The following is a 121,896-nucleotide window of genomic DNA, read 5'->3' on the forward strand; positions in this document are numbered from 1 at the left end:
CAGCTCATTGCAACCTCCGCCTCTCGGGTCCAAGGAATTTTGTCCCAGCTTCCCAAGTAGCTGAGACTAGAGGCACACACCACCACACCCAGCTAATTTTTGTATTTTTTAGTAGAGACAGGGTTTCACCATATTGGTCAGGCTGGTCTCGAACTCCTGATCTCAGGTGATCCACCTGCCTCAGCCTCCCAAAGTTCTGGGATTACAGGTGTGAGCCACCACACCGAGCCTCCAGCCTCTGGGTACATGGGCAGAGGAGGGGAAGGGAGAGGCTGAGGTGGGAAGGGGCCTTTGGAGGAGAGGCAGAGTGAGGGCAGGACAGGTGGGGAACCAGCCCCAGCAGCTCCAAGCTCCCAGGACAGCAGGAGCAGAGATCTGCTGCTGGTCCCCTTTTCCTCCAAAAGTCCTTTCAGACATTTGAAAATCTTGACTTCTTCAGGTTCTGTCTCCTGGAGGCCAGTTGCTGCTGTGAGAGCAGGTCGAAGTTTGATCTAATATCTAGATTTTTCTGAAGCCCTTCTCTGCCTTTAGAATTCTGCTAGGTTGACCTCCTCCTCCTTCTCTATCCTTAATTATGTAATTAATGTCTGGGGAGTGGGGCTGAGGCCACCTTTCAGGGGAGGAGCAGCAGGATCGCCTTCATTTGGGGCCAGCATTTATTCCTGACCTCAAGAAAACAGCCACCTTTGCCTGAACAGGAGACTGGTAAGGTGTGTGAGTGGGGAAGTGGGGTGGAATATTCAGGAGACCCTGCTCCATTTTCCCCCAACTCAGCCCTGGGGCCAGTGACTCCATCTCAGTTATCCCACCTCTAAAATGGGATAATAATTTTAGCAACCACACAGTGGGTGTTCTGAAGGTGCGTCTGTTAATTAGAGATGGGTGCTGGGTGGCCGGCACCCTGGGAGAGCAGGCCAGCCTGGCTGCTGGATCATACCCGGAGCCGTGCAATCTCAGATTGAATGAGATGTACCATCAAGCCACCTACCCCCAGCTCCACTGCCCTGAACCCCAAATTGGGACATTCTTCCAACATTCTAGGCATTATCTTGAAAAGAAGGCTGAGAATCTATGAATAATAATAACGCATCAGGCTAAAATCAGGTAATGACTAAATAAGATCAAATAGGAAATCAGGCAACAGACCTCAAAAGAGCTGGCTTGTCCTGTATCCCTTTGCCTGGCCCCTAGGGCTTGTACTTTGGTAGGGTGACCAGCTGTCCCAGTTTGCCTAGGACTGTCCTGGCTTTAGCATTAAGAGTCTCACATCCCCAGGAACCCTTCAGTCTGGGGCAAACTGGGACAGCTGATGAGTCTTTCTCAGGACAGGTTTGGAGACTGGAGAGATCACAGATATCTGATTTCCTTCACCCCGCCTGGTTTTCTGTATGCATCCATGTGGCAATGGAAAAATCCTGGAGACCGGAGAAGGTTTCTCTCTCCATCCCCACAACTATGTGACCTCACAACAAAAAGCAGCCTGCCTGCCCTCCACTGCAGTCCAGGACCCCTTCCCCCAGTTATCCCTTCTCCAAGAAGAATTTTCATCTAAGGACTAAGGTCCTGGACCCCTGCCTCCATTCACACAAGCCAGGCGATGGCAGGGCCCAGGAGCTCCTAGCCAACCAGGGATAACCTTCTAGGAGACAAGCCCCAGGTTGCCATCTGGTGGTAATTCTCCAGGGAGGAGATTTGCCCAGGTGACCCCTAGGTCAGGCTCCTTTAAATAGCCCTTAAATTGTCTTTGACACGGCAACCTGGGGTCGCTGCTCGGGGAGGAAGACTCAAGGCTTAGAAGACCACACCCCCAAAGGCACTACCTTGAAGCCACTTCTGGGGGCTAGCCTTCCAGCTGTGCGATGGCCATCTACAGGCATTCCTGAGGGGTAGCTGCAGCATCAGGTCTCTGAGAGGGGTGGGGGAGGGGTGAAGGAAGTGGGGTGCAGGCCCTGCCTATTACATGCCCAGCTGTTTTCTTTTAGGAAACACCAGAGCCCTGTTTCCTCTACCACCATGCACACACATACAAGTCTCTGTTAATCTTAAAACACAACAATCATTGCGCAAGATGACCAAGGCCCGAGGCCCAAGGGAGGCCTGAGTCAGGGAGCCTAGTGAACCATGCTCCCCAGGCCCCCACTCAGCTATGGAGCTGTGCACACAGTAGAGGGATGGAACCTACAGGGCCCATACAAGTGCCTGGGCCCTGATTGGAGCATGGCATCCCCCGTGGCATCAGGTCAAGGGTGTGGGCACGCAGCCTGGCCTTGGGCCTCTCACTCAGAGCCAGGCCTCCCAGGCTGGCCAGGGAGCTGTCAAATCCCCCACTACAGAGACAAATGGAGCCGTCAGAGAAAATAGCTTCTAATGGGGAGCAGGAGCCAGGCTGGGCTGGGGTTGGGGGGAGGACTCTGCTGGCCAGATGTGAATTCTTCACTAATCACACCAAATTGGCCCAATTTGTTCACTGACACGCGGGGGGAATGGCTTCATCTTTTCCCACTGAGCAGGCTTCCCTCCCTCTTGCATGGAAGCAGTTTGGCTCCAGGGATGGGGCTGGCCAGCTGACAACAGGGCTGGGAGGGAAGAGGGTGAGGCGAGATTTACATGCCCTCCCTCCCTGGAGGACCCCAGAAGCTGGCATGGGTTTGCTTCCTTTCCATCTCTGCCAGCCCCCTGAACCCTGGGTGCTGAGGGTCACACAGTTTGGGGGAGGGAGGTGAGGAAGAGAAGGGGGCTGGGCCATCTCCTCTCTTGAAAATGAGTGGCACAAGTGGGAAAGGAATTGGGACGTTCTTGGGAAGAGTAAGGAGGGGACTTTGGGAGAGGCTAGGGGACTATTTAAGGCAAAACAATGTCACCTTGTAGAGGCAGCTGAGTTCACCAGGTCCCTGTAGGGCCACAACTCCGAGCATGCTGGTGAAAGAAGGCAAAAGAGACCCTGTGCCTCACCTCTCCAACTCCACGCCAAACTCACCCCTGCAATGCTTGCTCCAGAGTCTTGAAAGCTGGGACTGTCACAGGAGGCCTGCTGGTGGGACTTGGAGAAGAATTGCCTCTCACCTTCCCCTTCCCTAGGGCCTCTCTCTCCACAGCTGATCAAGAGGCAATATGGAGATGTACGTCTCCTGGGGTTTGGAAGTTCCAGGAGGTGGAACAGGAGTGCTGATGGCGAGTCAGCCAGGGCAAGAGCGTGTGTGGAGGTCCCCAGCCTCTGTAACCCTGTCTTCTATGTCCTACACCAGGTAGATGTACTCACGCACGTGGAGTTGGGCGTCCTAGCCCACCATCCATGGTCCATCCTTCCCACACAACCTCCACTCCCCTATCTCACCCCTCACCCCAACAGCCACCCTGCGGCCTAAGAGTTTCAGTGGAAGGCAGAGTGAAGGGAAGAGCTGGCGCAGACTCTGACAGCGGGCTCAGGGCTGCTGGGTAGGGAGTTCTGAGGTTCTGTGGTTTAGAAAGGGGTAGTGTGAAATTCCCCTTGGTTTCCCTCTTGGGGAGGGAGGGATTTCACTGAAAGAGAAGTAGAAGAGGGCTATCAAGCCTTAGGGCCCGAGGCAGGAGCCTCAGTGCCCAGCCAAAGAGTAGGTTGATGAGGGCCCCAGTTCCTGCCTGAGGGCTGGGGAGAAGGTGAAGGGCATCCGGGTGCCCCAACCTGGCTAGCTCTGCCGGGGGGGGAAAACACCTCCCAATCCCATGTCCCCTTCCCCATTCTTTCTCTGTCTTACCTCAGGGCTAAGCCATTCCTACCCCCGGGGATGGCCCTTAAGAACTTTCCCAGGTCACCTTTCACCCCAAATCCCAAACCTACCCAAGGCCCAATCCTGTTGCAATCAGCAACTCCTCCCTTAGGGAAAATTCCACTCCAGGAACCCCGTGGAGGGTGGGGCCAGCCCTGAGGGGGAGATGAGCCACTGGGTGGGTTCTGAGAAGGAAGGGAAGGCACCTGGTATGGTGTGATAACCTGTGGGACCAGGTGGGGCCTGCTCCTGGAGGGAGAAGCAGGACAGAGCTGGAGGCAAGGGGCTCGAGAGATGGAGGGCAGAGGCAACCAAGCCCTGCGGGGAAGTCCAGGGCATCCTGGGGAAGAAGGGGTGAGGGGAAGAAGGAGCAAAGTGCTGAATGGACTTCATCCTGCTCTACCAACAAGTTGATTTTTTATATATATATAATAATCCCACCAGGCACAGTGACTCATAACTGTAATCTCAGCACTTTGGGAGGCTGAGGCACGAGGATCGCTTGAGCCCAGGAGTTTGAGACCAACCTGGGCAACATAGGGAGATCCCATCTCTACAAAATAAAAAAATTAGCCAAGTGTGGTGGTGCACACCTGTGGTCCGAGCTACCTGGGGGGCTAAGGTGGGAGGATCACTTGAGCCTGACAGGTTGAGGCTGCAGTGAGCCATGATCCCGCCACTGCACTCCAGCCTGGGCAACAGGGCAAAACCCTGTCTCAAATGAGTAACAATAATAATCCCTACTCCTCCCAATGGCACCTGCCTCCCTGGGTCAAGGTACTTGCCTTTGCTCCTTTCTGGTTTGCCCTGGCTAAGCAGAGTGCCCCCTCCTGGCAGGGTTGTAGACCTGGCTTCCAGAGAGCTGAGCACATAAAGCAAGGGAGGAATGCAGGAAAGTCCCTGGATTTTTCTTAGAAACACTCTCTACCTTCCATTTTCTGGCACAATTCCTAGTTGATGTGTGGGCTTCTCTTCACTGTCATGAAGGGCTCTTCCTAGGCCCAAAGAGTCACAACGACCTGGGTATGAATTCTAGTTCTGCCACTTACTTGCTCTGTGACCACAACATACTATTACATAACCCTGAGCTATTATGTAACGTCTGTGAGCCTCAGTTTCTTCATCTATGAAGACGGAACTCTACCTTTGAAGATCACTGTGAGGACTGCAGTCCATCCTGTAAGCTGCTTGCATAGTGGTGCCTAGCATACAGAGCTACTTGAGTCAATAGCTGTTGAATGAATGAATGAGTGGACTTTCTGTTTATGTCTTTGCCTGACTCCATTACAGATTCTTGGGCACCATCTGGAACAGGTGTCTGAATTCCCAATAGAACAGGGACTTAACTCCTCCATGTCTGTGTCCTCATCTATAAAATGGGACATAATGAAAGTACCTACCTCATGGTTTTATTCTGAGGATTAAACGAGTTAATCCAGGTAAATCTCTTAGAGCACTGGCTGGTACCAAGTAAGAGTCCAGGGTCAGGTATGATAGCTTGCACCTATAATTTCAGTACTTTGGAAGGTCAAGGTGGGAGGATCACTTGAGGCCAGGAGTTGGAGACCAGCCTGGGCAACACAGTGAGATCCCATCTCTACAAAAAATATTTTTAAAAATTAGCTGGGCATGGTGACACACGCCTGTAATCCCAGCTACTTGGGAAGCTGAAGCAGGAGGATTTCTTGAGCCCAAGGAGGTTAAGATTACAGTGAGCTATGATCACACGGTTGTACCACTGCACTCCAGCCTGGGCAGCAGAGGAAGACCCTGTTACCAAAAAAAAAAAAAAAAGTCTGGGGAATGTTGGTGTTGTTAGACAAAGTCTGTTGTCCTTCTCTCCAGCCCACACCATCCTACATTCAAATGGCAGAGGAATGAGATGCTCACAGCCCCAGTCCCTCCACCGTAGGGATCAGAAAGTCCTTTCCTCAGTAAGCTCCTTCTCCCAGGAGAGGATACCCTCTCCAAGACCAGAGAAACCTCAGGCAGGTTCCACATCCCTCAGAGCCTGCCTAGCCCCACCCAAGCCCCGGTTGGCGACACTACCCTCCCCTCCCACCTCTGTCTCCAGGACTGATCCTTCCAGTGTCCCTGCCCTGCACTCAACCAGTGACTTCCCTCCTCCCTCTACCTCAGCCCTCCTTCCTTGCCACCCCTCTGACTGGCGCCTGGGCCTCTCTCCCTGGTGGCATGCTGATGGCATGCAGACTGAGTCCACAGCAGGCCTTGGGTGCGGAGCATCGGGTGCCAGGGCCAGCCCGTGCCAGCAGCTCAGGCCTCCTCCTGCTGAAACCTGCCACCGCCCAATGCCCGTGGACACACACTCATCCCCTTCCGCCGCCGCCAGGAAGCGCCAAGCTCCAAACACCTTTACCTAGAAACCAACACTCCCTACCTTGTTCCCATCCTGGGAGGGCCCTTCCAGCTTGTCACCGAGGGTGGGGCCCATGATCTTTGCCTAGGCTCTGGCCCTTCCTGAGAGTCCTTCCCCCTCCCCACTGACCCATGTCTGACCTACAGTCATTCTGGCATGGACCCTGTCTCCAAATGACAGGAGAAAAAAATCCCTGTGGGCTATGGGCAAACAGGGTTTCTCAAAGTTTCACCTGGGATTCCTGTAAGAGCAGGGGCTAGGGAGAAGTTGGGCAGGGAGATGCCACCCAAAGCAACTCACTCACAAATTCTTTCATTTCAGGCTCTGTTTTATCTGTTTTATATTACATACATGCACATTTTACTTCATATTATCTCCAAATCCGCTTACTATAAAGCAGACATTCTAAAACATATTCTAGTTGAATCTCTTATTTTTTCTTCAAAAATACATCCCAGCACTTTGGGAGCCCAAGGCAGGAGGATCACTTGAAGTCCGGAGTTTGAGACCAGCCTGGGCAACATAGGGAAATCCTATCTCTACAAAAAATACAAAAATTAGCTAGGCGTGGTGGCACATGCTCGTGGTCCTAGCTACTAGGGAGGCTGAGGTGGGAGGATTGCTTGAGCCCAGGGGATAGAGGCTGCAGTGAGCTGTGTTCCTGCCACTGCACCCCAGCCTGGGTGACAGAGTGAGATCCTGTCTCAAAAACAAAATCTTTAGGTCAAATAGACATACCAGAAAGATACACAATGGCTTTGGTCATCCCCTGGCACATCCTGTATGCTCAGGGCTCATTAGTGCCTCCATTTGAGAAGCTCAGGCTGAGAAAACAAGAAGGGAGAGGAGGAGGTCTAGGGTGGAGAGAGTACAAGAGGTGGGAAAGAGTGCTGATGAAGATTCTGGTAACTGTTCCTTGGGGCTGACCTGACCATCATTTCTTCCCTTCCCTTGCTAATACAAGCTTCATCTGAGACCAAGTTCTCCATCCCTGACTCCCATATGCCCCATTTGTTTCTGATTTTTTCACGGTGGGGATAATCAAGGTTTCCTTCAAGCCCCACTGTTCCCAATTCCAGTGGGTCTGAGCCTTTGCTCCTACCCAGAGAAGAGCTCTTGGCAGTTCTAACTCCAGGGAGTATCAAAAAAGAGGCTGGCACACCCCAGCATTCTCCCACACAGCAGCATTCACCATCTGCCATCACTCCGAGCCCCAGTTTCCTTATCCACCAATCAATGGGGTTCAATTTAGGTTTCTAAGGATCCCTCCCACAGCAAAAATCTTAATATCCTTCATAGAAACTGGTGGCCTCACTAGAACATCATTCTGTTTGCTTCTTAACTAATAGTCTTCCATTCATTCCACAAACATTTCTTGAGCAATTACTATATGCCCTCCTCTATGCAAGGTACTAAGGCATATAGTAAGGAAGGGTGGTTCCCACCAATGTGAGTCTCAAATGTGGGGATTTGTACTGTGTTCAGAAGTCTTTCTTTTTCTTCTTTCTTTTATCTCTCTCTGTCTTTCCTCTTTCTTTTTCCTTTTGCTCTTTCTTTCCTCTTTCTTTTTCAGATGGTCTCACTCTGTTGCTTGGGCTGGAGTGCAGTGGTGCAGTCATGGCTCACTGCAGCCTCAACCTCCCAGGCTCAAGCAATTCTCCCACCTCACCCTCCCAAGTAGCTGGGACTACAGGCACACACTACAATGCCCCACTAATATTTGTATTTTTCTGTAGAGGTGTGGTAGGGGGGATCTTCCTGTGTTGCCCAGGCTGGTCTCAGACTCCTGGGCTCAAGTGATCCTCCCACCTCAGCCTCCCAAAGTGCTTGGATTATAGGTGGGAGCCACCATGCCCAGTCCTTTCTATTTTTATTGCATTACACTTACCAAATCTGAAAGTACCAGAGCCTCTGGAGAGCTGGCCTGGAGACCCAGCCCTGCTCCCATCTCTGTGCTGTGTAAATACTACACACACACACACACGCACACACACAAAATGATCAGGTGCCCAGGCTTAATGTAGGCAACCTGGTTTGTATCCAGTCTCTGCACTTAACTGCTCCATACCTCAGTTTCCCCATCTGCAAAAATGGATTTAACAATAGTACCTTCCTCATGGACTCCTCTACTGCTCCCCGCATCCCACCAAGCCTTCTGCCACTGGCAGTCTCCTGAGCCCTCTCTGCTCTCACACACTGGCTTTCTTGCTGTGCAACGTGCCTAGTGAAGCAAACCCATCTCAGGGCCATTCCTCTTGGCTGAATTGCTGGGTCCCAATATTCAAATGACTGATCCCTCATTTCATTCAGGCCTCTGCTCAAATGCCACCTCCAGGAGGCCCTCCCAATCACTCTCTGCCCCTTCATGATGCTTCAGGTTCCTTCAGGGCACTTATCACTACCTGACATTAAATATCTGTTTTCTTGTTTCTTTTCTTTCTCCTTCATTAGAATGTAAGCTCCAAAAAGGCAGAGATTTCGTCTGATTTTGTGTATGCGTGTGTGTGTGTGTGTGCGCGTGTGTGTGTGTGTGTGCGCGTGTGTGTGTGTCCCTGTATCTCTAGTCCCAATATCTAGAATAATGCCTGGCATATAGTAGATGCTCAATAAATATTTCCTTGCATTAATCTTTAATAAATGAGATGTGGAGATGTGGAAACTAAACAAACTAAAGGAGTAAAGTGCTTTGCACAGTCCCTGGTGCGTGGTAAGCAACAACAAATGGAAACTTATTATTAAACATACACCAACAGGCTTGCCTGGAAAAGACTGGGATTTCATGAGAAGAAAAACAAAATTCAGCATAAATTACTTATATTGCTTCATGCAATAAATATTCCAATTGTCATTTCTGTCTTCCATCTTGATTAGAAGATGGTTCACTCCACTGTGTGTTCTAAAATTTCAGCCTGCCCAGCAATTGTCACGTCATAATTTTCTTTGCCCACTCTCAGAGTGAATGATTTGGACCATCAGAGAGTTGTCACCTCCATGGTCACCTGGACCTAATTGCGGGGGAGGACCCTCCAAAGCTGCTAATCGATGACAGGGAGGCTGAGACACCCACCACCACCAGTGGGAGAAGTTCTCCTCTCCCCAGGAACCCTGAATAAGGAGAGGAGGGTCAAAGAGGCCCTCCGGAAGGGTCTTTTTGGCCAGTTTCCTGCCTCTCATTGGAATTCTTCCACTCTAGTCTCATGCTCTGTCAACCTAGAGCTCTGGGGAGAACCAGCACACAGGGACCCCCTTCCCAGTCTAACCCCCAATCCCCATGTTGCCCTTCCTCTTCTTGGCCTGTGAGGACAGAAGGGGACACACCCACTTCCTGGGCCTGGCATGGCCTGTGAGACAGAGAGGTCACTCCAGGTCCTCTCTCTTCTCCCTGGCAGGACCCTGCGGGCACAGGGAGGAAGGTGACAGGAGTCCCTACAAGTATGAAGGAAGAGACAAGTCCCTGCCCTTCATGGCTACATCGTAAGATCACCAAACACTCCCTGGGCCAATCTCCTCTAATACCCTAACTCGGAAGGTGGGGTTAATAGCCCCAGTTACAGCTGGGCAAGCCCCCTCGGACAGGTCAAGTGGCTTGCCCAAGGCCAGAACACAGACCCTCTCTCTGGGACTCTGTTGGTTGGGGGACGCCACAGTGGGCAGAAACAGGAGCTACCCCAGGAGGGAAGGAGGTGTGGCCCTCAGGGCAGGCTTCCTGGAGGAAGAGGAGGAGGCCAGCCTGGATGGAGAAGGGAGGCGGCCAGAGAGGCGGAGGAAGGGTCAGGTGCGGGCCTGGGCAGCGCGATGGCACTGCGCCCGCCTTGGATTCAAGGACAGGGCAGGGCGGGGACGCCACGACCCCCTCGAGGCCCCGACCCCACTCCCAGCGGGAACAGGAGACCAGCGGGTCCCCCGGCTACCCCAAAACTGGCGGGACTAGAGTAGGCAGTGACGGGGCCCAAGCCTAGGTGTAAGGGTTCTTCCACCTCTCTCAGGCATTTGGGGCCCCGGGGTAGCGGCGCGGGACCAGCCTAGGGCCCCGGAGTCTCCGAAGACATCTGCCTGCGGTAGAAATCAGGCGGCATAGCCAAATCAGGGGGTCGGCTTGGGCCCGGCGCCCGGCACTGCTGGGCGGGGGCGGCGGCGTCCTCGGAGCTGGCTGGGGGAGGGCCCGGCTGCCTAATGGTTTTCCGAGGAGGCTCCCTGCGGATTAGAGGTCGGCTCAGAGGGCGGGGCGGATAGGAAAAGGATCAAGGAGCCTGTAGCTCTGGCCTGAGCTGTGCTGAGGAGAGGGACCCGGCTTTGGAGCCGCGTATGGCCAGGGCTCTGCGAGTGCTAAGTCAGGCCAGGAGTCGGGTGGCTTTTTTTGCTAACCCAGCCGGTGCTGCGTAGATGCTGCTGGCTGTAGACCAGCCAAGGAGAGGTGAAGATCCAGCGAAGGTGCTGGGGCTGTCTTAGAGCTGGGATTGCCCAACACTTTACACAAGACAGAAACGCCAGCCACAGAGCATTGCGTGGGGTGGGGGTGCGGGATGTGTGTGTGAAGATGGTGGGGACTAAAACACCCCAAGCCACCTCCTGCCGATGGGCCATTCAGAAAGGGACAGGGAGCTTCCTCAACAAGTCCCCACCACCCTGGTGGAACCCCTTGCCTGTCACTGAGCTTCTTTAAGCCCTCTCCCTCCATCAGCCCTCCAGCCCCGTGCCAATCCCCACCCCTCACTCAGCCCCCTTCACCTGGGCCTCTGCCAGTCCCCGCGGAGGCCACGTCAAAGCTCCAAAGTGACTGGTGATGAGGGAGGGGGCTGGGACCTCCTGGAGCCAGGCCTGCCCCACCCCCACTGGAACCAGCCCTGGGCAGGAGGAGCTATCTTCTGAGAGGACCCCAATTCTTTTTAGGGATGTGACCTAGAAGAGGGGCTGGGCCTTAAGTGCAGGCTGGATGACTTCAAAGGGCGGTGGGTGGGGTTGGCGCCTGGTCACAGGTGCCACTCAGGGTGGGCCAACCTGCCCAACCAGGTCAGGGCCTGTGCTGTACCCGGCCTCCCGCCCAGAACATCACAACACAGGCCTGACAGCAGCCCCACCCACCAGGGACTCCCCCAGGGCTCAGGAGAGAGACCTGACACAGGGATCTGAGGCGAGGCATCCAGGGCTGGGCAGGTCACCCATCCATCCCCCACCCGTGCCGACAGCCTGTGCACACCTGTTCACCCACACACACACACACACACACACACACACACAGCCTGGCCACGCAGGCACAGAGTTAGGTGCCAAGGCCACAAAAGGTTTCACTGAGCTTTGTCCAAAAGTTCTTCCTGCTATGTTTTTCTCCCTCCTGAATTCTTTTTTTTTTTTTTTTTTTTTTTTGAGATGGAGTCTGTCGCCCAGACTGGAGTGCAATGGCGCAATCTCAGCTCACTGCAACTTCCATCTCCTGGGTTCAAGCGATTCTTCTGCCTCAGCCTCCAGAGTAGCTGGGATTACAGGCGCGCGCCACTCTGCCCAGCTAATTTTTGTGTTTTTAGTAAAGATGGGGTTTTGCCTTGTTGGCCAGGCTGGTCTCAAACTCCTGACCTCAGGTGATCTGCCTGCCTTGGCCTCCCAAAGTGCTGGGATTACAGGCGTGAGCCACCGCGCCCGGCCTACCATCCTGAATCCTTAGGAAATGAGCAGAGGGTAGGGCAGTCTCCAGTCTGGCGCCAGCTCTTTTGGATTACAGATTCCTTGGAACTGAGAGGAGGCCTAGGCCTACCTCTGTACATGGAGTCCTCCACTCCCCTAAGCAGACTACATGTCAGGTGAACATCTGCAGGTTCCCACACACAGCACTGGGTGCGCAGGACCATGCCAGACACTTGGACAAAAAAAAAAAAAAAACCAGACTGAGGGCTGGATGTGGCGGCTCACACCTGTAATCCCAGCACCTTGAGGGACCAAGGCAGGAGGATCACTTGAGCCCAGGAATTTGAGACCAGCCTGCGCAACATAGTAAGACCCCATCTCTAAAAAACATAGAAGAAAATAAGACTGTTTTCTCCTTCAAATCATGAGCTAATAGCCTCAGTTCATTCATCTGTAAAACGGGAACAATAACAGCACCTACCACATAAGATTGTTGTGAAGATTAAATGAAATGCCACGTAAAGTTCTTAGCACAAGGCCTGGCATAAAGTAAGTGCTCAATAAGTGGCAGGTGTAAGTGTTATTAATATTACTTTAGTGGGGAGACTTTGTCTGGAGAAACACATATGCTGTGAACTGGACTAGACTCTTGCAAACTGAGTGGGTCTTGGCCTTGTATGAATCCAGCCTTTGCCTCTGCCCTCCTCCTCCCCCTGCACTGGCTGCTGCAACTCCCACTTACCCCAAAGGGACCCCAAGATTCAGACTGATCCATTCATCCACCAGAAGGGACTGCAAGCCCCCAGGCAGAGCAGGAATGGTTGGTGGGGGCACTTGACTCGCAGCCACCTATGGTGACATCTCAGAGAAAAGAGCTCAGGAGAAACAGTCTTCACCAATCGGGTTTCGGCAAAGCCTCGCGGAGGAGAGAGCTCCCAGGAACAACGGGAAGGAGCAGAGGGTAGTGGTTCTGTGTATCTTGGGTGAGAGGTAGGATGGGGAACAGGGAGTGAGGAGGGTGTCCCCCATGTCTCTTTCCACATCCTGGGCTGGCAGGGACGAGCAGGGTACCAATGAGCCATATCCATGCGGGATGCAGGGAGCCTGGCTCTTCAGCCAGCCCATGCCTCTGCAAGATGTATGCATCTCCATGCATCCAGTTCAGTGCTCTGGCAGGCATGTGGGTGGAACTTACTGGACATGACAAAGCCAGGATGTGTGCCAGGCCCTAGGCATATGGCAGTGACTGAAATAGGCAGGGGCACTGATCCTGGGATGCCTACAATCTGGAGGGCACAGTGATCCCTCAATCCGAGAAGGCCTCCTGGAGGCAGACGTCAGGCGGGACAGGAAGGGGGAAGGAGGAGGAGAAGGTGCTGGTTGGAGAAGGAAGTGTGGAAGAGCAGAGCATGCCAACCTGAAGACCCCCCCCCATCACTACCACCAAGGAAAGAAGGGGTGTGGCCTGGCCAAGTCAAATGGATCAGAAAGGTCCCGGAGCCTCTGAACAAGTAGGGGAGGGGACCAGAAAGGGGTAGATGCTGCTGGCACTGGTTCCTGGCCTGAGTGGGAGGAAACGTCCTTGGACCTGCTGGCCTGGGACTCTGGCCACCTCCGACCTCCCTCTGTTGGTGGTGCAGCTGCAAGAGCTGGATCTGCCGCATTCCTCGGAGGCCCAGGTTGCCTTCTGACTGGGCTTGGAAGAGCCCCTGGGGGCAGGCAGGTCTCTCCTTGGTCTCAGGGCTGGAAAAACTGGTCTTCCTGCACACCCCCCACCAGCAGCCTAGAGTTCGAGGAGAGGGTGTCAGCAGGAACAGGAGGTTCCCTGCATTCCACCATTCCACAGGGGATGGGAATGGGAGGGGAGCGGGAGGAGAGAAGGCGAGAAGCACATGAGGGAGGAAGCAGGACGGGAACTGGGAGCTTCTCTGACCAGGGAAGAATGTGACTAGACTGAATGCGGGGGAGGTGAAGGGGGAAGACAATTTTTTTTTTTTTTTTTTTTTTTTTGAGTTGGAGTCTTGCTCTGTCACCCAGGCTGGAGTGCAATGGCACAATCCTGGCTCGCTGCAACCTCCGCCTCCCGGTTTCAAGCAATTCTCCTGCCTCAGCCTCCCAAGTAACTGGGATTACAGGCACACACCACCACGCCCAGTTAATTTTTTTTTTTTTTTTTTTTGTATTTTAGTAGAGATGGAGTTTCACTGTGTTGCCCAGGCTAGTCTCAAACTCCTGAGCTCAGGCAATCCACCCGCCTCGGCCTCCCAAAGTGCTAGGATTAGAGGTGTGAGCCACTGCACCCGGCCGGGGACAACATTGTTTTCCTTTATATATGTCATCTCAATTGGAGGCATTTTTAATAGACTTCAGAAGCAGGATGAGATCTGGGTCAGACCTCTTTCCTTCCCCTGTCTGAGAGGGAAGATAGATAGATGTCTTCCTCGTCAGCAGGAAAGCTTGAAGTAAAAGATCAAGAAGCCCTTCCCCAATGGTTAAAATGAAATAGATGACCGTGAGGCAGGATTGAAGTATCCTCTCAAGAAAAAAGGAGAGAATGGATCTCAGTCTGGGATGCGCCCCCTCATCTCCCCGTGGGTGGAGGGGGGCAGGGGTGGGGGGGCTCAAGACGAGGGCACTGTCTTGCTATCTTCATGGATTCCCCCTGCTTCCTGGGTCCCTAGACTGTGTCAGACCCAAGGAAAGCCGCAGACACTAGCATTACCTCTATACGAAAATCCTTTACAGGAAGAGAGACTTAATAGTGTAGAAACGAAAGAATCTTGGTGGCCAAAGCTAAGCTTGATGAGTCCCAAGATGGGCCCAGGGACACAGCAAGGCCAGGTCTCTTAGAACATTCTCACTCTGTCACCTGGACCCTTTTCCTCTCTCTGGACAGAGAGCTGCCCCCTTCCCCTCCCTGCCTCTCCCCATTCCTCCCCCAGGGCTTGCTGTGATGCTGGTCCAGAGTGGGTGCTCAGCACGGGTGCAGTGGGTTATAATGGACCAAACCCAAGCCCCTGAGGTTTCTCCAGCTCCATGAATCTTCTTCCCTAAAAACAAAACCCAACTCTTCTTGGGGAGAAAAAGACCAGATATCTTCTCAATGTCCTTTCTAGCATTCAGGGACATAGTCACTGAGGTTTTGTGTCTCAAAATATATGCCATGTATCACCTGCCTGCCTCAGTATTAGAGGAACCCTTGTTCAAAATGCAGATTCCCACAGCGTCCCCACTCTAATTCACTGAGCCCAGGAACCTGCATTTTATACATGCTCTCCACATCAAAGTTTGTCAAGATTCTAAGAAGTTTAAGAATCTTGACTGGGTGCAGCAGCTCATGCCTGTAATCTCATGTACTTTATGAGGCCACTGCAGGAGGATCACTTGAGCCCAGGTGTTCAAGACCAGCCTGGGCAACACAGGGAGACCCCATCTCTATAAGAAACAAAATAAAATAAAATAAAATAAAATAAAATAAAATAAAATAAAATAAGCCAGGTGTGGTGGCCACATGCCTATAGTCCCAGCCACTGAGGAGGCTGAGGTGAGAGGATTGCTTGAGCCTGGGAGTTTGAGGCTGCAGTGAGTCATGATGGTACCACTGCACTCCAGCCTGGGTGACAGAGCAAGACCCTGTCTTTAAGAAAAAAGGCAGACGTGGTGGCTCATGCTTGTAATCCCATCACTTTGGGAGGCCAAGGCCAGCAGATTGTTTGAGCTCAGTGGTGGTGCATGCCTGTGGTTCCAGTTACTTGAGAGGCTGAAGTGGGAGGATCACCTGAGCCCAGGAGGTCGAGGCTGCAGTGAGCTGTGATCACACCACTGCACCCCAGCCTGGGTAACAGAGTGAGACTCCATCTCAAAAAAAAACTAAAAAGAAAAAAAAGAGACCAGGCGTGGTGGCCCATGCCTGTAATCTCAGCACTTTGGGAGGCCGAGGTGGGCGGATCACGAGGTCAGGAGATCGAGACCATCCTGGCCAACATGGTGAAACCCTGTCTCTGCTACTAAAAATACAAAAATTAACTGGGCGTGGTGGCGCATGCCTGTAGTCCCAGCTACTAGGGACTGGAGTCCCAGCTACTAGCTGAGGCAGGAAAATCGCTTGAACCCGGGAGGCACAGGTTGCAGTGAGCCAAGATCGTATTGCTGCACTCCAGTCTGGCAACAGAGTGAGACTCTGTCTCAAAAAAAAAAAAAGGAGCCGGGCAGATTATGAGGTCAAGAGATCAAGACCATCCTGGCCAACATGGTGAAACCCCGCCTCTACTAAAAAATACAAAAAGCTAGCCAGGCGAGGTGGCGAGCGCCTGTAGTCCCAGCTACACGGGAGGCTGAGGCAGGAGAATGGTGTAAACCCGGGAGGCGGAGCTTGCAGTGAGCTGAGATCCGGCCACTGCACTCCAGCCTGGGTGACAGAGCAAGACTCTGTCTCAAAAAAAAAAAAAAAAAAAAAGAAAAAGAAAAAAAGAAAAAAATATCTGCAAGGGACCCACTCAATGAGCAGTTACTCAGGGTAGAGGGGGTGCTGTTTGGGGGTCTCTCAGACACTGTGTTCCCCAAAGCCAGTCATTCAGACCTGATGGGCAGAAGCCTTCTGTAGCCTCTGCAGTATGACTGGAGGGAAAACTTCCCCTTGCGAGTAGCCTGATTATGGCACATCCTTCCCTGATATCTCTATTCCTTTCATTTGACTTTCCCTTAACATTTCTTGCGAGCCCACTGACTGCCAGGCACTGTGCTAGAGGCTGATCATTCCCCACGAGGTCCTGCACACCTGCCCAGGGAGGGGGCAAAGGATGAGTGAGAGCTGGCATGGAGCAGGGGAATAGAAACAATGGCCTCTTAAGGTCCCCTGAGGGCCCAGAGGCATCCCTGCCCAGGCCTCCCCCTCCCAGCTCTCAAGACACAGGACACGGGTGGGTGCAAGCCATCCTAGCCTGGGCCAGGCTTTGCCCTGCCTCCACTCCGCTGCACTGCCCAGTCCAGGTGAGACTGGAAGATCCTGACAGTGCCAAGCCTCATGGAGGGGATGGCTTCTAATGCTACAGTCTGATTTCCTTCCAAAATGTATCAGTGGAACGTCAGGAAGCTTTACCAAAGCGGAACTAACTGATGGCTTCGTCATTCATTTACACATTCATTTATTTACCAGGCCCCTCCTCTGTTCCAGACTGGGACTTCAAACACGGAGAAGGTATACCCTGTGCCATCAAGAGATGCTCACAGCCTCAAGGAAAAGCCACACATGAAATAGACCCTTGCAATTCAGGCATTCAATCATTCACTCATTCATTCACCAAAAGTGTATCAAGGATCTGACTCTCTCCAATCTACTAGTGCTGTTATCTGAGGCAGATGGGGCAGAGGCCAAGGGCTTTGCAGTCAGACAGTCCTGGGTTCAAATCCTGCCTTCTGGCTCCTGGTGAAAACCAGGAGGGCTTTGCCTCATGGACCTGGGACTTCCCCTGGCTTGTCAGAGAGCCAGGAGCGGTGTCAATTAGGGGTAATTGAGGTAATAGGCATCAGACCGTAGTGAGTGAGTTTCTAATCAGCAATTTCTCCTCCTGCTGCTTCCTCAATCAAAGCACTTATCTCATTGTGTGGGCTCAGCTCTTGTCCAACCCTAGACGCATACACAACACATTCATGTAGGTCTTGGGCCTGGGTGTTCAGCAAGGGTTTGCTGTGTAAATGGGCGCTCAGAGTGCAGAGATAAGCAACGGCCTTGGGAAGGAACTGGGTGCTGCCCTGAAGGCTCTAGCTTTGATTAGATCTATTGGCTGGCTTTTGGTTCAGAATGCAGAGCTCTGCGGATCAGGTGAACCCACAGAGGGTTAAAGTTGACTCCTCTGACCCTTTTAGTCTCAATAAAAGAATTCCATAGAGGAGATGAGTGTGGAGCCATACACACACACACATACACACACACACACACACACACACAGAGTGACCACCACACAGTCTTCAAGCCCGACCACAGGGGCAGTGAGTGGAACTGACAACCAACACCAGAGTCAACTAAGGAGGCACACCTGGGTCCTCTCTGGCCCGCAAGCTCTGCCTTCCACTCCCACCCACCGTCCCCCAGGCATTGTGGAAGCCACAGTACCCTCCTCCCTTCCCAAAGGAAGCCTTTGTATGTATGTGAGAAGTGCTCTGAAATGTCTAGAAAGTTCTAGCTGAGAAGGCTTCATGTACTTTCCAGACATGAAGACCTGGGAGGCAGGAAGTGTCCTAGGACCACCATCCCCAACTCTCAGGAAACACCGGCGCTAATTTTCCAGAGCTTCCTTGATCCTTTCCAGAATTTTCTCTTTTCTGCAGGAAACTTCCCACAAGGAGAGGAGAAGAATGCTCCCTTCCCTCCAACACACACACACACACACACACACACACACACACACACCCACCCCTCTAAGAGAGCAGCTTTTCCCCGACCACCCAGCCAGCTGAGTGCCACCCCAAAGAAGAGGACCCTGCCCAGGGGATTTGGGAAAGGAACAGCTCAGATTCCATCTGAGAGGACTTGGATCAGACTTAAGAAAGGGCTTCCTGAACAGGTGGACGCTGCCCCCAGGATCATATCAGTGGGACAGAAGGGAGGACGCCCTCCTCTAAAGGTGGTGGCAAAAGTACAACCCACTGAGCAGCAGCTCTCGGGAGGTTTAATGCAAACACCCGCTGGCGCAGCTGTTCTGTAGGAGCAGTCCTACAGAAGCTCACTCACAGGAGCACAAAGGTGCTCATACCAGCATCCTTGTCGCAGAGTTATCTATGACGATGAAAAATCAGAGACTGCCCAGATGCCCCTTGATAAGAAAAGTTAAGCAAGTTAGAGTTCAGCCACACAGAGGACAGATGCTCTGCAGCCCCTGAAAATGAGATCACTCTGTGTATACAGATGGGCATGATGGAAAAACAAGTTGAAAAACTATTTGTAAGCTCCCATTTGTATTTTATTAACAAAAAGGTTTTTTTAATGTTTAAAGACGCCAAAGGAAGCACACCAATCAGTTACTTCTGATGGGAGGATGGACTTATGGAACATTTTATATTCTATAGGCTTCTATATTTGAATTTATTTATTTATTTTTGAGACAGAGTTTCACTTTTGTCGCCCAGGCTGGAGGGCAATGGCACGATCTCGGCTCACTCTGCCTTCTCCTGGGTTCAAGTGATTCTCCTGCTTCATCCTCCCGAGTAGCTGGAATTACAGGCGCCCGCCACCATGCTAATTTTCATTGTATTTTTAGTAGAGACGGGGTTTCACCATGTTGCCCAGGCTGGTCTGGAACTCCTGACCTCAGGTGATCCCTTCCCTCCCACCTCAGTCTCCCAGAGTGCTGGGATTACAGGCGTGAGCCACTGCACCTGGTCTATATTTGAATTTTACAGCAAGTATGTAGCACTTTTGTAACTTCTTAAATGAAACTTTTTTTAAATGAATAAAACTTAAGGAGTAGAAGGGAAGGGACAGGGCAGGTAAGGAGGGTTTTGCCCTATCCTCTAGGCAATGAATGGAAGTGACGGCTCTGGGGACACCCTTCTCGCCCCAAGGAGAGGTCAGCCCCCATCCCAACCATACTCCCATCAGTCTCAGCTCAACTGAATGTTTACAGAGCACCTGCTCCAGCCCAGGCACAGGATTTAGAGAAGGAGCTTGGTCTCTACCTCAGGGGCTCCCAGTCCGTGGGGGAGACCATGTCTCTGTGGTTCCTGTCCAACCTCAAGCGCATCCCCCCACACATACGTGCACACGTTCACAAACACAGTGCGCACATACAGGGGCTGAGGAGGGTGACTGGAGACCAGCTGCCTCTGGGGAGTGCGTGTTGTGGGTAGAGGGCTTCATAGAGTTTTGGGAATCTACAGTAAAGAAGCCTGGAAAGGACTCCAGCAAGGACAGGATACACACACACACACACACACACACACACACACACACACACACACGGCCTCTCTCACATGCTGATGCTCTGACACCACATTGTATACTCTTAGGCTCACCCTCAAAATTGCTGCCATCCCCCCAGACCCTGCTGGGAGAATGCTGGGCATGGGGCAAGGCGGGGCAGATGATGAGGGAGGGAAGAAGCGAGGGGGAGGAAGAAGCCCTCCTTCATGATGTGGCCCCCTGCAGAGGAGTCCCTCAGTCGGGCTCCCCTCCTCCATGCCCTCCCAAGGGCTGCCAAGGCAGAGACTCCTCCTCCCCCTCCTTCCTCGCACAGGCCCAGGACAGGGAGGGCCAGAGTCCATGACACTGGGCATGGAAGGGGAATGAGGGGCCCTATCACCACCTTGCCCTGAACGGCCCCAAATGTCCCTGAATTGCTTTTTCTTTTCTCACTTGCTGCAGGTTTTCCCGGCACACCTATGAATGGGAAGTCCTTCTGGAAACCTAACTGATATAGAAGGGAGAGGCTTAGAGGGGTCTTTCCAAGGTTTTGCCAGGATCCCCCCTGCCACACCCCACTCTTCTGTGGGACCTAGACAATCCGCTTGGCCTCGGAGCTCCAGTGTCCCCCTGTGTAAATGGGACTCAGCAATACTAACGCCAAGTAGGATCACTTCAGCCCTTTGAGTGGCAGTTTCCCTTATAGTAAATGAAGGCGGCCCCTTTGCGGGGAGCGGGAGGGAGCCATAAGGCCCAGGTGAGGACCTGCCAGGTACGGGGCCGCCTGGGGCGGGGAACGACCGCAGCTGCCGAGCAGCACCCAGAGGCCTGCGCGGGAACTGCAACTGTCCCGTCCCGGTCCCTCCGCGGAGAGGAAGCCCTAGAATCGGAGGTGAGTCCAGCTGCCCTGCCTTACTGGGCTGGGTCCTCGGCAGCTTTCCGGGGGGCGGGGTGGGCAAAGGAGAGGCCAAGAGAGGCGGAGACTGGGTCCTCCACCTGCAGGGAGCTCCCGTCTCAAAGTGGTGTCTGGGCCCGGGCTGCCATAGCCGGGACCCAGGAGAGGGGCAGGATAGTGGGGAGGTGCCAGGAGAGGGCTAGGTCCAGGCTGAGGGGTGGCAGGGAGGTAGAGGAGACAGGCTGAGGGCTGGAGACAGGACGGCGATTCAAACGGAAAAAAGAGGCCAGGCACGGTGGCTTACGCCTGTAATCCCAACACTTTGGGAGGCCGAGGCTAGCGGATCGCTTGAGGTCAGGAGTTCGAGACCAGCCTGGGCAACATGGTGAAACCCCGTCTCTACTAAAAATACAAAAATTAGCTGGGCATGGTGGCGCACGTCTGTAATCCCAGCTGCTCAGGAGGCTGAGGCAGGAGAATCGCTTGAACCCGGGAGGTGGAGGTTGCAGTGAGCCGACATGGTGCCACTGTGCACTCCAGCCTGGGCAGCAGAGCTACACTCCATCTCAAACAGCAACAACAACAACAAAAAGGAAAACAAAGGGAGAAAAGAACCGAGATGCTGGGGAGGCCATTTTGGCCAGCTCCCTGCCTCCAAGCCCCTCCCAAATGGGATGCGTTGTTTTGTTTCTTTGTTCTGTGAAAATCCACCTGGAACAAAGAGTTTCTAGTCTCATCCACTCCCCTCACCCCCGCCCCAAGTTAGGATTCCCCAGGTCCAGAACTTCTTGGGAAGTCACTCGTGGAGGGCCAGCGACCTCAGATATACCCCTCCCCCTGCCCAGCCTTGGGGGAGGGAAACCACTGCTTTAGTCACGCCAGATAATCACCTCTGGTCACTCACTGTCTGGCCTCTTCCTCCAAGTAACTCCAACTATCTCTTAGACATTATCTCACCATGCAGGCTTGGTGGGTGGGTGGGAGAGAGGAAGGGAGGGGGAGCCAGAAGTGGGGAGGTGGTATTTAAGAAAGGAGAAACTGAGGCCAGAAAGGACCAACATGCCCAATGCCCTGATTCCCCACATAAGCTAGAAAGGTGACATTGTCATGCTCATAGGAGGACTGGAGGGCAAACTGCAGAGAGAATTTCCCAGAGAACTGTGAAAATGACCATTTGAAAGGAGCTTCAGGGGAATCACCAGTGTCCCCTGAACACCAGTTATGTGCCAAGTACTGTGTTAAGGGCTTTATAGGAATTACCTCATTTGTTCCCCCAATGAGATAGACACTGTAATTATTATTCTTGCTTTACAGATGAGCAAACTGAGGCAGCCACTTGTTCAAGACCACTGGATAAGCCAGTGGAGATGCCAGGATTCAAGCCTAGGGAGCCTGACTCCAGAGACAGTCTCCTGGTGAAGCAATGGAGCAATCTGGAGATGGGGGCCTGCCTGGGATGACCTCCTCTGGGCCCTCTTGCAGGGCTAATGGAGTGACCTGTAGGTTTCCATTAAGACGACGGGCACAGCTCACCCAGGGCTGGACTGTGCCCCTCTCCCAATCATCGATGAAGGATCCAGGCCTTAGCAGACCCCATTGTCAGCCTTTCTCTCCCCCCAAATTTATATGTGACCTAAGAATTATGCTGGAAGAGGAAAATAAGCAAGAAGAGTTTCAATCATTTGCCTTTCTCTCGTGTATATGTTACCCTCAGATTTTTTCTAGTGCTTTTTTTTTTTTTCTTTTTGAGACAGGGTCTCGCGCTGTCACCCAGGCTAGAGTGCGGTGGCACTATGTTGGCTCACTGCAACCTCCGTCTCCCGGGTTCACACAATTCTACTACCTCAGCCTCCCCAGTAGCTGGGATTACAGGCATGCGCCACTACGCCTGGCTAATTTTTTTTTTTTTTTTTTTTTAGTAGAGACGGGATTTCACCATGTTGGCCAGGATGGTCTCAAACTCCTCAGGTGATCCACCCGCCTCGGCCTCCCAAAGTGCTGGGATTACAGGTGTGAGCCACTGTGCCCAACCAACTCCTTTTTTACTTTTCTTTTTATTTTTATTTATTTATTTATTTATTTTGAGACAGGGCCTTTTTCTGTTGCTCATGCTAGAGTGAGTGCAGGGGTGCTATCACGGCTCACTGCAACCTCTCCCTCCTGGGTTCAAGTGATCCTCCAATCTCAGCCTCGGTAGCTAGGATTTCAGGCACATGTCGCCACGCCCAGCTAATGTTTTGTAGAATCAGGGTTTCGTTATGTTGCCCAGGCTGGTCTCAAACTTCTGGGCTCAAGCAATCCACCCACTTTGACCTCCCAAAGTGCTGGGATTATAAGCATGACCCACTGTGCCTAGCCTCTAGTGCTAACTCTTGAGCCTTCTTCTTCCCTCTCCTGTCAACTGCACATGCACCCATACCTTGTCCAGTGCCACAGCAGCAGGGTGGCCTTCCAAAGCCTGGTGCAGAGGAATTCCCTAATTCCATCCCACTCTAGGCCAGGATCTAGCACATTTAATGTCATGCACCCCTAAGACCTGGAAAGTTCCTCCTGAGGTCTGACCCAAATCCTTCCTTCTTTTTTTTTTAGACAGAGTCTTGCTCTGTCGCCCAGGCTGGAGTGTAGTGGCACGATCTTGGCTCACTGCAACCTCTGCCTCCTGGGTTCAAGTGATTCTCCTCCCTCAGCCTCTCAAGTAGCTGGGACTACAGGCACCCGCCACCATGCTCAGCTAATTTTTTTTGTATTTTTAGTAGAGACAGGGTTTCACTATGTTGGCCAGGCTGGTCTTGAACTCCTCACCTCGTGATCTACCCACTTTGGCCTCCCAAAGTGCTGGGATTACAGGTGTGAGCCACCGTGCCCAGCCCAAATCCTTCCTTCTATAGCACAGCAGAGGATATTCACAGAGTGGGAGATGTGGTAACAGTCCCTGCCTTCAGTTGGAGCTGGGAGGAAGGGCCTGCTGGCTTTCATGGAAACAGGACTTTGTGCTCTCTTTTTTTCTTTTTCTTTTTTTTTTTTTTGATACAAGATCTTACTTTGTCACCCAAGCTGGAGTGCAGTGGCGGGATCTCAGCTCACTGCAACCTCTGCCTCCCAGGTTCAAGCCATTCTCCTGCCTTAGCCTCCCTAGTAGCTGGGATTACAGGCACCCACCACTGCGCCTGGCTAAGTTTTGTATTTTTAGTAGAGACGCGGTTTTACCACGTTGGCCAGGCTGGTCTTGAACTCCTGACCTCAGGTGATCCAGCCACCTCAGCCTCCCAAAGTGCTGAGATTACAGGCTTGAGCCACTGCACCTGGCCGCCACTGGGCTCTTCTAAGCTAGGATGAGAGGGCAAGTGTCCAGTCGGGCCTGGATTTTTCTACCTCCCAATTGCCTTCCTCATTAGAAGAGCAAAAGGGGAGGCAGCAAACGGGTGCCTAATCTGTGGGAGTCCTACTCAGGTCCCCTCCCCCAAAAAAGCCTCATTACCATGGCCCCAGCCACTCTGCCCCCAGCTCTGTTTACTCTGTCATAGGAACAGCACGACTCAGTGAGACTTCAAAGGGAGTGTTCCAGTGGCATGCGTGCAGGGCAGGCAGACAGAGACAAGGGGACAAGGGAGGTGCGGCGGGCGGGGGCTGGAGGCCCAGGACCTTTCCCTAAGTGGAGCAGGCACCCTCTGTAGACACAGAGCACCGAGGCAGCACTGCCCCTGCATTCAGCAAGCTCCCAGCTCTGCTATGGGAGCCCCTAGTCTGATGGCGTGACCTCTTTCTTGCTCTCTTTCTGACACACACACACTAGGACACGAATGTGGAAATTGACTCTGCTGCACACCTGGGCTGTAGACATCAGGCTGGGGTTAAGGAAGGCAGCTCAGCAGTCCCCTCTTTCAGACTCTGTGATTCGAGCTTGAAGCCACAATAGACCCTGAAGATTAATTGTATTACTGGTCACCTTGGCCAGCTGCAGTGGCTCACACCTGTAATCCCAGCACTTTGGGAGTCCGAGGCTGGCAGATCACTTGAAGTCAGGAGTTCAAGACTAGCCTGGGTCAACATGGTGAAACCTTGTCTCTACTAAAAATACAAAAGTTAGCTGGGCGTGGTGGCGCATGTCTGTAATCCCAGCTACTTGGGAGGCTGAGGCAGGAGAATCACTTGAACCTGGGAGGTAGAGGTTGCAGTGAGCCGAGATCACACCACTGCACTCCAGCCTGTGTAACAGAGTGAGACTGTCTCAAAAGAAACAAACAAACAAAAAAACAAAACAAAACAAAAAACAAAAAGAAACATTGTATTACTGGTCACCTAGATTCCTACCCAAGTCCCTCCCCAACACAGTTATTCCCCTACCCTCATACTCCTCCACCAACTCCTCCACCCACACTGGGTGGGGGGGAGTCTTCCATGGTGCCTGTCCTTGACGCTTCTTGTAATGCCAGCATCCTATCATGAAACCCTGCCTCTGGGCAGAGCTTCAGGGGTAGAAAGAATGGGTTAGGAGGCCTACCCCTACCCCAGCACCACAGGAATGCATGCCTCCCTCCCATGGGTCCTACCTGGGAGGATGAGATGGTGCGGGGGCAGCCACCTCCTCCTCCTTTGCCACCCCACGTCCCACCCCTGGGGGCCTCCAAGAAGCCATCACATGCCTCATACCTTCAGGGGTTTCTCTTCCCAAGTGCTTTCTCCATCCCCAGCCTCCTTAACAAAGCCAGTGAACCTCAAACAACAGGCAAGTTAAAGTCCTGAAGCCTATCACATAGGAGGCACCCAGAGGGTAAATGGAAGGCAAGGTGCTCCAGCCTCCAGACTATCCTGGCTTGGGATAATTCCCAGGCTTCCTTTCCTCTTGCACTCATAAAAGGCAGAAGGTTGAAAGGAGGGGTGGGAGCAGAGCAGGCAGTCTGGGATTCTGGAGTAGTCACTCCTGGTAAAGTTTTTTTTTTTTTTGAGATGGAGTCTCACTCTGTCACTCAGGCTGGAGTGCAGTGGCATAACCTCAGCTCCCTGCAACCTCCACCTCCCAGGTTCAAGCGATTCTCCTGCCTCAGCCTCCCAAAGCAAAATGTGGCACGCACCTTTAGCTGGGACTAAAGGTGCGTGCCACCATGCCTGGCTTAATATTTTGTATTTTTAGTAGAGACGGAGTTTCACCATGTTGGCCAGGCTGGTCTTGAACTCCTGACCTCAGGTGATCCGCCTGCCTCAGCCTCCTAAAGTGTTGGGATTACAGGCGTGAGCCACCTCACCCAGCCCCAGTAAAGATTTCTAATGTCCCATCTGTGTCAATGTGTCATTAGGAGCAGTGTAATTTTCAACAGAAAACACTGGGTGCAGACGGCCCTGACATCTCTCGGCAGAGGAGCTCTGGCACAGCCATGGTGACAGTGAGGCCGATGAGAACACTGCAGTTATACCCACAGGAAGAGGGGAGGGGATTCAGCAGTGGACGGTCCCATGGGCGGTATGGAAGATGATTTTAGGCTTGATAATGGTTAATAGTGTTCTATTTTAATGTGAGTGAGAAAATAGAACTGGTGCACCAAACCATAATTTCACAGATGTTACCGTTCAGCAGTATTTATTTACTTATTCCATTTAACAAACACAGAGCGGTTTCCATGCACCCAGCACTCTCTGGGCATGTTACAATACTAACTATGGTAATTCTCTCAATAAACCCATGAGCTAAGTACTGCTCTCATCACCATTTCACAGACAAGAAAACAGAGGCACAGAGAGCCCAAGGGACTTGCCCAAGTCACACAGCTGGTAACAGATGGAGCTAAGTTTGTTGGTCTTTTTAAGAGTTAGGGTCTTGGCCAGGCGCAGTGGTTCACACCTGTAATCCCAGCACCTTGGGAAGCCAAGGTGGACAGATCACTTGAAACTAGGAGTTTCGGACCAATCTGGGCAACACAATGAAACCTCGTCTCTACTAAAAACACAAAAATTAGCCGGGCATGGTGGTGCGTGCCTATAATTCCAGCTGCTCGAGAGGCTGAACCATGAGAATTGCTTGAACCTGGGAGGCAGAGGTTGCAGTGAGCGGAGAACGCACTACCGTACTGCAGCCTGGGCGACAGAGCAAGACTCCATCTAAAAAAAAAAAAAAAAAAAAAATTAGGTTCTTGCTCTGTTGCCCAGGCTGGAGTGCAGTGGCGCCATCACGGCTCACTGCAGCCTCCAGTTCCTGGTTCAAGTGATCCTCCTGCCTCAGCCACCTGAGTAGCTGGGAGCACAGGCATGAGCCACCACACTCAGCTGGAACTAAGTTTTAAAAGTTTTAGGCCAGGTGTGGTGGCTCATGCCTGTAATCCCAGAACTTTGGGAGGCCGAGGCAGGAGGATGGCATAAGACCGGACTGGGCAACATTTTAATTGTAAAAAAATTTTACAATGAGCTGGGTGTGGTGGCACTCGTCTGTAGTCCCAGCTACTCATGAGGCTGAAATGGGAGGATCCCTTGAGCCCAGGAGGTTGAGGCTACAGTGAACTGTGATCGCACCACTGTACTCCAGCCTGGGTGACAGAGCAAGACTCTAGCTCAAAAATATATATACAAATAAAAAATTAAAAAATCAAAGTTTTCAAAGGCATAATCAGCAGGAACCATAGAAATTGCATCCTTAGCTCTGCTTATAAAGTCAAAAAATTATTGGGTGCCTACTGTAAGTCAGGCTCTGTACTCAGTGCTGGAATAAAGGGAAAAGGGAGGAAAGAGGGGAGGGACCAGATTGCTCATCTGTGAATTCTAACTGGGAAGCATCCCGCTTTGCCTACAGTTGAGGTCCCGTCTCACCTAGGAGGCCAGCACTTTGATCTGTGGGCTCTGTCTGCCCCAGCCCACAGCTCATCCCTGGCTGTATCGGGGGGCGGGGGGGGGGTGTGGAAACACACATTCCTGAGAGCTGGGCCAGGGCAGGCTGGAGCAGCATGCAGCTCTGGGGAGAACGCCCCAGCCTCTGGGGGAGCAAGCAGGGATTAGGGACATGGTGCAGGAGCCGATGCAGCCACTTTCATCTCTTCCACCCGGCGGGGGTGCTGTCTGTCTCCCACCATCAGTCCGCCTGGCCTCTCCTGCCTGCAGGCCTGCCTTCTACCTGCCCCACCCCCACCCTGTGGATTTCCATCCTCTCCCACCTACCCACCCCCACCATTCCATTGCCTTCCTGGCACCCCACCCCTGCTGTTCATAGCCAGGCCCTCCCCTCCTCTCAGCCCAGCTCCTTCTGGCCCTCTTGCTGGAAGCTGGTCCCACCTCCTCCTCACCCAGCACTGGAAGAAGATCCTCTCACCATGACAGCCATCCCCTTCATGCCTAACATGGGTCCGTCTGGCCATATCCTGAGCCACAGCCAGTCATCAGGAGGGCACAGGAGAAAGTACAGGCAATCCACTCTTTCAGATCACTTTTTCAGACTTTTCCATTTTCGCCTCCCCTCCCCCATCTGACTCAAATGCACATACCTCCTGCCCACTAAGCATGTGCCAGTCATAACAAGAGATGGGCAAGGGCTTTGGGCAACTTGCAAGGCACACTGGGTCTCTGCGCCTGGCAGGCCATAGGACCATTTCCTTCCTGCAAGCAGCATCACCCATTCCTCAGGGAGGGGATGGTGGATGGGGATGGGAGTTAGTAAGAAAGGAAGAAGGGAGGTGTCCAGTTAGGAGCCACCAGTGCTAATGCAAACATGTGGCGCTTCATTTGTGCCATGCACTGCTCTCTGTCCAAAGTGCCTTAGGCTCCTGAACTCACCTAATCCTTATAACAAGCCTATGAGGTAGACACTCTTTCCATTCCATCTTTACAGATGACACCATGAGGCACAGAGAGGTTTGATAACTTGCCCAAGGTCACACAGCTAGGTGTTCAAGGCAAGACTTGGACCCAGAGAGTTTTGCTCTGAACTATCACTGTGTAACTGTCCTGCTCGAAAGCCCCTCACTTACAAAATAAACTGAGGCTCACTCCTCTGAAGGGCATTCAAAGCCCTTCCTAAGTTCCAAGCTGTCTCTGCAACATCTCCTTTGACTATGCCCTTCTCAGAGCCTGACAGCCTGAATCCCACCTCCTCCAGCTCCCTAGCAGTGTTACCTTGGGTACATCACTCTAGCTTCCTGGGCCTCAGCTTCTCATCCCTAAAATGGGGGATAATGATACCCACTCTCAAGCTGATTGAGTTTATCCAGGTAAAGTGCCTACTAGGTCCTTGGCACCTCAGTACAAATCAGGAAGGAGGAAGACAGAGGGGAGCCCTGAGGTGGTGAGTTGGGGTGTCTGGGTTGTTAGGTGGGTGTGGAGGGGAGGGGTCTCTTGCCAAGGACGATGGTGGGAAGGGGGCTGTCACCCAGAGAGGAGTGTGCTCTGGAGTAGGCTGGCCAATAACTAGCATGGGGGCCACATTGACACTCGAGTACCCAGGGTTACCAGGGTTAGATGGCACCAGATCAAAGGCTCCCATGCCCACCTCCCACCTATCCACAGAGGGGCAGCCCTGGCTGGGGCCTGACCCAGACCCTGTGCCTCCTATCAGCCCCCTGAGCCAGGGTGCAGCCCACAAGTCAGTGGTTGGGGCTACCAGGAGACAGGGCTGCTACCTTGCAGAACTTGCCCCGCAGGAAGCCTGAGCCCCTAGGCTGGGAAGGGGGTCTGGACGCAGCCTGAAATGGGCCCATCCGTCTTTGCTGGCCCCACCCCCCTGGCTGACCAGACACAGCCTACCCAACAGGAATCCAAAGGAAACAAATTAATTTGGGTATTTTTTTTTTTTTTTTGACAGGCTCTCAGTGTCACCAAGGCTGGAATGCAGTGGCGCAACCACAGCTCACTGCAGCCTTGATCTCCAGGGCTCAACTGATCCTCCCACCTCAGCCTCCTAAGTGGCTGGGACTACAAGCATGCACCCCCATGCCTAATTAATTTTTTAACTTTTTATAGACATGGAGGCGGCAGGTGTCTCACTATGTTGCCCAGGCTGGTCTCCAATTCCCAGACTCAAGCAATTCTCCCACCTCAGCCTCCCAAAGTCCTGGGATTATGGGTATGAGCCACTGCCCAGCCAGGAATCAAATTAGTCTGTGAATGTGAAAAATAAGAAGACAGAGAAATATAGACAGAGCTGGGGTCCCAGAGCCTAGGCTAGGGTCCAGACCCCTGGCACCCTTCCTAAACCACAGGCACAGCTCCTCCCCAATTTCCTCATCTGCAAAACAGGGAAAACACAACCCCTCCCCTGCCTTGTCTCATGATTGCTGCCAGCGGACTCCAAATGGGAACAGGTGTGTGAAGGTGCAACTGTAAAGTACTCGAAAACTCAAGCAGCTCTTATCTGAGACGTGCCTGCATCCATCCATTTTGAATACAGCTATTAGAGCAATCGCTATGCAAGACGGTGTGTGTCAGATGGAGCTTTCAACATGGGGCAGAGGCAGGCCCTCTCGAAGCCCTCCAGAACCTTGATCTCCTACCAAGAAGGGAATGGGCTGGGGCGGGGGGGGAGCGGTTCTGCCATCAGTATTTAATCCTAAATCCATCTATTTTGGTCATGTCTACCACTTCCTTCTTCCTTGAACCAGTCAGATGGGGGGATACATATACATATCCCCTGCCCCCAAGGGCCCCTCAGCTGATGGGGGACAACCAGCCTCAGGTCTCAGGACCCTCCCCACTCAGCATCCCACCCTCCCAGTTCTGCAGACAGACCCCAGGCACAGGGAGACACAGCAGCTGTGTGCTGTAGGGTGAGGGCTGATGAGAGGAGGGAGTGGGCTAGAACCTGCTCTCCACCCACCCACTCACCTCTGGGTTTCTTTGAGCCTCATTTTTGAGGCTGCCGCCCTGCAGGCTACCTGGGAATGGGTAGGTCCTTGACTCCCCTGGAGGCCCCATCCTCCTGATCTTGCCTACTACAGCCTTTTAGCCCAGCGTCTGGGGCTGAATGCAGGGATGACACAGTGGTTCTTCCCACTGTAGTCCTCCCTGCCCCCACTTTGCCCTCCTCCTTGCCACTGAAGAGGCTGGGATGATGTCGGAGAGGAAACCAGTGTGGCAGGCCAGGCTGTGATTTCCAGAATTTGGCAGGGAGTAAGTGGGGCCACGGGGGACGTGATCCAGGTTGAAGACAGTAGGGGCCCAGCTGGCCCCTCTCTCCCTGCCCCTGAATGACGAGGACCCTGCTTCCTCTTCCAAGCTGAGTGAGCTCTCCAAGGAGGGGCACAGAGGAGGGAAATCCCTGCACATGCTCTCTGGGCTGCTGATGGGGGAGTCCCCCAGTAATGGGAGTGGAAGATGGAGGCAGAAAGAGAGAGCGGACTAAGCAGGGAATCTCACGAGGCCTTGGTTCCAGGGTCCTGGAGAGGCCTCAAATACTGGTCAAAACTGGGCGTGGTGGCTCACACCTGTAATCCCAGCACTTTGGGAGGCCGAGGTGGGTGGATCACCTGAGGTCAAGAGTTCAAGACCAGCCTGACCAACATGGTGAAACCCTGCCTCTACTGAAAATACAAAATTAGCTGGGCATGGTGGCGCATGCCTGTAATCTCAGCTACTTGGGAGGCTGAGGCAGGAGAACCACTTGAACCTGGGAGGCGGAGGTTGCAATGAGCCGAGATTGCATCATTGTACTCCAGCCTGGGCAACAAAAGCAAAACTCTATCTCGGAAAAAAAAAAATACTGATAAAAATAGATGTCAGAGGCCTCAAACGTCCCCAGCTTTGCGGAAAAGGCTTCATTGTCCCTCCATCCTGGAGCCCTAAGGAAGCTGCCCAGGCTCCTCACTCAGCTCAGCACCACCTGTCTCCTCCCTCCCCTCTGGCTCTGATGTCATTCTTTCTTTCCTTCCTTCTTTCCTTTCTTTTATTTCATTCATTCATTTATTCAAAGAATTAGGCCAGGCAAGGTGGCTCACACCTGTAATCCCAGCACTTTGGGAGGCTGAGGCAGGAGGATCACTTCAGCCCAAGAGTTGGAGACCAGCCTGGGCAACATAGTGAAACCTCATCTCTACAAGGAAATACAAAAATTAGCTGTGCACGGTGGTGTGTACCTGTAGTCCCAGCTACTTGGGAGGCTGAAGTGGGAGGATTGCTTGAACCAGGGAGCCGAGATTGCGCCACTGCCCTCCGGCCTGGGCGATAGAGCAAGACCTTGTCTCAAACAAACGATTAACAAAAAAAAAGAAAAAGAAAAAAAGAATTGAGTGGCCATTTTCTACATGGCCCTTGGTTAAACACTCTGGGGGTTCTGTCTGGCCAAGACTTCTGTCCTTATTCTACTGTGTGTATCTGGCTCTCTGGGTATCCAGTGTGTCTTGTCTCTCTCATCAAACAGAAGGGTCCCCCAGGCCAGGGCTGTGCTTCACCCCTTGGATGGGGGCTCCCCAGAGCAAGTGTCCCCTTCGGACAGCTCCCTCCCACCCAGGCAGCAGTAGGAGAAGGCAGTGCTGAGCGCCCGAGCCCAGCCCTCCCTGCAGCAGGGGTGTGCTCAGACAAGTCTGTCTGGGGTGAGCAAGCCAACCTCAGCCCAAAGCCCCGATTTCTAAAGGCAAAATAAACTCCCTCACTCCTCTAGGCCTTCTCCCCAGCCAAGAACCTCAGACCGCAAGCCCCGCCAAGTTGGCAGAGCCAGGAGAAAACGGGCCAAAGTTCTTGAGGTAGGAGAGGGGGTGAGAGCCAGGGAGCCAGGTGTGAGGACCAGAAAGAGAAACCTTCGCAGGTGAGGAATGGTGGCCTAGAGAGGCAGAGGCTTGCTAGGCCACAGGGCAGGGAAGGCAGGAGCTGGCACCCAGGGCACTGTCTGGAGCTGCCTCCCTCAGCAACACAGTCCCACACTCAGGTCTCAGATGCTGACACTGAACAACCACTCTCTCTCATGCACATTTTCACCTGGGATGGTGCAGGGAGAGGAGCAGGGAGGAGGCCCCTTCCCCCACTTCTCCTCTGTACCCAGCTCCCAGAGATAGGGGCCATCATGCCCTGGAGCCTTCAATCCCTGCAAGCCCCAGGACCCTCCTTCCTGAACCAACCATCCACCCCGGGCTCTGGGGACCCCCTTCTTGCCAGCAAAGGGAGAAAAGAACGTCCCCATTGTGCTTCCTGGAACTCGGTGTTCACAGGGTGGCCAAGCAGGAAAGGGAGAGGCAAGGATAAAGGGAAAGAGTAAGTGAGGCTGGGATGGAGGAAGAAGGTGGCCAATGCTACGAGCCCTAAAGATGGGGAGGAGAGCCCACGTGTGCACACATGCTCATGCATCAGCACACACGCACACTCGTGTGCACTCACTCTCATCCCTGCTCGCTCCCGCCCATTCTCTCTCACCTTTACATGGATCCTCTTGCCAGCAGACCCCAGCCCATTCATATGCACACTCAGTGTGCAGCCACTGACACGGTCGTTCTCCCTCATTCCCATTCACTCACATAACCACACCTTCACACCCGTGTATCTACATAGTCCCAAACCCTCGCTCACATGCACACATGTGCACACACACAGCACACTTGCAGTCACTCGTGCTGGTGTATACACGTTCACATCTGTACACACAATCCCATGCCACCTCACAATCGTGCACACACGTGTTCACACACACCCTTGGGCGGCTAGCAGATCCCTCTGCCCCAGGTCTGGCCAGCTCAGAGGGCCCCTCCCCAGCCTGTCCAGTCCTGAAACCCTGGGCAGCCCCTAGACATGGCCTCTCCTGGGGCCTATCCAGAAATGCTCAGTAAATATTAGGTTTCCTGCTGCAGCCCCTCCACTCCTCAGCTCCCACCTACCCGGTGAGCACTCATTTTTGCCACCTAGAACTGGCCAAACTACCCAGGCCTGAAGGGCAGTGAAGTTCTGGCCAGGGGCCTGTGTCCTGCCTTCCACCCACTGTCTGGGGTCTGGACTCCCGTGGGGCCCTGAGCCTGCGGCCCAGCCTGCTTGCCCTCCCCCTCCAGGAGGGACCTTAGAGAAGAGCACCTGGGGCACTCCTGATGCCTCAGTGTCCTCATCTGTACAAAGGAGGTAGACTTCCTGCTTGTGTTGGGTATCAGGAGGCTCCTGACCGGGAAAGGGCTGTGAACTGGATAGCAGCACGTGCAGGTGAGGGCTGTGTCATGCCTTTCTTACCACCACAGTGCCCTTGGGAGACTGCAGCCCAGGGATGCCAAAGGCCCAGTCCGGGGCTGCAGTGCCAATGGGGGCTCCCACCCACCCGGCTCTCAGCCCTGGGAGTCTGTGCACAGCCCAGGCTCTCACCACCCTCCAAGGCCCTTGCCCTTTAAAACCAGTCTCTCCAAGAGGCCTGGATCTGCAGCACCAGAAGTCCTGGGACCGGGGCTGGGGGGCGTGGTGAGCCTCTCCTCGGTGGACATGGGACCCCTGCTTCTGACTGACAGATACTGCCAGAGGTGCCTGGGCCCTGGCAGGAGCTCAAGGTCCAGCCCAAGCTCCAGTGCTCTGTGGAGGGAGGTTTGTGGGGTTCTTGGCTCCCCCATTTCCATCAGGCCATGAAGAGGCTCCTAGGCAAGACCCCTCTTCTCCTGGGAAAGAGAATAGCCATGGTACTGCCTCCCACAGGGCCATGAAGGGGGCACTCTGGGTGGGAGGCCAGGTGGGTCAGAAAATCCAGACCGGCAAAGGGCCTGAAAGAGGCCAAAGGAGGGGTGAAAGGGCCCTGGGGCTGCCTCCTCCTCCAGGCCCAGAAGCCCAGGGGGCCCTGACCAGAAAGGAGGCAGAGGGGCCCTGTGCTGCCTTACTTCCTGCCTGCACCAGGACCCAGCTCAATCAGGGAGCAGAGGGGAGGCCCAAGGCCCAGGTTCTGGGAGGGTAAAGGCACAGAAGAGGGCAACCGCCCATGTGTTGGGGGGTGAAGATCTCCTGAAAAGGAAGAGAAGAAAAATAAAAGGAAAGAGAGAGATGGATAGAGAAGAAGAGAAGACACAGAAAAGATGACAGAGTAAGAAAATACACAGAGGGAGATAGAGAAATGGGGAGAAAGGGAGAGAGAAAGAGAGAGAGAGAGAGAGAGAGAGAGACCATCCTTGGGAAACTGCAGCCTGGGAGAGAGCTTCCTGATCTAGACAGAGGATCAAAGACAGAGAACCAAGAACAGAGAGAAGAGATGGAGAAAAAGAGCAGGGGTGAGAAAATGAAGAGAGAATGGAGGGCCAGCTCCAAAAGAGTTGGGAGAGCTTCCCTGGAGAGCTGGGAAGACAGTGAGGGCAAGAGGCAGGGAGCGAGGCTCTAATTATCGCAGGCAGGCAGGGCAGGCGGCGGGCAGAGCAGAGGGTAGCCTGTTTGAAGTCTGTGGTGAGAGGAGCATCAAAGGGCCAGGAGGCGAGGACAGAGGGAGAGGGGAGACACAGGAGGGGCCACCCCCTGCTCGGGCCACCTGGACCACACAGTCTCGGCCCCCCAGCTCCTCCACCCCTGCCCACAGCTGGCCAGAGGTCAGAGCCACCTGCTCACAGGAAGCATCCCCAGGCAAAGGGCAGGTTGCTGGCCTTGGGGACTGCTGAGCAAGGCAAGCATCTCTCATGGTTCCTGCAGCCACCACCTCTCTTTCTCCCGGAAAAAAGCATCCTGGCCTCTCTCTGCCCCAGGTTCAGTGTTCTGAGGTGGGCTCCAAACTGCTCCAGCTTCAGGACAAGTCTCCATGATTTGCCTTTCCTTGGGTTGGGAGAACTCCAGCTCTTGAGGTTCGGAACTTCCAGCCAGGCAGGGATGCCAGCCTCTTAGCTGAAAGGGCACGTCCTGAAATGACCTCTAGCCACCTCCTGCTCCGACCAGCAAGTCAGTCTCACGGCGGCTCTCAGCAGATGCTTTCTCCAAAAGATGTGTCTCTATGCCTTCCCTCTTCCGCCCATTCCAGAGTCCTATACCCCTCTAGGCCAGAAAGTCTCACCCAAATCCTTCATGCTGCCTCTTATTTCAGACAGAGGCTGACTGGCCCCCGCACCAGCCCTGGCAGCCTTGAGGTTACCCATGCAGGCCCATCTCTGGTCCTCTAGCCTTTGCATCCTCTGAAGACCTCTCCTTCACCTCTCTGATGTGTCCCTCTAGCTGATGCTCCTTGGACCCATTCTCTGCAGATGGGCCTGGGACTGCAGGGAGGGGGAGGTGTCCAGAAATTAGGGGTGGCATGAGGCAGAGAAGTCAGGCCAACTTGAATAGGAATCCTGATTTTCCAACATCCTACGTAGGTAATACTGAGCACATCCTTTCAGCTTTCTGAGCCTCAGTTTCCTCATTTGTAAAATGGGAGAAGTACTCCCTACCTTGAAAGGATGTTGTGAGAATTAAATGTGACAATGTATGTAAGGCACCTGGCATCCGGCATGTTCTCAATGCATGAGGGCTCCTATAATCATGGGAAACCAGGCCATAGAGTCCCATGAGAGAAGATTTTTCCCAAGAGAAGGGCAGAAGAGACCAAGAAATAGGCCAACACCTTCTAGATTTTTCCATAACATGGTTTCTATCAGTCTAGATGATTGAAAGCTGATCAAAACCAAGGTAGATGTGAAAAACTTGTTCGCTATGTATAGCCTGTCTTTTAAAGACTCCTTCAGGCTTCCAAATCTCTGCCACAAATCTACTCTCACACCTATCCATCCACTCTCCCATTCGCCTACACATCCTTCCATCACCTATTCATCCTTCCTTCCTTCCATCCATGTATCCATTCAACCATCCATCCAGCCAGCCAGCCAGCCATCCATGCACCCACCTAATAATCTATCCATTCAACCATTCACCCTTATATCCATTTACCTAAACACCCACCAATCCATCCAAACGTCAGCCACTCCTCCATCCACACACCCCACCTGCCCACTCATCCATCCATCCACTTACCCACCAACTCATACATGCATCCTCCATTCACTCACCTGGACATCACCCACTTCTATATATTTATCCACCCACTCACCGCTGTGTGTTCCTCTACATTTATAGGTCATCTCTTATTTCAAGACACTGAGCCAGCTCCCTAACCTTCATGGCCTCCCCCAGTCATTGGGAAATCCCAGCGTCCTTCTTGGAAGCACACTCCAGTAGAAGGGATGGGGGCAGTGCCTCACCACCTCCACCGAAGACCAAACCAAAGGAGACAGTCCTTTTCTGCAGCAGAAGGGGCCTCAACTGTATAACAACTTTTGGATAAAAAAGAAGAATATGGACGGCTCCCTAAGAACAAAGTAGACCCCAACCCACGTAGCAGAAAGAGGAGGATTTCCATAACTACTCCCAAAAGCATGAGATGGACCATAAGAACTGTCCGTGGAATTGGGACCTGATTGCTCAAGGATTGGGTGTGACTCAGGGAGGAGCCAGGTCATCTCATCCAGCTCCCACTGGCCCGGCTCCATTCTGGAGTTTCCCAAGACAGCAGATTCTTCAGGGGTGGAGGGGACAGGTACTGGGGAGGCAGAGGCCTGGCCACAGGAGTTATGAAGGATCCAAAGGTTCGCTCTTGACACTTAGAGAGCAAGACCCTGGGTTCGCTCAGCTTTCTTGCTCACCAGTTGTGTGAGTTTGGGAAATCCCTTAACCTATCTGAACCTTGGTTTAAACACCCCTGAAATGAGAAAAGTAGCAATACTCGCCCTTTCTGTTGTGAAAATCCAATGAAAGTAAACAAAGAATTTTGAAAACCATTTCTGGTTTTGCACAATGTGAAGAAAACGGCTCAACTTTGGGTCTTGAAGTCATGAGACAGTTACTCTAACCATATACTAGTGGCTCTGCTGATGCAGGGGAAGCCACAGGGGACTCTCCCAAAACACAAGTAACAGCCAGGCCCAGTGTCATCCCCAGCTCTCCTCTATCCAGCCTCTTCCTTCCTGAGCCCGTGGTGAAATGGACAGCTTAGCCTCGAGGGGGCATGCCTAGCTCTCACCGGAGAGAGCCTGCCCACTTCTCTCCCTCCTGCTCTCAGAGCTCACTGGCCTGGTCATGCCCTCCCCCAGGAATGCAGGGGAAAGAATGGAAGGTCTGAGCTGCAGTCAACAGTGGGGGAGGGGTGAAAGGGCAGGGAATGAGGGATTCAAAGACACAGGGGTGACAACAAAGATGTAGGCCTGCCAAGCACAGGCTGGAGTGACAGAGAAGCAGAGACCCAGCCCAGGCCAGCAATGGAAGGTGGCATCCCAAGACCCGCTTCTCAGGGGCCTGTACCTCTGCTTCCACACATACCCCTGCTGAGCAAGATACACACACACACACACACACACACACACACACACACACACACACACACTCCCAGGCTAGAGAGGCTGCGGCGAGGGCACCGCCCCTGGGCTTGAGGTGTTGGTGCCAGCCGGGTGGGCTGGCACAAGGTGGGGAGAGGGCGGTGCGGGCAACTAATCCCCCCAGCGTCTCCCAGACGCCCACAGAGACCAGGGTGAGCTCTTTGTCTGAGCGTGGAGACGACAGAGGGGCGGCGGGCAGGCGGGCAGGCTCCTCTTTCTCTCCCTTGCCTCCCGCCTGGGGCAGGTAGAAGCCTGCAGTCTGTGGGGACGGGTCGGAGGGAGTGGGGGTGAAAGGATTAGGAGAGAGACAGGCGCTTACAACTTGTAGGGTTCCCTCCCTCAGGCCCAGAGGGCCTGTGGCTTTGGGGTGGGGGTCCCCGGAAGGGCAAGAGGCCATGAACCTCGGCAGGTAGCAGGCCTTGTTTGCAGTGACTGATAAGTCTGTGCACGTTTCACACACCTAGCTACACTCAGAATCACAATCACACGTGCGTATGCACGCGCACACACACACACGCACACGCAGAGCCCCAAATCCCCATCCACACATGTGTTTACTCACAGTCTCACACACAGAGACCAACATCCAGGGGGATAATTACACACCCCACAAGATCACAGTTATACAGTTTAAACTCTAGTCCCTCGTCTCCAGTCATACTCATAGGCTGCCCCCACGGACAGCATGATGGAGTCACACGCTGTCCTAGTCACCCACAATGGAGCATGCCATGGTCACCCGTGGGTCATCTCACACCCACACACCACCAGATCCCAGCAATACAATCCTCCATGCCTCGTGGGGTCCCAGCCCACAAGCCCCATCACACCATGTTCAGACTACATAGCCCCAGCACATGGTGCTGAATCAAACATGTGTGCCCCTCCTGTAGGCCCCAACACACCATGTGGCATGTTGTTACCCCTCTGTGCCTGCCTCTTTCTCTCCTGCATGTGTATATCTGCCCCCCAACCCTCCCACCTTCTCCAAACATGAACACTCAAACATGGCAGGCAGTCTTGGGTACCCCTCCCTACTCCTTGAACTCTGCCCCTGCTCACTTCTAATAAGGACAGGCCCCCAGATTCCCAGGCCAGGGCTAAGCACCAGAGAATAAACCTGACACTGTGGACATACTAGGCCTAGGCTGGGTCTGGGCTGGAGGGGCAGGCAGCAGGTCCCCCCTGCCCCCCAGGCCTGCCCTCCACTACCTACAGGAGCCCTCCAGCTTACAGGGACATATTCTGAGCATGGCAGTCAAGTCTCGCTTGCCCTGGCTGGCATCACCACTTGGCCCCCAACTCTGGCCCCTGAAATGGCGAAGATCACATTTGCCCCTTCTCCTCCCTGACCCCACTCTCTGCCCTGAAGCCTGCAGCCCAGGAGCCCAGCGTTGGCAAGCTGAGTCCCACTGCGGCTGGCGCCTCCAAGGATGAAAGACCTCTGGCTCCTCCAGAAACCAGGGCTAAATATACCCCTCGCCCGCTTTCTTGTGCCTAACTGGAACCAGCTGGGCAAGACCCACCCTTCCGCCTGCAGGACAGGTCATGGACCATCGCAGTATGGACAGTCAGAACGTCAGCAGGCAGCTGCCTGGGAGCCATGCCTGATAGCACTGGACCCTCAGACTGGAGCCTGAAAATATCTGGGAAGAAACGCACGTCTCTCAGCACCTCCTTCCTCCAATACCTCACAAAGACAAAAACAAGCCTGGCACAGGATACGCCAACTATTTCTTTTACTTTCTTTTTTAAAGAGTTGGGGTCTTGACTGGGTGCGGTGGCTCATGCCTGTACTCCTAGCACTTTGGGAGGCCAAAGCAGGTGGATCACGAGGTCAGGAGTTTGAGACCAGCCTGGCTAACATGGTGAAACCCTGTCTCTACTAAAAATACAAAAATTAGGTGTGGTGGCACGCGCCTGTAATCCCAGCTACTTGGGAGGCTGAGGCAGGAGAATCGCTTGAACCCAGGAAGCAGAGGTTGCAGTGAGCCAAGATTGCACCACTGCACTCCAGCCTTGGCGACAGGTGACAGAGCAAGACTCCATGTCAAAAAAAAAAAAAAAAAAAAAATGGGGTCTCATTCTGTTGCCCAGGCCAGAGTGCAGTCGTGCAATCATAGTTTACTGCAGCCTCGAACTCCTGGGCTTAAGCAATCCTCCTGCTTCAGCCTCCCAAAGTGCTGGGATTACAGGCATGAGCCACTGTGCCCAACTGTCAAATGGACTATTTTTGAGTCTGAATTTTTCTATCTGAGACATGTATGAAGATAAACTAGCACTGATCTCAATGTGTTGTTGTAAGCAGTGAGTTAATACAGGTAAAGCACTGGAATTGTACCTGGCACAAAGTAAGCACTCAATAAATGCTAGTCACTATTATGAATATTCTGGGCATCCCTCCTAGGGCCAACACTGCCCTGAAAGTGCTGGGCTTGCACAATCTTTGGACACACACAGAGTTGCAGGCCGAGGACTAACTGCCTCACATCAGTAGGGCTGGGGGCACTGGCTGAGGGATGGGCAGAGGGTGGAACGGATCCATGAGGGGCCCAGGGAGGGGTCTGATAAGCCAAGACACGCCCCCACTCCCAGCCCTGCCCCAGGCCTGGCCACGTCCTGGGCTCCCCTCCCCCACCAGGACTCCGCCCGCCTGTGGTCTCTCCTGTGGCTGCAGCTCCCACGCCGCGGCCCAGTTTAGCGGCTCCAGCGGCCCCAGGACAGCCCACTCTCCGGCCCAGTCCAGAGGCCTGAAATAGGAAGGAAGAGGGGCCTAAAAATAGCCCTAATTACAGAGGGGCCCAAGGGGGTGGGGGGCGGCGGCTCCTCTCTGGCTCCTGGGCACTGCCACAGCCTGCTCAGGATCCTGCTCCGGCCTTGAGGAAGGGACCCCACCCTGGCCCTCCTGGCCCCAGCCCACAGCCAGCCTCCCAGTGGGACAGGGAGTGAGGGGTGGGGCGGGGGGATGGGCCAGAGGGGAGCTTAGCCCAAGTTAGGGCCAACGTGGTCCCCTCCCCTGAATACAGGGCTGTGACAGCCCCACCTCTGCTCCCCCCACGTGAAGATCATTGGACAGCTCTTGGCCCCATGGCTGTCACAGAGGGCACTGCCCTCACTCAGCCTACCTCCCCGAGTCCTGGCGCACCCCTCCCTGGCTCCTCCAGGAAGCCTGCCTTGCATATCTTCACCTAGCTCAGGCTCAACACTAGTAAGTGCTCCCAGATGGCTGCACCTCTGTCTCCCCCATTCGATTGGCCCCTGGGGCAGAATTATGTTTTCGAATCAGCCTGGGGGCTCCCAGAGGGCAGGGGCCACCTCTTCTACAGTTCAACCTCATTAGAAGAGAAAGAGTGCCAGGATACACAGAACAAAGGGAAAAAAAGAAACTGGTTCACGTACAGATGCCTAAATTCTTTTTTTTTTTTTTTTTTTTTCAGATGGAGTTTCACTCTGTTGCTCAGGCTGGAGTGCAATGGCATGATCTTGGCTCACCACAACCTCTGCCTCCCGGGTTCAAGCGATTCTCCTGCCTCAGCCTCCGGAGTAGCTGGGATTATAGGCATGTGCCACCTTGCCTGACTAATTTTGTATTTTTAGTAGAGACGGGGTTTCTCCGTGTTGGTCAGGCTGGTCTCGAACTCCCAATCTCAGGTGATCCGCCCACCTCGGCCTCCCAAAGTGCTGGGATTACAGGCATGAGCCACCGCGCCCGGCCCAGATGCCTAAATTCTAAGAAGACCCAAGGGCTGAGGTCATCATGAGCACCTCCATGGGCAGAGCATTCTGAGTCAGGCCTGAAAGAAGCAGATCAGGGAGACATGAGAGGGACGGCAGTAGGAATAGGGACTCGGTGCGGGAGAGAGTGCTCTGGCTCTGGGGATCCTTGCCCCAGTCCCTTCCTGCCTCACTCGCCCAGGAAGCCCAGAGTTTTGGAACCTGTGAAGCTTGGGTTTGAGTTCCCTTGCACTACACATGTGCTGTCCTGCCTTCGGCAAGTGGCTTCACTTCTCTGAGTTCTGTTCTCTGGAGATGATCACTAGGACCTCACTGGCTTGCCAGGAGTAGAGGCTATCACACCCTCAGTGGGCGGGCACCCTGAAGGGAATGGCAGGTACAGGCTCTCCCATGGAGCTGGATGCTCCTGCCCCTACCCTGGCCATGCTGGTATTTTGCTGCATGTTTTCCTCTGGGTGTAAAGCCCTGGGAAGGCGTTGGACAGGGTGTGGGTGTTGTGAAAGGTTAATCATCTTGGTGGGGGAGACCCCCAGCAAGGAGGGGGGACACATGATGCGCTGGTGCCATCTGGTGGTTACAAATAGCAATAACAGTTACCTGGGTTGAGAGGAGAGAAGGGATAGAGAGAAAGATCAGGAAAGAGGATGAAAAAGAAGAGGAGGAAGACAGAGAAAGGCAAGAGGGAAGAAGGGAGGGCAGGAGATGGCAGGAGAAGCAAGATGCTTAAGAAGATCGGACCTTCTCAGATGTTGCCACGAGCCTAGGTAGGCCAAGAATATTTTTCTGTGGCATTTCTAGGGTCCCAGAAGCCATAAGGGACCCCATAGCACATGGGTCTGAGCCGCGAGGTCTGATGACCAGGTAATCTGGGATCCAGCAGGTCAAACCAGGGGTTATTCCATGGGGACCCCCCAGTCCTCAGGCCCAGTCTCATGAGCGTTGGGCTGTTGGCCCTGGACATCACGGATGGGGTAAAATGGTCCCCATGAACCTGGCGAAGTTGGCCCCTGGAAAGGTTGGCCATGGGCACCCCCATGAGTGTGAGTGAAGGGAAGCATGTGCCTGTGCGTGTCGCCCGCAGGCAGGAGCCCAGCACACACCCCACCGGCCCTGGGACACCCGTGACATGCACCTGCATTGTGTAGAAGGCTTGGGTTGAGCTGCCTGAGGGGCCCCCACCTCACCCTCTGCTTCCTCTCAGGGGTGGGAGGCCGAGGGTGAACTTGTTTACCACTTCTGCTCCGGGCAGTGGTGATGAGCTCACACTGGCCCAGTGCCCTCCAAGGGCAGGGCCAGGCCTGAGTCATGGGGGTCAGATGACTGCGGAGGCTAAATGGGTCCCATCCTGCAGCCCCCGGGAGCTGTTGGACACCCCGCCCTTCCCCTGATGGTGGGCCACCCTTCCAAATCATTCAGCACCCCCAGGCCAAACACAGGGTGGAGAGGGTTCAGGGTTCAGGCCACCGTGGGCCCCTCCCCACAATTCCACCTATCCCAGGGCCATTCACTGCCCTCTGGGGGCACCACCCTAGTTCAAGCTAATGCCCTCCCAGAGTGGCAAACACTCCTCTAGTCACATGTGAGGCCCCAAACACATCCTAGAAATAGATTAAACATTGAGGCTGTTACTTCTCCTGGGGCCTCAGGCTGCGGCACTGTCTAACGAGGTGGCGAACCGATGCTCTCCAGCAGCACTTCCCCAGTGACCTTTGCCCTTGGCCTGTGGTGTACGTTCCTGGGGCTGCAGTTGATGAAAGCTAAGAGAAGACCCTCAGCTCTGTCCCCCAGCAGACCTGCGGGATCAGGATTATCTGCTGATTGGAGGCCCACACCCTGGCTCCCTTCAGACAGTGTGAGGAACCAAGGTTAGCTTTAGCCAACAATAATTCCACCTTGGCCGGGAGCGGTGGCTCACGCCTGTAATCTCAGCACTTTTTGGAAGGCCAAGGCGGGCAGATCACCTGAGGTCAGGAGTTCAAGACCAGCCTGGCCAGCATGGTGAAACCCTGTCTCTACTAAAAATACAAAAATTAGCCAGGCGTAGTGGCGCATGCCTGTAATCCCAGCTACTCGGGAGGCTGGGGCAGGAAAATGGCTTGAACCCGGGAGGAGGAGGTTGCAGTGAGCCAAGATACTGCCACTGCACTCCAGCCTGAGCAACTGAGCAACACTCTGTCTCAAAAATAATAACAATAATAATAATAATTCCACCTTCATGATGGATTTTTGTCTTTCACATCTTTTCTAGTATGCTGGGATATTTGGGTTCCACTGAAAATAAACTCTTAACGGATTTAAAAGCCTCCTCTTTATCTGGAGCACTGCCCAAGCTACAGCTTCCGTGGCATACCTCCCTCAAAGACACTGGCTCCCGGAGGGCTACTCCACTGTTGCCCCATAATATTTCCCTGACAGCGCACACAGCCTTCCATCCATGACTGGGTTTAGATGTGTTTGAGCCTCGTCTTGTCTCCCTCCCCAGTAGGACTGCTGCTCCCTGTGGTCAGGGCTGGAGCTCTTCACTCTGGGAACTCCCTTACCCCCAGGTCCCCACCCTACAGTCCACAGATGTTGGCAGAGACCTGGACATGCAGGCAGGTTCAATCCAGGTCCTGTCACTAGACTCACTGGGTGGCCTTGCATAGGCGTTCGCTGGGCGAATGCTGTCTGGGCGTTCGCTGTCCCCATCTGTACAAAAAGAGGATTGGAAAAGACGACCCCATAGAGGACCCTCTGAATCCTAAAACTCTGTTTACAACTAACCAACAGGGGCATCTGTTTTTGTTGCAAAACTGAAGGAAGGCTGGGGAGGGAATTAGTGCTAGGGCTCCCTCCTGCTGCCCCAGCTCCCCACCCCCAGCCCCGAGCTGGCACTGATTCCTTCCCACTGCTGCTTTGGCAACGCCTGCTTCCTCCCGGCCTCCCCTGGCTTCACTGATTCCCCAACACGCCACCCCCGGCGGCCTCCTGCTTCAAGCCCTGACAGTGCCCCGGCTCCCCCATCCGCTCCTCTGATCTTCAACCCTGGCAGCCCCTCTCCCCAGTTTGGCACTGCATCTTTCAGCCTGCTGTCTGCCAAGCCTGGGCATCACTCACTCTCCATGCCCAGGCACCAGGGTTTGGCTTTGGCCTCCCCAAATCTTCAAGCCTTAACATCGTCCTCACCCACCTGCCCCTGGGCGCCGGAGACTCTCCACCGGAAACTCTCCAACTCTTCCTGAAGCCAGCTTGGTCATCCCTCTGTCTCAGGGCCAGCCTACACCTCCGGGAGCACTGGCTGGTGGCACTACTGTCACCCCCTTAGGTCCTCCCATGAGTCTCAAGGTGATGACTCCATTTACTCTTTGGTGAGAGAGGAGGACAGCTTCACTCTATCATCATCAACATGAAAGAACCAAGACGCTGCCTCTGAGTCCCAGAGGCAAGTCCCAGAGGCCGCAGGGGCTCTAAGTCACAGGGGGAACCTCCCAGAGGACCACTGACTGATAATGGGATTTCAGGGCCCTCTGGCCAGGAGGATTCTTCGCAGGAAAACTGAAAGCAGGCCCCATACACTGGTGGGCGTGCTCCTGACCTGGGGCACCCCAATGTCTCTGCCTCCAGCCCCTGCTTCCCTGTGGGACCTTCTGCTGCATTTGACACTGGTGACTGTTCCCTGTGTGTTTTTTGTTTGTTTGTTTGTTTGTTTGTTATAGACAGGGTCTCACTCAGTCACCAAGGCTGCAGTGCAATTGCACAATCTCTGCTCACTGCAACCTCCACCTCCCAGGCTCAAGTGATCCTCCCACCTCAGCCTCCTGAATAGCACATGCCACCATGCCCAGCTACTTTTTAAAAATAAATTTTTTTTTTTTTGAGATGGAGTTTTGCTTTTGTTGCCCAGGCTAGTGTTCAATGGCGCAATCTCTGGTCACTGCAACCTCTGCCTCCCAGCAGGTTCAAGCGATTCTTTTGTCTCAGCCTCCTGAGTAGCTGGGATTACAGACGCCCGCCACTATGCCCAGCTAATTTTTGGTATTTTTAGTAGAGACGGGGTTTCTCCATGTTGGCCAGGCTGGTCTTGAACTCCTGACCTCAGGTGATCCGCCTGCCTCGACCTCCCAAAGTGCTGGGATTACAGGTGTGAGCCACTGCTCCTGGCCTAATTTTAAAATTTTTTTATAGAGACAAGGTTTCACCATGTTGCCCAGGCTGGTCTCAAACTCTTAGGTTCAAGCAAGTGCTGGGATTATAGGCATGAGCCACTGCCACCATGCCCAGCCACCTTCCATGGTTTTATTTTGTTTTGTTTTTCTCTTTTTTGAGACATTCTCACTCTGTTGCCCAGGCTGGAGTGCAATGGCGCCATCTCGGCTCACTGCAACCTCTGCCTCCCGGGTTCAAGTGATTCTCCTGTCTCAGCCTCCCCAGTAGCTGGGACTACAGGTATGCGCCACCAAGCCTGGCTAATTTTTGTGTTTTTAATACAAAATTTGGCCAGGTCCTGGTTCTTAAAACTCCTCTCCCCATGGGCTTTTCGTATCTCTCTTCTAGTCTTTTTTTTCAAAATAGATGAATTATATAAAGCACATATAACAGTATGGCAAACCTGGAATATGCTCACTACCCAGCTTAAGGAATAACTCATTTCCAAGAAGAATTAAAACCACCTGTGTCCTCTCCTGACCCCCATGCCCCTCCCTCCTTCCCTCCCCATGGGTGAGCTCCCTCCTAAACCCATCAGTTATTCCCATGAGTATTTCACAGTTCCACTACCTGTGCATGGATCCCTTCATAACATGGAGATGTGTCTTTCATGTTTGTAAATTCTACCTAGATGGGCTGGCATGATAGGTATCCTGCCGCACTTTGCTGCTTTTGCTCAACATTTTGTGAGTTTTTTTGTTTGTTTGTTTGTTTGTTTGGAGACGGAGTCTTGCTCTGTCACCCAGGCTGGAGTGCAGTGGTGCCATCTCGGCTCACTGCAACCTCTGCCACCGGGGCTCAAGCAATTCTCCTGCCTCAGCCTCCCAAGTAGCTGGGACTACAAGCCAGGGCCACCACATCCAGCTGATTTTTGTATTTTTAGTAGAGATGGGGTGTCACCGTGGTAGCCAGGATAGTCTTGATTCCTGATCTCGTGATCCGCCCACCTCAGCCTCCCAAAGTGCTGGGATTACAGGCGTGAGCCACTGCACCCGGTCAACATTTTATGAGTTTATATGTTGATACATGAACTCTAACTCATATATTTTCACTGCTGTGTAATAGTCCACTGCCATAAGTGCTTAATCCATTCTCAGGTTAATGGACATTTTGATTACTTCTTATCTGTTTTCAGTTGTGGTTTGTTGTTTTTGTTTGTTTGTTTTGAGACAAGGTCTTGCTTTGTCACCCAGACTGAAGTACAGTGGCACAACCACTGCTCACTGCAGCCTTGACCTTCTGGGCTCAAGCCTCCCACCTTAGCCTGTGAGTAGCTGGGATTACAGGTACACATCACCACACCCAGCTAACTTTTTATTTTTTGTAGAGATAGGGTCTTGATTTGTGCCCAGGCTGGTTTAAACTCCTGGACTCAGGCAATCCTTCTGCCTTGGCCTCCCAAAGTACTGGGATTACAGGTATGAGCCACCACACTGGGCCTTCAATTGCTTTTTAATGCTGCAAGTAATACATGCAAGTATTGTCACTGTAAAATATTCAAATAATACAGCAAATCAAATAGATGATGTTACTTCAGCTCATCTCAGAAGTGCATGCTTCCTGCCCTTATCAGGTGTGAACATGTACATGTCTATGCATATGCGTCTGCATCTTTGTAAGCGTCACTCTCCTTGGTGTCCGCACCTCTTCTCTCTCCTGATGCACCTGCCCCTCTAATTCTCCTTCTCGGTCTCTCCCATCCCACCCTCTTGCCATAGCCTACCTAGCTCACCATGTCAGCCTGTTATTGTTGATTTTGCTGGGTTTTCCTGGTCTCCTCTAGCTTCACCAGCCCCAAACACTGAGTTCCTTAAAGCTCCATGGCTTTGCCCCTGGAGTTCCAGCATCTCCAGCATCTCCCATCAAATTGTCCAAATTGACACTCACCCCGAGCCTGCTCCCCTAAGCCTGCTCTCCTTCCTCTTCCTCCTCACAATCCTCCTTCCCTCCAGGTCTCAGATCTACTGATGCCTGATGCCTTCTGCTATGTCACTGACCCCAGCCCTCTTCTCCCCAGTCCCAGCACTGACTTCGAGGCTGACCCAGGTCTTCCCTGGACTACTACAATGACTTCCTCCTAAAAGGCTTCCCTGCCTCCAGCCCCTCCCCATCTCCATTCCCTCCTCCTCGTCACCTCTTTGAGGAGAGGAGAGTTTAACAGCCCTTAAGAGAAACAAAAATCCCTAGGGATTTTATCTGCCTGGATAAAATCCAAGCTCCCCAGCATGGCATTCGAGGCCTGAAGGGGCTCCCCATTTCCCAGACAGACTGTACGGCTCTCACTGAACTTAAACCCAGTGAGAACTGTCTTCTTTCAAGCCTCAGTACCTTTTTGTGCTGTTCCCACTGCCTAAACACCCTTCCCTACCATCACTCGGCAAACTGGCATCCACCATTCAAGATCTCCTCTGAGAACTTTTCCTGACTCTCCCCGCAAAACTTCCCCTCGATGCATCCATGCTCTGTACAAAACTCTACTATAACTCCTGAAGACTCATGCTCAGGTTGACCAGAAAACTCCTAAAGTCAAAAACCCCTTTTTGTGAGCCCTGTATGTGCACTCATACAATGTACACTATAACCTGATTTGACACTCAAATACATAGTCGCCATGCTTAAAGCAACGGTACCATTGTGCTTTGTCTCCAGTCACATGCCTCTCTCCCCCTGCCCCGTGTAAGCTTTCTGGGACTGTGACACGTCTTATTCTTATTTCCCCATGCTTAGCACAGGCATTTTAATTAGGGGTCAGAGGATGCCTATTTGGGGACAAGATAAGCTCCATCATCCCCTTTGGATTTCTGCCCTAATATTTTATCGTCTGTCCCCCCAGTCTGGTTTTATCAAGGCCTGTGCTAGCCCATAAGGCACATCTGTGTGAAATGGGAAAAAGCAGCCCTTCCTTGAATGGTGCAGGTGAAGCCCAAGTGATTGGTTTGGTGAAATGAGCAGGGCTGAATTTCAGCCTCCATGATTTGTCTTAGTCAGGCACCCTTGTGCAGTGCTCAACCTGCACAACTCTATAAGGCATCCCTGTCTATGATGGCATACTTAACTAAAAAGGTGGCACTCAGGCTATCCCTCTCCTCTGCCCCCTCCCTCCCTCTCTGCCCATCTCAGATATATACTCACTCCAAATGACATCTCCAATCCACCTCACTTAGAATCTCAAATCTTTCCATTCAACAAACTTTCCATTTTACAGATGAGTCCCAAAGAAAATGAAGTCATGCCTAGTGTCACTCAAAGCTGAAGGCGAAACAAGGAAATCGTGGAGGGAGGAGTCTGCAGACAAGTGGAGGGAAAGTACCAAGACATGAAGATCGCACAGCCGCTAAAGGGAAGTTCTTTAAAGGCCCCACATCCAGTGTGAGGCACAGGGCAACTGTGCCCTAAAACTTTCCAACTGTTTCCATCTGCGGGGCGGAACTGCAGGAACGGGGAGCCAGCCCAGCCAAGACGGCGGAGCCTAGGGTCCCAACTCCAGACCTGGACACTTCCTGGGATCACCTCAGCCCTAAGGACTTAGAGAATCATTTACTTGCCTTCTCTAGCCATCTCTGCTCCCTGATTGAGTGCTCACACATGAGGCCAGAAAGGGACCGGGGTTCTTCCCTCCCCACCCCAAGACTAACCCCTGCTCTTCTAGACCACAGACAAACTGGGCAGCCTCTCATCCCCCATAGCTGCTGCCCCCAGCTCCATCAGCTCTGGTCCGGCCAGGGAAAGCAGGATGGAGGGTCAGTCCCAAAAGGGCAGTTCCATGAGCCCCTCATACCAAGCCCCTGCCAGCCAAGTCCCCAACCTGTGGGTGCTGTCACCATGTAGCTGGCTCCAGAGTCCTCCCTGACGTGAGAAACAAACTGTTCTGCAGACGCTGGGGTCTGGAGGCTCCACTTGGTAGACAGAGGACAGTGCATTATAATTACATTTGCAATTAGCTGTTCACTTTTCTCTCGCACTTGCTAACCAAGATCCAGGAAAAAAATGGTTGATGTTAATCATAAGCTTCTCTTCTCTCACTAATGGGGTCAGACGCTGGTGCCTTGATAGCACACAGGCTCCAGAAGGAATAAGCACTCTGGAGGGAGACTTCTTCAGGGCCACATTTGAGGCCAGGGTCAGGAGAAGACCCCACATGCCCCAACAGAGGGGCTTCACCAGCCTCCCTCAGCCTGGTTCCCTCTGCTTCTGAAATCTACCTTTGAGGTCCTTGTATGCTCAACTTTGTCTAAGAAATAGGCGGGGCACAGTGGTTCACGCCTGTAATCCCAGCACTTTGGGAGGCCAAGGTGGACAGATCACTTGAGGTCAGGAGTTCAAGACCAGCCTGGCCGACATGGTGAAACCCCATCTCTATCACAAATACAAAAAAATTAGCTGGGCATGGTGGCTCATGTCTGTTATCCCAGCTACTTAGGAAGCTGAGGCAGGAGAATTGCTTGAACCCAGGAGGCGGAGGTTGCAGTGAGCCAAGATGGTGCTACTGCACTCCAGCCTGGGCAGCTGAGCGAGACTCCATCTCAAAAGAAAAGAAAAGAAAAGAAAAGAAATAGAAATAGACCCCTCCACAGGGAACTGCTAGTATGAGAGAGACCCAGCTCCTGTCCTTAGGAAACTCTCAACCTGATGATAAAATATCAGGGAATGCCTTAAATGACTTTCCTTCATCTGAGCTTTCCCCTGAAATATTGAGGAATGTTACTGTTTAACTATATTATTAAGAGTAATAATAACTGCTACCATTTATTAAGTGCCTATGATGTGCCAGATGCTGCACGAAGTTCTTTTATGTATTATCTCATTTAACTTCAAAAATACTTCGATATGAGGATATGTATTATGATCTCCATCTTACAGATAAGGTGAGTGAAATTCAGAAAACTTAAATAACTTGCCTAAGTAACAACTAATACCCATGGTAAGGGCTGGGGCCAGAATTGGAACCCAGGGTATTGTTGTTAACACTATGGTATGGTGTGCTTCTACGCTTGACTTAAATCCGACACGTGGACAAACACCCGTCATCATGTATGTTGTCTTTCCTCATGGAGTCTAATTGCAAAAAACACGTGCGTGGCTATGAGCTCCATGGAGAAAGGTGATGGAGAGGGAAAGGAGGCAGGGTGAGAGGCCCCCAGGTCCCTGGACCCCTGGGTCAGGGTGCACATTTGATGGTGGTGGAGGAGGTGCTGATGATATGGGTGAGTTCAGGAACTGTGTTGAATCATTTTCAGAACTCTGACCAGGCCAGGCATGGTGGCTCACACCTGTAATCCCAGCACTTTGGGAGGCTGAGGCAGGTGGATAGCTTCAGGCCTGGAATTCGAGACCAGCCTGGACAACATGGCAAAACCTTGTCGCTACTGAAAATACAAAAATTAGCTGGGCAGAGTGGCATATGTCTATAGTCCCAGCTACTCAGGTGGCTGAGGCAGGAGAATCCCTTGAACCCAGGAGGCAGAGGTTGCAGTGAGCCGAGATCGCACCACTGCACTCCAGCTTGGGCAACAGAGCAAGACTCAAAACAACAACAACAAAAAAGAACTCTGATCCGCTAGTGGTGAGAATTTCTTTCTGAAACTGGGCAGTACTTTCAGGCCCTTCCAGAGACACATGGGGCATAACTGATGGGCTAGAAATGCCAAGACCAAAGCAGGCTTGGGCCAAACCGCCTGCCACGAATATGGGCAAAGGCATCTGCCCACACAACCTCTGGGAACAGAGGGCAAGGGCTCTGTTTGCTCCATCTACACTGTGGACCTAGAGATCCGCTTTTCCAAACCCTTAGTGTTCTGTCTAGGACAAGTGTCTGAGCACACCCACATTATCAATGAGGCAAAGGGAGTCCTGGGTTCCTCCTTTTCCCCCAAATGCCCCTGCCATGGCACTTTCCACACTGTGGAAATAGCCGCGGTTTCCAGCCCATGCCCTGCCTCCCTCCCAGCCTTCCAGACCTTTGGAGTTTTCTCTGCCTTCTTCCCATCTCCCTCTCCTTTCTGCTCCGTGTGCCCCACCTCATGCCCGTATTAAAATTGTGATAATGCTTGTCTGTTTCTTTTATTCCTCCCTCCCTCCCTCCCTCCCTTCCTTCCTCTCTCTCTCTCTCTCTCTCTCTCTCTTTCTCTTTCGAGATAGGGTCTCACTCTGTCACCCAGGCTAGAGTGAGGTGGCACAATTTCTGCTCACTGCAACCTCCACCTCCCAGGTTCAAGTGATCCTCCCTCCACAGCTGGGATTACAGACAGTGAGCCACCGTGCCCAGACCTCTGTTTCTTTCAACTCTGTTCACAGAGTTGCATCTGAAGGTGTTCAGTAAATCCAGAAGCAGTGAATGAATGCATGAAAGGAACCTCAAAGACTTGGGGGAAGAATTGTTTTTTCCAAAGTCCTAAGCCATCACAGCGGGAGAGGGCCAAGCACAGGGTGCAAAGTCCCAGCCAAGCACTCCTGGCTACCTTTACCCACCACCCTCCCCGCTACTGGAAGGGCCGCACTACGTGCCCGAGGACACCCAGACCCCCCGCCCCTGGCAGCCCTGCCCCTCCTTTATCTCCTGTCCCTCTATCCAGGGACAGGCCTTTCCAAGTCCAGGACCCAGCTCCAGCCCAACCTGGATCTCGCCACGCCGGCGCGCTGGGAGGGGAAACGAGGTGGTCAGAAGCTTCCACGTGGGGGCGCTGGAGGGGCGCGGGAACGACTGAAGCAGACCTCCCCCAACCCTTCGTACTTGGTCGGTGAAGGAACGCAGATCGTCAACCTGCAGCTGCCCCTGTCCCCAGGGTCCCCACCAGGCAGTCATGACCCCCCACCGAGCCCTCTCCCTTCCGCCTTGCCTCCTGGCCCCCGCCAAGCCCCACTCCTTCGTGTTCGCTCCTCAGTAAAGATGAAGGAGCCCGCGAGTGGCAGATAGATGTAGGTTCGAATCCCGCCTCTGCCCCTTAGTGGTTGGCGGCCTTCTCCCAGCGCCAGCCTGTAAAATGGGCTCATCACGCACCGACTTTAGCTGGAGGAGGCGTTCAGGAAACGTCAGCTTCCTGCCCGCATCCGCCCTCATCTCGCATTTCCCTCTTCTCTGTTCTCCCTCTGCTTTTTTTTTCCCCGCTTTGGTTTTGTTTTAAATCCCTCCCTCCTGCGCCCTTTCTCTTCTCGGCTCCGCAATCTTAGCCAAACCGCAGCGTTTAGCAATCCTGCGCCCACCCGGCGCCCGGGGAGCCTCGCCGCGGCTGCGACCCGCCCCCGGCCCGGCTCCCGCGGGGGCGCCACCGCCGCGACGTACCCCCCCACGGGTCGCACGCTGCCACCAGCCCGGCTCACCTGGGGGTCGCACCCCGACTTGCGCTCGGCCCTGCCCCAGCCCACCCCAGATCGGCCGGGTCCCTCCTCTGGCGGCAGCGCTGCAGCCCACCCGCCGCCGGGGCCGCGGGGACCGGGAGGAGCTGGACGCACCGGCCAGGGCCGTGCCCGGGTGGCCGAGGGCACCGGGCGGGGCGGCGGGCTCGGCCGCCAGGACTGCCAGCGCCAGCCTGACCGCAGCCCAAGGGCGACGCTGCAAATAGTCGCGGTTTCCAGCCTGTGCCCTGCCTCCCTCCCAGCCTTCCGGACCTTTTGGGTTTTCTCTGCTTTTTTCCCGTCGCCCTCTCCTTTCTGCCCCGTGCCCCCCGCCTCGTCTCTACTGTGCGCCCACCACATCCTGCCTCCTGCAGGACGGCTCCGGCGCTGGTGAGGTCGGGATCACGCAGGATGGCTCTGGCGCTGGTTGAGGTCGGGAGCCGGAGAGGGGGCCAGGAGACCAGCGGTCCTTCGAAGGAATAAAATCAGCATCGTCGTCATCATCACCACCACAGCAATTAAGTTAGGGTTAACTGCGCGCGTGCTGTGTGCCAGGGACTCTGCTGAAGGTTTTACCGGCAGGAATTCATGAAATCTTTACTACACACTACAAGGACCAGCTTCAATTTGCAAATGGAGAAACTGAGGCTCAGACACTCAGTAGAGACTAAGGTCATCCCATCTGCATCGGGAGAATGGAAGGCCATCTCCCCTGTCCAGAGGCCCAGGCTGTGATTCTGCCTGAAGCCCTGTGGGTAAGGCCCCACTGGAAGGTGGGAAGGAGCTGGCTGGGGGGTCCAAGTTAGTTTGCCAATGAATTCTCAGTGTATCCCACAGCAAGCCTGGTCTGCCTCAGTTTCCACACCTGTGAAACCAAGGGGATGAAAAGCAACATTTTGTTTCCTCTAAGGAAGAACCTGTTAATGACAACGGAAAACCCCAAATGGAGTGTGAGGCTTTAGGCGTCCTGCACCTGGGGGTGTTCAGGGAGAGGCTGGGGGACTGCCTCCCTACAGAGTTGAGAGCAACCCACAAGCCAGGACTGGCTGCCTGGGAATTAGGTTAAGCTGGGGAAGCTGCATTTTAGCAAATTCGGGGATTCTGAAGCCTTCCAGTTTAGAACCCATCAAAAAGATTCCTGAAAGTGGGTTGGAGAAGAGAGGGGAAGTCCTCCCTCAAACACTCCATACTTACTCTTATTTATCTCTCACTTGGCTGGCCTGGATTCAGGGTGAGTGCAGGTTTATTAAGGACCTACTGTATGCCAAGCACACATCTATCACAGCCCTACTCTCAGAGAGCTGGTGGCATAGTCAACAACCACATGGCTGACTAGCAGAGATGCCCTCAGCCCAGCTGTCCCTTTTGGGAGAACTGGAGCCAAGCTGCTGCTTCCAGGGGTGAACACCCTGAGCAGCGCCAGAGCCATCAGTGAGCAGAGCTGGGGTTGCCTTCACCTCCACTGGCCCCCTCCGCAGCCAGCCTTGTGCAGGACACAACCTGCAAAACCTCGCACAGCGGCCTGTGGGAAGCCATAGAGATCCAAGTGGGAGATGTTGGCAAAAGGAGCCAATTAGTTCTTGCTGGAGACAGGAATAGAGAGAGAAGAATTCTATGTAAGAGGTGAATATTAAGCTGGATGTTTAAGAATGAATGGGAGTTCACCAGGGGGAAAGGGAGGTCCAGCAGAGGCAACAGCCTGTCCTGGGACAGGGGTAGTGGTTCACTGGGAAGGAGGACGTGCCTTTCCCTTGCTCCCACCGCTATGCTGGCACATGTCAAACCAAACGTAGCTTATCTGCCAACCAGAGGTCTCCGTGCCTGAACTGTGAGATGCTATAGGATCAGTGTCTTACTCATCTTCTACAGCCCACTGCCTCACCCAATGCCGATAACAGTAACAGTAATAATGGTCAAGCCGGGTGCTCATGCCTGTAATCCCAGCACTTTGGGAGGCCAAGGCAGGCAGATCACTTGAGGTGGTGAGTTCAAGACCAGTCTGACCAATATGATGAAACCCTGTCTCTACTAAAATACGAAAATTAACTGGGCGTGGTGGCGGGGGCCTGTAATCCCAGCTACTCAGGGGCTGAGGCAGGAGGACTGCTTGAACCCAGGAGGCAGAGGCTGCAGTGAGCCGAGATCGCACCACTCCACTCCAGTCTGGGCAACAGAGCCACACTCCATCTCAAAAAAAAAAAAAAAAAAAAAAGGCAGCTGACATTGTCTTCTCCGCATAGCTGTTACAGAGGTCTCCAGAGCCTTCTCTCTCCTGTGCAAAATGGCAACTCTTAAGGAAAAACTCACTGCACCAGTTACGGAAGAAGAGGCAACAGTCCCAAACAATAAGATCACTGTAGTAGGTGCTGGACAAGCTGGTATGGCGTGTGCTATCAGCATTCTGGGAAAGTCTCTGGCTGATGAACTTGCTCTTGTGGATGTTTTGGAAGATAAGCTTAAAGGAGAAATGATGGATCTGCAGCATGGGAGCTTATTTCTTCAGACGCTAAAATTGTGGCAGATAAAGATTATTCTGTGACTGCCAATTCTAAGACTAGTGGTAACTGCAGGAGTCCGTCAGCAAGAAGGGGAGAGTCGGCTCAATCTGGTGCAGAGAAATGTTAATGTCTTCAAATTTATTATTCCTCAGATCATCAAGTACAGTCCTGATTGCATCATAATTGTGGTTTCCAACCCAGTGGACATTCTTACATATGTTACCTGGAAACTAAGTGGATTACCCAAACACTGCGTGATTGGAAGTGGATGTAATCTGGATTCTGCTAGATTTCGCTACCTTGTGGCTGAAAAACTTGGCATTCATCCCAGCAGCTGCCATGGATGGATTTTGGGGGAACATGGCGACTCAAGTGTGGCTGTGTGGAGTGGCATGAATGTGGCAGGTGTTTCTCTCCAGGAATTGAATCCAGAAATGGGAACTGACATTAATAGTGAAAATTGGAAGGAAGTGCATAAGATGGTGGTTGAAAGTGCCTATGAAGTCATCAAGCTAAAAGGATACACCAACTGGGCTACTGGATTAAGTGTGGCTGATCTTATTGAATCCATGTTGAAAAATCTATCCAGGATTCATCCCGTGTCAACAATGGTAAAGGGGATGTATGGCATCGAGAATGAAGTCTTCCTGAGCCTTCCGTGTATCCTCAATGCCCGAGAATTAACCAGCGTTATCAACCAGAAGCTAAAGGATGATGAAGTTGCTCAGCTCAAGAAAAGTGCAGATACCCTGTGAGACATCCAGAAGGACCTAAAAGACCTGTGACTACTGGGCTCTAGGATGTAGAAATTTAAAAACTACAATGTTATTAACTCTGAGCCTTTAGTTTTCATCCGTGTACATGGATCGCAGTTTGCTTTGATCTTCTTCAATATGTGAATTTGGGCTCACAGAATCAAAGCCTATGCTTTGTTTAATGCTTGCAGTATGAGCTCTTGAACAAATAAAATTAACTATTGTAGTGTGAAAAAAAAAAAAAAGGTCAGCAGGTGGTAAATATTGACCATCACGCATTGTGCTAAGTGCTCCAGGGCATTCTCTCATTTCATCCTCAAACTTTGGAAACAAGTGCTATTATTAATCCTGTTTTACAGACAAGGATTCTCGAGAAGAGTTAAGTAATGTGCCTAAGGTCACACAGCTATTTGGAATCCAGGCCTCTGTGACCACAGAGCCCTTGTTCTAGACCAATGAGTGGATAGATGGATGAATGGATCTGGGTGGATAGGTGAGAGGGAAGAACTAAATGAAGGACCATGAACTCCACGCTAGGGAGCTTGAATTCACTCGAGGGCAGTGGGGAGACACTGGAAGGTGGTGAGCAGGAGAGGCAAGTCAGTTTAGGGATTTAGAGAGATCACTTTCTAAAACAGGGGAAAGATCAGAGCCAGTGATGCTTGAAACCTGCGGCCATTTTTCTGGCAAATCCCAATTCCCATTTGTGAGGAGCCTCATTTCTTTAAGCACTGTTATTTCTCTTAGAGCAAGACATGTGTTCTTATGCACACACAGGGACTATTGATGGAGGAGAATGCTGGAGAGGAGGGGGCTCAAAGACAGGAAGAGACAGAAAGGGGACACTGCTAATTTCCAGGGAGAGGCTTCTCTGCACAGGGGAGCAGAGCACTAGGAAGAGAGAAGGCATATGGCCCCCTCCCTTTATTCCTAAGATGAGAAGGTCCCCTCAGGGTTTCCAGCCTGGAAGCTGCAAGCTCCAGGTCCCACACACTGCCCCACTGTGCACCTGCCACCAGGGAAACAGCCATAGGCGAGGCAGGTGTTGCATCAGAGTGTTAAGCCCTGGAATCAAATGTTAGGGGGTGGCAGTGAAGAGGTCTGATCCCTCCTCCTGAGCAGCTCCTTAATATCACTGGCCTGTCCAGCCAGGGAGGGAGGGGAGTCACAGAAACTGGCCTGGGGGTCAGTTAAGCTGAAGGAAAGAAGCAGGAACAGCTGGAAGGACCAGAAAACAGGGGAAGTTTCCCCTATCTACACTCAAGGAGCCAAAGAGCGAACCAAAGCCTGCAAGAGGCGTCTTCAGGCTGAGAGGGACTCCCAGAGGGTTCCGGGACAGTGCAGGCTCACCATGCTGCCTTGCCTCGCCCTGCTTCTCCTGATGGAGCTGTCTGTGTGCACTGTGGCAGGTGATGGTGAAGTGGAACTCTGCCCCAAAGCAGAGACCTGGATAACTGTGGCCTTGGAGGTACCTTTGGGGAGAAGCTCTGACCAGGGCAGGGGATAATTGGCAGTAGAGAGACAGATCCCCTGCATGGCTGCGGGGAGAGCAGGTAGCCTGCAAGGCAGGTTGTCTCTCTACCATGGGTAGATTCAAGGCTATGAGCCCTGGCCTGGCAGACCTCCGAAGTGTGTGTGTGTGTGTGTACGTGTAAGAAACTGGCACTGTCTGAAATGCTTTATATTAACTCAATCCTCCCATCAACCTCATGGGGAAGGTATCGATACATGACCACCCCCACTTCACAGATAAGGAAACTGAGGCACAGAAAAGTCAAGTATTTTGTCCAAGGTTGCACAGCTTCAAAAGTACAACTACACACTTTGCCCAAGGTCTGATTCTGTGTATCTGTGCATCTGAGGAGCTTTTCCAGAATTTTCTTTCAAGGGGATCAACTTAAACAGGACCACTATTTGGTCTCACATGTAGAAATGACCCTGCATCTGCCCCCAACTCCTGCCTGACAATCTGATTGGGGAGACAAAGATTCTGACCTCAGGGGTTCCCTAATCAGACAAGACAGGGACCAACAAGCCAGAGACAAAGATGGGTAAATAACAGGCCAGCGCTCAGGGAAGGCTTCCGGGGGGCAGACAGGACAGAGCTGGGCCTGGCTCCTCCCATTCCCAGGATGGTAAGGACACTGGGGTAGCCTTGGCTTGTGGTCCTGGACTATGGTGAGGTCCTTGGAAGCGCTTAGAAATGGGGCCACAGGAAGAGCCACCGCATGGACAGTCCTGCATGGTGGGTTTCCTTTCTGGTTTGTCTGAATCTGGAAGTGTGTGCAGTGAGAAGGCAGCAGGGCTAGGAGTGTCTTCACTGACGCCTGCTGCTTTCCAGACATCAGTTTCCTCACCTGCAAAACGGAGGAGGGAAGTGACCCCCCAAAGCTTTTCTCCAGCATTGCCATGCTTTATAGAGTCAGTGCCAAACATCAGGGTACCTGGTCTAGAGACAGAAGCCTTGCTGGGTGATGTGGCCTCATCTATGCAGCCCCATGAGAAACATTAAAAACTTCAACTAGCGCTGCTTGACCGTCTCCCAAAAGCACCTCATCCTGCAGCTGGGTCTAATCCTTATTCTCCTTTCACTCTCCTTTACTATCACATCCCTCTGCTTCCTAAAATACAGGACTTGGAATATGGGAGGAGAGACTGGGTTAGAAGTCAGGAAGAACTTACAAACACTGTGGGATGCTAAGCATAATTTAAGTGACGGCTGGCTGTGGAGTCTCATGCCTGTAATCCCAGCACTTTGGGAGGCTGAGGCAGGAGGACTGCTGGAGGCCAGGAGTTCAAGATCAGCCTGGGCAACACAGAAAGACCCCATCTCTACAAAACATAAACAAAATTTGCTAGGCATGGTGATGCACGTCTGTGGCCCCAGCTACTCAAGACTGAGGTGGGAGGATCACTGGAGCCCGGGAAGTTGAGGCTGCAGTGAGTCGTGCTTGTGCCTCTCCACTCCAACCTGGGCAACAGAGCAAGACCCTGCCTCAAAAAAAAAAAAAAAAAGGTGACAAGAATGGGGCACGATCGCATCACTTGCCTCCCTTGCTCTTGGGGCTCCCCCAACCTGTAATCATCCCTGGAGTTGGGGATTTGGGTTAAATGGATATGGAAGGCTCTGGGTGGGGGTAGGAGTCCTTTCAGAGTGAATGGGAACCAATGTCTCCGAATGCTCCCTGCCAGGCACAGAAACCCAGTGGGGGAGAAAGGTCAGTCCTATGGAATTCATAAGTGACCATTCTCTCCAGCTTGCACCTGAAGGCTGCCTCTTACCAAGGCAAAGTGGTTTTCAGAAATGGGTCCAAATCTCCAAAGAGACTTTTCCAGTTATTGGCCAGGCTGGGCAACTCCAGCTCAAGATAGCTGCCCCAGCCACTGATGTCATGGTGGGATGTGAGGGAAGCAGATAGGAAGTGAGTGAATTAATCCAAAGCTTAGAAAACAATCCGTTTCTGATCCTGAAAGGTACGACAACACAAGTTGTGAGAGGCAAGAGGGTTTATATTGTCCCTAGCCAGGTCCCTGCTGGTTCCAGGAGCTCCAGCGCTACCCCTAGGGAAACTGGGGATGGAAGAAAGAGCCTGTGATGCAAGCCCAGCTCCCAGCGTCCTGGCAGGCAGCTTGCATTACTCTAGGGCTCTGTTTGTCTATCTTTAGCTTTCCTGGAAAAGGGGACTCCAGCCTCTTCCCTATTCCCAGACTCTCAGAGAAAGGACTCCTCATTCAGCATTCTGTGTCCCACGTGTGCTGGGATCCTATGTGTGCCAGGCTCAGTGCCAGGAACTGGGGATACAGACATGTGAAGACAGTCTAATGAATGTAACCCACTGTCACTCTCTCAACTAGGAAGCAACTCTCCCTTTCAGCAGAACTGAGCAAGCCTCAGTTCAGAAGTTCAGGTTAAGGTCAGAGAGGGAGAAGGCTTTGGCCAAGGTCACAGAAGCTAATGGAAGAATGAGAATGTCAATCCACAGTTCTTGGTTCAGGACGCCCGCCCCATCAGCTCAGGGATTAAAATGTCTTTGCCCAGCGTAACAGCCTCCACCCCCAGACCACATGCCATTTCCTTCCAGGAGGCCCAGGCTCTAAGGCAAGAGAAATCTGGGGCAATGGGGGAAGTGCCTGGGGAAGAGAGGTGAGTGGGCGTTAGAGTGGGGATAAGGAGGGAAGCAGTCCTGCCTTGCCTCCTGGGGACCCATCATAAGTTCACTGGCTGCCCTCTCCTCATCTATGCTGGAGACACTTCCCAAGATAGCGCAGAACCAGTACTGTGAAGTGAGACTTTGAATCTTGGCTCGGCCTCTTTCTGTGTGACCTTGGACAAGTCACTTAACCTCCTTACATCTCAGTTTCTCCATCTGTAAAATGCAGAAGACCTCTGATCCAGCCAAGGAGAAAAAAGGGTAAGTATTGCCCAAACCTGCCCTCAACATGCCCCTGGGGAGGGTTGAGTTGTCCTCAGCACAAACAAACCAGGTGGGTGAGGGGAGATGCTCTGGCCAGAGGCAGGCCAGGCTGGCATTGCTGTGCAGAGGTGGGGCCAGTATGGTTTGTCCATGCTAGGCTTTCTGGTTGTTTCCTTAGAGGGGTGGTCCTAAGGAGTGGCTGCAGGGATAGGAACAGACAATGATGGATCTAGTTCTACCAGCGTTTCAAAATTACTTTAGGTCTAAAGCCTGGAATTAGAGGGGGAAAAAAAAAAAAGTCAACCACTAGAGATAAGAAGTGATTAAATCTTCAAATCCTGGCACCCAGATGATCTTAAAAGTGCGTATCTGGGCCAGGCAGTGGCTCACACCTGTAATTACAGCACTTTGGGAGGCCAAGGCAGCCAGATCACTTGAGGTCAGGAGTTCGAGATCAGCCTGGCCAACATGGCGACTAAAAATACAAAATACAACTAAAAATGCAAACATTAGCCCGGTGTAGTGGCAGGTGCCTGTGGTCCCAGCTACTTCAAAAGCTGAGGCTGGAGAATCACTTGAACCCAGGAGGCAGGAGTTGCAGTGAGTCAAGTCCAGCCCGGGTGACAGAGGAAGACTGTCTCAAAAAAAAAAAAAAAAAAAAAAAGTACAAATCTGAGAAGCCACTACTCTGCTTAAATCTTTCAGCGAAAAGGGAAAAACAAAATCAAAAGAAAATAAACCAACCGGCCGGGTGGGTGTGGTGGTTCACACCTGCAATGCCAGCATTTTGGGAGGCTGAGGCAGGTGGATCACCTGAGGTCAGGAGTTGGAGACCAGCCTGGCCAACATGGTGAAACCCTGTCTCTGCGAAAAATATAAAAATTAGCTGGGCGTGGTGGCGGGTGCCTGTAATCCCAGCTACTCGGGAGGCTGAGACAGGAGAATTGCTTGAACCCAGGAGGCGGAGGTTGCAGTTAGCCGAGATCGAGCCACTGCATTCCAGCCTGGGCAGCAAGAGCGAGACTCTGTCTCAAAAAACAAAAAAAAGAAAAGAAACCAACTTGTACCCTCCACTCCCTCAGTGCTCTCAGGACCAAGTCCAGTCCCCTAACACGACTCACCGCATCCTTCAGGCCTGCCTCACTGACCTGACTCCCAGCCCCATCCTAACCAGCTCTCCTTCCCTGACCGCCTGCCCTACACAGACAGAGCTTGTCGCCATTGCCTGGTGTGACCCTGTTCCTGGCATACTGCATTACACTGTCTTGCTGGGTCACATGGCTGGCTGGTGTCCCCAGACTGGAGGCCCCCCAACAGGCAGGCATCAGGTCTGCTGGCCTCTGTATCTCCAGTTCCCAGCAGTTTCTACCTGTTAGAAGCACCACTAGGTGTCTGTGAAGGGAGAGCAGAGGGAGAATGGAGGAGCGGGAGGAAGGAATCAGTGAATGAACCAGTGAATAAATCAATCAGTCCATGGTGTTTCCTCACCTCTCGGGATGCCGGAGAAATGATTGCATCTGCAAGGCCCCAGCCCTGGCCCTGGCCCTGCCATTACCTGGTTCCCAAGACAGTCCACCTCTGCTGCCTCTCTCTTCTCTACCACTTCTCTCTCCCACCGCCAGCGTATCAGGTGGAACACACGTTCCAGGGCCTCCTGGGCAAGAGAAGTCTGTCCACAGAAGGTAGAGGAGGGCTGCTGGTGGTTGTAAGGGCATCCTGGGAAAATGGCCATACACTTTGCTGCCGGTCTCCAAGGTGGGGGTTGGGCAGCTAGACAGGCTCCCCACAAGCCATCATGGGGAGGCCCCCAGGGGAGGCAGTCGAGTGCAAGGAGGTGGTCTTTTTGATGATCCAAGACTGAAATCGCTTTGGCCCAGAAGCTGCACCCTCCCCACCCATGCCACACCCAGGCACACTCTGCCCTGCCCCCACCCCTGCCCCTCAGGGCCAGCTGAAACCATGGGGACTGAAGCCTAGTTTTCCAGACCTTGGAACATCCCCTATTCCCTCACTGTTTGCAAAGCTCTAATCACTGATCGTTACACTAATCATTGATCATTAGAGGGTCACGCCTTTAGTCTTCAGAGATTTTCTGCCTTCAACAACTGTAAGTGCAGATCACTCTGGGAGGAATAACACCATAAGCAGTTTTCAGCTCACACCTTCTAGCAGAGGCCACAGCCCCAAATGGTTCCAGGGGACCAGGCATGAAAGTAGGTAAATCAATCAGGTTGGGGAAAGGTCACGGCTCAAGTGAGTGGGCACAAGAGGACAGGCAGTGGGTGCCCCAGCAGGTCACAGATATTGAGCTCCCGTCTGCCTTCCCTAGTGCCTAACCTCTTCCACTGGAGCTGCAGACTTCTGGACCCCTCCTCTCCCTAGCACCCCTGGTAGAACACCTGCTCGACTCATTCCATTCAAGAGCCGTGGAAGTCACCTCGATAACAAATAGAGATGAACGTTCCTCCATGCATGGTGTGGGCAGGAATATTAGGAGTCAGTCATCATTTTTCAGAGATGGGAAGCTACTGGCCCAAAGTCACACAGTGAGCTGATAACAGAGCCAGGACTAAACTGTGTCTCCTGCTTCCTAGTTCATGTCAGCTGCCATGTTCCCAGGACTCTTGGATAGCCTTCCCCACCTTTAAAGAGGATAACTGAGGGTGGGCTCCATCCATGCTCTGGAGGCATTAGCAACTGAATAATGGAAGATATGACAGATGAGCCTGCAATTCCATTGCCCTAGATATCTTCAGACAGGAGAGAGGGGTTAGGAAGATGAAGGCCTTCAATGTGACTAGGGAAGACTTCCAAGGGTGGAGGAGCCAGACAAGACCCCCCCACTAACCATGGTTCATACACCAAACTCTCCCCAGGCAGAGAGGATGAGGCCCAAGGTTCAGAGTAAAAGCCCCCACCGCAGACTTCCCAGAGGACGTGCTGCCGCTTCTTTCTTCCTGGATGTCACAGCTGACAAGCCGGTAGGCCAACTCTCTTCTCTGTGTCTCCTGTCCTCATCGCTGGCACTTCACACAAGGCCCACACTGAACCCACTGGGTTTCTTCCTGGACTCTCGGTGTCAGGCAGCAGTCCTGCATAAATGCAGTCTTCGCCGTTGCAAGCTGCATTGACTCTGCCCTCCCTCACACTCAGAGCTGGCATCTCACTGCACAGCAGTGAGGAGACTCGCACACTCTGTAGCCTGTGCTTAGCACACAGTAGGCACTCAATAAATGAGTGACCAGTGAACGGCTCCTTCTCTGGTGCAGAGCAAAGGGCAGGAATGGCCTGGGCTCTGTAGACTTTTCAGTGGCCTCACTGATATGTCAAGAGGCCAAGAGCCCTTTCACAGAATCGCAGAGAAATACCGAACAGCCCCGGTCCTGCCCCCAGGTGGGAAAACAGGCTTGGGACCCAGGTAAGGATGACAGAAACAGGAAAGAGACCATGACAGGATGGGAAGGTATTGCAGGCATTTTGGAATGGAAGGGATTTGAAAACAAGGGTTCTTTCTTCCCTTTAGGGTCCTCTGAAACCCAAGCCTGAAAGAAAATACCCTCTCACTACTCACAGACATGATCTCAAGGGCTCAAATGCATGTCTCCTGACTCAGAGAACAGGGTTCCAGGTTATTCATCAATTGTCTTGTATAAGGTGACTCTACAACTAACTGTCTTATGGTTAAGACACAGTCTCATTCTTGAGCACCTTAGAAGAGCAAAACAGTTCCCAACCTCAGGGAGCCCCAGACTGAGGAGGCAACTGTCCCTGCACTAGCAGTTTATAGGGAGGTGGGACACAGAAGACCCCTTAGAAAGCAGCGCATGAGCCAGCATGAAATCCTGGAGGCAAACCTAGGTTCTAAATATGGCGGGGCTCAACCAAGGAATGCACTGGGAATTGTGTGTGGGTCCAGCAGTAAAAGAGGCTCATTAATCCACTAGGCTACAAAGCATTTAGCTTCTGTGTCCCTTTCTCCAAAAAAAAAAAAAAAAGAAAACAGGTTAGGAGTTTTTCTGGGTGTTTGATTCTTTGCAGGCGGGTAGAGGGGAGCTGGGAGCTGGGCTATGTTTAAAACGAGGGGGCCAGGCATGGTGGCTCACACCTGTAATCCTAGCACTTTGGGAGGCTGAGGCAGGCAGATAATGAGGTCAGGAGTTTGAGACCTGCCTGGCCAACATAGTGAAACCCCATCTCTACTACATATATAAAAATTAGCCAGCATGGTGGCACGCACCTGTAGTTCCAGCTACTTGGCAGGCTGAGGCAGAAGAATCGTTTGAACCCAGGAAGCAGAGGTTATTGTGAGCCAAGATCACGCCACTGCACTCCAGCCTGGACAACAGAGCGAGACTCAAAAAAAAAAAAAAAAAAAAAGGAGGGGAAGCAGGCGTGCTGGTATAGAGGGCAGGACCCTCCTGTGGGTGCCAGAAAAGGCTTTAGTGACAACAAAGGCGGCTGCAAGGAGGAGGCCAAATGGTACCAGCACAGGCAGGAAGAGTCCTTGCACTTAACCTGTAGTGAGGTACTTTCTCTTCCAAGACTGAATGTTCACTGTGAGCCCCGAATAAACCTCAGGGTCCCGTTTTCTCCATCTTCACACCTTACTATCATGTCCAGCAATGAATATGGGAGTGGGGGCCAGTGCAAGCCTCCTCCTTGGAACTCTGACACTGCTGCAGAATTTTCCAGTTAATGTACTTCCCATCTCACCCACTCCTAACCTCCTAACCCACCAGGCATCCCCAGTGCCTACTCCACCCCACCCAGCCACCAGTGAGGTGCCAAGAGGTGGTTCACTGCAATAACCCAACTCAAAGCACCAGTAAAGAGGGCTGAAAACCTCATTCTTGTGTTTGAAGAAAAAAGTGAACTCAGCAGTTTCACCTATGTGCCAGCATTTCACTAGGAACTCAGATGGGACCAGGGATATGAATGAAGTGTGAGATTGGAATTTGCCCTTGAAGACCTCACAGTATTATAGGAGAGCCAAGATGTACTAACGGATGCAAATTCCGCCTTCCGCTCCCCAGTCCTATCTTTCTCAAGCTCACCACATTCACTCCTGCTTCTGGCTTCTGCACATACCATTCTTTCCATCCTGGTGAATGAATTCTTTGCCAAGATCCATTTCTCTGTAAAGGTTTTCCAGCCCAGGAAACACTCGTCCATTCCCTCCTTGGCATTCCCGAAATGCCTGACAAGTTCTTTCATTCAGCACTTCCTCTATGTTACAATGTTGATGTTGTAATTAATGATTTACCTCCCCTGCAAAACAGGGTTTCTGAAGAACACAGACCGCATCTTACTATCTTTGTGTCCTCAGCGCCAACAAAAGTGCTTGGCACGAGAGGTCCCTGGAGAGCATTGTGATGGAGGAGTCCTCGAGGAGTCTGTCTCTAGGAGCCAAACTTAATACAAGTAACTGAAATAAACAGTAGAGCTGCTACTTCCTGAATACGTCCCACAGTTCTCAAACTCGGCCTGTCCATACACTGAACTGCTGATCCACTGCCCCAAAACTACTCCTCACCATCTTCCCCATCTCTACAAACGGCACCTCCACGCACCCAGCTATAAACCTGGGAGTTCCCCTCAATTCTTCAAACCTAACTCATTATCCCCTAGCTGTTGAACATTCCACAATCTATCTGGAGTCCACCTACTTCTTGCTATCTTGTCACTGTTGGTAGCAGCCACCTTCCTCCCTTGTCTTGGAGGGCAGCAGCCTCCTGGCAGACCTCCTTGCTTTCCACCCTCAAGCCAGCCAGCTACCCCCAGCCTTTGTCCACTGGAGCGTGACCTTTTAAAATGAGAAATAGGATCGAGTCCATCCCTTGCTGGCCATAGTCCAACAGTGTCCTAGCATACACTTGACATTCTTGCAGAAACCTCCAGGGCCCTGTGCTCTCTAGTCCCTCTCCTCTGGGTTGTCACAATCATCACCAGGCTCTCTCAGACACACACACCAAATGCTGGCCTGCTCTGGGATCTGGACACTGCCCCAGTCCCTCTACTCCATATTGCCCCCACCCCACTAACTCATCTTTCAGCTCCCAGGATAAAGGCCCTTTTTCAGACAGGGGTTACCACTGGTTCCCCAGACTCAACTAATTCCCATCTTAGTTGGTGGGCACAACAGAACTTGTTTACTGACTACATGAATGAATATATGGCAGGTACTGCAAGCGAATTTTCCACAATTTTATCCCCATTCTGCCAACGTGGGATAAGCCACTTGCTTCAAGTTACAAAGGAAATGACGGTCAGGATTTGGGCTATGGTGGCTTGACTTCACATGCATCAACCCTCACACTTGGTCTATGTCATGATAGTTCAGACAAGTCTCAGGCAGAATTAGGGGCCTATTTGGGTGGGAAACATTTCCAAAAGCCCTACCCCAGGACACCAGTCCAAGAGGCTCCTTCCAGATCAAATCATTTTAGGAAATGTTATATCCTGTGTCTTCTTGGAAAACCCCAATGCCCATTAGCCCACTGAAGGTTTTGGGAAATCTTGAAGTCAAGGAACATACTGGTATTATCTTTATTTTTTTATTTTTTGAGACAGGGTCTTGCTCTGTCACCCACGCTGGAGCACACTGGTGGGATCTCAGATGACCACAGCCTTGACTTCTTGGGCTCAGGTGATCCTCCTACCTCAGCCTCCCGAGTAGCTGGCACTACAGGTGCACACCACCACGCCCAGCTAATTTTTTTGTAGAGATTGGGTCTCCCTATGTTGCCCAGGCTGGTCTCAAACTCCTGGGCTCAAGTGATCCTCCCACCTCAGCTTCCCAAAGTGCTGGGCTTACAGGTGTGAGCCACCATGACTGGCCTGATACTAACTTTGGAAACACTCGGTGTTTTCCAAATTTATTTGACCACAGAACTTTTTGCCTATACTTTGGTATTTAGTGGAACACACTTCATGGAACGTTGAAGTGGAGGCTTCCTCAGTAAATACAAGAAAGGGAATAATAGACTAATCCTGTTGCACGTTGAGGTTATGTGTAAGGGAATGATGAAAGCTACGTGTAGGTTGAGTCAGCTTACAGAAAGACTTGAAAGCCAGGATAAACATGAACTTAATCCACTGAGCAATGAGAAGCCACATGAATTCTGGAGCACGCAAGTGATGAGCAGTATCTTGACAGCAGAAGAAGGCTGGGCGCAGCGGCTCATGCCTGTAATCCCAACACTATGGGAGGCCAAGGCAGGCTGATTGCTTGAGCTCCGCTTGAAACCAGCCTGGGCAACATGGTGAAACCTCGTCTCTACTGAAAATACAAAAAGTTAGCCAGGCATGGTAGTACATGCCTGTGGTCTCAACTACTCTGGAGGTTGAGATGGGAGAATCGCTGGAGCCTGGGAAGGCGAGGCTGCAGTGAGCTGTGATTGTACTACTGCACTCCAGCCTGGGTGACAGAAAGAGATCCTGTCTCATAAATCAATCAATCAATACATATATACATACATACATATAGAAGGATATTCTTCAGTTTTCCTGATCCACTTAAGGAGGTGGCTAAGAATTCCAAGGCCAGCCAGTTACCTCAGAAGCAATTTGACTGACAGCTGACACGATAAATAACCAAACGAGGTGAACTGTCTGAGGCTGCCATTTACACAGAATATAAACAGTGTCCCTTGGAATTGCACAAGGTGGTAGCCGCCTTCCTCTAGGCACATCTGGCTTCCAATCAACCTACAGGGCAAACTGAATTCCAGCCCTTCAGTTTCCAAAGTCCCCTTGTTTCACTTCTCGATTGCCATGTATCAAACCATTCCAAAACGTGTGGTTAAAACAGTATTCTCACAATTCTCTGGGTTAACAGGGCTCAGCTAGATGTCTTTAGTGTCATGTGGTATCAGCAAGGGCCACTCATGAGGGTGCATTCAGCTGGGAGTCTGGCGGGGTTGAAACCTTCAAGAGACACAAGTCTGGGCTTTTAGTTGTGTGTGACTAGAGCACCTTGGTTCTCCTATGCATCGTCTCTCACCATTCAGTAATTTAGCCCAAGCTTCTCTTTTGAAAACATGTCAGCGCATTTTCAAGAACAAAAGTGGAAGCTACCAAAATATCACTTCCATAACATCCTATTAGTCAAAACAAGTCACAAGTTCAGCCCACACTGAGGAAAAAAATAGACCTTATTGGAAGTAGCACGTGCACAGAGGATGAGAGCAATTGCTGGTGGCCATCTTTGGAGATGATCTACCATACCTCTAAATTTGTGAGATAAGAGTGTAGGTTTCTGATAACTTTGGAATTGAATGTACGGTAAGCTGTTTCCAGAAACAAATGCCCAATTAAGAACAAAGACGGGTTTCTTGGAACGAACATGACTTGTCGAGGATAAAGATGTTTATATCTCACATGGAACATTTGTGAGGAACCATGGAGCCAGAGTTGTGCAATCGCACAGGTTATTTTCTCCACTCTTGGGCACAAGTAAACAAATCCCCAAACCCCCAAATGGTAACAACATGACCTGGACTTAAAGGTATTGCACAAGAAGTTAGGGGCAAACTGATGTTTTGGCACCAGGGACATTTCTCATTGCTGGGCAATCCTTTGTTTCCTTCTTAGTGACATTCATTGGGATTTTGTTGCAGATACCACACAGGAAGAAGGCTATTAAACTGCCCCTATCAGCAGGAAACAGTCTGGAGGAGGCAGTCACACATAATTTTGTGGAAGAAAGTGCTGAGGCAAAACCAGTTGAGGTCCGATTCCATGATCCCAATGAACAGCAAAGGGTGGCTTCTAGAAGTCCTAGCACACATCACATACTATCACTCAGCAAAGCAGTTTTCATATTTTATTCTCATGACATTCAATACCTTGATATGCTGTACATATGTGCACCTGTGAGACACATGAGGTAGAGGAAATTAATGCCGAGAGCCTCAGTGAGCCAGGCCTTCTCCCTGCTGCCATTCATTTCACTTGATGGGATTGGTTATTTGAGCCTGAGCACACTAAGAACTAGCTGAGGGGTTGTGTGGTAAGAGGATTCCTGCTGTCTCACTGGGGCTTCTTCTCAAACCAGGGTTTCCTAACTCCACGTCCAAGAATGGACTTCAAAGGCACAATTTCCTCAACTATAGACAAATTTGTGTGTATTTACAAGGGTGATTTTTAAAAATCCAGTGCTTTAATCAGAGTCTCACAGGACAGAAGAAAAAAGTGGTAAAAGGATCATGGCCGAGCTGTGCTGCTTGATCCTGGTGCAGCCCCTGAGACTTTGTTTTGACCCACTCAGAACTATAGGGACAAATCAGGACAAATCAAAGTAGAGGACAAGTCAAAAGCATCACCTTGTCATTTAAAGGTTATACCACACTGTTAAAACTTACTTGGCTGGGCATGGTGGCTCCTGCCTGTAATCCTAGCACTTTGGGAGGCTGTGAGTGGATCACCTGAGGTCAGGAGTTCGAGACCAGCCCGGCCAACATGGCAAAACCTTGGAAACCCTAGTAAAAACACAAAAATTAGCCAGGCAAGATGGTGGGCGCCTGTAATCCCTGCTACTTGGGAAGCTGAGGCAGGAGAATTGCTTGAACCCGGGAGGCAGAGGTTGCAATGAGACAAGATCATGCCACTGCACTTCAGCCTGGGTGACAGAGCGAGACACCATCTTGAAAACAAAACCAAAAAAAAATTACTTAATATGACTAATTATCCCCAGATAAGAAATGGGAAAATAGCATGGAAGCATCAGATGACCAGACCTCATGGTAACAATGCCAAAAGTATGGGATTTGGACTCAGGGAAGCAAGGCTGTATCATTCTGTTGCTCTAACACAGCAGCAAGACCGCTATGAGCCTCAATTTTTCATCTGGCAGAGGGCTATAATATCCACCTTACTGTGCTGTGGTAAGGAATGAAGAAAACCACAGAAGTAAAGGGACAATGCTTCCTACCCTAAATCAGAAACAATGCCACCATGAGGTACATCTTTTGCTTCCTGGTTTAGCTCTGTAGCCCCCCAAAGTTGCTGCTTGTAAAGCCAACTAACATCAATCAATTCTGTTTTTTGTTTTTTTGAGACACGGTCTCATTCTGTCACCCAGGCTGGAGTGCAGTGGCATCATCTCAACTCACTGCAACCTCTACCTCCTGGGTTCAGGCGATTCTCATGCCTCAGCCTCCCGAGTAGCTGGGACTACAGGCACATGCCCACGTCTAATTTTTCTGTTTTTTGTAGAGCTGGGATTTCATCATGCTGCCCAGGCTAGTCTCGAATTCCTGGGCTCAAGGAATCTGCCCACTTTGGCCTCCCAAAGTGCTGAGATTACAGACTATTACAGAGCTATCATGGCTGGCTTAAAAATCAGTCCTTTTTACTGTAATGAGTTGAGTTGGTTAATAATTAAAAAAATAATAAGAAGAAAAAAACGTAAAAAGAAAATCAATCCCTTTGCCTGAAAGTTTTCACCAGTTTCATTATTATCCTTGTAATGGAAGCCATTAGGAACATGGGTGCCTATAACAAAGAAATCCAACTAGAAGGGAGAGGAGGATTCATCATTAAGGAATCAAAAAAAGTTGTGGAAGCAAACGGTAGAGGGGAGGGTGCGGGCTATCAAGGTAGACAGACCAGAATTGAAGTTTCTGGATTCGCTGCTTACTTCCACCTTGGATTCCAGGTCTCCTTTGGCAAACCAGTGTACACATCTACTGCACAGAGCTAGTATGTGGGTCAAATGAGGCAGTATGAAGGTATGGTGACAACCATATGGGAAGCAACCAGCCCATGCTACAGCTCTCTTCCTCCAGAAATAAGAGTAGGTACTTCCATTGAGCAGGTTTCAGTAATAATTTCAGACTTTTGCTCTTCTAATAAAGGAGCTTAAGCAGCTAAGCTTCTGTTATGCAGATAAGAGGGAGTTAAAAGCTGGGTGCAGTGGCTCAAAGCTGTAATCCCAGCATTTTGGGAGGCCATCACCTGAAGTCAGGAGTTCGAGACCAGCCTGGCCAACATGATGAAACCCTGTATCTACTAAAAATATAAAAATTAGCTGGGCATGGTGGCATGCACCTGTAATCCCAGCTACTCGGAAGGCTGAGACAGGAGAACCACTTGAACCCGGGAGGCGGAGGTTACAGTGAGTCGAGATTGGCCACTGCACTCCAACCTGGGTGACACAGCCAGACTCTGACTCAAAAAAAAAAAAAAAGAGGGAGTGAAATGGGATAGTCTTACTCAAAATTGCCAAGGGAAGTCTGTTCCCACACTTGTGGGGGTTTAAATGAGATAATAAATTCTTTTATTTTTCAGTGAGTAAAGTGGGACGGCAAAGCGAGTGGAGGCTTGGGATCAGGACTGTGCAAAAAACTTCAACTGTATGGGTTCTCACCACTACTGGCCACAGTGAGCAAAACCATTCCAGCACATACAATTCCCAGCCTCCTCCTTTCCACCATACAGAGGTAAGTGCTCAGCCACCCTTTTCCTGTGCTGGGTATATCTTACAGGAAAATGCAGCTATTTTCAAAAATAATCATTTCAACCTGGGAGTCAATAATTAGACGTGACATTGCTCAATACTGGTGAATGAACCTGGAAATGAGAAGGGATATCTGTTCCCATCTCCCACAGGCATCAACTGTACCCCCATATATCCTAACTTCCTATTGGTTCCTTTGCCCCTAAAATCAGTGAAAAATGGCACTTAGTGAAAGAATGGGTAATACTGACTAATCATTGCTATGTATACTGATTAGCTGGAACCAAAGTGAGGCAGATCAAATTTGTGCCACCATCTAGATAAGTTCAGAGTGAGCACTCCCTCGATCTTTATAGACAGCCTGCATCACAGGGAAAAACATTCCATAGCCACAAACCACATCCCTCAACAGTGTACCGCTAGGCAAAGCAAATCCTAAGTGCGTTTACTATGAGTAGCAGATTGTGTGCATCATTTTCATATATAAATGAGAGCCCCCAGATAAAACAGACTTGAGCAGAGAACATGCTTTATTGAGGAGTAGATATAGAAGAGCACATTCTACCACATGTGGGGAAGGGTTTAGCTTCTGTAAAAGGCCTTTACCCCTTAAGAAAACCCCTAGTGAAGTTGATTTTGGATAAATTTTAACAGTGACACTGAAACTGGAGGGGAGCTGCCACTGAACATGCTTAAAATTAGCTCCCCCAACCCACAGTGAATATAAGTAGTGTACAGAGATGACAAGAGAAAGGCACAAATGACCGGAGTCAGGGATTGTGGTGAGGGCTCCACATGAAGACAGCATGTTGGAGGAGACCACGTTGGGAAGGGTGACATGTCATACATCAAAAGTTGCCCCAAGATAGCAGGTTATAATGGGCTACAGAGAAATTAGAGGGAACATCTCTTCCTTCACTTGAACAACACCAAAAATAGAAGACCAGAGAATAGAAGGACGGTGACAAATCCCAAAAAGGAAATGGAGGAGGAGTTTGTGGAAGGGCAGAAGCACTTTCATCCTAGAGGGAGGGTGAGGCACTGTTGAAAAGAGAAGCAAACCTTGGCAGGGGTGGCCATTCTGCCTTGCTGAGTCATGAGCTGAGATATGAAAGTCACTTTCAATCATTTTCAACTTCTCCCAGGGCATTGAGACAGAATCAGTGCAATGTATACAGAAGTAAAGATGTACTGTATCAGACTGGTGGAGGTGAAAAGATTTCTGCAGTATAATTAATCAGTTAACATGCAGCATGAAAGGGAGAAGTGGACATTACTTTGGCACCTGCAAACGTAAAAAGGGACCGGGAGTAAAGAGAGAAGGAAATATTTACTAGTGGGTACTTCACGGTGAGGCAAAAAGTAGTATCCGCTCCCTTTCACCAAGACACTGCCCACTGCCCACAGGTGAACTCAAATCAAACCCAGAACTACCACTTCTTCATTCTTCTCTCCATCTCATTCAGATCAATTATATGCTATTACCAAGACTAGTCCCTGGGAAACTCTTCAGAAGTATTTGGCTCTGGTAAGCCCAATACAGATCAAAAAGAGGTCTCTTAATCAAAATGAAGGAAAGAAATTTAAAGCAAGATGAAACCCAAAGTGAATGGATCCCCTGCCAATCCACACACACTCACAAGTGCCACCTCTTCCCTGCCCCTCCATAGAACACACACATAAGGAGTAACTGGAAAGGTCCTGGTGGTGGCAGCCATTATTTGGAGGTCTGGTGACCAGGCGGCAAGCACTAGTACCACGCTTAGAAGACACAACACAACCTCATGGGGCGAGAGGACATGAGGAGAGAACCAGTGACTGGACAGGTACAGTACCATAACAGAACTCCTTGGGTCAGTGCTGAGAGACCTGCACTCAAGTCTAATACAGATCCCATCCAGGCAACCTCACTGAGGCCGAAACAACAGTTCCTCAGAACCAGCGTCTGCAGTGTACACAAAGGTCGGAGCCAGAACAGTCCTGAGGGGGATGGCCTTCCCAAAGGATACTGTACTTGCCAATCACAAGAGCAACAGAAATGACAGACAGATCCCTAGGGTACGGATTCCTACTGCTGGGGTTCGCTGGCTCGGAATGACAGGTCACTTTAAGTGCCCTTGGGAGGGGTCCATTTTAAGCAGCTGGGATCCATGGTTTTATTGGAGTTGGACCTTTTGGCCTCTTTGGCTATCCACTCATCAATCAGGTCCTAGGGGAGAACAATGGGAAAAAGGATTATATACTTTCAACTCAAATGCCTTTACATAGATTCCAAAATAACAAGAAGGAATTGCCAAAGGTTTAACAAGGTTTAACAAAGGTTTAACAAGGTTTAACAAGGTTTGACTTACAAACGACTTTTCTATCTAATCCATTCTTCCTACTTTACCCTCAGTGAGAAATGAAAATCATCGCTCACCTACCTTTATTGTATGTATGAAACAATTTTAAAAATTAGAAGTGAGTATGAGTTGAGACAGCATTTGTGAAGATTCCTCTACAGATGGGCAATTTCCTCCCATGTAAGAAAATCATCAAATGACAGAAGTGCTATACAACATAAAGCTGCTTAACTGGAGCTGCTTAACTTGTGTCATCCAAATTTGAGACAGGAGCTTACCAAAACCTTCTGATACGGATAAGGCAATGCAGGCATCACTGCCAGCTACAGAAACGAGACCCAGTAAAAGGGGCATGTAGTCAAACTCCTTTAAGGGAAGGTTCTCTTGAGTCATAAGGCCCCTACTTTGCTCTGCTAAGCCTTGAAGGACATCCAACAATGAGCAAGCTGCTGATGAAAACCTTACCTGTCTCTTTAACACTAGGTGTTTTCCCTTCCAGTACTTGAGCATCTGAAGGGCTTGTAGAGTGCTGACAATGTCTACAGGATTCACAGCCGTCTCCTGACTGATTTCTGAAACAGAAGAGCTACTGACAACCTGACCAAAGTGCAGGTTCCCACCCCTTTGCCCCCAACCAAGGTCTACTTTCCCTTAAAGGAAATCCAAATGGACAGAATCTTCTGTACTCAACCCAATCTGTTTAGAAGGAGTTTACAAAGTATTCATTTGACCAGTCCAAATAACTACAGAAGGATATTACAGCAAGAAGCTATTCTTGGCCCCTTAGAAATCAGGGTCAAATATAGACCAAACTAAATTGTTCCACCCCTGCATAAATACACAGGGATGTCTTTCTCAGAAAGATGAACCAAAAGACCTGAAGTTTTTCTTCTTGACTTTTACAAGAATTAGTGTTAGCAACTCTGGATTTGAGAAGCCAATTAATAACCATTCCCAGGGGCCAAATGCTTTGGATTCCTAGGCAACTTTAGTGAGGGTCTCTGCAGTGGTCCATTTTCAGTTGGCCTTCCTTTCTCATATTTAGGGGAAACACAATACTCAGTAGAGTTAACTTCTTGGGCAACAATCAACCATTCCAAGGAGTCAAAAACCAACCTTTGATAGAAATCTCTTTGCCTTGGAAATTATGCAGGTAGCGGAGAAGTACTTCTTTCCAGTAACTGCGATAGCTTATAAGCCCCAGATCTGAGAGTGGACGTTCTGGGGAGCCAACTTTTTCTTCGACTTTGGAAAGCAAATAACCTGCCAGGGAACAAATACAGACTTTTTCTAGCAGCACTAGATCTTACCCGAATAGCAAAAAACAGTGTGCCAACATGCAAGAAGGTTTAAGAAGCACAGTCCCCTCTTATTCCAGGGAATATGTTCCAAGACTCTCAGTGGAGGCCCAAAACTGTGGATAGTACCAAATCCTATATATACTATGTATTTTCCTATCAACACATACCTATGCTATAGTTTAACTTATAAATTAGGAACAGGAAGACAGTAATAGTAAAACAGAACAATTATAACAATATACTGTAATAAAAGTTATGTGAAGGTTGTCTGTCTCTCAAAATATCTTATTGTACTGTACTCACCTATTTTTGGACCGCAGTTGACTACAGGTAATTGAAACTGCAGAAAGTGAAATGGCGGATAAGGAGGGCACTACTGTAATAGGCACTAAAAGAACTCCGGAAGGCTTCACTATTAATCATTTTGATAACAATGGTTCTCTATAGGTGTGTGTTGGAAACAAGGGAGACAGGAAAAAAATGTGAAGCCACTTCATTACCTAGTTTTAAAATATTTTTTAAATATTTGAATGGTAAGAACAGATTAGCTCAGTACCACCTATGAGATAGTGGGGGGGATGTGTGTGTGTAAAAAACCCAAATGATGAAGCCTCTAGTTGTAAAGTCTAAACACCTAACATTCAATTTATACAAAATATACAAAACAACATTATGGAGATGCAGTCTGCAAGGTTCATAATCTGGGTAACCCTTTTAGACAACTAACCTCCTTTCTTCAATAAAAACACAGCAAGGAAAAAAAAGATGGGACTGGAAAATTTTAGACTGAAAGTGAATTATGAGCCATATTTCTCAATCTCACTATCAATTTTACCTGGATCTAAGTATTAAAAAAAAGTTTTTTAAAAAGAACAAAATCACACCAGGGAAATTTGAGTATCACAATTTATGATATGAAGGACTTTTTTTTTTTTAAGGTGTAATAGACCTTATTTTTTAGAAATATCAAAATAATGGCAGGTGAAAGCATAGGTAAAACGAGGTTAGCCCCCTCCACCCCCAAAAAACAGTAATTATTGAAGTTGGGTGATGGGTATAGGAGGGTTTATTATACTTTTGTTAATGCTTAAAACTTCCTATAAAATCAAGTTTATACGAACAGTGTTACCTATTCAAAGATATATAGTTCCCCTCTTATGTCACTTTCCAGTTCATCTCTTCTCAGGTGACTTAAAAATGAAAAAAGGCAGCTGGGCAAGGTGGCTCACACCTGTAATTCCAGCACTCTGGGAGGCCAAGGTGGGCGGACCACCTGAGGTCGAGAGTTTGAGACCAGCCTGACCAACATGGAGAAACTCCATCTCTACTAAAAAAACACAAAATTAGCCAGGCGTGGTGGCACATGCCTGTAATCCCAGCTACTCGGGAGGCTGAGGCAGAAGAATTGCTTGAACCTGGGAGATGGAGGTTGCAATGAGCCAAGATCGCACCATTGCGTTCCAGCCTGGACAATAAGAGCAAAACTCCGTCTCAAAAAAGAAAGAAAGAAAGAAAGAAGGCTTGGAAGGCTAATTCTAGGAATTCCAATTTTGATTACAATATACCCTGTCCTTTGACAGTGGACATCAAATAGAGAATAACACACAGTGGAGTCTTGTTTTTCACAGCAGTTACGTTTCATAAAGTCACTGAGAACCTGAATTAGTGAATACTGAACCACTGCTACTAGGAGAAATACAGGGAGGGTTAGGTTCCTGCAAGCCTCTGGTCACACATTGGTCAACCATCAATACATAACCTTATTTTATGTTTCTGTTTAAAAATGCCTTATTTAATATACACTGTTGACATCACTAACATTGAACTCACTGCCAGCAACTCTCTAATTCACCTGAAGAAAGCCATCTAACCTCTGTAAGGTACCCCGGGATTCCTGAGATTAGTGTAAGGTACCCCAGGATTCCTGAGATTAGGAACACCAGACACATCAGCACTACTCATAGGGGCCATTTAAAATCAACAGAAAGCCAAAACCGTGTGGCATTCACAGACTGAAAATGAACTTGTTTACAGTATAAGAGCTGAAAACTCCGAAGTCAGCTGGGAATGCGTGCATCCATGACTCTTATTTTTTGCTGCTCTGTGCATGTTCACGAATGACCACAAAAATGTTAAGATTAATTTTGGGGTTACAAATAAAACTTAGTGAGTAAGCAAATTCACAAACACAGAATCCACAATTAATGAGGGCAGAGTATATTATGCAAAGGGTCCATTGGGTGCATGGATTACTTCTAGACAAGTCCCTACAAAAGTGAAATCCCTAGCATCAAGGAACAGATTTTAAGCCTCATGCATGTATGTGCTGTTTAAAAGTCTCAAACTGGGATAATATGAAAGAGCTCACTTTATCATCCTCTGTACTTCCTACTCATTAAGGAGAAGTCCTGTATCCCTTCAATGGTCAATGTGTATCAGACAGAATGACAATGTTCAGGTTTTTCCTACTTGTTCATTCATTTACTAAATATCCATGTACCTCCACTACATTTCAGGAATTGCAGAGACCACAAGACAAAAAGACAAACAGCAATATTCACATGGTCCCTGCCTTGTGGAACTAATGACTTAGCAGTTTCACTTACTGAAATCAATAAGCATCTTGCCATAGCCCTGTCTCATGTACTGAGGCATGGTAAGGATACAGGATACGTTGTAGTTGAGGAATGAATTCTTTTCCTAAAATCAAGAGCAAACAGATGAACACATCACGAGGATTTGAAACCAAAGGTTTCAGCACTTCCACAGATACAAAATAAGGCTGCTTGCAAAACATCTGGGTAACCAGTCCCAAGGAGTGGCTGTCAGGCTCACAGCTGTTATAACCACACCCCTTATCATGGCCAAAGCCATTAATCATCCCAGGATTTCCCTAGCTGAGACCTCCAGTCTCATTTTAAGGGGGCTGACTCTGGGTTCCTGATAGCCACAGAGCAGGGCAAGAAGGTTAAGGCTGCCGACTCAGTATATAGAAGCCCACTTTAAATGCAATTTTTGAAAAGGAGCTGCCTACTGGAAGAGAAGGGAAGGAAACAACACAGTAAGTCTCCATTCTGCAAAGGGATTTAAAAAAAAAAAAATCAAATCGAATGAAATCAAAATGTGTGATTCCAGTTGCAGGAAGTGTCCAGAATAGGGAAATTTGTACAGACAGAAGGGCTGAGAGGGATTGAGTGGAAAAAGAAGTGATTGCTAACAATTTATTTTCAGGATAATGCAAACTGGATTGATTGCACAACTCTGTGAATACACTATAAACAACTAAATTGTACCCTTTCAGTGTGTGAATTTATGGTGTATGAATTATATTTCAATAAAATTGTTATACTAAAAGTCATAAAATCTGGCCTTGGGCTAGGCGCAATGGCTCACACCTGTAATCCCAGCACTTTGGGAGGCTAAGGCGAGTGGTCACTTGAGGTCAGGAGTTCAAGACCATCCTGGCCAACATGGTGTAAAACACCATCTCTACTAAAATCACACAAAAAATTCGCTGGGCGTGATGGCAGGCACCTGTTATCCCAGCTGCTCAGGACGCTGAGGCAGGAGGGTCACTTGAACCCGGAAGGCAGAGGGTACAGTGAGTCAAGATCACACCTCTGTATTCCAGCCTGGGCAAGAGTGAGACTGTCTCAAAAAAAAAAAAAAAAAAAAATCTGGCCTTGGGTCTTTAAAAGGCGCAGTAGTGTTATCACTGAAGGGACTGTGCTAGGAGCCCAGCTAAACAATCAGGCAAAAGGAGTATATTCCTGGTTTTAAGCTGATAACACAGAGGCAGGCAAAGCCAGGAGAGCTGGCTTGACTACAAGATGTTGGCTTGTGGGTTACTAGGGAGGGCTCTGGCCAGTTATTAATAGGCAGCTCCAGTCCACAATTCCAGAAAAGAATTAACCAGAAGCTTTTAATAAAAACTGCATTTTCATTAAACAATCTTTGATACATGGGTTTGCCCTTTTTTTTTTTTTTTTTTTTTTTTAATTTAAGGAAGGGGTGTCATCATTGCCCAGAGTGCGGCTTCTTCCTGTCGGTGATTTGAGCCCCCAGCTGCGAACATGGATCACCCTGCTCTGGCCAGTGGCTTCTTAATCTCCAGCTCCTGCTTACCTTGGAAAAATATCCAATCAGGTGACAGCCAGTATTGTCCGCCTCTGTCATAACATAGAACAGGAAGGGTTCCACATCATAATATAATGTCTTATGGTCCAGAAAAAGTTTGGCCAACAGGCACAGGTTTTGGCAGTAGATCTGGAAGCAGAGAAACAGAGTTCATGTGTGGGCCACTGATTCCTAAACAGATAAAGACCTAAAATTCACAAACATACCATAATTATTAATGAAACATATTGTGTATTTTGGCAAAAGAAGAGTTCTATGTCCTTCACAAGGTATGATGGAGAAAAAACACATGCCTTCTGAAACCTGTGAATATCCAACATTACAACTCCTTTCTAAAGCCACCACTTTTTACCTTGTTTTTCTTGCCATCCACTTCAAACACAGAGATTGAACCTTTGCGATATATCTCATCACCAGGTGGGTGTTTCCACACACATTTGGCCTGCGAGACAATGAAATTCACATCAGGGAACCAAAGCCTCCCAACAAGACTGCTCCTCAAAAGGGAAAAGGAATGACAGGTCAAATGTGATTAACTGAGCTACAGGACAGTTGGACAAGTTGAGAACATACTGTAAAACACAGATTTTTTTTCCATAAAACAAAGACTTCCAAAGCCATTTGAATATATTTATGACACTTCTATAGCAATCTGGAACAAGTACTCTGGATTACATTCTGGCACTGCTTTAGCCCAGGAGATTAAAATCACCCACTATATAAAGGTCAAATAAATAACAATACCCTTGCTTATTATGCCTCAAGCCAACAGGAAATTCTTAAGCAGCTTATTTCCAGCAGCTTAGGGTGGCTAAGTACTTTACTCTCACCTTTACCCATAACTTCTCATTACCACCTAACCATTATGGTCTTCTTTTGTTCAGATTAGAAAACTCACTCACAATGATAAAAACCATGTACCACTACCTGTCTGCCCTTCTCCCCTGCAACTGCATTGCCTTAGTTATATAAGGAAATTAAGAGAAAGTCCTGTGGCAAAAAAAGGAAAAAAAAAAAAGCAAGCAGCCTAGCTGAGCAGCAGGAAGCTAGGGTCACTTGGCCACAAGGAGGCATGAAGTGCTAATTGTTTTAAAGCAGCCAGTCAGCTGCATTCTGCTGTTAGGTGAATTCTTTAAAAGGTTTACATTTTAAAATGTTTAAGGCCTGGCGCGGTGGCTCACGCCTGTAATCCCAGCACTTTGGGAGGCTGAAGTGGGCAGATCACCTGAGGTCAGAAGTTTGAGTGCAGCCTGGACAACATGGTGAAACCCCACCTCTACTAAAAATACAAAAATTAGCCAGGTGTGGTGGCGGGGGCCTGTAATCCCAGCTACTCTGGAGGCTGAGGCAAAAGAATCCGGGAGGTGGAGGCTGTAGTGAGTTGACATCACACTACTGCACTGCAGCCTAAGTGACAGAGCAAGACTTCATCTCAAAAAAAATAAAAAAGTGTTTAAAAAGTATAGATACACAAACTTTTTTTTTTGAGGTAGGGTGTCACCCTGTCACCCAGGCTGAAATAGCACGATCATAGCTCACTGCAGCCTCAAACTCCTGGGCACAAAAGATTCTCCCATGTACCTAAGATTATAGGCACGTGGCACTACACCTGGTTAATTTTTAAAATGGTTTTTGAAGCAACAGAGTCTCACTATTTTACCCAGGCTGGTCTCAAATTCTTGGCCTCAAGCAATCCTCCCACTTCAGCCTCCCAAAGTGCTGGGATTACAGGTGTGAGCCACCGCACCTGGCCCATTAAACACTTTCTATTAAGCAATTTTACTGCAACTCTTTTTGTCAACTCAAGAAGCATGTTCCAATTTGTCATATGTAAATCCAAATATTTATTAACTGGAATCCCTCCAAGAAAATTCCATCTGTAGTTTGTTCCTATCTCTACCCCTTTACTCATGCTGGCTCTTCCCAACAATAAGCAAACTCATGTAACAATTATCGTTTAGAAACAGAAGCCAAGCCAAAGGAAGACCATTTCATTTCAGTGATCACACCTGAAGCAATGGGAATAAGAACAGGCATGGAATAAAATAGGCATTTCCTGAAATCTGATTTTTATATCATATAATATGGAAGATTTTCAAATATTCATAATGTTTATTCGATCCTCAGATTTATTCAGACCCTTTGTTTTCTCCTTCTATTACTGTTTCTTGCCCTTTTAGCTATTTCATCGGTTAGTGTCACTAAACAACCAGAAACAAAAAGGAAAAAAGGCATAAATGGTAAGCAGTGCGCATCAATAAAAATACCTGCTTTCACAGAGTAAAACCATTTTACTTTATCTCCATGAACTGCCATCTGTGTCAGTGCCCCTCCTTCTGACCCCATCATTCCCTGTACACTGTATCCCTACCAATCCCCGCCAATCACCTCCCCTCCATGACTCTAGCCCCATGCAGTCAAGTGTGCCAGGGCCTGCAGAACCTGAGTCAAAGCAACAGTTCTGGGCCCTGAACCTGCAGACCACATGCTCCTGAACTGGGAACATAAAAAAGCAGTATCACCAACCAAACTGGGGAGAAGAGTATGACAGAATCACAGGACGACTGGGTCATAGATGCTCAGCATATGGAAATCCTGGGAAATAAAATAGGAAGGGGAAGGAAAAAGAGACACCCCCGAGGCCTTAGAGCCAAACTATACTGTGATTATGAGAACAAGGGCTGGGCACGGTGGCTTATGCCTGTAATCCTAGCACTTTGGGAAGCTGAGGCGGGTGTATCACGAGGTCAGGAGATCAAGACCATCCTGGCCAACATGGTGAAACCCCGTCTCTACTAAAAATACAACACTTAGCCAGGTGTGGTGGTGTGCACCTGTAGTCCCAGCTACTCAGGAGGCTGAGGTAGGAGAATCATTTTAACCCGGGAGGCGGAAGTTGCAGTGAGCCGAGATCGCGCCACTGCACTCCAGCCTGGGCAACACAGCAAGACTCCGTCTCAAAAAACAAACAAACAAACAAACAAAAAAAAAACAAGAAAAAGGCTTCTCTGCCTGAAAGGCTAATCTAATCTCTACTCCTTCCCTTGCTCCATGGCAGAAATATCCCTTAAGACAAAACTTCTTATTTCATAACAGAGGGGGTGGGGGAAATGGCTTTTTTTTGAAGCTGCAAAAAATCTAGTAAACATATTTGTCAACAATAACAGATTCAACTCCTTATACCTGCTTTATTAGGAAAAAGAGAGGAAGGCACCAAAGAACCCATTCTGCTACTTTCATAATCTGTCACAGGCTGATCACTCTTACATATTAGTAAGTGTACCCATTCAACATATATTTCCTGGGCATCAGTTGTCCACACTAGTTGCTAGGGATATGAAGGTGAGCCATGCTGTCCCTGCTCTGCCTAATGAAGTCTGTATTTTCATCTAGTTTGGGACACACAAAACCTGTGGGCAGAGATAATTCATATTCCAAGGAGGAAATGAAGAGGAGTAGGCAGTAAGAACAAAAGACAGGAAGACGTACATGACAGGATGTGGGTAAGGGCCCTCAGCTGCTTTGGGTGGCACCCAGCACAAGACATGCCTCAGGCTCTACACCCCACCTTAAGCTGTGGCCTTCCATTTCCTATGCCTTCATCCCACTGCTGAGGACCACTGAGAAGGTGCCTGAACAGAGGCAATCACTATGGCAAAATCTAGAGATCCTACAGCTTATTGCCATCATGGTCAAGGCAGAGGAACCCAAGACAACTCACCATGTGCCGGCGGAGTATCGTTTGGCTCTTCATATATTTTAAACAGAATTCACACATATAGAGACGTCCCAGCCGTGCATATTCTTCAGGATATGGAGAATGGTACCAGGTATCAAGCTCATAGCGGCCAAAAGCAATTGTTTTAATCATGTTGCTTCCCTCTGTGATTTGGCCTTGCAGCCTTAATTTCTCCTATTGCCAAGAAATCAAAAGTCAAAGGAGGATTAGAATTTATTATATTTGCTTTCAGGAAGGACACAATGGATCCTGTAATCCCAACACTTTGGGAGGCTGAGGCAGGCAGATCTCTTAAGGCCAGGAGTTCGAGACCAGCCTGGCTGAAATGGCAAAACCCCATCTCTACTAAAAATACAACAATTAGCCAGGTGTGGTGGCAAACAACTGTAATCCCAGCTACTTGGGAGGCTGAGGCAGAAGAATCATTTGAACCCAAGAGGCAGAGGCTGCAGTGAACCGAGATCGCACTACCACACTTCCAGCCTGGGAGACAGGGCGAGACTCTGTTTTAAAAAAATAAATATTGTCTTGTTTCTAAAAGTGTATGTGCATGCCACCATGCTAGGCTATAAAAAAAATCAGACAGATTTGGCTTCTACCTATGAGAATTTACATTAAAGGGAGCTACATGAAAAATCAGGCAGGCATACAGAAAACTTACTGCCCATACTGCTCAGAGCATAGGTGTCAAAAGAGGGGTTCTCTGCTACCTCCCACATTCTGGGCCTCACCAGAATGAGACCTTGGAAACTTCATTATTATAAGCCTAGACCAAACTGAATTATAAAGAAAATCATCACAGATACAAACTGCCCACCCTTAGAAAGTATTCTAAAACTAAACAGAAAAGTTGATTTAGAATCTGCCTTACTTATCTGCAGAAACTTTTATAAAGCTATATGAATCTCTGTGACATATATCCACAATGCTCACTTAGAAAAAAAAGTAGGCCTTTTAAAAAATATTTTTGAAATGTGCATGATAATTCTAGAATCTAAACTCTAGAAGGCAGAAAATATTTCTGGGCTGGGTGTAGTGGCATGCCTGTAGTCCCAGCTACTCAGGAGGCTGACGTGGGAGAATCGCTTGAGCACTGGAGGTCGAGACTGCAGTGAGTCATGATGGCACCACTGCACTCCAGTTTGGGCAACAGAGCAAAACTCTGTCTCAGACAAAAAAAAAAAAAGAAAATTCAGCGACTCTGAGTTGGCTACAAAAGTATTATAATTTGTAAGTATAACCAGGTGTAAAGTTGTGAAACGCTAGCTCAGAAATGCTCCATGACAAAACAGGATAGAGAAAACTAGCAGTAGGAACTGCCCATTCCAGCCAAGGGTAGCCAGCAAACCCTGCCTCCGCCCAGTTTTCAACAAGTCTATTATTTGATACAATTTTTTTTTAATACAAGGGGGAAGGGGGTGAAGATGAGATTCACTTTAAAAACTGAGCTTCCCTGAACACATTTAATCTGTTATATCAGAGGTAAACTCAATCACCAGAATTTTCTTCAAGCAAAGTTGTTAAAAATTCTGCCTAGGACAGCAACTCAGTATAAACTAGCTCTAAATAAATATCAGAATGGACAACCAATGTATCAAACTTGACTGTGTCAAAGATTAATTCTAAAACATCTGACAACAGCCTTTTCCATTATTCCCCTTCACTGTTATTTTCATTCTTAGTGCAGAGGAAACCTAGCAAAAGGGGAGTTCCTGTTGGGATTAAGAAAACAACAGAGATGAGTCTCTCCTAGGCTACAGGTTCTCAGAATTGCAAATTGCCCAGCTGAGACAAAGGGGAGCCTATAGTTTTATCCAGCCTCATCAGCTCTAGCCAAACTGGTACTTCCGGGAGCTGAGGTGGAAAGAAGGGAATAAAAAAAGGAAGGGAGGAGGGGTGATTTGTTTAAATCTGAAAGGGAAAGGCTAGTCTCCAAAAAGGGACAGCTGGGAAGAGAGGGAAAGAGATTCAAGAAGCAAGGTACATTTAATTCCCACCAAACTGATTTGCAATCATTTTTCTTGGCAATTCTAAGCACCTTTCACAAGTGGTCTTCAGTTTGGAGGTTTTAATACTCACCAAATCCTCTGAAGCCCGGGCTTGTGCTCTTCGGAAAAGATCCAAGTCATACTCACTTGTCAGGTTTTCTAAGAGAGGTTCCCGTGTGTTCCCATAGGTCTGTCTGTGTTCCTAGGAAAATAACCAGAGCATGACACTCTGATACTCTCTGCTTCTAAGAACTTTTTAATCTATTTCACTTCAATCCATGCAAACCACACAACCATAAGCTATTTATTTAGTGCCTACATACTAGGTGCTAGGCATTGAGCACAAGACATACTACTCATCAGATTAATGCCACAAGACTCCCACTACCCACCCCAGTGAATCTGGAAAGGAAATGCTCCCACACCTCCAGAAGGGAACTTCATTCTATTTCTTCGTGGATCAGAACTCTATGCCTCCATTCCTTCATGTAAAAATGTGCATGACAGTACAAATAAATAAAGTACCACAAACCCAGAGACACTACAAATTCCCAGAATCCTGAGATATGGAAGGAACTTTGGTGGATGCTCCCGGATTTAAAAACAAAACACACAAAAACCAGATTCTCTAAGCCTTAGTGTCTAAGATTTTAGACTCAAAAGAAAATCTGCAGGAAGGGAGGGGCAGGGGCAGCTGGATGAAGTAGTCCTTTGTAACTTCTTTCACTTGAATTGCTCCAGCCACCATTACACTGTCTGCAAAAGGCATGCTACCCTCAAACTCCAGTCCACATGCTCAGGAAAAATAGGCTGGACTCTAAAAAATGCCTTACTAAATATTAAGCAAGAATAAGACAGGGAAAAGCCATAGAAAATTAAAAGCGTGAAAATAATCCAGTCTCAAACTAATTTCCCAATCTTACCATGGCAGTCACTACAAGAATCCTTTCCAGGAAAGAGATTCTACAAAGGAAACTTCCCTTTTAAGCCTTTGATTTTAGCCCTTCCCACTCTGTTCTAGGCTCCACCTCCCATCCACAGAATAGGAGATAATAGTAGTTAAGTGGAGTGGACGGCTTATCCCAGGAAAACATTATAGATTTCACACACATATTAGCATATGAAGACACCACTCATCAGTATCTTTATCCCTATTAAAATTTCTTCTGGTTAATCTGATTCCATCTGCTGTGAATCTTTTTAAATTTGGACCCTTAACATCTAAGATTTGGGTTCTAAGCATTAGTTATTTCTTCTATTTTGAGGAACACTGGGGAAAAAAAAAAAAAAAGCTTGAAAAAAATCCTAGGCAGCATTTTAATCAAGGAGGTTGGGTCCTACTAACCTATCCCAAATTACTGAAAAGCAGAGCAGATGTTTGTTAAGGTTAAAAATTTCAGGAACTTTTACTTCAGACACTCTTTCTACCTGTATGATTTTGGGCAAGTTACCTCTCTCAGTCTCAGTTTTCCTGTATATAAAATACGGGAAATACCACCAATCATACTGGACTGTTAAAAGATCAAAGGAACATCACAACCACAGTGCCTAGCACTAATCACTCAATATACGGTATCATTGTCTTATTACTCTTCTAACCAGTTTGCAGATAGAAACAGTGAGCAAGACTGGGGCAAGCAAACAACCTGGTACCCTACAGCCCACTACTAAAGCCCTCACTCTACAAACCAACAGTCTGGTGTAAAGGTCTAACTACAAATTCACCCCACAACCCATCTCACATTGGCCTATGTCCACTTATTCGTCAAATTATCATTTAAGACAGTGATGACTGTCAAAAAAGTAAATATAGGCCAGGTGCTCACCTGTAATCCTAGCACCTTGGGAGGCCAAGATGGGCAAATCACTTGAGGTCAGGAGTTTGAGACCAGCCTGGGCAACATGGCAAAACCCTGTCTCTACTAAAATTACAAAAAGCAGCTGGGTGTGGTGGCCCACGCCTATTACTCCAGCTACTTGGGAGGCTGAAGCAGGCGAATTGCTTGAACTCAGAAGCCGGGAGGCAGAGGTTGTAGTGAGCTGCGACTGCACCACTGCTGCACTCCAGCCTGGGTGACAGAGTGAGACTCTGTCTCAAAAAAAAAAAAAAGTAAATACAGTCATCTCTTGATATCCCTAGGGGAAGAGTTCCAGGAACGCCCCCCAACCTTCCTGCATATAACAAAATCCATGGATGCTCAAGTCTCATATGTAAATGATATCATATTTGCATATAACCAGGGCACATCCAGCAGTATACTTGAATTAATCTCTAGATTACTTACGTGATGTCAACGCCATGTAATAGCTGTTATACTGTACTATTTCAGAAATAATGACAAGAAAAAGTCTGTACATGTTCAGTACAAACGCACATTTTTTTCCCCAAATATTTCTGATCTATGGTTGGCTGAATCCACAGGAACAAAATCCATGGATACAAAGGGTCATCTATACATAGTCTGGCATATTTTTGTCTTAGTGAAGCCATGCCCTGAGTAAGTATTCACATGCCCTACGTTTAAGAATCTATTCTAATGGCTAAATAAGAAAACATTCCAATTCTATGAAAAAAACTAAAATGTCAGGAAAAAACTAAAAGAACAGCCATAAAAAAGAATGAAATCATGTCCTTTGCAGCAACATGGATGCAGCTGGAGGCCATTATCTTAAGCAAATTAACACAAAAACAGAAAACCAAACACAGCATGTTCTCACTTATAAGTGGGAGCTAACCACTGGGTACAGAGGGACACAAAGAAGGGAACAATAAACACCAAGGATTCCAAAAGTGGGGAGGCAGGCAAAGGTCAAAAAACTACCTATCAGGGGCTATGTTCACTACTTGGGTGACAGGATAAGATGAATAGAAGCCTAAATCTTAGCATCACACAACACATGTATGTAACAAACCTGTACATGTACCCCCTTATCTAAAATTTAAAATAAATAAATACTTAAAAAAAAAAAAAAAAAAAAAAAAAAAAGGCTGGGCGCAGTGGCTCACGCCTGTAATCCCAGCACTTTGGGAGGCCGAGGTGGGTGGATCACGAGGTCAGGAGTTCAAGACCAGTCTGGCCAACATGGTGAAACCCCATGTCTACTAAAAATACAAAACTTAGCCAGGAGTGGTGGTGGGTGCCTGTAGTCCCAGCTACTCGGGAGGATGAGGCAGAGAATTGCTTGAACCCGGGAGGCAGAGGCTGCAGTAAGCCAAGACTGCACCACTGCACTCCAGCCTGGGTGACAGAGCAAGACTCTATCTCAAAAAAAAAAGAAAAAAAAGAAAAAGAAAAATGTTAAGCAGTGGTTTGTATCTTGAAGGACAATTTTTTTTTATTGGAATGTTTCTTCTCTATATTTTTGGTATTTTCAGTAGTAAGCATGTATTAATACATGTATAATAAAATATTTTCCTAAAAAAAGATGTTTAAGGCCACGCATGGTGGCTCACACCTGTAATCCCAACACTCTGGGAGGCTGAGGCAGGCAGATTACCTGAGGTCAGGAGTTCGAAACCAGTCTGGTCAACAAGGTGAAACCCTGTCTCTACTAAAGATACAAAAATTAGCCAGGCGTGGTGGCACATGCCTGTAATCCCAGCTACTCGGGAGGCTGAGGCAGGAGAATTGTTTGAGCACAGGAGGCAGAGGTGGCAGTGAGCTGAGATCATGCCACTGCACTCCAGCCTGGCTGACAAAGAGTGAGACTCAGTCTCAAAAAAAAAAAAAAAAAAGATGTTTAAGTGAAAAGACAGAATTCAAAGTGCTACATACAGTAAGAAGGCAATTACATAAATAAGGGATTGTTAAAAAGCTAGGATATATCCAAAAACACTAACTGTGGCTATTTTTAGGTGGTAGGATTTGTTTTCTTCCATATACTTTGCTTAATCACTCTAAATTATCTTACAAATGTAAGATAATTACTTCTAAAATTAGAAAAAAATGTTAAAATACTACAAGAATATCTATTATAGAATATTCACCCGATTAATACCTTTTAATCATGGAGGAAATCTATTTTTCCATTAAAATAAGCAGCCTACTATTAAGGTTGACTACTTTTCTTCATACATAAGTTTCCAGTGCCATGGCATGTGTTCTAGTGGGTAAATTTAACCCTTTAAGATGAAAGTAAAATTTATGAACAACCAGAGGTTCAAATTTTTTTAAATCTAAATTCTAATGGTATTTCATTTTCCCAAGACCTCCTGTTTCCACTCTCAACAACTCAGTTTTAGGGGATGAAATAAACTCTAAGTGCCATGAAAAGTCACTTAGTATTCACATGTAGAGCATACTAAATGGCAAATCTGAAAGGCACAAGCTCAGAAAGCAAAAGGAATCAAATGTGATAGCAGGAGTTCATGCTCATTAAATATTTAACTTTTCCTCACCATATATTTCTCTTTCTGTTCTTTGCTCAGTCCAGAATTTCTTTTCTTCCTGAGTTCAGCCACTTTTTCCTTGTATCGAAGCTGCCTCTCCGTTGGTGCCTAAAAGGAAAAAGGAGAAAACAGAGAAAACTGCTTATAAAAGCTAAGCTTCAAAATGAAAGTGCCAAGGTCCAGCACGGTGGCTCACGCCTGTAATCTCAACACTTTGGGAGGCCAAGGCGGGCCAACCAGGTGGCTCACGCCTGTAATCTCAACACTTTGGGAGGCCAAGGCGGGCCAACCACCTGAGATCAGGAGTTCAAGACCAGCCTGGCCAACATGGTGAATCCTCGTCTCTACTAAAAATACAAAAATTAGCCAGGCGTGGTGGTGTGCTCCTGTAATCCCAGCTACTCGGGAGGCTGAGGGCGGGAGAATCACCTGAACCTGGGAGGCAGAGGTTGCAGTGAGCCAATCACGCCACTGCATTCCTGCCTGGGAGACAGAGCGAGACTCTTCAAAAACAACAAAAAAAAGAAGGTACCAAAACATTTTTTAAAATGTAAAGAGAAAAAAACCCCAGAAATGTTCTAGCCACACTGCAAATCATATGGCAATTTTATTTTATTCATTTGTATTATTTTTGAGGCAGGGTCTTGCTCTGTCGCCTAGGCTGAAATGCAGCAGCACAATCATGGCTCACTGCAACCTCTACCTCCTGAGCTCAAGCCATCCTCCTGTCTCAGCCTTCCAAGTAACTGGGACTACAGGTGTATACCACCATGCCCGCTAATTTTTTCATGAATATGGCAATTTAAAAATTCCAAATCAGGTTATCATCACCCCACCACCTTTACTGTCAGTTAAATACAGGTTCAGGAATACAAACTTATTTTACTATTAACATAAACTAAGGATGGACGTCTCCACCAAAGCAACAAGAACTGTTTTCCAATTAATGCTTATTGATCTGATCAACAGTGATACAAAAATTCATTTATATATATTCATTTAAATAGAAAAACTGAGTAAGAATAAAACTCAAGGCTGGGCACGGTGGCTCACACCTATAAACCCAGCACTTTGGGAGGCCAAGGTGGGTGGATTACTGGAGGTGAGGAGTTTAAGACCAGCCTGGCCAACATGGTGAAACCCCGTCTCTACTAAAAATACAAAATTAGCTGGGCGTGGTGGCGTGCCCCTGTAATCCTGGCTACTTGGGAGACTGAGGCAAGAGAATCTCTCGAACCCGGGAGACGGAGGTTGCAGTGAGCTGAGATTGCGCCATTGCACTCCAGCCTGGACAAAAAGAGTGAAAACTCTGTTTAAAAAATAAATTAATTAATAAAATAAAATAAAATAACACCCAAGATAGACAATGAAGAAAAGTGTAGTTACCACTTTGGAGTGCTTTTTACCTGCCAAGCACTGAGTAGAGGTGCTTTACATACATAATTTAGCTGACTCCCCTGCCAGGAAGGCATTATTCACCTCTTCTTATTAACAAAGAAATAGGTTAGCTGACCTGCCCAGGACAACATAGCTAGAGTTAATCAGTATTCAAATTCACATCTGTTTGGCTCCAAAGCCAAACTTCTTCCTTATCACCATACATCTCTGCTATCCACCTAATCTAACTGCAAAAACAGACACCTAAATGATGAACAAAATACAGTATGTCACAAAGACACAAAGGCATATTTTGAGAGCGCTACAATGGTAATACATGAGGAAGAAATTCATTAACGGTGGGAGAGAATTTGGGAAAAATTCCTGCAACAGCTGAGAACTGCACAGGCCTTGAAGGAAAATACAATCTCTTCTCGGTACAGGTATAGTGTTCCAGGCAGGAAAACAGCAAGAGTGAAGACCAAAGGCATTTAGGGAAGAACAAGGAATTAAGTGCAACCAATGTGGCAGGAATGTTCAGAGAGGCAGGAGGAGGATTAGGACCAAGCCAGGATGCTCCCTACAAACCAAGGGAAGAGACAAGTACAAGAAAAATAACACAGTCAGCGAGTGTCAAATGCTGGGGAAAAGTCACTGGTGGCCTTGGAAAGGTGCTAGCAGAGTGGAGAGGTTTGAAAGCAAGCTACAATAGTCTTAAAGGATGCCAAGTGAGGAAATGAAGCAGCAAGTGTAATCTTTCGAATAATCAGAATTTTCTTCTTCTTCTACTACTACTACTACTAGTACTACTACTACTACTACTACTACTACTACTAGTACTACTACTATTACTACAGATAGCATGATTCCTTCATGAGGTAGAAGTGTTTGTTTTATGAAAATTTACTGTTTGAAAAAGAAACGTGATTCTAAGTACATCTGGAAAACATATCACAGGAAATGAGGCATAGACATGCCTGAAGACAATTATAGAGGAGATCCAAGAAATGGACCTCAAACTATGAGTGGCCAGCGCTTTAACAAGGCCCATACCTGGTGCCTGGTTGCATGCCTGTTGTTGTCATCTTGCCTGTGAGACAGCATCCTTTCTTCTATCTGCTTATCCCGGCTCTGTGCTCTCACCTGCAACCATCAACAACGTCAATAAATCCACCTGCTTCTAAAACTACGTTTACTTAAAGCATAAGAATACAATGATAATGCCTTGGATTTATGTTGTACTTTACTTTCAAAGCGTCTTCACACTTATTATCACAATCTCTACAAGAAAGAGATAAGGCAAGCTTCACATTCTGCCTTCTCAGCCAGTAACAGAATCAGAGAAGTTGAAATGATAACAGCTAAATGATGGGATCACTAAGATTTTAATCATGTCTGATGACTCTGAGCCTGGACTCTTCCCAAAGTACAACAAATAAAAAAAAAGCATGAGGAAGTGCAAGAATAGAGTATGGAAGTACAAAGGAAACATTAGAAAACCTGGGTTTGGGCTGGGCGTGGTGCCTCACGCCTGTAATCCCAGCACTTTGGGAGGCTGAGGCGGCAGATGAGCTAAGGTCAGGAGTTCGAGACCAGCCTGGCCAACATGGTGAAACCCTGTCTCTACTAAAAATACAAAAAATTAGCAGGGTATGGTGGCAGGCGCCTGTGATCTCAGCTACTTGGGAAGCTGAGGCAGGAGAATCACTTGAACCTGGGAGGCGGAGGTTGCAGTGAGCCAAGATTGCACCACTGCACTCCAGCCTGGACAACAAAGCGAGACTCCGTCTCAAAAAAAAAAAAAAAAAAGAAAACCTGGGTTTGGCCACACGCAGAGCCTCACATCTGTAATCCCAGCACTTTGGGAAGCCAAGATGGGCAGATCACTTGAGGCCAGGAGTTCAAGACCAGCCTGGGCAACATGGTGAAACCCCGTCTCTACTAAAAATACAAAAATTAGCCAGGCGTGGTGGCGCACACCTGTAATCCCAGCTACTTAAGAAGCTGAGGCATGAGAATTGCTTGAATCCAGGAGACTGAGGTTGCAGTGAGCCGAGATTGCACCAATGCACTCCAGCCTGGGTGACAGAGCGAGACTCTGTCTCGAAAAAAAAAAAAGAAAACCTGGGTTCAAGTCTCCAGGGAAACTTAACTCTGTAGTTACATGACCTCAGACAAATGACATCAGCTCTCAATAGTTTCTGTTTCATAATCTGGGAATTGGGAACTCATATCCAACTGCTTATTCCACTTCACCACTAAAACTCAGAATGGTCAAAACAGAACGCCGGGCATTTCTCCACAAATCTGCTCTACCCCAAATCTTCCCAGTATTAATAAACGGTAATACTGTCTAAATAGCTGATCCGGTCAACAACTTGAATGTTATCCTAGATTCTTCTCTTTTCTCACACCTCACATCAAATCAATCAGCAAGCCTAACAGGTTGCTCCCCTCTAAAATGTATCCTGAATCCAACCTAGTCTTAGAATTGCTGCCGATACAAAGCTAGTCCAGTCCACCAATTACTGCCTGAACTTCCACGCAGTCTCCCAAGCACCTTATACCCTGCATCAACTCTTGCCCCCACACTCCATTCTCCACGTTAGCAAGCCTTCAGTTTTAAAAAGTGTGCCTGAAATCCTATCATGCCTTTGTTAAAGCCCCCCAAATGTTTCTCATTCTATTAGAACAAAAGTATACTCCTGTGCCGAAGTCCACAAGGTCCTTTATGATCTGGATCCAGCCATACACAACCTACTTTCATTCAGCCTCTCAAACCCATCAGTTTAGCCATGCCTCATGGCCTCTGCACTTGCTGTTCCTTCTACTTAGGTATCTTTTCTCCTAGATCTTTACACAACTGCTTCTTTGCCATCATCCATGTCCCAAATCAAATGCCAACTCCTCAGGAAGGTCTTCCTGGACCATCCTGGGAAAAGCAGGGCTATCCCTACCCTCACCCCCAAAACAGACTCTATCATTCGTCTTTTTTCCTCACAATATTTATCATTGCACAAAATTATTTACTTATTAATTTGAAGGTTTATGTTGCCTCCTCCTATGAGAACATGAGCTCCTTAAATGCAGTCTTTTATTCACTGAATCTTCAGATACCTGTATTTGGTACATGCAGCTACAGAAATATATGACTGAATACAAATGTAACATCACTGATCGCAAGGGTGTCCTGGGAAACTCAAGAGCAATCACGTATATGAAGGTTCTTCAAAAACACTAGAGCTGTTAATAAATGTGGGGAATTTGTCTAATCTTTCCACTTATAGTTCTAAATGTAATAAAAATATATCATCTCAGAAATTCTCCTGATCCTCCATGCACACGTTCCAGTAGTAAAGATGGATTATGCTGAGCCTAATGCCTCTTGCAAAGAAGAGGAAACAAAGATAAATTCAGGATAGAAATGTTTTCCTTTTATCAGAATTTTCTTCTCCAAACTCAAATTTTTCTTTTTCTAAAATAAACTGCTTAACTTAACACAGTCATATTGTTATAAACTAACAATTTCAAAAGCAAAAGACATGTCAGAAGATTTTTATGTAAAACCATCCATAGTATCAGATCATTACATTTAGAGACAAGTGGTAGAGAACAACTCTCAACAAGCAGGGATCGCAGTTATTTTCTGAGAAAGAAGTACCTAAAGACTTGCCTGCTTCTGACACAGATGGGGGCACAGCTTTTTCTGTTTTGATTTAGTCCCAGGCTAATGGGAAGACAATGGGAAGATCTACAACTTACTTTGTGTTACACAGAGCAGAAGGAACTGCCGCTTATAAAAAGATTTGGAATGAAGAAAAATAAGAGTAGGGTCATTGACCTTAAAATCCATATAAACACGGAAAGTACACTACTTTGCTGAAAGACTAACCACATAAAAGAAACTTTCACCCCTGCAGTCTACCTGTAAATAAGAGAACAAATTCCTGAATCAAGGAAAATCAATGTTAGCTAGGGAATCTAATTTTCCTCACAATGAAATTGGCTCAGACAGGAATAAACCTGTGACCCTGGCATCATTAGCAAAGTAACAACAAAAACAACAATAATACTTTGGTCTAACCAGCTTAGATAACCTATCCAATACTACTCAAGCAACCCATTTAATTAATAACATTTTCCACTCTTGCTTCCCCATAATTAGATCTTTGGTTACATCCTTGGGAACAGCAACCCACACAGGAACATACAAATAGGATCTGAGCTTCTACTCCTAAATACGTTATCTCAAAATCCCAAAGGTTATTTAGGAGCTATGTTTCAAGAATTTAAAAGAAGAATTAGCCAAGAGTAGGTGTGACTGAGAGTAACAAAAAGTATTTCACAGAAACGGACAGAAAAAGGAACAAGAATTATGAAAAGATTTTAAAAGCAAAATGACTTCATAGATTTATAAGAAGAGAACTGAATGCATAAATATTAAGATCACATATTTTATGCAAATAAAATATGCAAATTATTCCTTAGTGGACTAAGTCCCTAGCAGTCTTCGAAGCCAATTTTCAATAGAAAATATCAATGCACTAGCGGCTGATGTTCCAAATGTTTCATAATCTCCTTGTTAATTTCTTTCAAATCACTCATATTACAATTCTTTTGTCTGTTTAACTAGTTTTTTCTAAAAAAGCACATTGGTTTTTATGTTTCCTCCATTACAACGTAAGAACAAGGACCCTGCCCATCTTATTGGCCACTGTATCCCCAGTGTTTAGTAAAGTGTCTGGCAAACGGTAAGCACTCAAAAAGCATATGTTGAATAAACGAGAACACAATTACCTTGCATTCGTCAGCTGAGAGGTTATGATAGAGTGGGCATCCTGAGATGGAGAAATGTCTCTCATGTTTTCCTGTAAGGTGTCCTGTTAAAGGAGGGAAAACTCAATCTCAAGAAAGAAGACAAGCTTAGAAAGTAGTATGTTTCTCTACGACAAACCTGTTTTTTCGCTACATCATTTTTATCAAATATATGTCTGATCAGACTGAATCCACCAAAGGTAAGGCTGGTAGGGCTATAACTTGCACTCATTCTTTTCTTCCACAGGATGGATCTGGCTATCTTTGAACATGCTTATGTATGATCAATATAAACCATAGTTCTTTCTGCTCTTAGACTTCTCAAATCTCAAAATGTCATGAAGTCAACATTTGTGATAAAGCACAAAACAATGAAGAGGAACACTTGCTTTTGGTGGAATGTAACTCTCCTACGCTAAATTAATCAGGTCATATGTATAATAAGTGTACTTTTCTTTCTACTGTGCAATGCTATCCAACCTGAATTTAGCCCCTTTCAATACTCAAAATAAATTTATGAAAAATGGAGAAAGAAATGGCCTTTTCTATCATATAAGTAAACATATTTACATAACTTTAAACCAGATTAAATACTTATTTTTTGGACGGAGAACAGAGTTTTGCTTAAAGATTTAGGATTCTTCTATAATCATATTTTTTTACTTTTTAAAAAATTTTTATGTCACCTAGGCTGGAATGCAGTGGTGCAACCATGGCTCAAAGCAACCTTGAACTCCTAGGCTCAAGTGATCCTCCCACTTCAGCCTCCCAAGTAGCCAGGACTACAGGCTCACATCACGCTGGGCCTATTTTAAAATTTTTTGTAGAAACGGGTCTCACTGTGTTGCCCAGGCTGGTCCTGAACTCCTGGACTCAAACAATCTTCCCGCCTCTACCTCCCAAAGTGCTAGGATTACAGGCATGAGCCACCACGCTCGAAACAGGCAGTAACACAAGGCCTTCTGAAGACGGAAAAACATAAGGAATAACAATACATGAAAGCTTGTTTTATTTAAATGGGTTTCTCTTCATTCATCTATTTTTCATGTGGTTTTTTTGAAAACACACAGGGAATTGAACATTATTTCCTTTTTATTTATTTCTCTTCAACCAAAAGGTTTATAAAACACCTAAGACTGAAAGGGCTCAGAGGACAATTCTAATGGGATAAAAAGTTAGCTAAGCTGAATAGCGAGTCTACAAAAATCTTCATCTTTCATTACAAATATATATATATTTAATTTGGGGTAAAGAAGACAGTGGGAGTTTAAAGCTTACACAACATAATTTATAGAATAAACTTTAAAAGGAAAAAACAGTCCAAGTACTGGAGATTGGGTGATTTTAGAACATTCAGGCCACCGTTTCTCTGGGACTGTATTATTAAAAATGCAATTTTAGGGCCAGGCACGGTGGCTCATGCCTGTAATCCCAACACTCTGGGAGGCCGAGGCAGGTAGATCACCTGAGGTCAGCCTGGCCAACATGGTGAAACTTCGTCTCTACTTAAAAATATATAAAAATTAGACCGGCATGGTGATGCATGCCTGTAACCCCAGCTACTTGGGAGGCTGAGGCAGGAGAATCACTTGAACCCAGGAGGCAGAGGCTGAGTGAGCCAAGATTGCGCCGTTGCACTCCAGCCTAGGCAACAGAGCAAGACTCCGTCTCAAAAAAGAAAAAAAAAATGCAATTTTAGAGATCCGCAAAATTATCTCGGACAGAAAAACCATCCTCACTGATCAAATACCATATATACAATATAGTGTCAGCTGGGCACAGTGGCTCACACCTATAATCCCAGCATTTTGGGAGGCCAACGCAGCAGGACTACGTGAATCCAAAAGCTCAAAGCCAGCCTGGGCAACATAGTGAGACTCCACCTCTACAAAAATAAAAATAATTAGCCAGGCATGGTGGTCCATGCCTGTAGTCCTGGCTGCTCAGAAGGCTGAGGTGGCAGGATGACTTAAGCCCAGGAATTCAAGGCTGCAGTGAGCCATGGTCACGCCACCACTCTCCAGCCTAGGTGATAGAGAGACCGTCTCAAAAAATATATATATGTATATAAAGGAGTGTCATTACAATTGCAAGACTTGCTTTTCAGATACTATGTATCCATACTTCTTTTATTTTTTTTTTTGAGATGGAGTTTCAGTCTTGTTGCCCAGGCTGGAGTGCAATCGGACATTCTCGGCTCACTGCAACTTCCACCTCTCAGGTTCAAGCGATTTTCCTGCCTCAGCCTCCTGAGTAGCTGCGATTACAGGCGCCGCCACCACGCCCGGCTAATTTTGTATTTTTAATAGAGACGGGGTTTCACCATGTTGACCAGACTGGTCTCGAATTCCCGACCTCAGGTGATCCACCCATCTTGGCCTCCCAAAGTGCTGGGATTACAGGCGTGAGCCACCGTGCCTGGGCATATCCACACTTCTTAGTAACTTATTCAGGTCATGTTTTCTTTTACATGTTAATGAAAACCAATCTACCATGTACGTTAAAAAAGGAACAGCTTATCTATTGACCTAAAAATTCCACTGCTATGAATTTATCCTACAGATTTGCTAGAAAGACACCAAAATATGTACATACAAGGCTACCCATTACAGTATTGTTCAAAAAAGCTAAAAATGAGAAACAATCTAAATGTCAATGAGACAATTTAAATATTTATGAACTATCAACACAATGAAATTCTCCGCATCTTTTAAAAAGACAGACCTCTAAATACTAATAACGTAAAATATCCAAGATGTACAACCAGCGAATGTATCCTATTTTCCCTTTTATGAATAATCACAAAAAGGAAATACATGTACATATATGTGTGCTTATATATGTAGAAAAACTTCTTGGAAGCATTCATAGAAAACTGCAAACAGAAGTTTTGTATCTGTGGCACGGTTCTGGGGGTATGAGTGAAGGGAAATTTTTACTTAATGCACTTCAAACTTTCTTATAGAGCTTTAATTTTTCACAAGTACATAAAATTCTTAAGGAATAGACTAGGGTCAAGAATATTTTGGGGCCTGGTGCAGTGGCTCACACCTGTAATCCCAACACTTTGGGAGGCTGAAGTGGGAGGATCACTTGAGCCCAGGAGTTCAGGACCAGCCTGGGCAACATGGTGAAACCCTGTCTCTAAAAAAAATACAAAAATAAGTTGGGCATGGTGGCATGTGCCTGTAGTCCCAGTTACTTGGGAGACAATTCAATGAAGCCTGGGAGGCGGAGGCTGAGCTGAGATCGCACCACTGCACTCCAGCCTAGGTGACAGAGTAAGACTCTGCCTCAAAAAAAGGGATACTTTGGAAGCTCAGGTTCATATTTTTCAAAGTTCCAATACATGAAAACCAAAATCAAAGTAAACTTTTTCACTTGAGACCAGCCTAGTCAACACGGCAAAACCCCGTCTCTACTAAAAAATACAAAAAATTAGCCAGGCATGGTGGCACATGCCTGTAAACCCCAGCTACTCAGGCAGCTGAGGCACGAGAATCGCTTGAGCCCAGGAGGCGGAGGTTGCAGTGAGTGATCACGCCACTGCACTCCAGCCTGGGTTATAGAAAGAGACTCTGTCTCCAAAATAAACAAACAAATAAATAAATACAAATAAACTTTCCTCTAATGCAACATCTTTTTTATTTACCCTATGGTCTACCCCATTAAGAGGTTAACTCCTGGGCATAAATAACACAATCAGGCCCCATTCTCGCCTACCTCCTCCTCTCCATTCTGGTCACTCTGCCCCAAGTATATTGGCCTCTAAGTGTTCCTCAAACTGGTTAATTATTCTCTTGCCCAGAGCACTTGCTGTTCTCCCTACCCAAAATGCTTATTGTAAAACATTCAAACAGCAAGTCTCTGCTTAAATGTGACCATATCAGAGTAGCTTTTCCTAACCAACTACATATATACATGTCACATATACATATGTATGCATACATGTATGTATGCACACAATATCCTACCCTCAGTACTCCCAGATTTATTTTCCTTCACAGTATTTACCTCCAGTTGATACATTATACATCTATCTATTTGCCTTCCTCAGCTAGACTATAAGCTCCATGAGAGCAGAGACTTTGACTTGTTCATAGCTACATCCTCATAACTTAAAACAGTGTCTGGCACATGACCAATATTCAGTAAATATTTACTGCATGAATGACCAAATATAGTACATAAAAGTAACAATTTAGCAACGAATGGTTAGTAACAAGCAGAAGCAAAAGAAAATTCCTTTTCTTGCTGCATGGCAAGTAGATCCCCTTCAACTCTTAAAGCACATTAGCCATCATCTCTTATACTAGTATAATATGTTGTCTTTCTTAGTTTTTCATTATTTATTCCAAGGAAATCAATGCAGGCCTGAAACAATTATCCTCTTTGAGTGACAACTGGTATGGAGTTCAAGAGAACTTTGCTGTATTTATTCATTTTGATGGTTTGAAATTATCTGAGAAACTGCTATAAGACCAGGAAATGATCCAAATTAATTAAACACTACAGAAAACCACTGGGCATGGTGGCTCACGCTTGTAGACCCAGCTACTCAGCATGAGTGGGGAGGATTGCTTGAGCCCAGGAGTTGGAAGACCAACCTGAACAACACAGAAAAAACCTCATCCCTAAAAAATAAGACCAAAAAAAAAAAAGCCAAGACACATGTCTGTAGTCCCAGCTACTTGGGAGGCTGAGATGGGAAGATTACTTAAGCCTAGGAGTTGAGGCTGCAGTGAGCTATGGTTATGCCACTGCGCTCCTGCCTGGGGAACGAAGTGAAACCCCTGTCTCTCTATAAAAATGAACAAAAGGCCGGGTGTGGCGGCTCATGCTGTAATCCCAGCACTTTGGGAGGCAGAGGCATGCAGATCATGAGGTCAGGAGTTTGAGACCAGCCTGACCAACATGGCAAAACTCCGTCTCTACTAAAAATACAAAAATTAGGCCTGGTGGTGGGCGCCTGTAATCCCAACTACTTGGGAGGCTAAGGCAGAAGAATCGCTTGAACCCGGGACGTGGAGGTTGCAGTGAGCCAAGATGGCGCTACTGCACTCCAGCCTGGGCGACAGAGCGAGACTGCGTCTCAAAAACAAACAAACAAACAACAACAAAAAAACCACTACAGAAAGTGTATTGTTGGCCTGCTAAGCAGTAACTTACTCTGTTCTACCGTTTTTCAAACTTGATAGCCACATGCAAAGTGTGAATTTGAGAAGTAGACCCAGTAGTGAAAGACCCCTTATCTCCCAATCAGCTTCTTCCAACCCTAGACAAAAGCTTAAGCCCAATATACGCACCTCAGCTCACTGAAGGTGCACAAATAAGGTTCAAACCACTCCAAGAATCTCTAAAGTAATTCACTAAGGGGTAAAACTCATAAGAAAATAAGGTATTTATCACAGAAGAAATATTTTATCTTCTTTATACTTACTAAGCACACAAAGCACAAGACCTAAAGCTACTAAAGTTACAGAAGGCTAGGGTCTCATGTGTACTCTTAATTTCACAGCCTCCTGACAGGAAATGTTTTCCTCATTTCCTTAACAGCTATGGCTGCGCAACCACTATTCTGTACTAGCTTACCCTTAACTAGTCCTCACTGAGTATGAGCTATGTGCCATGCAATAAGATATTTGGAGATAGTCTTTTTTGTTTTTGCTGGGTAAAGGAGTGAATTTTTCACTGGGAAAAGCTCTTGATAAACTAAATTGTTCATCATAGTTAATTTCCTTACAACCAGGTCTATTATTATGGACCATCAGTCAAGAAGAGAAAGGCTTTTATTCAAGTGAGCAACTCATTATCACTCAGCACATGACCACGAAGAGCCTAAGAAGCTAAACCCCAACAGAACACAAAACATTTCTGGATGATCCTGGGAGAGAGAACCACAGAACAAAGGATGTCATGAAGCTGGGGCACACTGACCTAGAGAGTTACAGCCTGGTGTAGGACACTTCATATTGAAGTTGTAGCTTTCATGGAAGCGACGGCGCTTGGGGCGATGAGAGAGATCACTGCCTGAGTCCTTCAGGGACATGTCCTTGGCAATGCTCTCATCGTGAGACACATTGGGGCTGGAGATGTCTATGTCTGACTCAGAAGAAGGTGCGTTTCCAGTTGGAGTTCGAGGTGGTGACTCATCATGATCAGCTGTATTTTTAGTTTCTAAAGCAAAAACAATTGGTAGAAGTCATGAGTGAGGTTCATTTATTTAGAGGTTTACTATTCAGATGAGTTTATGGGCTTCCCAGATTCTTTTTCTATGATTTAACCAGTAACTTTCAGCTACCTGTCTGCTAGACAGCTAAGTGGAAAATTAAGAGGCACTTCTACAACATTCCTTTTGTGCAACTTTAAATTCTAATTAAAATTAAATTTGTACTTTACCTATTACACCTATCTGTATTTCTCCTGAGTTGCTAATCATGGATAATCAAAACTGGATGGAAATAAATTTTAAAAATATTACAGCCAGGCGCAGTGGTTCACGTCTGTAATCCCAGCACTATGGGACACCGAGGTGGGCGGATCACAAGGTCAGGAGATCGAGACCATCCTGGCTAACACGGTGAAACCCCATCTCTACTAAAAATACAGAAAAAAAAAATTAGCCAGGCATGGCGGCGGGCACCGGTAGTGCCAGCTAATTGGGAGGCTGAGGCAGGAGGAAGGCGTGAACCCAGGAGGCAGAGCTTGCAGTGAGCCAAGATCGCGCCACTGCACTCCAGCCTAGGCGACAGAGCGAGACTCCTTCCCCGCCCCCCCCAAAAAAAAACACACACACAAAAACAATTACTATCCCATTTCCCTTCCAGGAGAGACACAGGACAGAAGATAAGTGACAGTGATTGTCTTTCTTGATGACACTGGACAGGCTTGGTGTAAGATGTGAATGGACTTAGACTCTTGAGTGAGCCTGTTGGTAGTCTAACAATTCAATCTTGAAATTCCAGACTGTAAATCAGGAATTGCAAACCAAATGGCTACAGGGGCTCAGCAAGGCCAAATAGACAGCTCATTGTCCATCCAAAGGGGACAGCTACTATTCAACTCCAGCCAATTATTACTATGGGTGATTGGCCACCTAGTGTTCCCAGATCTTTTCTTTGTTTAAAATAAATGATTAATCCAGGTTTTTATATGAAATCACTGTGTTTTCAAACACTAGAAACAAATTTTAAAAATTTTAAACACTGTGCAAGCAAACCAACCAACCATGCGGACAGGCTAGAAGTAGTTCACCAGTCGGTAACCTCTGCATGAAGAAATTTGGAGATAAATGGGCTCAGAAGTATGGCTATAAGAAAAGTTTGCTTCGAGCCCTTTTCATCTGTGGTTAAGAAGGCCCCAGTCGAGGCGGAGCTTGCAGTGAGCTGAGATCCAGCCACTGCACTCCAGCCTGGGTGACAGAGTAAGACTCCGTCTCAAAAAAAAAAAAAAAAAAAGAAGGCCCCAGTCTCTTTTTCCTATTACAGGTCCATTTTAATATACTCCAGTTACTCTGGACCTTGAGAATATTCTGATATCAAACTGTCCTCAGCAAGATATAAGAAAGGAAACAAGCAAACAGCATTCATCTAGCTGAAGTATTAGGCATCTACCTGCAGTGGCCCCAAGCCCTCCTGAAAAAGAAATTCACCCAGATGCTCTGTGATAGGTCTAAGTCATACCATACCCACTCACCTCTATCTGAAAAATCAACCACTTGCTCAGTTTCTGAGCCAGATGAACGAGTCTGCCGAAGGGGGTATTTTTTCGGTGTCACTGGGGTAGGCTGCTGCTGACTACGGGTCACTCTTCTGGTAGAGTAAGCAGGCTCCTCAGTGCCAAAGGACTGCAAATTTCGAACAGGACTGGAATCTGATCCCGATTTTAAAAGAAAATAAAGAAAAAAGATGGAAATCTGTTTTACTTCCTATCCATATAATTTATTAGAATGTAGCTCCTCCTCCTCCTCTTCATGTTTCAAAAAATCCAACAAATCCTTAAAATGTCTATTTAATTAAATAAAATATAAGCAAAAGAGCCTAGCTCAGGTATAGAGATGTAATGTAGTACAGCATTAATAGTTTAGGTTCTGGAATTATGACTGAATGTGATTCATACCAACTAGCTATGGCATCTTGGGCAAGTTATTTTCTCCAAGCCTGTTTCCTGACCTATTAAAGAGGAAAATACTAGTAGCACATTCCTCATAACATTGTAGTGAGGAATAGGTGAGATAATGCACGTGAAGCACTTAACATCATCCGTGGTACAAAGTGCTTTGTAAATATTAGCTGCATCCTCTCATTCTTCCCTTTTTCTAACCCACCATAGAACAGATATTCTATTAACAAAGATATAACAACAAACAAAATGATTTCCTTTCTTTTTTTTTTGAGACCGAGTCTGGCTCTGTGGCCCAGGCTGGAGTGCAGTCGCGCGATCTCAGCTCACTGCAAGCTCCAGCTCCCAGGTTCACGCCATTCTCCTGCCTCAGCCTCCCGAGTAGCTGGGACTACAGGCGCCTGCCACCACGCCCGGCTAATTTTTTGTATTTTTAGTAGAGATGGGGTTTCACCTTGTTAGCCAGGATGGTCTCGATCTCCTGACCTCATGATCCGCCTGTCTCAGCCTCCCAAAGTGCTGGGATTACAGGCTTGAGCCACCGCGCCCGGCCTTGATTTCCTTTCTTAAGGGGCCAATTTTTTTCTTTCTTATTACTCTCTCTAGCACAATCATAATAGATTCATAAAGGTAAAATAGGAATGCAGCATTTTAAGTTTTTTGGATGGAAAAACCTATTCTGAGGCACTCAGCGCCCCCCTTTTATATCTCCAACCTGATGACAAAGGAAATGAAAGAAATTCAAAGCTGAAAGTAAAGCATTTTTTAAAATATATATAGATATGTTTTAGTTTTTTTTTTTTTTTTTTTTTTTGATAAACAGACATGCTTAATGATAGCTTACGCTCTACAGAGATGACTATGGAGACTTTTAATCTATAATCCAGGAGTATATAACCATGCAGTACAGACCAATTAGCCAAATGTAAAATAAACCAGATTCTTACCACAACTACCCTATAAACACTGCAGCTATTCTTTGCAAAAGGATCCTACATCTTATGTGAAAACACCTAGTGTGGGGGAACCAGAAACCTAGCTATGTGGCCAAAAGTAAAACCCAAAGGAAAAAATAGCAATTCAGTGGTTAATTGGTGAAAACAGGAAACTTGTGCCCTTTACTGTGCTACTGCTTTTGTCTTCTTACTTTTGTTCTTTTTGTCCCTTCAGCCCATCCATGTTAGCACTCAGTAGGTCTGAATAAGCCATCTGAAACTTATTCACTTGCTTGGAGCTCACCACAGTGCTGACCTTCTTTTTCCCATAGATAGCTCTTAGCAGACACTTGTCTGAGGGCTCAAAGCCCTCCACAGAACCTTTCTTTGGAACAGGTTTGGTTCGACTACTCTACTTCTTCAAGGTGATATAGATGCTGCCCAACCTCCAGCACTTCTGGAAGAGTCTGGTCAGCTCCATCAGGAATGCTCGCTCTCCCACATCATCGTGGTGATGCTGGCTCAACTCCCTCCGCGTAAGCCCCTAGCAGTCTTAGTTTTGTTTTAATCGACGCATAAGTGTACATATTTATGGAGTATACTGTGATGTTCTGATAGATGTATACATTGTGTAATGATGAAATCAAAATAATTAGCATATCCATATCTCAAACACTTGTCATTTCTTTGTGGTGAGAACATTCAAAATCCTCTCTAAAGTATATTTTATTTTAATTAATTAATTTTTTTTTTTTGGAGGGCAGGATGCACAGGCCAGGTGTCAGCCTCACTCTCTCGCAGCTGCACCCCCCAACGGATATTTTAACAACAAAAAATCTGAAGAAATCTTATAGACTCTCCAAAGAAGAAAACTGAAAATTTCCAAACTTTCAGGTGAGAAGAGTTAGCACACAGCAAGGTTATCAACTTGTACAACTCCAGGGGCCTCCTTTCACAATATGATCTACATTTTGCTCTAGGGAGGAACACCTTACATTGATGACATTGTAAATAGTACCCCGGAGTTGTGCAACTCTGTGGTCATGAGGTCAAGACCCAGGGCTTACGCATTTCCTAGCTGTTTTGAATATTTAGTTTTCAGGTGTCTAGGGCATGGTCAATTATACTTTCTACGAACATTATGTCTTTTCCTTAGCATATACTGTTCCATCTGCCGAGAACAACATATTCCCATCTTTCAACTTGTAAATTCCTATCAGAGCCTTTAAGACGTCAGTGTGCAGCCAGGCACGGCAGCTCACGCCTGTAATCCCAGCACTCTGGGAGGCCGAGGTGGGCAGATCACTTGAGATCAGGAGTTCAAGACGAGCCTGGACAACATGGCGAACCCTGTCTCTACTAAAAATACAAAATATAGCCAGGTATGGTGACGCTCACCTGTAATCCCAGCTACATGGGAGGTTGGTGCAGGAGAATTACTTGAACCCAGGAGGCGGAAGCTGCAGTGAGCCAAGATCATGCCACTGCACTCCAGCCTGGGCAATACAGCGAGACTCTGTCTCGACAACAACAAAAAAGACTTCATCGTTGTGGGAGTGCTGCCCTAAGTTGGCTATCCCACCTCTGGGCTTCTGTAGTACTCTATGCAAACCCCTCTCACAGCCCTTGCCATAATATATTCCCATGACCAATTTTCATATCTATATCTTGCACTGAACTGTAAGATCCTTGAAGACAGGAACTATGATTTTTCTATCATGGTTCCTAGGACATAACATAGTGCTTGAGTTATAGTAGCTATTTATCCATAGTCTCATTGTGGTAAAAATTTAAAGCTTAAGGAATCAAGAGACAATAGCAATACTTTAGCTGAAATCCTAAATTCAAAAATAAAGTTAAGAACAGTTGTTAAAGAGGATATTCCCACTTTCTTGCTTGAAAAACTGATGGTTTTTCTCTCATTGTGCAACATACTCATATAAAAGTGACCAAAGCGGCAGGGCATGGTGGCTCACGCCTATAATCCTAGCACTTTGGGAGGCCGAGGCAGGCAGACCATGAGGTCAAGAGATTGAGACTATCCCGGCCAACATGGTGAAACCCCATCTCTACTAAAAATACAAAAATTAGCTGGGCATGGTGGCACATGCCTGCAGTCCCAGCTACTTGCAGGCTGAGGCAGGAGAATTGCTTGAACCGAGGAGGCAGAAGTTGCAGTGAGCCAAGATCACGCCACTGCACTCTGCCTGGCAACAGAGCGAGACTCCATCTCAGAAAAAAAAAAGTAACCAAAGCAACACTGTTGAAGTGCTCAAAACATGTTAAAGCTTTTTTCCCCTAATCTATTACCACCTATTGATCATCAGCTCTCTATATTAGCTACAACCTTCTTTCCTCCTCAGGGAATACCAGAGAAGAGCCAGGAGGGGTCAAGGGTACCCTCCAAATCTAACTCCAGATGCCTAAATGCACTAGAGATACTTCAAACTACCTTCCAACCCCAAGATTCTCAATTCTTTATTACCAAAGCAAAATTCCATATTTCCACACTGATATTTTGGTACAATTATTAATATTTATCAAGGGTGTATTGGACTACATTCCAGAATTAAACTTGGTTTTAGAAGTACTGCGCCTCTGCCAATAACAAGTCCAAGAGACTATAGATGCTCCTTGACTTATAACAGGGTTAAGTTCCAATAAAACCATCGTAAGTTGAAAGAATTATAAGTTAAAAATGCATTTACAGGCTGAACATGATGGCTCACATCTATAACCCCAGTACTTTGGGAGGCCAAGGTAGAAGGACTGCTTGAGTCCAGGAGTTTGAGACCAGCCTGGACAACATAATAAGACCTCCCAAGTAGTCCCAGCTACTCAGGAGGCTGAGGTGGGGGGATCACTTGGGCCAAGGAGGTCAAGGTTGCAGTGAGCCAAGATCACACCACTGCACTCCAACCTGTGCAACAGAGCACAAGACCCTGTCTCCAGAAAATACAAGCACTATACACCTAACCTAACGAGCATCATAGCTTAGCCTAGCCTGCTTTAAATAGGCTCAAATCACTTACATTAGCCTACAATTGTGCACAATCATCTAACACAAAGCCTATTTTTAATAAAGTGTTGAATATTGCATGTAATTTATTGAAGACAGTACACTGAAGAGTACTGGTTTACCCTCATGATCAAATGACTGACTGGGAGTTATGGCTCGCTGACTGGGAGTTATAGCTCATTGCCACTATTCAGCATCACAAGAAAATATTTCGGCCACATATCACTAGCCCAAGAAAGGACTGAAATTCAAAATTCGAAAAGTTTCTACTGAATGCATATTGCTTTAGCACCACAGTAAAGTTAAAAAAATAATAATAATTAGGCCGGGCGTGGTGGCTCAAGCCTGTAATCCCAGCACTTTGGGAGGCCGAGACGGGCGGATCATGAGGTCAGGAGATCGAGACCATCCTGGCTAACACGGTGAAACCCCGTCTCTACTAAAAAATACAAAAAACTAGCCGGGCAAAGTGGCGGATGCCTGTAGTCCCAGCTACTCGGGAGGCTGAGGCAGGAGAATGGCGTGAACCCGAGAGGAGGAGCTTGCAGTGAGCTGAGATCCGGCCACTGCACTCCAGCCTGGGTGACAGAGCAAGACTCCGTCTCAAAAAAAAAAAAAAAAAAAAAAAAAAAAAAAATAATAATAATAATAATAATTAAATCAAACCACCATAAGTCAGATACCATCTGGACTTCAAGTCCCTAAGCCTAAACCATTCAAATAGAAAGTTAAGGGATAATATTTTCATTTTACTGATGGAGACACGGCGATCTAAAAAAACAAACAAACAAGCAAAAAAAACCACAAATGACTCAAGACATACATGTGTCTCTATCCATTATACCATCCACAGTTCCTTTGGGTCTACAAACTGGATAGCAGCCCCCAACAAAAGCATTGTTAAAGACCTGACAACTCTGCATTCACTCCACATTTTTTTTTTTTTTTTTTTTTTTTTTTTTGAGACGGGGTCTTGCTCTGTCACCCAGGCTGGAGTGCAGTGGCCGGATCTCAGCTCACTGCAAGCTCCGCCTCCTGGGTTCACGCCATTCTCCTGCCTCAGCCTCCCGAGTAGCTGGGACTACAGGCGCCCGCCACTTCGCCCGGCTAGTTTTTTGTATTTTTTAGTAGAGACGGGGTTTCACCGGGTTAGCCAGGATGGTCTCGATCTCCTGACCTTGTGATCCGCCCATCTCGGCCTCCCAAAGTGCTGGGATTACAGGCTTGAGCCACCGCGCCCGGCCTCACTCCACATTTTACCAATCATCTGGTGCACTGTCATCTACACCAAGCCAAGGGACCAGTTTCCACATTAACTAGGAAAATAATGTGATGGGCCAGTCAGCCAGATGTGAGGAGTGGTAAGGAAAAATGAAGATTTTTACCTTGAGAACTCTGGCTTAGCCTGGCTGAGGAGCGGGTGACTCGAGCAGATCGTCGGGATGTGCCATCACTTTCTGAACTGTCTGTGTGCTCAAGATCTGTAGAAAAATCGGAATCTTCGGTTCCATCTGAACTACTGCCTGCATTCCTCTGTAATACCATAGATCCAGATATTAGCACAGAAGCATTTGGTCTGAGGGTTTGCATTAACACTGAAAATAAAACAAACTGTGACACCGAAAACACCAAGTTCAAACCTAAGAAAGGATTCCACAAGCATTTCCCATCCTCCCACCCACCCAGGCAACTTCACTTTATTTAGAACACTTAAATGGAACAATGTACAAATAAGGGACTTTTGTTAAATAAATGAAGAGCTTCCATTTCATTCGCTCCCGTTGCCCGGGCTGGAAGGCAAGGGCACAATCTCAGCTCACAGTAACTTCCGCCTCCTGGGTTCAAGCGATTCTCCTGCCTTGGCCTCCCAAGTAGCAGGGACTACAGGCACCCACCACCACGCCCAGCTAACTTCTATATTTTTAGTAGAGATGGGGTTTCACTATGTTGGCCAGGCTGGTCTTGAACACCTGACCTCAGGTGATCCACCCGCCTTGGCCTCCCAAAGTGCTGGGATTACAGATGTGAGACACCACACCCAGCCATGAAGATAATTAATTCTTACTGTATTAGCACTAAGTATGAACCAAGATCATTCAGAGATCAGTATCACAAAAAAAGGTCCACTGTAGTGAAAAAATCGTTGGTGCTAGACCTCATTTAACTTTAGAGTAGCTTTTGTTAAATGTCTCCATGAAAAGCTATCATATTTTTTTAAAACCATATACTATCTCAAAATATCATGGACCACAACTCTGATCCCAAAAGAATTTAAGCAGAAAAAGACGAAAATTGTTACTGCGTATGCCATCTATCCTTGAAGTTTCTCCACATGAAAGCCATCTATCTTTCAAAAAGGCAGCTTGCACATGAAGACTCATGGGTATTCAAAAACAGTTGTTTTCAAAACCATCTTTTCAATGAACAATTATTTGTCAATTATTAACCTCCTGAGGAGTTCTTTCTTAGCCATAAAGATAACTTTTATCAATTAAGCACTAACACTATACCCTTTACAAAACCAGAAAGGAAAAAGTATTTGCTAAAAATACAAAGATTCACGCTGTAAGTCCCAATTCTTTATTCAAAACCCTGAGGGCCAGTTGTGTTTAGAATTCGTATTTTTTTTGGATTTTTAGAAGGGGAGTACTTTGCATGTATCCTGCAAATACCACCCAATAACAAAACATAATACTTCTGCAGCAAAAGATATAAACAGTCACACTAAATGAGACACACAAAAACCGTAAGTAGCCTCAGGACAGATTAAGACAGGTTTGCCGCCAAACAGGTTACTAAAAAAATGTACATTTTCAAGAAACTCCTGGTATTCAGGAAATTAAGAAAGAAGACTGGGGCCCTATTTCAAGGCACCAATATTATTTCTGCATTTGGTGAGCCTTGACACACATACCACCGGCTGGGCGCGGTGGCTCATGCTTCAATCCCAGTACTTTGGGAGGCCGAGGCGGGTGGATCACCTGAGGTCAGGAGTTCGAAACCAGCCTGACCAACATGGTGAAATCCTGTCTCTACTAAACACACAAAAATTAGCTGGGCGTCATGGAATCCGCCTGTAATCCCAGCTACTAGGGAGACTGAGGCAGGAGAATCGCCTGAAGCCGGGAGACAGAGATTGCAGCGAGCCGAGATCATGCCATTGCACTCCGACCTGGGCAACAAGAGCAAAACTCCATCTTAAAATAAAAAAAAAACCATACATACCACCCACCAGCTGAGATCATTTTAGGAGACATTAAAAAGCATACATTTTCAGCCTGAAAAACCTCTGTGAAGAGAAAGATTTCTACTGAAATGAGCAAGAATACCACCCAGTTTTCCAAATATCTCAAGGGTAACCTGCCAGGAAATGAGCAAGAATCACAGAAAATGTCTAAAATAAGCAAGAATCACAGAAAACAGCTAAAATGAAGGGGGAATCTTAAAAGTCACCATTATAGTCTAATTACCTAGATATTTAAAGCCTTGATGTGAGACTTGTTCCTTCCTGGCTTGATCCTGGAACTCAGCTCTTCCCTGTGGCTTTTACCAGTATACCTCCCATTGTACTCCAGAGCAGACCAACTGCTCCTTCACTTCCTTCCTGTAACACTTTGTATACACCTCCAAGCAGAGAACTTACTAGATCGTTCTAAGGTTATTCATGTCTGTTTTCTCCTATCGGGCTGTGATACCCTTAAGCCAGGGATCACGTCTAATAAATTTCTGAATCCTCAGCAACCACCGCGCAGAAAGTAATCAATAGACATTTGTTGAATTGAGTTAGATTTGTTCTATATTCTGGATCTGCCACTGCCTGAGTGGCTTGCGGCACTCCATGGACCTCCGTTAGTTCAACTGTAAGAAGTAGGGGGCCATTCCTGGGTGACCTCCTAAGTCCCTTCTAATTCTAGAAGTTTTCGGTTTTTACCAACTGCATTTTCTAGGAGCTGTCGAACTAGCAAATAAAGATTACGGCTTGGAGGCAACTGGCCTGAGTGGGATCCCCTGGGAGTGGGCGCCGGCTTCCCACCACCCAGTCTTCTGCTTTGTTGTGCCCCTCACCTGGAAAGTAACGAGGCCTCCAAAACCCCGCCTCTGCACCTATCAGCGTCCCCGCTCGGAAAGGCGGGGATTCGGGCCACCCAATCGAGGTCCGCCTAAGCCGCGCCCCCACAGGACAGACTGCCAACCCCGACCAATCAGGAGAGGAGGGATCGTTCTCTCCAGCCAGTGGGAGAGCGCTAGGGCCGGGGCCAGACACCGCCCCCGCACGCGGGGAGGTGACCGTTGAGCCTAAACAGGCGGCGTCACCAGCCAATCAATATGCTTCCTGACGTTTCAGCGACCAATTAATAAGAACGCCTCCGATCCAGGCAAGCAGAGGGCGGGAATAGTTGCAAGCATAGGCCGAGGCCAGGGTCGGGCCCACATTTTTCTGTTGGATATGGACAGAAGAGAGGGTGGCTAAGCAAGGTTCGGGGGAGCGGGAAGTTGGGACCCAAGCACTGTGAGGCGTGGCCAACTGCGTCACGGTGCTCAATCGACTGTCCTTAGAAACCCGCCATCCCTCCTCTCCCGTTTCTCACCTTCCTTCGCGGCATTGCCGGCGGCTGCGGCCCGACGGTTCCGATTCGGGCAGCGGCGGCAGCAGCAGCAGGAACGGTGGCTCCGGCGGGCTCCGTGGCGGCCTCTGTAGCAGTTCCAATCCTGCGGACGATCCCTAGTGCCTCCTGCCTCTCAGCGTCTGGAGCGTTCTGCGCAGGCGCCGCGGGCTGAAGCGCTTTTTCCTTCACTTCCGGCTGGGTCTCGCGTCACCTGACGTTACGGGCCAAAGAGGGTGCTGGGAGATTAGATCCTTTTGGTGAAGCTAGTGGGCGCCATTTTGAAGTTGGGCAGAAAGTGACTCCAGAGGTGGAATCCGGGGCCAGCCATTTTTAGTTAACGTGAGTGGCGCTGTTTGTGGGCGTGGGTAGCCATTCTTGTTTGGGGCAGAAGCCTGACAGTTGATGGAAACGGTTCTCATCTTTACCTTGGGCAAAATTTCCCTTCCCGGTCGTTTTAATTTCTAGAGTCGAGGAAGGAAACCCCCCGGAATCCATCAGGTTGCTGAGATTAGATTTAACCCCTTCGTTGCCTGATTGTTTAAAGGACGTTTCCGTTTATTACATAAACTCAAAAGTTGCAGAGGGATGTTTTGTGAAAGAAACTTTGTATTTTAAGAACCATCCTGGTGCCGAAGGGGTGGGAATGGGGAATTGAAAAAGGAACTAAAGGGTAGCGTCCGCCATCAGGAAGTTTCCTGTCTGGTAGAGGAGACATTGTCCTTGCCCTTAGCTAACAGCAAGTAAGTTAATTGATGTCGCGGGGAGGAGGCAAAACCATTCTCCAGAAGCTGCAGCTCAAAGAATTCCCAATTTAGCTCTGTGGCGAGCGCCCACTTCCTTCCCGCACTGTGTTTAGGTTTGAGACCACTGGGGGCCCTGGGGTGAAAAATGTGATTTGAAAGTGTCCCGGGAATGCAGTACCAGAGTCAGAAAAGCATTGAGCCCTATTTAGCTCAAATGACCTCTGGAATCCAGATGCTTGAGGCGGAGGAAGAAGAGGGAATGTTTTTACTGAAGCTGAAGCCCCCAAAAGAATGGAAATTTAAATAATAATGAGGGGGCCTAGGAAGGAGAGGTTGGTCACTGATACTAGGCTGAAAGAAGAGCCTTAAGAAAAGGCTGGAAAGTGGAGAGCAGGCGTTGAAGATTTAACCTCTCTGGAGGAAAGGCCTTGAGAGGACCAAGTCTTGCCCAATTGCGGCTGGGTGGAACCCAGGCACGCTCAGTCATTAAGTTAGGATCCCTAACCCCAATTTCAATCTGAGGCCCCTTTAGATGGAGATTTCCCCCCGTTAAGATGGAGATTTTCCCCAGGGGCTAAAGAACAAAGTAGCAGAAGGTAAACATCTGATTGATGTGCTAAGTAAAGAACTCTAAAGAGTTAAAGTTCCAGACCCTTAGCCAGCACTCTCCTTGGGGATGTCCTGGGCCAGTGTTGACACAGGCAGCTTTTAGTATTTAATACTTAGCTTTTAGTGCTCAGTATAAATACCTTTGATAAGCTACTTAGGTTGAACTGCACGTAAGAACTTACTTGAAAATGGCTCACATTACTTCTTCCTTTGTAGCCCCTCACCACTTAAGCATTTAATTTCATACCATTACGCTGTTATTTTGCACTTACTGATATGTTCCTGAGGTTACATTTGAATGTTCTGGCTCCCCAACTGGTGGTAAGAATCTCTTATATTAAGAGCATATCTCAATTATTTCATACCATCCTTCTTTTTTTCTCTCTTCCTAGATAGAGTCTTGCTGTGTAGCCCAGGCTGGAGTACAATGGTTGAATGTCAGCTCACTGCAAGCTCCGCCTCCTGGGCTCAAGGGATTCTCTTGCCTCAGCCTCCCAAGTAGCTGGGACTACAGGCGTGTGCCATCACACTCGGCTTATTTTTTGTAGAGACAGAGTTTCACCATGTTGCCCAGGCTGGTCTTGAACTACTAAGCTCAGGTGATCCGCCTGTCTCGGCCTTCCAGAGTGCTGGGGTTACAGGTGTGAGCCACCACTCCCAGCCATACCAGCCTTTTTTTTTTTTTTTTTTTTGAGACAGAGTTTTGCTCTTGTTGCCAGGCTGGAGTGCAATGGCACAATCTTGGCTCACAGCAACCTCTGCCTCCCGGGTTCAGGCGATTCTCCTGCCTCAGCTTCCCAAGTAGCTGAGATTACAGGCACCCACCACCACGCCTGGCGAATTTTTGTATTTTTAGTAGAGACGGTGTTTCTCCATGTTGGTCAGGTTGATCTTGAACTCCCGACTTCAGGTGATCCACCTGCCTCAGCCTCCCACAGTGCTGAGATTACAGGCATGAGCCACCCTGCCCGCCCCTTACCATCCTTTCTAGTGGTGCTCAAACCTTGTTCTTCCCACAGTAAATGCTTGCTGCTCAGTAAGAATATCATTACTGTTTTACAGTCTCTGAATGTATAGCACTCAGAGATGGTGAAGTTACCCTCCCTGGAAATTAGTGTTTTAGAATAAGATCTTATCCTGACTCGCATCCATCACACAAATACCAGCATTACAGGAGTTAGTCGTTAGTTAATTTCTTACACTAGATTCCCTAAGACTGCAGCTGACGCTAAAGAGTTTACAGTTTCATTTAGATATGATTCTTGTCCTTGGAAAATGTACACTCTGGCAGAAAGATGAAAAAACTAACACCAGTAGGATAGAAACATGATCATAAGGAAAAAAATGTGTATAGTACTTGAAAGTAGACCAGCTAGGTATATTTAGAATGGGGAAGGGGAGGATGTTAAAAGCTTATTCCTTCTTCCTTTCCTTTTTTTAAACCAAATATAACATTTACTTTGAGGGTCATGCTCATCACAACACAATTAGCTTTCCAAGCAGGAACTGATGTTGATTTCAGAGCCTCTGACAGGTTGCCCCTTGGCCATCCTCAACCACCAGACTTCACCATTGACACTCTGGACAGTTCTCCTTGCCTTTCTATTTTCTTAGATTTTACTTCCTGCCTGGATGCATCTCCTAACCCTCTTTAAATTTTTATTTATTTATTTTTATTTATTTATTTTTTGAGACGGAGTCTTGCTCTGTCACCCAGGCTGGAGTGCAGTGGCACGATCTCAGCTCACTGCAAGCTCCGCCTCCCGGGTTCATGTCATTCTCCTGCCTTAGTCTACCCAGTAGCTGGGACTGCAGGCGCCTGCCACCACGCCCTTCTAATTTTTTGTATTTTTAGTAGAGACAGGGTTTCACTGTGTTAGCCAGGATGGTAAAATTGTATTTTTTCAGAAAATCTTTTCTGATTCACTCTTTGTAAGGTAGTAGGGCATAATGATACGTTATTTTGCACTTAACTGCTGGATTTGTTATTTTCTTTGTACAGTTTGCTAGATAATTCTGTTCATTTCCCTTCCCAAACAGATAATAGAAACATAAATAAATCATGTTTATTGTATCATCAGCTCTACTAGTGTCCAGTACAAGGCTTTGATGTCAGATCTGAATTTTAATCTCAGCTCTGCTGCTTCCTACCTGCATTACTCTTGGACAAGTTTTTGTTTTTGTTTTTTGTTTTTTAAGAGATAGGGTCTCACTCTTGTCACCCAGTCTGGAGTACAGTGGCACAATCATAACTCACTGCAACCTTGATCTCCTGGGCCAAGCGATCCTCCCACGTCAGCCTCCCAAGTAGCTAGGACTACAGGTATACACCACCATGCCTGGCTAATTTTTAAATTATTTGTAGAGATAAGATCTTGCTACATTGCCTAGACTAGTCTCGAACTCCTGGCCTCAAGCCAAATCCTCCCACCTCAGCCTCCCAAAGCACTGGGATTACAGGCAGGAGCCATGCCCGGCCTTGGACAAGTTTTAAATTTGTTTGTGTCTCAGTTTTCTCACCTGTGATGTGGGGACATTAATAGCCACCTCACAAGGTTGTAAGGAATAAAGGAGATGAGTGTTGTAAAGCACTTTGCACAGTTCCTGACATAGAGTAATTGCTCAATAGCTGGCTATTGTTATTTTTATTTCCAGTCACTCTAGTCATGGCTATAACATTCTAATGTTAGTGACTATATCTTTACATGGTCTCAGTGATTGTTTGCTTTTATCTGTTCAACCTCTTTAACTCTGTTCAACCTCTGTTCAACCACTTTAACTGAAGACACACAGAGTGATTACCCAGGCATTAATCACCCAGGTACCAGGCACTGAGTTACACCCCATGGACGAAACACCATCTTTCCCCTAAAGGAGCTTAGAATCCTGTAGGGAAGACAGGCCAGTAAGCACACAGTTATGAAAATGTAGAGTATTACATGGGAAAATAGGAAGATAAGCAAGATTCAGAAGTGCTACAGAGGAGGAGGTAGAGTGTTTCATTTGGAAAGTTTAGGAAAGGTTTCATAAAAGACATGAAACAAGAGTGGAATTTCACAGGATGAATGTTTGCCAGTAAACAAGGACAATATATGTGTTTTACATGCGAAGAAAACAGAATGTACAATAGTACAGAGGTGTGGAGGAGCATTATCTGTGGGTGCCTAGGAGGTTGCATAAGAGGCATGGTTTTGGGAAGCAGTTCATGCAGAGTGTTCAACACCCTCCTGTGGAGACTGAACTGGAAGTGATAGGCAATTTCTGAAAGTCCTTAAGCAGAGGAGGCCCCCAGTGAGACATGCATTTTAGAAGTCTCTTTCTGGCAGCTGTGAAGGGCACTGATCAGAGTAGGAGGGAGACCCAAGGCAGGAGACCAGTTAGAAGGCTGCTGAAATAGCCTTAGCCAGAGACGAGAAGGGACTGAAATAGGCACTGGGAGTGGGGGCAATCTTGTATGTGTGTGTGTGCTTGTGTATTTCCTTACTTGTATCAGTGTCTTGTCTCCTCAGTTTTGTAAGCTCCCTGAAAGATCCCTGGATGTCCTTTAAAATGTTGCCTTGACAGTAAAATTATAGGTACCATATTTCAAATACAAAATGTAGTTGTTCATTGTTTGCTTCTCCCAGAGATTGGGAGCCTTGCCTGGATGGCCACAGCATCTCCAGCTTCTCCCTTGCTGCCTGGCACCCAAAAGGGCTCAGTAGTTGGGGTGGCACCAAATTGAATGTTTCTCACCCCACTACCAGTTGTTGACATAGCTAGGAAAGGCTTGCACAGAACCAGCCATGTTCTCTCCTCTAAGCCTCTTTCTGACCAGTGAGGTGGCTAGTAGGGGTTAGGGATAGCCATTTCCTCTGTGTGCAGTCTTGTAAGGTGGGGGAAGCATGCCTTGGCCTTTTAAAGACAATGCTAGTGTAGCCAGGCCAATCTCATAACTTCTGAGGCTTAGTCTCTGTCCCTTTGGGAGAATCTCAGGGGTTGCTGATGTGACTATAATTCCTATTAAAATATTTTCATTTGCAGCTGCCTTTAAAAGGGTCAGCACAGTCACTAATAGGCCCTTCTTCCTTACTCTTGCTGGAGATGGCCTGGAGCTTCTCTTACATTCTGGCTACCTGATTTGGATCTTGTAGCACCCTTAGCCCCCAGCCGCAGCCCCACTCTGGGGGAAGTTATTGGACAGATCTCAGCAGGCTCAGGCACAGCTCCCCGCCTCTGCAGCTGGGGATATAAATAACCACCAAAGCTAAACAGTCAAATAACCACATTTTGAAAATCGCTAAAAAAAAAAAATCACTCTGATCTTGATTCAATAGCAGTTCTTCTCCCACCTCTGCCCTTCATCTCCCCCCTTCCTCCACTTATCTACCTCCCTTCCCTGATCCAAGCTCCCTAGGGAAGTCAATCTGAGCACAAAGCTGTCTTATGATGAAGACATCCTTTTCCATATTCGATGGGGCCAAAGCCCTCCAGGGCTGTAGTTATAGTTACAAGATGTTGTTATGGCAGCAGAGGCCTCAGGGCAACATATGTTCCACAATGGTAATTGGGTTTTCTTTAACAGACTGTCTCTCCTGGGTTCTCCATGCCCAAATTCACTTACCAAGAAGACCAGGGAATTGCCATTATGGATGAGCCTTCATTTTTTGATTCCAGCAAAACCAAATTGCTCTATTCCCCGGGGTGGAAAGTACCCGGTCACCATGGGCTGAGACATTTAGACTGCAGGCATTTTCATTTATACATTCAACAAATGTTTATTGAGCACCTGATGGGTGCTAGGCATTGGCCAGAAGCTGAATAAGCAGACATGGTCTTTCCTCTCTGTCAATTTAGGACAAGTATGTACAGGAAGGGGCTAGAGGAACACTTTCACCTGCCCTCAACCCCCCTACACCATTTCAAAATGATTAACCCAGTGTAATAACACTAAATGAAAATTTGAGGAAAATAAAAGATATCCTTAATCTCACTGCTGCCACAGAAGCTTTTTTTTTAAATTGAGACAGAGTCTAGCTCTGTTGCCCAGACTGGAATGCAGTGATGTGATCTCAGCTCACTGCAACCTCCACCTCCCGGGTTCAAGCGATTCTCCTGCCTCAGCCTCCTGAGTAGCTGGGACTACAGGTGCGTGCCACCATGCCTGGCTAATTTTTCTATTTTTAGTAGAGACAGCATTTTGCCGTGTTGCCCAGGCTGGTCTCAAATTCATGGTTTCAAGTGATCCACCAGCTTTAGCCTCCCAAAGTGCTGGGATTACAGGCATAAGCTACCATGCCTGGCACAAAGCAATTTTTTTTTTTTTTTTTGGAGATGAGTCTCTCTCTCACCCAGGCTGGAGTGCAGTGGCGTGGTGTCAGCTCACTGCAAGCTCTGCCTCCCGGGTTCCTGCCATTCTCCTGCCTCAGCCTCCCAAGTAGCTGGGACTACAGGCACCCACCACCACACCCGGCTAATTTTTTTTTGTATTTTTAGTAGAGACGGGGTTTCACTGTGTTAGCCAGGATGGTCTTGATCTCCTGACCTCGTGATCCACCCATCTCAGCCTCCCAAAGTGCTGGGATTACAGGCGTGAGCCACCACACCCAGCCCAACTATTTTTATTTTTTGTATATTACCTTCCATTTTTTTCTCCTCATGCATACATTTTATGTGCTTATTTTAATATAGATACACTCATTATTTACATGAAATTTTATTTTTATTTTTTTTGAGACAGGATCTTGCTCTTTTACCCAGGCTGGAGTGCAGTAGTACAATCACCTCTCACTGCAACCTTGACCTCTTGGTTTCAAGCGATCCTCCCACTCAGCCTTCCAAGTAGCTGTGACTACAGGCACATGCCACCATACCCCGCTAATTTTTTTATTTTTTGTAGAGATGGGGTCTCATTATGTTACCTAGGCTGGTCTCAAACTCCTGAACTCAAGCAATCCTCCTGCCCCAGCCTCCCAGAATGCTAGGATTACAATCATGAGCCACTGTGCCTGGCCGAAATTTTATATTTTATACATCTTCTCAGCATTTTCTGTGTTTCCCTAGAGTCCTCGTAATTGTAACTATACTCACTGGGTGACATTGCACTGTGGTGCTATGATGTAATGTGCTCTCATTCCCCTGTTGTGGAGTTATTAAAGCTCTTTTATGTCAGATAATGCTGCAGTAAGTGTCTGCATGCATCCATAGCTCCTGTTTTTATTTCTGCCACTTATATATTGCTTCTTTCCTCTCCTTAAAGACTCGCACAATTTACAGTGTCATCATCAGTGTAAGGGTGCCAATTTAAGTCATTGTTTCCAGAACTAAACATTACCACTTTTTAAAAATCTTGTAATTTTAATAAAAATGAAAATGGCACCCCAAATATGCTTTTGATTTTATTTCTACTGAGGATATACTTCAGTCTTTCATGTGTTTTTTACTAGGTCTGTTTCCTCTTCTGGGAAACCCTATTCATTACCAATTTATCTTGATGATTTTCTTAAGTTTGAGTGAGAGAAAGCAATGCTTTGAGCTACATTCAGTTATGGGTCAGTGTTACTGTTACTAAGAAGGTAGAACATGGCCGGGCATGGTGGCTTACACCTGTAATCCCAGCACTTTGGGAGGCCAAGGTTGGGTAGATTACCTGAGGTCAGGAGTTCAAGACCAGCATGGCCAACATGGTGAAACCCCGTCTCTACTAAAAGTACAAAAATTAGCTGGGCATGGTGGTGGGCACCTGTAATAGCTACTCGGGAGTCTGAGGCAGGAGAATCGCTTGAAACTGGGAGGCAGAGGTTGCAGTGAGCCGAGATTGTGCCATTGCACTCCAGCCTGGTGACAGAGCGAAACTCCATCTCAAAAAAAAAAAAAAAAGGGCAGAACATTTGCTTCAGAATCATTTCTTTAGTATTTTCTCCTCACTCTTTCCCTCTGTCATCCGAATTACATCTAGTGGTGAATGCTGTCAAGTTCACATACTACTGAAACAGGGTGAGATTGTAAACAGAGGCCAGGCATGGTAGCTCACACCTGTAATCCCATCACTTTGGGAGGCCAAGGCGGGCGGATCACGAGGTCAGGAGATTGAGACCATGGTGAAACCCCGTCTCTACTAAAAAATTTTAAAAATTAGCCGGGCACGGTGGCGGGCGCCTGTAGTCCCAGCTACTCAGGAGGCTGAGGCAGGAGAATGGTGTGAACCCGGGAGGTGGAGTTTGCAGCAAGCCTAGATCGTGCCACTGCACTCCAGCCTGGGCAACACAGTGAGATTCCATCTCAAAAAAAAAGAAAAAGAAAAAGAAAAAAGAAGAGATTGTAAACAGAATGTGTACATGGCATGGATAAAAGTGGTGAGGAGAGGCTGGGCGTGGTAGCTCACGCCTGTAGTCCCAGCACTTTCGGAGGCTGAGACAGGCAGATCACTTGAGGCCAAGAGCTCAAGACCAGCCTGCCCAACATGGGAAAACCCCATCTGTACTAAAAATACAAAAAAATTAGCCGGTGGACCTGTAGTCCTAGCTACTTGGGAGGCTGAGGTGGTACAATTGCTTGTGCCCAGGAAGCAGCAGTTTCAGTCAGCTGAGATCACGCCACTGCCCTTACCCCAGCATGTGTGGAGGGGCCATTATAAAAGCCATAA

At 48.2% G+C, this 121,896-nt stretch overlaps 2 protein-coding genes and 1 pseudogene across 8 annotated transcripts; 1 reads left to right on the plus strand and 2 right to left on the minus strand.

The window, feature by feature from the left end:
- Positions 1-55,304: 55,304 nt before the first annotated feature.
- LOC112610074 lies at positions 55,305-56,521 on the plus strand (annotated as a pseudogene). The gene has a single exon (XR_003116275.1). The product of XR_003116275.1 is annotated as an L-lactate dehydrogenase B chain pseudogene (transcript).
- Positions 56,522-57,941: 1,420 nt separating this feature from the next.
- Positions 57,942-59,362, minus strand: LOC112610075. Its single transcript, XM_025363377.1, is given in 3 exon segments — positions 57,942-58,361; positions 58,364-58,633; positions 59,326-59,362. Coding segments are annotated over 3 exon segments (381 nt in total). The 3' UTR covers positions 57,942-58,287.
- A 13,299-nt stretch (positions 59,363-72,661) lies between these two features.
- KAT7 (lysine acetyltransferase 7) lies at positions 72,662-113,136 on the minus strand. 6 transcript variants are annotated; one of them, XM_025363209.1, is made up of 15 exons: positions 112,903-113,136; positions 109,699-109,846; positions 103,934-104,110; positions 102,176-102,415; positions 96,221-96,303; positions 92,477-92,566; positions 90,056-90,154; positions 85,748-85,858; positions 83,651-83,842; positions 80,282-80,371; positions 79,918-80,058; positions 78,399-78,492; positions 75,608-75,754; positions 74,957-75,063; positions 72,662-74,358 (listed from the first exon to the last, which is right to left on the minus strand). In XM_025363209.1, the coding sequence occupies exons 1-15, from the start codon at positions 112,915-112,917 to the stop codon at positions 74,257-74,259; spliced, it is 1,836 nt and encodes a 611-aa protein (XP_025218994.1). In that variant the 5' UTR covers positions 112,918-113,136; the 3' UTR covers positions 72,662-74,256. The 6 variants fall into 6 exon arrangements, with proteins under 6 accessions (XP_025218994.1, XP_025218995.1, XP_025219000.1 ...); XM_025363210.1 differs by lacking the exon at positions 92,477-92,566; XM_025363211.1 differs by lacking the exon at positions 102,176-102,415 and having other exon boundaries at positions 72,731-74,358.
- Positions 113,137-121,896: the final 8,760 nt, after the last annotated feature.

The sequence above is a fragment of the Theropithecus gelada genome, chromosome 16 (assembly GCF_003255815.1).
Source record: "Theropithecus gelada isolate Dixy chromosome 16, Tgel_1.0, whole genome shotgun sequence".
NCBI lineage: Eukaryota > Metazoa > Chordata > Mammalia > Primates > Cercopithecidae > Theropithecus > Theropithecus gelada.

What these genes read in the sequence shown, in the direction of transcription:
- KAT7 (XM_025363209.1), bottom strand. An exon ending in GCTAAGCCAGAGTTCTCAAG is followed by an intron (nt 104,111 to 109,698) that starts GTAAAAATCTTC and finishes AATCGGGATCAG; the next exon opens with ATTCCAGTCCTGTTCGAAAT. An exon ending in CAAGATGCTTATTGATTTCA is followed by an intron (nt 75,755 to 78,398) that starts GTAAGTGAAACT and finishes GTTCCCTGGCAG; the next exon opens with GTTATTTGCTTTCCAAAGTC.